This window comes from Seriola aureovittata, chromosome 22 (assembly GCF_021018895.1).
Source record: "Seriola aureovittata isolate HTS-2021-v1 ecotype China chromosome 22, ASM2101889v1, whole genome shotgun sequence".
NCBI lineage: Eukaryota > Metazoa > Chordata > Actinopteri > Carangiformes > Carangidae > Seriola > Seriola aureovittata.
Window position 1 is genome coordinate 10,382,200 of NC_079385.1, and position 110,603 is coordinate 10,492,802.

At 40.4% G+C, this 110,603-nt stretch overlaps 7 protein-coding genes and 1 long non-coding RNA gene across 11 annotated transcripts in view; 4 read left to right on the top strand and 4 right to left on the bottom strand.

Annotated features, from left to right (window-relative positions):
* Nucleotides 1–22,190: 22,190 nt before the first annotated feature.
* On the bottom strand, nucleotides 22,191–29,017 carry pus7l (pseudouridine synthase 7 like). Of its 2 annotated transcripts, none has more exons than XM_056367008.1 (10): nucleotides 28,934–29,017; nucleotides 27,646–28,457; nucleotides 27,018–27,177; nucleotides 26,587–26,806; nucleotides 25,127–25,225; nucleotides 24,821–24,902; nucleotides 24,382–24,547; nucleotides 23,444–23,570; nucleotides 22,935–22,988; nucleotides 22,191–22,850 (listed from the first exon to the last, which is right to left on the bottom strand). In XM_056367008.1, the coding sequence occupies exons 2-10, from the start codon at nucleotides 28,433–28,435 to the stop codon at nucleotides 22,512–22,514; spliced, it is 2,037 nt and encodes a 678-aa protein (XP_056222983.1). In that variant the 5' UTR covers nucleotides 28,436–28,457; nucleotides 28,934–29,017; the 3' UTR covers nucleotides 22,191–22,511. The 2 variants fall into 2 exon arrangements, with proteins under 2 accessions (XP_056222983.1, XP_056222982.1); XM_056367007.1 differs by having other exon boundaries at nucleotides 23,435–23,570.
* A 2,916-nt stretch (nucleotides 29,018–31,933) lies between these two features.
* Nucleotides 31,934–37,712, top strand: LOC130163693 (tetraspanin-8-like). Its single transcript, XM_056368034.1, has 9 exons — nucleotides 31,934–32,156; nucleotides 32,978–33,046; nucleotides 33,494–33,601; nucleotides 33,763–33,840; nucleotides 34,711–34,806; nucleotides 35,647–35,739; nucleotides 35,849–35,920; nucleotides 36,094–36,177; nucleotides 36,893–37,712. The coding sequence occupies exons 1-9, from the start codon at nucleotides 32,097–32,099 to the stop codon at nucleotides 37,016–37,018; spliced, it is 786 nt and encodes a 261-aa protein (XP_056224009.1). The 5' UTR covers nucleotides 31,934–32,096; the 3' UTR covers nucleotides 37,019–37,712.
* Nucleotides 37,713–39,167: 1,455 nt separating this feature from the next.
* On the bottom strand, nucleotides 39,168–45,131 carry LOC130163692 (tetraspanin-8-like). Its single transcript, XM_056368033.1, has 9 exons — nucleotides 44,732–45,131; nucleotides 43,882–43,947; nucleotides 43,203–43,316; nucleotides 42,916–42,990; nucleotides 42,683–42,781; nucleotides 41,366–41,452; nucleotides 41,019–41,078; nucleotides 40,774–40,857; nucleotides 39,168–40,668 (listed from the first exon to the last, which is right to left on the bottom strand). Exons 1-9 carry the CDS (start codon nucleotides 44,849–44,851, stop codon nucleotides 40,564–40,566), a joined length of 810 nt encoding a protein of 269 aa, XP_056224008.1. The 5' UTR covers nucleotides 44,852–45,131; the 3' UTR covers nucleotides 39,168–40,563.
* A 1,217-nt stretch (nucleotides 45,132–46,348) lies between these two features.
* LOC130163665 (ras-related protein Rab-19-like) lies at nucleotides 46,349–53,163 on the top strand. Of its 3 annotated transcripts, none has more exons than XM_056368001.1 (5): nucleotides 46,349–47,022; nucleotides 47,291–47,519; nucleotides 50,344–50,527; nucleotides 51,540–51,643; nucleotides 51,743–53,163. In XM_056368001.1, exons 2-5 carry the CDS (start codon nucleotides 47,325–47,327, stop codon nucleotides 51,923–51,925), a joined length of 666 nt encoding a protein of 221 aa, XP_056223976.1. In that variant the 5' UTR covers nucleotides 46,349–47,022; nucleotides 47,291–47,324; the 3' UTR covers nucleotides 51,926–53,163. The 3 variants fall into 3 exon arrangements, with proteins under 3 accessions (XP_056223976.1, XP_056223975.1, XP_056223974.1); XM_056368000.1 differs by having other exon boundaries at nucleotides 46,350–46,684; nucleotides 46,773–47,519; XM_056367999.1 differs by having other exon boundaries at nucleotides 46,350–47,519.
* A 100-nt stretch (nucleotides 53,164–53,263) lies between these two features.
* On the bottom strand, nucleotides 53,264–78,572 carry lrrc17 (leucine rich repeat containing 17). Its single transcript, XM_056367998.1, has 5 exons — nucleotides 78,276–78,572; nucleotides 68,865–69,255; nucleotides 66,896–67,394; nucleotides 57,809–57,964; nucleotides 53,264–54,951 (listed from the first exon to the last, which is right to left on the bottom strand). Exons 2-5 carry the CDS (start codon nucleotides 69,135–69,137, stop codon nucleotides 54,515–54,517), a joined length of 1,365 nt encoding a protein of 454 aa, XP_056223973.1. The 5' UTR covers nucleotides 69,138–69,255; nucleotides 78,276–78,572; the 3' UTR covers nucleotides 53,264–54,514.
* On the top strand, nucleotides 72,572–82,149 carry LOC130163667 (uncharacterized). Its single transcript, XR_008826507.1, has 4 exons — nucleotides 72,572–72,801; nucleotides 75,834–75,961; nucleotides 76,246–76,289; nucleotides 81,985–82,149. It is a non-coding gene; the product is annotated as an uncharacterized LOC130163667 (long non-coding RNA).
* A 16,618-nt stretch (nucleotides 82,150–98,767) lies between these two features.
* The window catches only part of ccdc146 (coiled-coil domain containing 146), a 51,896-nt gene continuing 40,060 nt past the window's right edge, over nucleotides 98,768–110,603 (top strand). Inside the window, exons 1-2 of the mRNA XM_056367593.1 lie at nucleotides 98,768–98,903; nucleotides 99,876–100,075. Of these exons, the coding sequence (XP_056223568.1) occupies nucleotide 98,903; nucleotides 99,876–100,075 (201 nt within the window). The 5' untranslated portion in view covers nucleotides 98,768–98,902. The remainder of the gene's footprint in view (nucleotides 98,904–99,875; nucleotides 100,076–110,603) is intronic.
* Nucleotides 100,436–110,603, bottom strand: part of fgl2a (fibrinogen-like 2a) — a 10,620-nt gene continuing 452 nt past the window's right edge. The window contains exons 1-5 of the mRNA XM_056367594.1: nucleotides 110,226–110,603; nucleotides 109,227–109,431; nucleotides 104,366–104,585; nucleotides 102,648–102,818; nucleotides 100,436–102,560 (exon numbers count right to left, since the gene is read on the bottom strand). The exon at nucleotides 110,226–110,603 is cut by the window's right edge and continues 452 nt beyond it. Of these exons, the coding sequence (XP_056223569.1) occupies nucleotides 102,245–102,560; nucleotides 102,648–102,818; nucleotides 104,366–104,585; nucleotides 109,227–109,431; nucleotides 110,226–110,603 (1,290 nt within the window). The 3' untranslated portion in view covers nucleotides 100,436–102,244. The remainder of the gene's footprint in view (nucleotides 102,561–102,647; nucleotides 102,819–104,365; nucleotides 104,586–109,226; nucleotides 109,432–110,225) is intronic.

Here is a 110,603-nt window from a genome sequence, read left to right on the forward strand (position 1 = left end):
AAGTTTTGAACCATGGATTTGATCCAGTTAGGATGAATGATAATGTGTTGCAAGAGAATCCTTGGATACATCTAAGCAGTACAGTATGAATGAAGAAAGAGGAAATGGCTCAGTGCTCTACTAGATAGGATTCAATCTTATTTTGTTGTTGGACAGTGATTTTCCCAATTAATTGCTTTGTCTGCAAAATTCCTCAATATTATGTATTTAAATTGTTTGTCCACAACCAAAAAATATTACATTTCCTACCACAAAAGACATTTGAGAAATTTAAACTAGAAAGGTTTTGGCATTTTTGCTTAAAAATGACTGTGTGTGTACATGCAGTGCACTGTCCTAAATATATTACCTCTCAGCTTTCATGATTGCTTATATAACCAGACGTACTTCCATCACAGAAAAAGGCCCTTTCACTGACAAAGAACATCAACAGGTGCAAAAAAAAAGAAAAGGATCTGTTCATTTTCTATCAAAAGGGTGACAGTGAGAAAAATGAAGGGGAATTGTGAAAAATAACAAAAAAGATAGCTTTGTTAGTTTGCACATAAACAAAACAATGCATAGGCCATGAAAAACTGAAACTCAAGCAACTAAATGTAATTAATTACACCTGTTGTGACGAGTCACAAAGGCCTGTTCTCTGCAGGCTGCTTAATGAGTTCATTGAAAACACCTGCTGCCTCTCACCACCTTCCTCCCAATTGGCTGTTGCTCTCTGTGTGACAGCTTATTTAAGTCTGTAGAGGCATGGGGTCTGTAAACTGCGCTGAGGGTGGTTTCATGGCACCTTTACCCCTCCCTGTTTTATCACCTTGAAACAAATGTTATCCTTGTGTTTTATATTCTATACGAAGGCACTGTTCACTCAGGCTGCACACACCTGATACCACTTCTTGATAAGCCTGGAGACAAGAGCACAAACTGTTCCAACCTGTCAAAGAACTGAAGTGGGTGACCTTTGAGCACATGAACCTAATATTTAACGCTCAGTTTTAAGATTGAACTGTATTCATGAGTTAATGGGTATTTTTGAATTTGCATAATCTCAGATATTAGATTTTCATTAAGTGTGGAGGTATTGCCCAGTCATCAAAAATGGATCAGATTTTCTATTAGCTTCAGTCACCTTGAGATGATTTGTTCCAGCATTTGACATGTCAAGCTAATTAAATCATTTTCTTTCTCGCTCAGCATATTTTATCTGCGTGTCGGCCCTTGTCTTATCTGCTGCTGCCGCCGCTTTGATTGATTTTTTTTTTTTTTTTTTTTTTTGCAACACAGCCTGTCATTATGGCATCCATACTAAGTAGATGGACTTAATGGATTGACAGATGGCAGCTTGATATGTTACTTAATATGGAGACAAGCAGTTGTCAAGGAGGGACGCAATAATATTGTGACCTTTTTTTTTTTTTTTTAAAAGCAAAACGGACAAGGAGCCAGACAGAAAAACACGGTGCCCTGTTTGTGCTGAGTTACAAATGTTCGGAGAATTCCAGCCAGGATGCCACAGTTTATTGAGGCCCGAGCTGTTGACACAATACAGGACTGTGATTCGACCATCTGCAGATCAGACCGTCTTTATTTTCCAGCGCTCACGTGGATCCAGCGATTCTCCACACAGCTAAATGCACCCTCATGCCAAAATAAGAAAGAAAAAAAAAAATCAGAGCACCACCACATTGTGTGTGTGTGTGTGTGTGTGTCTCTCGCTCTCTCTCTCTCTCTCTCTCTCTCTCTCTCTCTCTCTCTCTCTCTCTCTCTCTCTCTCTCTCTCTCATTCCCCCTGTATTTCAGAAATTGCAGCCATATGTCTGAGGGGGGGGGACCCCAGGTTCAAACACACACCTTGAGAAACAACACTATTATCTCCAATTGACTTTCAACTTTGGAGATGGAGCAGTCTTTCAGGGAGAGGGAAGGTGGCAGAGGGTGGAAGGAGATAGAGAGATTAAAAAAAAAAAAAACACAGACGAGGTTAAGAGGGGTGATGTCTCCAAGTGTGTTTGTATGTGTGTGTGTGCGTACATTTGCCCCCCTGCGGTCGTCTAAATCCCGGGGAAGATTGATTGCCTTCCAAGGATAATCTGTCCCAGACACTTTAAAGAACCCCCCCCTTCTTTTTCCTTTCCACCTCCCATCCACTTCATACTCCTCTCCTCTTTCTCACCGTCGTCTACCTTCCCTGCCCTTTGCTCCCCCAGTTGCTGTAACCTCCCCATCCTGTCTGAGCACCCTGAGATCCCTTGCCCTCCCTTTAGCACTTCTCCTACCTCCCTTATGATTTGTTTTCTTCATTTGCACACACACACACACACACACACACACACACACCTTTACAGAAGAGGAAGTGTGAAAAGCATTAGCCAGATCCTACATTTCCCCCTAAATCTTTAGGTGAAGGAAAATCTTTATGTGACAGTTATGTCCAAAGGAAATGTATCAGCCGTCTTCAACTTTCTCGAGTGTCTGTTCTGCTGTCTCACAGAAGAAAAATATCACACTCTTTCCACGGTCAGTGTCTTTAATAACCCTTGATTTCTTTCTCCCTCTCTCTCTCTCTCCATGCCCAACCCTGAACCTATGTCTCAAGAATTTATATGACAGGCTGCGTAACAAACCTCTTCCATCTGGCTGTAAGATAGAAAATGAATAAAACATCTGACAGACAGAGAGGCACCTTTTTTACTCCTCCTTTTCTTGTCCTCTTCACCCAGCCACGAATAAAGATATAGAGAAGACAAGAGAGCACCTTTTGGGTGATAACATAAAGTCAGGGTAGCAACTGAACCTTTGCGGTAAACAAGACTAAGGGCTTCATTTACTCTTGCCATTTCAAGTGTCTCGTATCCAGATAAAAATCCAGATGCAATTTAAGAGACTTTCATTCAAACACCCAACCTCACATATGCTTCTCTTGTTGGCCAGGTCACAAATCTGATTGCAATCCGTCTTGGTTCTCACATACTACATACAAATCAGGGTTGGCTCTCCTCCAGTCCTTAAAGATGTAGAGATGCACCTGAAGCTGTTTGGTAAATGCCAAAAACGCCAGAAGAAAAAGAAATGTGCGCACTTCAGCAGTTTGATGAACTAATAACAATGAATCATTTCTGAACTGTGAGCAAAATAAAAGTTCTCATCTTCACAGGCTCTCATTCATGTCGCTCTCTCACCTACACAGATCATTTAGTCGTTGACCTGTGTAGAAATCGCTGAAGCCATTTGTTCTTGTTACTCTAATAAGACGGATAAATGGCTAATTTCAGTGTAATTTTTAGTGCAATTTTGGCAGCTGTTATCAGGACAGAGGAGACAGACAATCAGACAGTGAGTGGTTAGCAATCATACCTCTTTAGCAACAGGCTAGACTGCATCTCGCACCACCTCGGGAGGTGTTTTGAACAACCCAATTTCAATATGTCTTGAATACTTCTTGGATGCGTTGATCCACCCCAGACAAATGAACTGACTAAATTAGTGTCTAAAAGTCGACAGCCATGTTTGTGAGGTTGTACTTACTATAAGCAAAGCGGTCGAGTGAGCTAAATGCTAATGTCAGCATGCTAATGATGTTGATATTTTGCAGGAATACTGTTAAAAATTTCACAAGCTGTCTAAAGTGGTGGAAAGCAACCGTCTTGTTTTGCTTCTATTTCTAGTGCTTGTTTTCTTCTGCTGAAGTTAGCATGCTAACCAGCTAGCCACAACCCGTCTGGATCATCTTGTCACTGTACGACGCCGAGTCACTGTAGCGTCCAAGCTGCCCTAAGGAAGTTGCGCTGCTCAGAGGGCGTATTATAATAACCTCTTGTATTGTAAATGCAATGATGGCTGAAGCTCTTAGTGAGACTGTTAAGGTAGCAGCTCTTATTGCTAATGTTGGCTAAGTAGCAATGGTAAAACTTACAAATAGCTCCTTTAAGAGATCACAAAAACTATTATTCAATGTCTGGACCAAATTTCATGCAAATATATCCAATAGTTGTCAAGATATTTCACACACAACCTTGGGCTGCTGGTAAAGGAAAAGTAGCAACATCATTATAACTCAGCCTCTGGGGACCATGAATGTCTGCACAAAACTTCATGATAATCCATTCAAGAGTTGTTCAGTCTGGACTGAAATGGAGAATGAACCATTTGACAGACAGATGTTTTCCATGATGTAAGCAAGATAATGAAAGCACACTTTAATGCTTTATTTAATTAAAATACCACAATTTCTGTCTGCAAACGCCCTAATCCACTATGACGCAAGTAAACGCATACAGACACGCAAGCACACCTAGCACCTGAAGCATAGTTTAGCCCAACAAACAGAAACAATAAATTAGACAACAGGAACTGGTCAAACCAGCTCTGATTCAGCCGTAATGGAGCTCATAAACACCAAGCTCAAAACCAAAGGCCTCAATCATGGCAAAGGGCCTCAGTATTTACAGCAAGGCTAATTATGAAAATGATGCCCTGCTTCCCTTGAACTCCTCCTGAACCTGCTCACAGCTTTAAAATGATGCCCCAGTGTTTGTGTTTGACCCCTGCATGGAAACGACCTCCCCAGTTATCCTTGGAAAATTGCAGGGTATGAGCGGAGCTTGCCGGGAGCGCATATGGCTATCTGCTGCTGAGGCGGCGTCTGCAGTGAGAGAAAACACATTGTTGCCATTAGCGTGCGACTCTGCCTTTTAACAAATGGCTGATCTGTTGTGACATGCTCTTCTTTTTCCCGGTGGATCTGTGACAGGGTTGCTGCAGAGATAGGCTGCTGTTGGCTCGGCCCGGCGAGTCATAAACTGTGATTGATGAGATTTGTTACATGTTATTTGGAATTTAAGCTTGTTTATTATCTGTAAGTATTAGGTCTTGTTAGACAAAATTAAGCGGAGGAACTGAGTTTGTGCCTCTTAGTTTGAGGAAATTGCAGTAGATTTGTCAGTGTGTGTTGTCATAAAAATGTCATTAAAAGTTTTTTGCATGCATGCATTTGGGTTAAAAAGTGTGCATTCAAGAGTGAATACATATTTTAACTTTCACTTTGCTGTTGGTGCATTAAACTGAACCTACCAGGTGTGCAAGGTGAGACACGTGGACTGCATCTGTTGTCGATTTTGCTCCAAAATGAAAGAAAATACATCACTTCAGGAAAAAAAAAAGGTGACAACTGCTCTTACAAGATGATTTATACTGAAGCACAAAATGAAAGCACACCGAGGTTACTGAAGCTGACAAACCAGACAAAGTTTTTATAGGCTGTTGATAAACTGATAGACAAAAGTTTCCTTCACTGGAATGTTAAATCACACGTGTTTTCAATCTTGAAGGGCGATGCAGGACTTAGATGTAGATGTATTATCTTTAAATCTAATTATGCTGATGGATGTTTTCATACTTATCTCATGTGTCAAGTGCCTTCAACGACACCGCTCGCTAATTCTTTTACAGCAAGTACTTCAACACCACAAAGTTGTTTTCAACTGTAGGTGTCACTCTTGTCAGATGGAGGATATCCCGAGTTGGCATGAACCTGCCTTTTGAGACAGGAGTCGGATCTCAAGATAAAGCTTTGTTTTGGCGTCAGTCTGTAAAGTCTGCAGTCAGGATCACGTTTTTTAAAAGTTATCCAGTTAATGGGTATTAGGTATTTTTTCTGAAGGCGAAAAGTCTCTGATTAGGGTAAAATAATGTCACTTCTGGCCAATTAAAATCAACATTTCTTCATTTCATTTTCATAGTAGGGGTACTATTTGAAACACTTGAGGTATATGCTTTGTTTAAAGGTGCTATATGCAATATTTATGTTAACAGTGGACCAAATGTAAATTAAAGGTGTTGGTTCAAAGTGATGAATCTACTTATTATTACCATCAAACGTGTGTTCTAGAGTCTTTCAGCTCACTGTTTTTGTTTTCTGGCCCAAAGATTTACTGTTTTGTTTCACTCTCACCTTTCTCATGAGAATCATTTCAGCTGGTTTCAGTGATTAGAAACGCTGTAAACTACCTGCCCAGCACCAGGTGGCAACTGTAGTTGGTTAGTAGCTTAGTAGAGAGATTAGCAGCAAAAGAGCCAGATATTTCCATCAGGGACTTGTGCAGCCAAAAAATTGAGGTAAGGGAGAATGAATTTTGCACTTAAATTCATCAGGCGGAAGAAATACAGCTTCAAATGAATGTTGATAACACATTTGTTGTATCAACTGAGCGGTCATTAATATGTCACTGCCCCAAACTCGCCTTTTTTTTTCCATTTGTCACTTTCATTTCTACTAAAAACCAAAGACACCTGAGGACAAATGTTCAAAAGAACATTTTTTGATGTCTAAGGCCTGAATACAACAATAAGCTTTTGCCCATCCCTATTCTCTAACACATGATAGAGCTTTGCAATGAATTATCATATTACCCAACAATAACATCCAATAATGACGGAACTATTAACATGATCCAGTTTGTATTGGCTGGTTGTGCCTTTCACATGGCCAAGGAAGGAAAAATGGCAAAATGAAAAGAAAAAAAGAAAAAGTCAGAGGCATTAAGGCACTATCACACGCTAATTTAGACGCATTTCACTAAATCCTGTCGTATGGAGTTTAGTCTGGAACATTACTCAGGGTCTTTAGGGAGATTTAATCCAGGCTGAGGGTGATGGCCTGTGACACTAATAACAAGCCACCCAGTGACATGGACCACCACTTTGAAAAAATGTCCGTACACTTTTTTCCTTAAATTCAGAATGAATTTTAGATTTTTGCACCAGTAATATGTTGCCAGAAAGTGAGATCATTTCATTTGATTTCCAGTGCAAATCGATTTTTAAGCAGTGGTTCTCCTCAGTGGACGTTAAGCTATTAGCAGCCATAGACCACCATCTAAGTGCTCTGAGATGGAGCCATGGGTGGTGCAATCAGGGTAGCGGCCCCTTTGGGTTGACCAAAGGTCTAGTGGCTAAACATATGAAGAAAAAAAAAAAATTTCCATCACATTTATCCCTTAAGTCTTACTTAATGTGGGGAATGTTTTCTTAAAAGTTGGCATAGCGAGACGGATTCCACGCCTCAGGACTATACAATACAATCAGTGATGTATCAGTAACATACAGCATAACCGGCTCCTTGACTCTTTTCCCCACAAAAACCAAGGCCTTTGTGCTTTTTTAACAACAGTTAGGCTGTCTTTTTTTCTTGAATCTTGTCTATTGTTACATGCAGATCTGTCCTTAATCAGCACTGTGCTCTGAGGGGTGATTCAACAGTACTTTTCATGATGAAATTGTATGCTCAATGGTAAAACCTCAAGCCAGAAACAATAAACATCACAAACACATGTTTGTTTACTCGCCAGCCAGCGCTGAACATGTGGATGTGGTGTCGTAAAACCGGTGATACTGAGACGTTCGAGAGCCTGATGCTTGTGGGAAATGGATTAGTTACAGATTTAGTGTAAGTCCCATTTTTTTCCCCTCACTCGCAGCCACTCGCACAGGCACACATGCAGTGACCAAGGAGCACTAAAGTCTTCCCCCAAAGGTGTGTGTGAAGCCGTTCTTTCCGACTGTAAAATGGCCATTGTCAGTCCGCTCACGTGACAGTGCCTGAACTTTGACGCCCGTTTCTCACCCTTTTACTCTGTCGACCTGTGGAATATGAGTCCCATGGGGGGTATTGTAAAAGCACAAGGCTAGGTTTCTTTTTCTTTTTTTACAACAAAGGTCGCAGTGGGACCATGAACATCACAGACACTTCACAAAACTCAAGGACCTCAAAGCAGTGTGATCAGACATGTAGTCCAGCACTGCTACACTGTCTGTCTGTCAGATGTAGTTTTGAACATTTTGGGGAATACACTTATTTGCTTTCTTGCTGAGGTTTACATGAGAACATTGATATCATACCACTCCTGTATCTGTATGAAGTTGGCTAGCTTAGCATCTAGCCTGGCTCTGTCTGAAAATAACAAAATCTGTCTACCAAAACTGACTAAGACGTTATATCTCATTCATTTCATCTACACAAAAATAAAGTGTAAAAACTGTTTTCAGCACATTCCCATTTCATTCACTTTTTAAAAAAATTTCTTCCTATTATCCAATTTCTCTTTGTTTTGTCACTTTCTTTCCCTGTCTAGAAAACTGTTTGCCGTTTTCTCTCACATTGATCTGATAATCATCTTAATCATGGTCGACAGCCTGAGCTTGTCTTCTTTCTTATCTTAGCGTATGTGTGCATGCCTTTTTCATTTCTGGCGTATTTTACATGCTGCATACTCTTACAGTTTGCACACGCACAAGGACATCACTGTTGATCATCTGCGTAGGTGTCTGCACCCCTATCTATCGGGGCCAGTTCTGACAGAGGCAGCGAGGCACGTGTGAGGCCAGATCGTGTCGTCTCGCCCACCCACCCCACTCTCCCTCGCCTGACTGGGAGTGTGGGAATGTGTCATCCGATACCATACCTCCAGCAGGACCTGTGAGGACAGGGAAGGTAATCCAGCAAGAGGGGGGATGGGGGGGGCGTGTTCTAATCTGATCAACAAAACAATGTAGATAGGAGGAAAGCTAAAGGAGTCATATTTTATAGGGCGCTACTACAGTATACATCCCGATGCAAGGTAGTTCACAACCTTAAAGTGAAGTTGGGTCTTGTTTTAGCAAGCTGAAACAAATGATCGCCAGCAGATGTAGGAACTTGGACTCCACATCAATTTAAATTCTTTAAGAAGGGGTAACAGCTGCTCAGGTGCTGCACCCTGCCTCTTGAGCTGCAGTGGAAACACCCTCATGGCTGTCCCAGACCTCAACCCAAATGAACACTACTGGGATAATTTGATTCGGTGACATACACTTTATATTGAATCGAGGCCAAAGCATACTGAGGCTCTTTTGGCAGTTTGTAATGGCGCAGCACTCTATTAAGACACATGTAGGCGTTTTCTTTTAATTTAGGGATTTCCCTTAGTCCAAATCAGCAGGTCACACCATTAGTTTTTCCAGTGTGTAAGTGTTGCATACGTAACGCACAGTTTGTACAGTATCTCTGTCGACAGAGACTGTGGCCAATTCTAGTGGTACATTGGAAACAGCAAAAGTTTTCCACTGCAAGAACTGACTGTCTTCACAACAAACTGACTTTAAATGAAACAGGAAATACACTAAATGTTTAGGTATTATGTTTTTTTTCTGTCTTTCCTCAGGTCTCCCTGTCTGTCCCATTTTCCTTCTCACCTGACACTCACACAGATAACAAAGTTGCGTGACAGTAGCAGCAGCTTTAAGATGTTATGGCACTTATGTAAAGTCGACATGGCGAACATGTCAGCAAACAGTTGCTCATTTACACATCGAGCAGACATCATTCAGCTGACGTGGACATGAATGAGCTGTGCATGTGCAGACTGAATTGTGTAAGAGAAAGAAACACAAAAAGGTTTTCTGTTGCTTTGAACATTCTCTGCGAGTGATCAAGTTAATATAGCTGAAATCACAGCACAGCCCTTGTCTTTAACTTCTGTGTTTTGTACATGTTTGGTGATTTTTCTCAGACAATGTCTGCGTCATAAAAATCAGAATTTTAACAGTGCAGAGCAGCAGCTTGGAAATGACTTGGAAGCAACTGCTAGTTAACATATAGTGTTAATGGGCCACATTTCAGTCACTATTTCATACCTTTCCCATTGTCTGGCAACAGAAATGGAAAATATGTAAATGAGAGAACGGCATTATTGGAAATTTGGCGGTTCTAAACACAGTATATGTGAGTGCAGAGAGTAGGAGAGAAGCAAATGGATAAAGGGCTGAAACCAGCGGACACTAGACAGAATGCGAATATGACGCGATGATGTCATGTAGCGACATTTAGCGACTTTTCAGGCAGGATTCGGTACTTTCCATTGAAAGTAGTTGGCAACACAGCTTCTGCTGAAGTTAGCTAACTTCAGTAGAACTGGAAATGCAGTGATGGCTGAAGCTCTTGGCAAGACTGGTAAGTAAAGAGCTGTTAATGTTAACGTTGGCTACATAGCAATAGCTAAACTTACATTTCGATAGCTAAGCACTGGATAGATTTACTTTGTAGATCCATGAAAAGCAGATGGACAACGCATGAGGTACAGCTCAAGTGCAAGAAGGGAGGAGTTAATTTTCAAATCCGATTTAATCCTCAATATCTTCATTAAAAAGAATCCATCTGTCAAAGTTTGGTCATTTGACAACTCAGCCTCTTTGTGGACTCATAAAAAAAATCCAACTTCTCCTCTTAGATGTCTATGAGGAGTAATAATATCCTCTTGCGTAATGCAGATGTGTGACAACACCTCAAAACCAGCCTGCCTGACCATCACATGCTCTCCAAACCACAGAGGTCTGGCTTTCTTAAAAACCCATTCAAAGTCTATTAAGTCACTCACTTAACAGAGGCGAGGAGAAAGAAAAGGCAGAGAGCGCAGGGAAGCACACAGAGACAACACAGAGACAAGAAAACCCTGAAATGAGACAAAAAGCAGAGACAAAGAACATGTTGTGAGTAAAACTGTACAAGAGAATATGGAATACTATGTTTAATTCACTTTAACGTTTTGGCAATGTGAGAAAAATAGGTATTAAGCCATCAGCTCTGCCAATCCCATTGAGCTGTTCACAGGAGAGCACAGGAATTAAAGAGAATTAAAGAGACGAGTTACGTAATTGCTCATAAGCGCACTGTTTTCTTTTTCTAACTCTTATCGGCCACATCGTTTAGATAATGTTTCTTTAACCATTCAGTCTAAATATACCCAAGTAGGGTGATTTCCCTTTCTCTCCTCCTCTGCCTTTGGTCCCAGTGGAGCTGCAAGAAAACACATGAAAAAGGTTGATGCAATTACCCAGACGTGACAGAAGTGAGGAAACCTTGTATTAGACAGTACGTACCCCAGCAGATCTTCAGATGCATTTATGTAGAAATCTGCCTTGAATGTTCCTGAAATGCTGGATATTCCTGCAGAGGAATGTTTCTTTGATGTGCTGTGACGGATTGTGCATTAAAAAAAGAAAAGAGGAAAAAAAAAAAATCCTTAGATGTAGGCAATGTAGACTCCTGTCAGAAATCAACTACACTCCACAGGTCCACAGTTGCTCAGCCCTTATCTTGATAAATCAGGCAGACTTCACAATGAAAATGAGCATCAGAGTCAAGAGCTTCAGCCCTGAGTCATTCCTGCGATCCAGGCCAACACAATATGAGCAGCTTTTTCCACTGCCTTATGATTGGAAGTAGTAAGTCAAGCACACTTTTGAAATAGACTGATAAATTTCACACCCTGGTTTGTTGCCACTGTGACCAAGACTGGCAGAAAAAAGGTCAAATATCGGATGCATGGTTCTGGTTTACGGTAGCACAGACATTTGTCCACTATGGATAGACAGTGATATACAATACAAGCCTTTTAATTACAATAAGACAATAACATGATTTCGAAAATATTGTATAAGACTACCTGAGTCTAAAAGCCACGTGAGCGGCTCTACGAGGACATACATGGGCACAGCGTTTCAATTAGTTAAACTATGAATTAAAACAATGCTGCTTAGCAAGTATGATGCTCACCATGTTAACCATCTAATTTTAGCATGTTAACATGCTAACATTTGCTAATTTGCGTGCTAAAGCATGCTAAAATTTGGTATTTACAGTAGCATAAAATACAAAGTAAAGCTGAGGCTGTTGAGAATGTCATTTGAGTTACAGGTTTGGCCATAAAACAAAGTATTATACAAATTAAAATTTTTGTTCTGATGTCTGTATATGAAAAATGAAGGGTTCACCAAAGTTATTCAGATTCATGCTGAGGGTAACATGAACATCTGAACAAATTTCATGGCAATCTGTCCAACAGTTGTTGATAAATTTCACTAAAAACCACAAATTGTGGTGCTAGCAAAAGGTCAAGGGATCACCAGAGACAATAGGGATCATCTTCTGGGGACCATAAATATTTCCAAACCATTGATTTTGTCCCAATCTGCTGATTAGATGTTGAGATATTTTACTAAATAAGTCAAAATTTTGACCTGAACTAGAGGAAATGTCAAGGGATGACCACAGACTAAGGATTCATCCTTTGGGGATCATGAATATCTGGACCGAGTTTAATGACGATCCATCCAGCAGTTGTTGAGATATTTAAGGCTGGACCGTCCGACTGAACAACAGACTAGGCGACTCCATCCAGTAAGCGCATTAATCATCATATCGGCCTTTTCATATACAAACCTTCTTACCCTCTGTGTGCAGTGTGATAAATGGGATGAAGTCTCTTTCATTGAGTGGAAACACTGAACATTTTAGTGCTCTTTCACAACAATGGTGATCAAAACCTTCCAGCTCGAGTTTTTGTGTTTATTTTACAAGCAGTTTGGGAAACATTTTCTGCAACCTGCTAGCATGAGCATTGTCAGGCTGGACCGGTAAAAGTTTACCTCCATTAAAACTGCATTTCTCCTAAACACACTACTCTAAATCATACATCCAATCCAAAGATGACCGAACGTCCTGTCCTCGCCCTCCGCTGACACTTCTTTTGACAGGTTGAATACGTTAATGTAGATGAATCCATTTAGGATAAATTGACTGCAACGGATGTTCTCATGTCTCTGTGTGAATGTGTTGAACTCCCATAGGTGATCAGTGAGACATGCAGGCTTTGTGCTTCTCCAAAGAACCATGTCACTGAATAAAAAGGAGGGCATGGCGGTCCATTGAGCCTGTGTATTTACACAAATCGTAGCAAGGACCTGATAAGAGAGTTCAACAATGGAGGGAAAATGGCTGAGGTGTTTTGCATCAGTCATGGTACAGTTATGTATCACGTAGCGGCAGTATGGCTATGTTGTTTTATCGTTATGTGCAACAACAAGCAATTCGGTATCTCTCTCCCTGTGTGGGCTAAACTGTTTTATACCCAAATCAACGACATATCATCCCATCTGTTGTGCTCAGTTGTTTCTACTCAACAGAAAGCCACAGTCTGATGATGAATGACTTTGCTCTTTCTCTCTTTTTTTTCTCGTCCTAACTGCACAAAATCCATTTCCTCTGCAGAGTGATGGTTTTTAAAGAACCACACGCACAGATGCATGTCAGATTTTTCCAGATGACCCAAAACAATGGCTCCATTCTTGGCAAATCCCCCTCATATTCAATTTAATTAGACAATGACCCACTGCACGCTCTGTACTTTCTGTTCTTGCTTCTCAACCCCCTTTTTTTTTTGTCATCTCTCCCTCTGTCACTTCCTCTTCGCTGGCACTTTGTGTCATTTGGGTTTCTAGACTAGCCAAGTGATGCACATTTAGTTATAAAAGACTATTTTTGAGCTTCAGAGGCCGGAATGGAGTGGTACACTTTGGGGAGTATCTCTGTAAAGTGTTGCAATATAGGTCACATCACATAAGTCTGGATGAGAATACAGTGTCTATCTTATTACCGTGGTGATCCTCTACGTTTTAACCTATTAACAACATATTAAATTACAGTCTTTTCCTCCACCTTCCAGGACTGTTGGTTTCCATTCGTAACACATGATTAAGACAGATATTTTTTATCATTTTGGTGCATTCAAGTTCTTGGGGGAGACTCAGACATCTGAGACTTAATATCTGAGACTCCGAAGGCACAGAGAGAATCAACATTAAGGACAGTTGAAACACATTATTAAATAAATGTATTTTTTGATGTTCAGAAGTTATTAAAATCATACAGAGCAAGAGACAAATACTGTAGGTGGCTTAAATATAAGGGTTGTTCCGTTGGCAGCATTAGGACTGATTTTCTAACAGTAAAACAGCCCCTGCTCGCATTTGGATTCCCATGGCTGTGACAAAAATAAATAAAGATGAGTTCATATTTATTGTGATGGATTTCTGATCTGAGGGTAGTTTCAAATTTGTGCAAGTTCATTTTCATACTTTTCTTAAATTAGCTTAAACCAATGTTTGCCTGGAAGGTAGGAAATCAATCTAAAAACCTTTGGTATACTTTGGCAGTCACACAAAGTATGCATGCTTTGTGGTCAAAGCACTAAAAGAAGCTCATGGTACTTAGTGTATTGCATATGGAGTCACTGGAGTGCCATAATAAAGAATACATCTGTAAAAGAATAAGAAAATATATGTGGAAATATATAAAGAGAAAAAATAAAATAATAAATAAATGTGGAAATATAAAGAGCAATAACAAAATATATTTGTTCATTCATGTATGTATATATTAATTTGTATCTCATTAAAATGTGCATTATATGTATTCTATTTTTATTTATTCATTTGATTTTTTGATTTACATATTTAGGCATATAAATTATTTTTCTTTCTTTATATTTTTTTATTTCATTTTTATAAAATATGATTTTTTTTTTTTTTATCCCCGTATTTTTCCTTAAACTATTTCCTCAACATGAATGGGGAAATAAAGAGGGAAAAGTGTGGCATTCTGGGTAGTATGCTTATTTACGTTATATACAAGTTAGTGAATAAGTGTATTTCCCTCTTCTTTTGTGTGTTCGTTACAATGTAGACATGAGGTGGGAAAGAAAAAAAATAGTAGGGTAGGAAACAAAAAGAGAGAGCAAGAACAGAGAGTAAAACTGGAGTTAAAAAAAAGAGGGAGTAGACAAACATTGTTGAAATATATGTGACAAAGGCCTGATGCCTGACTGTGTGTATAGACACAGAGAGAATAACAGTATTATGTATATGCCACAGCCAATTTTAGCAGGCTATAATGTGTCTGTTAGCCTATATCTATGATAAATAGTGCTTTTACTTTCTTCAACACATTATCTAATGGTCTAAGCATGGCTGGATGTGAGATACTGTGTAGATAATTTGGGGTATGGAGATATCAGCAGGCCATATGTAAACAGTATCTGTCATTCCCTTGTAAAACAAGAGGGAGAGTTAGGGGAACGGGGCAGGCTTCGTACAGAGGAGGGTGAAAGGAGTGAGAAAGTGAAAGAAACGATGGAGGGGGGTTTGGGGCAGATTGGAGGAGGATATTTAAGAGCATCAGGAAATAACGATGGTCCCTCGGAGCTCCTCAATAACCTCCACCAGGACAGGAAGCTACTCCATCAATCACCATGAGGACAGCTCTCTCTCTCTTTCCCTCCCTCTCTCTCTCCTCCTCAGGCTCTGAACCCAACAGGCTCACACCGGTGCAGCTGCTCCAAAGTGGCCTGCCTCCCATTTTCATTCCTATCTGTCCATGAACACACACACATGCGCATATTTTGCAAATACGCACACACATACACACACACACACACACACAGCTGGGATTTAGTCAACAAGGTAATTACAGGGCTACAGTCAGGCCCCAAACCAGCTACACCACTGAGACACTGACTGATGTAAAAGAAAGAAGTTGATGGCAAAGAAAGGATACAGGACGCCAAACCTCAGTGATGTGCCCCTCAAGGTGTGTGTGCGTGCGTGCGTGTGTGTGTGTGCATGCGTGCGTGCGTGTGTGTGTTACTTGAGGAGGTTATCTTGAGCAAACTATTTCATGTTTGGGAATTTTGATAATATAAGACTACTTTATAAAAAATGTAATATGTTGTCATAATGCAACACTATGAAGTTATTCATTGAAATAATAGTTTGACATTTTGAGATACACACTTAGCAGCTTTCCTGTTGATACCACTCTCATATCTGTATGCTAAATCAGTACGAGGCTAGAGCCTGGAGACAGTTAGCTTAGCTTAGCATATAGACTGAACAGAGCCAGGCTAGCATTTCCCCATTGTTTCCAAAGAAGTTTGAAAGAAACGATGAGGGGGCAATTAGGTGATTGGACTCATATTGGCCTGGACTGAAGCCGGCTTTATACTCCATCTGTCCGGCCATTTCTGTAACTTTCAGAAACAGACGAACCGAGAACAACCAGGCAACTAGCCAAAGAATACTTAAGTGGCTAAGAAATAATTCCAACACAAAACTGCCTACTTGTACAAGATACATGTTTATTAGCTGGTAGGCAGATTTTTTTTTTTTTTTTTTTAACTTCGGACGGAGCCAGGTTAGCTGTTTCCCCCTATTAAGCTAAGCTAAGCTAATTGTTTCTAGCTCTTGCTACAAATATAGTATGGAGATATGTGAGTGGTATCTTCTCAGCTGACAAGCTAATGCCAAAATGTTCTTTTCCTTTTAACTGAGCATTTACACAATTCACTGCAGAAGGTCTAAACAATGTATTTAGAGTATGATATATATTATTGTGTTTCTGTGAAAGATGTTTTGGGTGATGTGTTTACATTCATAAAATTGAAAGTTTTTTGTTTGTTGAGAAATGATGGGAATGTTTAACGTACTGTAACCTCCATGTTTTTGGTCGTCACAGGTTAATGTCATATGCTTCGACAAGGTCTCAATATTGTAGTCTGTAGCTAGCTCAAGTAATATTATGGTCCATCTCACTCTCTTTCTCTCTCCTTCTCTCGATCAGCGGAGAGACGTCATTAAAAATAATGAGCTTTCCTTCACCTCCCTGTGCTTTACAGCCAGTCAACAGATTCTTCCACTCTGCCTGGGTACAGTGAGCACTCAGTGCCAGAGGTTTAACAGTTTTTTTTCTGTTGTGTTTTTTTTTTTTTTTGCCTTAACTTTTACAGTGTGAGAAAAATTCCCAATTGTAGCGAGTAACCCATTAATGGCTCATGTGCAGGCAGTTTAGCAAGACCCCGCTGATGTTGTGCCCGAGTGTGTAAAAAAAAAAAAAAAAAAAGCTAGCTTGTTCGTTGGGTCACAAGCAGGGCAGGAAATTAACTTTTTCCACTGACTGGACACGGTGACTGCTCTGATCTAAACGTCCACAGCCACTTTTTATATTTTAGCAGCCAGATGTTTTATGGCTTTTTATTTATTTTATTATAGAAAAGAGGTGTGTTGGATCTGTGCTTCGTTCACAGCCAGAGATACAATTTAGCAGCGCTTGGCGTATAGCTATAACATTAATTTTCCACTCTGGCTTCAACCACATTGTTCCATGATTGCTGTAATAAAGTAATAACTTGATCATGAAAGACACAAACTGTGGAGCATCCCAAAACTTCAACTTGGCTCAAGCTCCCATCATGTTATGGTTTCAAACCCTCGATCATGACGTCTGACTGAGCATGATACATCTGATACAGTTACACACACCCACACACTTTCAAGTACAACTGTGGTTTTCCTACCTGGAGATAATCTTTTTTTATTTTGTCAGAAACATAAAATATTTCATTTCTTGTTTCCGAATAGGTTAAAGGTGATATCTTCGTACACACTGTAGATTGACATCATGGGAATGTTTTGTCCAACATTCACATGCTCTCTTTTTGTCCCTTGGATCCAGCCTCACCATATGTGCAGGATCCAGTGACGCTCTCAAAAGCACTGCAGCATTACCTCCATCCATTAATCAATCTAATTTCACGTAGGTTTTGCTCTTTTCCACTTGTCGATAGCTCCGCTGCAGTTATCAGGTCAGTGTATTTTCCACATGCAGGCCTCTAACACGTGGGACACTGACTGGAGTACGCTAAGTGGGTGAGAGAGCAGCCTCTGGGCAGCAGAAAAGGTCCCATGGTTTTTTACTGTTGAATGACACTGTCCCATAACGAATAGGTCACAGGTTAAGTCTTGCACATGGCTCATGCGTAAGGCCATGTGTGCTTTCGAGCTTTACTTGAGTTCTTATTACACGCCTTTTTACACGCAGGCAAGGTCCATCATGAGTTACAGTTACTGTGAGCTTTCTTAAAACCCGTGCCAACAAAAAGGTTATGTTTTCCAGCAACAGAATCATCTATGTGTGAAATAAGAATTTCATGTGGGAAAACCATTTCCAAATTATTTCTGGGTCTGGTTTTAACTTTTCCCCTCCATCAACTGCACCCCTGTTAGCTTGGTTTGTTGCAATCAACGTACCAGAATCCAACCCAAGAGCCTTTGTGCACCGACTCTGAACTCGGTGAATGACACTTGGAGTAGGTGTGACAGTTAAATAAATCACTTCAACAAAAAATTCCTGCAATGCAAGTGTATGAGCTCTTAAGAAAACACTGGAAATCCCAAAGACTAAACGGAGGATATTCACATTTATGTGGCAGCTCCAAACGTGAAAAGGCACACACTGCAAAAAAAAAAAAAAAAAAAAACGGTGCAGGGATTGTTTTCTTTTCCTGAGACTATAGTCAGAAAGCATTTTGACATTGTAACAACAGTATTGCTCACGCTTATCCAACCTCCAGACTCTCACGTCTGGACAACACTCAGCGGCGGCTCCTGCAGCAGCGTGGTTAATGGGGGCCCAGAAAAAACACTCACTCAACTCATTCTTTCGCTTTCTTTTTCACAGTCACAGACAAGCTCATAAACACACACACACACACTTAAATATACGTTTTGCACATGCACTTTCTGGTATCAGGGTAGTAAAAACATCGGACTGTGAGCCACTTGCCAATCAAGCGACTGGAGGACAGACGGCTCAAGCAGGTCAAAGGTCACTGGAATGTTTATATGTCTAATCATGAGCGAGGAGCCGTGTGTGTCTGCGTGTGCGTAGGTATGTATCAACTCTTCACATTGCCATAAGTGTATTCTGTTTTTTTTTTTTCATCACACCGGAAACACCAGCTGTGCATGACAAAAGTAACGTGGTCCTTAATTCCTCCCTCACTTTCCTCATGCTTTAGTATATTGCTGCTGATAAAAAGTGATTTACAACTGATTTAGTCCATTTTCCCGCCCCTTTCATTGTCGCTTGCCATTCTGTTCTCACTACGCCATCCATCATTCTCTTCCTCCATTGTTATATTTCCTATTTTCTCTGTCAGCCTTTCTCCATCTTCTTCCTCCTAGGTGTAGCAGGTGTTTCCAAGACCACCAGCAGCTAGATATTCTTTATATGCGGTAATATCGCTCCCCCAGTTAAAACCCCTGAAAATATGATTTTGAGTCTTGAATTTTTCTTGCGAACGTGAAGTACTCATGACTAAATAAACAGCAAAATCAAAGTTTTGAAAATAACATCCAACATGTGTTTTCGGGGGCCTTTTTAAAAGGCTGAAAAAATGAAAGGCACTTGATGTCCTTCATAACCCTCAGCCTTCTCCCAGACTTCTCATCGCGAGGAGAATATATCACCGTACATCCATGTCACTTGTCTTTCACAACTCTTTACTCCCCTTCTCATTCAAGCCCCACTCACCCTCGCTCTGCTTCTTAACAAGGCGAGACGAGTAGTAAAGTTGTCATCTTCGCTGCTGAAGTGGGTCAACATTTATCCACGGCCGGCTGGAACGGGAATGAGCCAGAAGATGAGGGAGAAGACACTCGACCCTTGTCTTTCTGCGTAGAGGAATCACAGCTGACGAATACTGTCCTCACTATCTGCGAGGGAGAATCAGATCAATTACTTCTCGCCAGTGCTCTTCTCGGCTGCATGTGCGGCTGGACCTCAGCTACACAAGTACACTGCAGTGTTTTTTTTTTGTTTTTTTTAGATTTTTGGTGATGGATAATATTCACATTTGTAGGCATGGATGTGTGAATTGAAGTTCCAGTGTAGCTGTGCCTGTATGAGTAATCTTTCAAAAACATTGTAAGGCAGAATGATCTGATTACTCCCCTACTATCATCACACAAATCAGACTACTTGAATTTGATTTGTTCAATACATTAAAAAAAATAGCTTACAGACCATACTGTATAAGGGTTAGGAGATTAATATTATTACAGTTTATATGGTGGCCTGTTATTTTAAACTTCCTTTTAAACGTCCACCATCACAACAGGGCTTCACTTCTTGACTCACACACAAAAGAGTCTGAGCCGATTCCCTTCATTCATCATCTCATTAACCACTTTAGATCCTAAAACATTAATATTTTTTGAATATTGTGAGAGTGTACTTTTGCAGCTGACATAAAAAAAAATGAATCTAATTTTATGTCATTGTATTGCCAAGATCTACCTTGAATAAATGCCTTGTTAAAAGGGATTTGACATAAAGAGTGCAGTCGCTCCACAGTCAATCACAGAAAGCAGAGGGTGCAGAGCGAACTTCACAGTGATGCAGTGAAATGCTTCTTTCAAGTGTTTGGCAGGGCTGTTACATCTACTGTAGCTTACAGTAGTTTCCCTTCAAACATTTCCAAACTGAATTTAAGGAAATGGAAGTGCTGTAAAGATGTTGTCATAGAACTGAGGCAGATTGACGACTAACTACCGAACACACAGAGTCACTCAGAGACAACATGGCTGGCCGAACTGTCACAGCAAACACAGCCAAAAATAAGACGGACCTCCGAATAGAGGAGCCATTCACACAGATCTCATCCTGATCTGAGTCTTATGGTTTTATGTGATAAACGTAAATAGTCGAGAAATTCTGGAAATGCGTCATTTGAGTCGAGACATCTGCAAGCACAGTAAGACCAAAGTTTTGAGAATGTAATGAGACTGCAGAGAGGTCAACGAGTTTCACAATTAAACATACAGCCTTTATTTCACTTGGGGGACATGGGGGATTCCCCCAGCACATGACTACTTTTTAATATGTGAGAACTATATAGAAAAAAAAGAATCGTTTTATTTTTATGAGTGTCACAATTAAGCTGTCTTGAGGCTAAAAAAAAAAAAAAAAACATAAAAACTCTTACTAAAACTTTTAATATCCAGTATAGGATTCAGTCTGTAAGTGTTACTACAAGGATTTTAATTATACACCCTCCTTTCTGGTGGATAGTGTGTCGTTTTGTAAGAAAAGTCTTCAATAAGTGAAGAAACTCATTACTGCTAATACGCTTCTTTGGCAGACAATTTAGCTCACAGGCAGACACTTTATCACACAGTGCTATGGGTTGATGACAAGCTGCATGTCAGAACCCACCTCCGACTAAAACATCCATATAGTCAGTTACTTTTCACTTTGCTAACAGTGTAGCGGGTATTAGAAATACCCCAGAGGTAAATCCAGTGTGAGTTATTCATGAGGGAGGTTTTATATGCTGCCGTCTTTAAACATCCTCATCCAAATTGCATAAATTAGTCACAGGACGCAAAGCTGGCTCAATATTAATACAGATCGAATGCAGCATAATTACACCATGGCTGTTATGCTTCATTATATTATGAATAGATTCTTAAAATGGCTTTCTCACCAGGACATGACTCTGCTTCTCACATGAGAGTGGATCATATGAACTGACACGGTGGATTTAGTCTCTGATTGAGAACGTGATTCACTCTGAAATATCATTAGCCTGTTAGTCATGTGGCGCCGGTGCTGTTTTCACTCAGATAAGGAACTTCATATTTTGCCTGCCAGCTTGACCAAGAGGAAACCGGTGGGCAGTTAGGAAACTGAAGACAAATTAGTTTAAAACTATCTTTATATACAGTATGACCATTTTGAGCAAAGCATTACCAGTGGTATGTGACTGACAATTATTGTCTGTTGTCTCCATCTAGTGGATATTCCTTGGCACTGTCTACCATGTTGGGCCAAAATCTCCCATAGGTGCTGAGTTGGGTTGAGACCGGGTGACTGCGAAGGCCCTAGCATGTGACTCACATTGTTTTCATACCAATCAAACCATTCAGTGACGGTCAATATGAACACCAACACCGCTTTGTGTGAGTGCCGATGGACACTATAATCCCACAATGCAATGCACAAAGAAAATGTTCACAATTAAAGATGGACTGTGGCAAAAAAAGAAACAACAAAACAGACAACAGAAAAAAAAAAAAAATTACAATGAGAGGAATGAACTCTGGAGAGACCAAATAAGAACATTATCAGTTGTGAGAACTTGGATATTTATCAATTTGCGGAGAAAAATTGTCAAATTGTTTCAGTTGAATTCAAAATTGCTTTCCATTTTTGGTATTTTTTCCCCACTTTTTAATTTGAAAAGAATCGAAACGTTACAGCACTCTTTAAGAACTTGTATATGTATGGATGGATTAATATATCAATTTGGAAATTTGTTTTATCATTTCGGTTTTCGTTGTCCAATTATATATCAATTAATGAAATGTTGTATAACTATTTTGATTATTGTGGTCCTCCATACCATGTTAGATGGAATCTGGACTCAGAGGAAAAGTTCACAAACACACAAAAACAAACGAACAAACAAAAACGAGAAGCACAATGATTTCTTATCTGAAAGTTTTATTGATGGCACAAAACACAATGACTGTTAACATGCTGTTACATTTAGATATGTTCACATTTGGCAGTGGCCCCTTTCCTTAGAAGTTTTATTAACTAACTGCACATTATGCTTTTTCACTATGTAGCCTACAAACAAAATCTTCTGCTCAGTACTTCAACAACAAACTAAAGTGCTACTGATACTGTATCACAATCACTGTAGCGTCAATAAAGTTAAAAAATGTTGTTGGTGAGTTACAAAATGCTGACTCTTTTACACACAAGTATACACAAATACAACAGAAACAATTCCCCTTGAGTTCTACGGGTCACACTTCATGATCTCTCTGAGGCAGATGGTAGCGTAGCAGGAGGAATCCAGGTCGAAGTTCAAGGTGAGAGCGAGCGAGTCCTGCTTCCTTTCTCCCGTCACCTCTCCTCCTCCTCCTCCTCCATCCCTGCAGGCTGCTCTCTGGAGCTGGTAGCTGAGGTTGCGTGGAAGGGCCAGCAGGGGGCGGTAGCAGCCTGGCAGATTCAGTTTCAGGCTGCCGACTCTGAAGCGACAGTCCTCCAGTCCATCTCTGGCCAGTCTCTCCTGGTACCAGGTCCCCATGGCATTTTCCGGATACTTCACCGTGTTTCCTGGCATCGGCAGTAACACCTGACGGCATAATAACAAACAACTATAGTGATAAAACTCGAAACAGTCGCATTTAAAATAGAAATATTTCCCTGAAATACATACTTGTCCTAGTGTGTAGACTCCCCCTTGCTCCTCTTGGTCTGTCACCACATGGATCTGGAAAATGAAGGAAGTAAAAGTCAGATATTAAGTGTTAAACTGCAGAGTTGCAGTTTGTATGAGACCTGAATGTAACATTTAACCACAAATTTCAGAGTAAAAGTAAATAAATACAGAGGCAAGATTCCAACACTTTTTCACTTCTCTTCTCCTCTTCTCTTATCTTTTATCTATCCTAAAAACAAATCATTGTGAAGGTGTATATACTGTATATTTGCAATTCTATGTAATTCCATGACTACTGTGTATATTCCATGTGATACTAACTGTATTACAGATGAAATACAATTGTAGAATTTGTGTTTTTCTATTGTATAAATTATGAAATGGGTATTACAGACGATTTTAACAGCTTGTATTCTGCCAACAGGCTTCCTCTAGTATCTAAACACACTACATTTCCTTTGATGCAATGCAATTATATTCTTTTTCCATGTTCTAACCTTTCTCACCTGAGCAGAGCTGGTTTCTCCAGTGTCCTCTGGTTTGTTGTGCCCTTCTTGTATCCAGACTAGGTCTCCTCGCCTGACACTGTGGCCCAGAGTAGCCAACCTGTGAGCCGCCGCCTCGTTCCACACTCTGACAACCATAAACACAGACTGATCAGCGCAAATTATATTAATATTCATGTTAAAAAATAATACAAATATTGGGAGCTGGCTTAAATTTGAATTCATTATGACTCATTTTGAGACAGTTATTTATGATTATGTTGAATCCTTTCGTAAATAGAAAATAAATCACTCATTGAGGGTGGAATCTGTTTATGAATTACAAAGACAAAAGCAGGTGATGCTGGGTTAAACCTAACCCCACTTATTCCTGTTCACGTATCTCCATTACATGTGAATCACAGTGCTAGCATCAGATTTTCCAAAATTAATATTTTGCAATCTTTGCACAATTTGTACATTTATTTGATTTTATTACCAGATTCACGGGTATTTTGCTTAATTTATGAATATTTTGCCTGTTTTTTTTTTTTTTTTTTAAAGCAAAGGATATATAGTTTTATACCTACCTGAATTCAAAACACTGTCTCAACTTGGGAAAACTGAATATTTATTTCTCTCTGATGCGTAGAAGAAGATGCTAAACAGCAGTAACCGTTAAACACAATTTCACAATCAGATCTAGCTCTGTGACACACAAACTGGGGCTAGGTTAAACCCCGAAACTTATTGGATCTATCTAGCTGTGGAAAGTTTAAAAAAAAAAAAAAAAAAAAAAAAAAAAGAGTCTCTTTTTAAAATTTCTGCCATATAGGTCAGTTACTACAATTTAGCAGCTCAATGGCAAACAGTAAAAAGTTTGTGAATCAACCGGGATGATGATTCTCGTAAGACTGTGTTGACTGTGAGTGTTTGGGGTTATCTTCCTTGCAGCTGACCTGCTACAGTAGGCGTGTGGGTAGAAGACTCTCATGCTGTGGGGCAGGCTGAGCCAGGCTTGGGCACACCCATCTGCACCTGTACCGTAGCGGTTCAGGGCCCGCAGCATCAGCCGCTCCCTGGCCTTAGACAATGGCATCAAAGCCAGAGACTCCTTAGCATTATCTGGTGTGGAGAAGCAGGAAAGACAGAAGTTTAAAAAAAAAAAAAAGTTTCTAAAATGTCATAAATTTGCTATGTTGGCATAATTTTTTTTCTACAGAAAAGGATTCTTTAAAATAAAATAGAGGAACTGGGCAGTTCATGTAATATTAACTGATTCAGAGTTTCCTCAAACTCAGTACTGAAAAGTTCTTCTGAAGCAACTTTCACATCATCTTATGCACTCTGAGGAAATAAAACAAAATCACAATGGTCAGTTGTTGTTCCAGCTCCCACCTGTCTGGAGGAAGTGCCTCTTTGCGTGGCTCTGAGGATCATTGCCTTCGTCTGGAGTGAAGAAGAGGCGCACAGCACTGACCTGACACACACAAGAACATACTGAGTACAATCAGCCACACAGGGACTGTGCAGTCTGACAGGACATGATTATTTTACTGGAATGACACTGTTTGACCGCGGGAAGCGTGCAGCTTCTCCAGAAGGACGGACATGAACTGGTCACTTTGATGGACCAGTGGCAGCTCACCTGAATTTGACAGTTTTAGGGGTAGTCATATCCAGCCCTGTACACGTAACACTTACCATGTCTTCTTTGAGTAAAGCCAGTCCCACTCTGTCAGACTGAACGCTCTGTCCACTGCCAAACCTCTGTGGTCCATAGTAGTTGACAAAACCTCTGGCCTGCAACAACAATCAAAGTGAGCGTGACGGTGGCTATCCATTGGTACAGTAGCTAGTTTCAACCGAACAGCAGGAGTGAGACAGAAACAGCAAGCATCCACTACTCATTTTCATAAAAAAAAAAAAAAAAAAAAAAAAAAAACTGAAGCAACAATGTGTTAGTTTTACTCCAAGTACCTTCTGTCTTTCCTGTCCTGTCTGTGAACTCAACACCAAGCCCTTTTTGTTCCTAACTAAGATGTAACTATGAGACAACAAGTCACAAAATATAAATTATTTTGAATGAAAACAGCTGGTCACTGCAGTTTCTAGTAAACGTTACTAAAAGTTAAGGAACTTGTGCATTTGTCAGGGATTAATTTTTAATCGCAAATTAATACAGTTGGTGCTTTAGTGAGTGTTTATTGCAGCAGGTCAGTGCATGTGGGATTGAGTCAAAAAAAAGCATTGCTTTGAGATTCTGCTCCATGTTGACATGATTGCATCACATCCTTTCCGCTAATTTGTCAGCTGTACATTCGTGCTGCCAATCTCCTATCCTATCACATCGCAAAGTTGTACTACTGGGTTCAGATCTAGAGACTGCGAAGGCCACTTAAGTTCACTGAACTCACTGTCATGTTCCACGGCTTCTGCTTCGTGACACGGTGCATTACCATGCTGGAAGTGGCCGTTAGAAGATGGTAAATTGTGGCCATAAAGGGAGGCACATGGTCAGCAACAATACTCAGACAGGCTGTGGCACACTAACCATGATTAATTGGTATTAAGGGGCCCAAAGCGCGCCAAGAAAACATTCTCCACACATAACACCTCCAGCAGTAGCCTGGACCGTTGACACAAATTCTGACCGTACCATCTGCATGCCTCAGCAGAAATCCACATTCATCAGACCAGGCTACGTTTTCCAAGTCTTCAACTGTCCAGTTTTGGTGAACCTGTGTCCACTGCGTCACTGCCGCTCACTAGATGTTGGCACCATTCTGAGTGAAAATCCCAGGAGATCAGCAGTTTCAGAAATACTCAAACCGCCCGGCACCAACAATCATGCCACTATTAAAGTCACTGAGATCATATTTTGTCCCCATTCATTCTGATGTTTGATGTGAATATTAACTGAAGTTCCTGACCTTTATCTGCATGATTTTAAGGTCATCCAATCACAGGATTGGCTGACTGAATATTTGCATGAATAAGCAGGTGTACAGGTGTCCCTAATAAATTGCATGTGGATTGTAAAAGTCTAGACATTCCTTAAAAGGTAGATATTTTATGCCGGTTCACATAAAAAGTTACATTTGTGTGTGTTTACATTGGGACAATATCTGTTTAGGTCGACAAAGGAAAAACCAGAATAATACCTTGACATTCTCCACTGCTTCCTTTACCAGCGCTGCCAGGCGAGCGTGCCTGTCTGCACCAGAGGAGTGTGTGTCACTGGCTCCATGTGGTCTCAGGTCGCGGACCACCAGGTCAAAGTGGTTCCCCTGCAGTCGTCCAAGCCTGAGAGGCTCGCTGACAGAGCGGACCTGAGACAGACGCATCCCTCTCCTCTCGAACTCGCCCGTCTTCTCTTTCAACCTAATAACGCATAACATCAAATAAATAAAAACATTCAGATTTCTGCCATTAATTACGAGGCTTCAAAGCGAACACAAACGATAGTAAAGAACCTTAACATCTGAGGGCTGTTGCAACCCTCCGTCTTGCTTTTTGTGTCGCCTGTTTGTGAACAGGAAAAAAAATGTAAAGACCAAACGCAACCAAATCCATAAGAGAAATGCAGCACTACCGTTGAGGTGAGACCTTCTTCACCACCATGGACTGATAGGTGATGGCTCTCTTATCTTTGATCCCAGCGTAGGTGAAATCTGACGGTAGGACACCGAGAGCTGCGGCCATGTAGCTGATGGCCTCCAGAGTCTCCAGGTTCTCCTTACACAGGGTGAACGCTGAAACAGAGGGCACGCAAAGGATAACACATTGCTGGTTTTCTTTCTTTCATAAAAATATTACAAAAAGGTATCAATAGGTGTGTGACGTTGATGATGTAAGCTAAGTAACAAAAAAAGTCCTATGTGTGCTTCCCATATTTTTCAGCACTTTTCTTGTCTTCACTTTCCAGACCTGAAAAAATGCCAATTGATGTTAGTTCAGAGTCGGAACAACTACACCATTTTCCCCTCACTACAGCTAAAATTATTTTTTTAGAGGAAGAATATCAGAAGAATATCAAAATGTCAGTGGTTTACTAGTTTTCTTAGTATTATATGATAATAATTCTAATATCTTAGAAAAAATAAATCAATTTGCAGACATCACCTTAGGCCCTGGCACATTTTTTAAATCTCTTTTCTGATGTTATGTATATTTAATAAGAGAATAATCAATAATGAAAAAGTTGCCGTCCTACACCTTACCAGTGTACACTTCTTCTTCCTTCCGCTCATCTGCGCTTCTCTTCTTCGGCCTCCCTCGCTCTCTCAGCCTCACCGAGATCGCTGTGCTCCCCTGATCGCTGAAGCTTTTCGTCTCCACCAGTTTCCCAAACCTGCGGCTCAGGAAATGGTGGACCGCCGTCCTGTGCTCCTTGTTGTCGTCAGGTCCAAACGTGTAGGATGAGCCCCGCACTTTGGCATCTATGAACCTGAAGAAGTCCTCTGCTTCGTCCTCTGTGACCAGCTGGGAGAGCTCTCTGTAGTCGGGGTCCTCCCTCACCCTGATCTCGGGCTGAATGGTGACGGTCATGAGGAAGGGGAAGCGGTGTCTGACGGCCCGGTGGACGTTTGCTCTGTGGTGTTTGTCAGTGAAGGATCCCAGAGATAACTCCTGCTGGGTTGGCTTTTCGTCTTTGAGAGTCAACACGAACTGCTCAAGCTCATCGCTGACTGACTGGCCTAAAATCACACCTAAATCAAAGCTGCCTGGACTAGGTGGGGCAACATCTACCTCATAATCAGCTGGGACATCTGTGTCGTGTGAGACAGAGGACTGATTATTATGCTTAAATTCGGCAGCGGTCTCATTGTTTTTATATGAGGAGGCACCACCTGGGCTCTGTGTTGCTGTAGCTTTATTAACCTGCTGTCCATTGACGTCTATCTCAGTCACCACAAAGTCTTTGATAAAGTTTTTGATGCTTCCGAGAAAACCTTCATGGCTTGATATGAAGCATGCAGGGACGTTCACAGCATCACTGTCCTGCTTCATGGTCACTTCATCAGGGCTCCCTCTTTGAGCAGACAGAAATAAGAAATGTTGGGAGGCAAAAAAAAAAGGAAATTTATATGTACAGCACAATTCATACACTTAAGGATAAAGGAGAATGTAAACATGTGTCCAAAATAAGAGACTATCATGGAGAAGGTAAACATAAGGTGATAAACTTAACATTACACGGCAGCAGCGAAGAATAGGATTTTAAGCCTGCTCTTAAAAGGTAGTCAGATTTGTCACACAGCTTAAAAAGCAATGTTAATATTCTTAGAAAGATGATAGGTGCTTTATTTCTGCATAAGCATAGGTTATACATGCGAAATAGTCCGTCTATTTACAGTAATATCCGTATCCTACACATTATCCCTGCCTTGACTATGGTGACAGAGAGCTGTACCTGCTTTAACAAATACAGTAAAGCACATTTCTGTCATTAAACGGGAATATAAATGTATTATTAAGAAATAATAACTGTTTATTTACTCAACGAACCTGCATGCGGTGTGTAAACCAGAGGCTTTTCATGTAAACACAACCACGCCGACACAATTCAGTCTACTTCCGCGCCATGTGACCGTCATGTGACTTTTCTTAAAGGGACCGACAACAAAGTCAGGAGCGGATTCATTTCTGCAGCCCACACCCCATTGTGATAAACACGTGCAACATGTTGTTACACCTGCTCCGTTACACTCACAACTGTAATAAACTCATGGGCTGTTAACGTTTCTTGTCGGAAAGGCAATGAAACAACTAAAGAGAATTCCCATTCCTTTTCCATGATTTCTTTTATAAATGTCATTGTAATATGGCAGTCATTCCAAAAACATGGTGTGCTTCCAGAGAAATGAAGAGCAGCACCCCAGTCAGTTGGGGTGTGATTTCCTTGCAGTGGGTTATTCACTGGTACTTTGTGCCCTCCAGTTAATTCTTGCTTTGATACCACACGCAATGAAATGTTCGTTTAACACAATGGTTTAACTTCAGCAGTTCCCAGAAGAAATTAAGACAGGAAACAGTAAATCAATTGTATAGCGACAACTGAAAGTCACAACACACACACACACACACGTTTGTTATGCATTTTTTATCCAGTTTCTTGGCATTTTGTATGCCAAACTATTCAACAAAGAAGCAAGAAGTCTTGATCTCCTCTGTGGGAGTTTTGTGCAACATAAAGGGAATGTACTATTACTTTCTCAAAGATAAAGATATACACTAATAATAAGTGGATTACACTATGCCATTACTTGACTCCAGGGACTGCCTAAAAGGCAATAGGGCAGTAGGGCAGAGTCAGAAGCATTTCTCGAGATTAAAGGTCCCTTGCCTGGCTGTTGTTGAAATCTAAGCTTCATTTTAAATTGTAAATCCAGAGTAGTTGCACAACTCCAAATTTTGCAATGATCATATTTATTGCAATATGTTCTTAATACTGGCAGGGAGTTAGGGTCGAGTTAGGGTCGAGTCAGAGCAACCTACTCTTCAGACTTTCAAAACTGCTTTTCAGAAACCAAACTGTGACGTAACGGAGTGTACGTCCATCTTGATATACAGTCTACTAATTTTAGTTCCCACATAAAAATCGATGGACTTTCCCCTCAGCCAATGCTGAGGCTTTGAATGATGATCAATATATCAGATATTAAAATGCAAAAGCTGTTATACATTTTCTTTCCTGTGTATCAATCCAATGTAGCATTTACATATACAGACTTCATGTAAGCAGATACTTAGTGTATTCCCACATATCCTCAAGATGTTGCTTTGGGTAAATCAGACTGCACAACATTTATCGCTAGAGAGTGGATCTGGTCCAAGCATTTCCGGTAAAGTAAATTTTCTTGGCCTTTTGTTTCAATCCGCCCACCAGCATAATCTGCGCCAAAGAATGCATCAGTGCAGTTATGTCAACCAGATGTGTGAATTTGTTCCAATTTACACATGTGTGTGCCAAAGATGTTGTGGATGTGCGCTGGTGAATTTGACTAAAGCAACTGGAAGCATGGGGCACTAAGAAAGCTGCTATGTATAGTATGTGTATATTGATGTCTGCCTGAGTGAGTGATGTGAACAGTATGTTTTCAGGAAGTATATATGCTCTGCAGGACATGCTCTACTCTTGATCTGTTTTGAATGTTCAAAATATTTTGGTAGTTCTCCAGTGACTACTAATGTTACAACAATGTGCATCTGTGTTTGTGTAGGGATATGTGATAGATGGATAGATGGTGAGAGTGTTTGTACTTGTGTGTGGGACCCTGACAAGGAGTCATGTGATGCGGCCTCTCAATCGTTCCTTTGTTTTTCCAAAACGGGACAAAAAAGTAGAGTAGAGTAAAAGAAGACCATGATCACATTTTCTATTACAGCGTGTGTTGATGAGGAGCTGGGTTGTATTTATTTGCTGTCCGAACAAACATTTCTGCTCCAGCTGATGATCACCTGTAATCAAATCACCCTACACATTTTAGCATCTGAGTGAATGAGATCACACATATACCCTCTATATTTGATCTATGAAGTCTTCTGAACAATGGGCCTCATTCACCAACCACTCTTAAGAAGAAATTCCTTCTTAAAACTGACTTACGCACTTTTTAGGAAGATTCTGATGTTCACCAATGTTTTCTTAGTTGGGATTTGTTCTTAGGTAAGAACAGAATCTAAGCACACTCATGAGCACTGCTACGCACATTTGAGTGCTGACATGTTTGAACAAAATAAGTGGTTATTGCGTTTTCTACGGTTCTACAGTTATATTATAGGCCTATTATATTATCTAAATTACAATAATATTTTTGTCATTAAAATATATATTTTTTTAAATAACTTTTGTTATTTTACAAAGCATTATGGTCTTTTGAAATAAATGAACGCTATATTAACACTTAACCGTTCGTTTTCAGCTCACTTCCTGCAGCAGTACTTTCACTGCGTTTTGATTCCTTTGCTCCATCTTTAGATTTTCATATCTCTTTGTGGTTTCTGTCTGTGTCTGCACACGACCCTTCAGTTTCATGCCCTTTTACGGGCATTTTCGGGTGTTTACGTATGCTAATTGGGGCCAACTGGCACACGCTTTCATTTTACGAGGAGATTGGCACTCATTAATCTAAGAACACAGATGCGCACAATTCTGCAGTTTAAGAACACGTTCATGAACCTGACGTAGAGTTTTCTTAAGAATTTAAGATAATACTTAAGAAGATATTTGTGGATGAGGCCTACTGTCTTTATAACATCATCATTTACATAAATGCCTACAGTGTGAGCACACTGAGCAGCTGATTCCAGGCTCCAGACCAGAGCCTTCAAAACAGAAATAAACAGTTTGGATCAGCCTTTCTTCCGTTGAACAATGTGTAAAGATATACTGTATCTGTGCAAATGTTCCCCAAAGTTCTGTTGATTATTTTCCCCACTTCTCCAACTCCACACACGCATACACAGTCCCCTCTCCAAAAGGGGAGGGGCTTTCCCAGAAGAACGTGGGGATTCCTTCCGCTTTATCTGTTTATAAACATCAACAAGACATGAAGCCTCCCAAGGATTATCTCTCTCGCTTTCTCTCCCTCTGTAGGACGTGGATATCTTTTATAAGAAAGCTTCAAACGCCATTAAATATACTGACCGCGAACTCAAGAGAAACAAAATGGGGAAAGTGAACGTCTGTTTGAAACGGAGTTACATTGCTGTGGCCAGTTTGATCGGTGTAAGTAGATATTTCTCTTTTAACAAGAAATGAAAGCCCTCTGTTGATAACAATTTGAAATTGTCATGTGACGTAAGAGGAATTTATATGTGTAGGTAGTGTACTATAAGCAGAGGTGGACAGAGTGCACGACTCCATTTGAAAGTATAATACAAGTGAAAGTTGTTCACATTTTTTTACTTGAGTTAAAGTACAGGCGTAGGCTGCTTACTTTTTAGAAATTTTAAAAAAAAGTATCCAATTTTTTTAATGTCATCACATTGTTGTATTGCTCCACTTTCTAATTTACAGAACCGAATGACTCTGGAACAACCTACTGAATGCACTTGACTGACTTGTAGAATAAAAGGCTTGTAGAATATCCTATAGAAATTATCATAAAAACACAATTGAATCGGCCAATTTTTGTAAGCAGATTTGAAGTTTGGTCAAGATAAACACAGCAAACATTTTAAATGAAAGGAATCTTTCTTTATTGATGACATTTCTAACATGGACTTTACTCAAGTAAAGATAGTTGAAAAATGTACTCAAGTACCGTCCTATAGTAAATGTACTTCGTTACTGTCCACCCCTGATTATAAGCTGTCATTACACAAATTACACTTTATTGTAATGTCCTATGTATAATGTTTCCAAGTTGCTTGTTTTGTCTGGATAACAGTGAAAAATCCCAAGATATTCAGTTTACTGTCACACAAGACAAAGAAAAGCAGGAAATCCTCAAAACTGAGAAGCTTGAATTAAAATGTTTGAATCAGAATAGTTGCAGATGAATTTCTGCTGATGTTAAATAATGCAGTGTGTCGCTTCTGTTGCAGATTATTGGTGCTCTAATGTTGGCATACACTCTGTTCACCCACGGACATTTATACAGAGATGACAATGAGGTAATATTTATCAGTCTATCTTCCAGCTCAAATCTTTTTTTTCCTATCGAAAGTTTTTATTCTCACAGTATTTTCTTCAACAATACCACACAACTAAACACACTTAGCACTAAAAAAATGAGTTAAAGTCCAACTTTGAATCCACTTTGATCCTTTATAAGTTGGTGCAAAATATAGTATTCCAATTCACCAGATAGGGTGATAAGGTATAGCTCCAACTAGTCATCATTTCCTCAGTAAAAGTACTGGAATAATACTGCTTTCTGTATGGTTGATGTATGTCTAAACTGACCTCGACATTTCCAGTGATCCAGTTACAATGAAAACTGCAGGAACTAAAGACAGCAATTGAGACATATCAGTAGCATGCATGCTGACACTAGGCATCGAACTTTTTCAGTGTTCACTGAGCCCGTTGACCTGGTTCTCTGTCAATTTTCTCCACAGATAGAACCAGCAATATATGGCTCGTATGGTTTTTCCATTGCAACTCTGCTCTTTGCCCTGACTGGTTTGTTTGGTGCCTGCAAAAAGAAGAAATGGGCGCTGATATTGGTGGGTAAATAAAAAAACTAAATTTGTTTGGTAGTAGTAGTGAACAATTATGATCTACAACAAACCCTTTCACCTTTTCCCATGATCAAATTGCTCATACGTGTATATAAATGTGTGTGTGTGTGTGTGTGTGTGTGTGTCTGTGTGTGTGTGTGTCTCAGTTTGCAGTTGGAATGATCCTGAGCAGTCTGTACACAATTACGCCTGCTGTCATAATTGGACTGTTTAGGAAACCTCAGGTATTACAAAGTTGACTTTAAAATGTGTTGTGTTGTCCATTCTTGTATGGTGGCTTACAATTTTAATGGTGGCAGATTACCACTTGAAATTCACGTTAGTTTTTCAAACAGTGGGTTATTGATTTCACACCAAAGTAAACAAAATAGAATTCTAATTTCTAGCTGGCGATGTTGGATTTTCGAGGCTGAAATGACAGTTGCTAGCTGATTTGATCAGCTGCAGCTAGCTATCGTAAGCAAATGCTAATTCTACAAACTCTGTGAGCTGGTTGAACGCTCAATCTGTGTTTTTAAAGTTTCCAGCTGGTTCATTTTGAAATAAAAAGCCTCTGAAAGGGATTAAATGTGCACATAGTGGCTAAAGTTGCTCTTCCCTATCAAAAAGTCAGCATCGATTCATAAGGGTGGAAATAAAGAAACATCAGTGTTTTTTGAACATAGCCTATCCCAAATAATACAAAATGGCTAAGCCTGTGGATATAACACTAGGTTACTATAGTAGGTAGTATGTTAGCTAGCTGGCTATGCTAATGTTTGCAATTTACATTATGGCTCATAAACATAGAATTTAATCCATTCCTTCTGTTCTAGTGTTTTTGGTTTTGAGAAGGTAACACAAAAAAAAACACCCTCCTACAAACTCAACTACCTTTTAATAAAAAGTACTTATTTTAATAGACAGAATATGTCAGAGGAATCAGGAATCTTGATGAACCTACATATCTGTATGTGTTTTTGAGATAAATTAAGCGAGTTGCATAAATTTCAGTCAGATGAGCCACAAATATTCAAAAAAAAGCATACATTAACATTTTCAAATAGTTTTTTATTCCTTGTAATTTTATATAACTTTTTTTTTTGTTTGTGCAGGTGGTTGAAGAACTGAAGGAGATGTTCGAGGGTGGGGAACATTCGGGTCTTTTAAACGATGTTCATAGAGCCCACCTCAACAACACACAGATGGAAGTAGGTAACAATAGACCTCATACAAATACTGGTCATACAGATCACTATCCAGTATCATCACCTAGGCTGTTATATACTTTAGTCTAATATCTCATTGACTTGTTGTCCCTTTGACCGCCTCGCACATTAGTCATGGACTGTTTTGCTGCCGAAATATGTTTTTACCAGTGAACTTCATGTTGCCGAAACCACTTTGTGGTTTCCCTTTCCCCTATTTGTTTCCACCACAGTACAGTGGAAATCTGATGACATATCATCGACTGATGTTTGAGTCACATTTTTTAATAATTTTTGGTCCTCTAATATGACTAACGTCTTTGCTAGATTTGTTATGTTTTAGTTCGATGATAAGCTTGTGCAGTAGAAAAAGAAAGAAAGTTTGGTCAAATCTGACTTGGAACACGTGTACAAACAAATGTCCAAGTTCAATCTTATTTTTATGGAGCACAATCTCATAGAGTAGCAGATGAATATGCTTGTAGAGGACCAATACAAAATGAACAACTTTATTACGCTTACCACATATCATGAAATGTCTTGCAGCTGATGAGACAAGACTGAAGTTCTAGTGCATGGTAATCATCCGATCTGCCAAAAACATTGGCTCGGACAAGCCGTTTCTTAAGGCCCTGCTTTCCTGGAAGTGGATTCAAACAGAACGCACAGCCTCCTGGCACAAATGCACATAGGTGCGACAAACAAATTCCTCAGTAGCACAGACCTGACACAGTTCAGTAAATTTAACTGAACAGATTGTTAGTAGGAGGAATCTGGAGATGGGGTTGGGATTTTGCAGTTACAAAATCTCTTTATGCATTTTAATTTCCTCCTCTGTCTCAGTTGCAGTGTTGTGGACTGAGTCAGGGCTACAAGGAGTGGGGCAACGACATCCCAGAATCTTGCATATGTACTGAAGCGTCCACTAATCCATGTGTGAGTGTGAAAGCATTTCTGTACCAAGCTTACATGGCTAATAGACTCTTATCTTGCCGTTGCATCACCTGTCAGCATTCGGCTAATGATTCATGTCTGTGTATTCCAGGTGGCAGTTCCTATAGACAGCCTACACTCTAAGCACAAGATTGATGACCAGCCCGTCATGGTTTATAAAGAGGTAACAACAACATTACAGTTAAAATGTTTGGTTTTATTTTTCATATTCTAAAACATAAGGAATATCCTCTCCTGCCTGAAATTCCTGCCTGAACTCTTATTAGATGGAACTACAAGTTTGTTTCATAGAACATATGAAAAGTTACATTGATGGATTCCCTCTCTCTCTTTCAGCCATGCCTTCCATACTTGATTGATAGATACGTTTTCCTCCTGAATGTGACTGTGGGCGTGTTGCTGGGACTCACATTACTCTTTGTATGTACTGTCGACCTCTCTGTCATGATTGTACCCACCCACTTTCCCATGTCCCCTTCATTTTTATAGTTTCTGGCTGATTTTCATAACCTGTCTGAACATTGCTCTCTTGACTGCCCAACTACCAAAATCCAGTATTGGGCAGATAAAATATGTATACACTCATCTGAGTCATCTTCAGTCAGCACTGTGTTGCTCAGAACAGTAGCAAGTGGACTTTTTTTTTTTGTCCAGGATTTCACCTCCTCGGGTGGGAAACGTGCTGCGAGATCTTGCTTGTGGAGGTTGTCAGATTTGTAATCTGCAGTTCATAGTCTCATAAACAAAGACTATACAGAGCACTGCTCTCTTTGTTGTAAACATGCAAATACATTATCTTTTATACAGTACTATTGGGAAAATAAAAGAATATTTTTTTAGGCCTTTTTGACTTGTGAGAGTAGGGAAAATTCAGGTCTTGTTAAGGATATTAATGATGGCTCTGTATTTAAATGGAATTCAGCCATTTTTTAATCTTAACTTGTTGTCATTAAAACCTGTCACCATGTGTGAAGTAAAGCCTATAGCTCACTTTGTCTTTCTGCTTTGCCTTTTCTGCCCCCCTCAGTCTCTTTCTGAAATTGCAGCTCTATTCAAAGCAACGCATTGGCATATGATGAAACAACAAAAGATAAGTAGGAACTAAAGACCCACCTCTGTTTCTCTGTCCTTTTAGGTTTTGTCAGTAGTGCTGAGTATTATCATCTTGTGTCAGCTGAACAAGAAGGAAGATATCCCTGCAGTGGTCTACAGTGCAAAGGCAAAAGCGGGCAACTACACCACTCTTACAGAGTTAATCTGATTTCATTGTTTTTTTCTTCGTGGCTGCTCTTTACACTGGTGAATATCATCATGTCAGCAAGTGAAAAAAACAGTGGGAACAATGGGATTTTTACAAGTGTATATATGTTTCTTGAATATCCAAATGTATTTGTTGTTCGGTTTTCTGTCTCTTTAAAACTTAGACCCTTTATTCATTTTACTCCTGCCTGAATATGCCTGTTTTTGAAATTCTCTGAAAATAGCAAGAAAGTGTTAAAAAGCATTCCCTTTTCATTGTGATAATCAAGAAAGATGATGAAAACTGAGATACATAAGCTACACATTAGCCCTGAATCCAGTTACAGAATAATGGAAAGAGATAGTTCAGATAGTTGGTATTTTCATCCCAGATTGAAATCGTAATTTCGCACATTTGATTGAAGATATAAGCCCTCAGCGCAGCACACATACAGCAAAATTAGACATTTTGTACCATATGTAAATAGAGTAAAACATTAATGTGAGATGATTGAAGACTGTGCGTTTAGGAAAGAAGCACTCATGAAGACATGAAAGCAGAAACATGAATGTATTAGAGCTTTAGTGAGAATAATTGTATTTTAAAGTTTTATATCTTTTTCTGTATTATATTGTGCCAGATTTTATGTAAACTTTGTTGTTTTCAGTTTTTCTAAATTTTCTGTGTCATTTTAATTAAAGAAACTGTTTGAGTACGTGGGGTAGTTTTAAAGTCGACGCATATTCTTATTTTGACATTAATAATTTCATTTCTGATAGGGTGGGACACTTGCACACTGTCCAACCCAGCTGTCATGACATTGTAGATGTTGAAATGTCAATGAAATTTTTGAGCACTTAAAGGACTTCTCTTTCATTAAGGCTTAAAAGCGGAGGTTCAGAGTTCATTCTGGACTTCAGAAACTGCAACTGACAAAATAATCTCACCTCAACGACTTTAATAACTGTTCTGGAACTTTTGAATAATTAAATTCACAGCTAATTCACACTTTTTGTGGTTTCCTTAAGGGGCTGGATAAAAACGATTTGGGAGCACGGTGGAACCTTATGGTCAAGTTTAAAAAAAAAAAAAAAAAAAAACAGCAGATAATAATTTCTTAAGTATAGTTGGTAGACAGCTAGGTTGTCATTAAAACATCTCATCATGTCCATGTCAAGATCTCTCTCACTTCATTTGCCTTGCCTTTTCTGCCCCCCTCAGTCTATTTCTAAAATTGCAGCTCTATTCAAAACTATGTATTGGCATCGGATTACGAAACAAAAGATGAGTAGGAAGTAAAAAGACCCATCTCTGTTTCTCTTTCCTTTAGGTTTTGTAATTGTAGTAATTGTAGTATTTTCATCTGGTGTGGGCTGAATCAGAAGGAAGATACCCCTGCAGTGGGCTACAGCGCAGAGGCAAAAGCAGGCAACTACACCACAACTCTATCAGAGCCGGCAGAGTTCACTTGATTTCATTGTTTTTGTTTTTCATCATGTCAGCATAAAAACATTGGAAACAACGGCAAATATACAAGGTCACATGGTGTATTTATGATGCCTGAATATACCAGAAGTTGCCTACAACATGTAAATATAATATGTATATATTATTTTAACCTGATTATATTTACACATGGTAATTAACATGTGTCTGCAGTGTCCACATTGAGATCTGATCACTCTGTCCAAGCTCAGTTCCAAGCTCCTCTCATTTGTGCAGGTCAAAAAAACCGAACTGTATGTAAAGTAATTCAAAGTAGCCCCACCTCAACCAGCTACAAGAGTAAAATACTGCTTTCACATGGTTTCATCAGAGAATACTTCTGTACTTTTACTTACATGGTATTAATACTGTTTGTGTTTTTTTTTTGTATTTTTATTTAAGTAAAGGATGTATGGACTTCCTCCACCACTGAGTTCTTGTTTTGCAGGCAGAAGGCCCCATTTCTGTTATTAGACATTATATTACTGGATTAGTATTACTGAGGCATTCATGTGTAAGCACGACTTTCATATTGGAGCTGGTCAAGGTGGGATGTCTAAAGTAGCCAAAAATGGAAACACTCAAGTACAACTTCCTCAACATTTTACTCAACTACAGCACTTCAGTGAGTAATTAAACTAAGAAATGATTTGATTTCAAAATAAAAGCTAAGACATCAAAGGAACAAGAATCACATAGTTTATTCCTGCTATTTACAAAATATTACATAACTTCATTCCATAAAAAGAAAAAAACGGTGTATGACAGAACTAAAAATACCATACATTTAAGAACATATTAGAACATATATATTAGGCATTAATGGTTAAAGTGCACAGGTAGACATTGGATCTGCTGTTTCAGACGAAATTCATTTTTGACAATACATTAGTCGAGGAGACATTTCAACTGCGGGCAGGTCATGCAGCAAGTCGTATATGGAGCGATGTGGCATAAAGGCCTCTTCGGTGAGAGCGGCATCAGTTGCGAAAGTACAATCTCTGTAAGAATATTGATGACACATCTTCCTACAGGAGCCTCTCACAGCCTGTCTGCGGTGGCCTTGCCAAAATTTCTCCAAACCTTGAAATCAAATTTTGGAGGCAAAAAAAAAATAATAATTGAGGATTTACTGGCATGTCTACTGAACGTGCAACCAAACAGAATCCCCTCTCCTCCTAATGGACACGATCATATATCTTTTACTCGCTACGTGTGCTTTAAGAAAAACTGAACGAGGTGATGAAGTTACAAATATACAATGTGCATAACAAGGCATCAAGACATTCTGGTATCCTAATGAGATCTTTGACTCATTCTTTTGTCTAACCTGATTATTTATCCAAGAAAATCATTGCTCAATAATAAATAAATCATTATATTTCAATCAAAGCACTTTGTAAACTCCGTTTAAGAAAGATGCTACATAAGGATTATTAATATTATTACTTATTCAAAGATTATTGGTTGCTTTAGTGCTGAAAATTCAACGTGTGTGCTTAAGACAAGTACAAATATATGTATGTTTGAAAGACATTGGTCCAGTTGACAACCAAAAATGGGTTTTGTGCATGTGTTTGAGATTGTTACGGACGGTAGACGTCATTGGATTATAATCTGCCTTTACGAACTCACTGATGCGTCCGAGTGTGAAGGCAATGGAGATAAATAATGTCAGAATATTATCCGGATACGATGACACTTACTGTAGATAACAGAATGCAGAGAAAAACAGATGGCTGATTAAAGCTTGGTAAGATATTCAGAATCTAAGGGCTAGGCCAAAAGGCGAGTGAAAATGTGATGATTACTAAAGATAAAGCTCATTTCATTAAACTGCATCGTTCAGTCATTTGAAATTGATCTATGCATGTCGATTACTTTTCAACATCAGTTACATGCATTAACACTTAGAAAATAATAATAATATATAATAATAATAATAATAATAATAATTTAACATATGTTGCTACAGCACAAATTAGCCAGGTTATGTTATACAGCCTAATGTGTTTATATGTGCAAATTCAAACAAGGTACGCTTGATAATAATTTATGTATGTATTAAATGTACTAGGTTACTAGAAGGCACCAGGAACATATCTGTTTGATTGTAGAAGAGCCATGAACTCCTGTTTTCGTCTTATCTGGCCCATCAGCTTGATGCTCATGACAAGTAAAACCATCTGGGGAGGGAAGCACAGGTCAGATTGAGGCACGTAATATAACATACCTGGTGACTGTCATTTTAAAGTAGGGCACAAGCAAACATATAAATGAAACACACATACCCAAAACACTCCACTTCCGAACTGTATACCCATCGCCAACGAGAATGCAAGCTTTAGTTCGGAGACATAAATCGGTAGGCAGGGCTGTGGGGGGAAAAAGTGCAGGTTTCAAGGTGGTGGCAAAAATAGTTACTGTGTGAATGAAGCAATAAAATCTGTGAGAAGCTAAGAGGTTTCTGCTCCAGCAAGCCTCTCTATTTTTTTCTAAAAGAAATCTCAATTACAATTTTTTTTTTTTTTTTTACCTCTTGATAAACATACTGGTTCTTCGGAGCCCCAAGTGTGGCGCTGCCCCGTAGTCGAATCTGGTGAGGAGAACAAAATCCCATTACATAATATGACAAAAATAGAATTCAGTCAATACTGGTGGGAGCTGGGTGCAACATAAATAGTATGAGGACAAATTAACATTAAAAGGAATAAAAAAGTTCCTTTGATATCATGGGTTTTCAGTTTCACAGATGTGGTCACCGTTCCTCTCGGTCGTGGAGACATTTGAGTTCCCAAAAGACAATGTGTGAGTGCAGGACCAGGAATCGTGATGAGTCATCTTCACTGCTTATACTCTGCTTATATAAAGGAAGATACTCACGCATTTTCCCGGATACTGACAGTTGCAGGAAGCAGGGATGAAAGAGCCCCAGTCTTTGTAGCCTTCGATAAGACCACAGCACTCAAACTGGAGGTGAGACACACACACACACACACACACACACACACACACACACACACACACACACACACACACACACACAGGCCAAATAAAAAGTAAATCCAAAACAAATAAACCTGAACAGAATGCATATCACAATATCATACCCAACAAGCACGTAAACATGTCCGCACCCATGAATGATGCATCCTTTCTTTGGATTCCTTTAATTTGCACAGGTTCTCCCACAGCGGGGCGATATACCTTTAAGATAAGACACACCTGCTTGCCCGGCCACACCCTCAAGACTATATATACTGCAGGTGTGGCTTCATTCGGGTTTGATTGCCACCTGAGTGTTGAGTGCGGTGTGTGTGTGTGTGTCTGTGTTGGAGGTTCCAGCTTTTCGTAAAATCCAACAAGTGTGTGTATGTGTGAAGGAGCTGGGTGCCTGTCTTCTTCGAGCAGCCTGTTATATCTCTGTCTTTTCAGGCAGTCTTCCATCTTACAGCAAGTGTGGGAGCTAGCACCTCTCTGTCTCATGAGGCCGAGACGGTAACCCTAAGCTAGCAGTAGCCTGCTTACGGGAGAGACGCGAGGGCTGAGCAGCTCTTTTTCTGAGTCATAACTCAGTTAAAGTTCACATCTCAGTCACATTATTTTCAGACTCTCTGTGGATGCCACTATCAATCCAATATCTATCAAACACATGTCCATAAATCTGAGTAAAAATCAAAGAAAAAGACTCATCTCAAACTTGCCAGAGAATCATCGTTTTTAAGATTTCTTCAGCATCAAAATGCTCCAGTGATAGTTGTCTGTACACACATGGGTTCACTACAAACTGCAACTGCTAATGGCTAATTCTGCATCATTTTAACAAACTTAAACAAATATATGCCTTAAAAAAACATGGCTCAAGATGTAGGCTGCAGCTAACTGACTCCATTGTAACATTATACTTCCTGTTCGATCCCACCCCCCCAAAGCGTTGTGGGAATTGTAGTTCCAAAACTTTGAGCAAACAGAAGTGAGATCTTTCCCCATCGACCGCCAGAACACAGCTCACTGAGATAACTGCTTTTATAAACGAACACACACCATTTAATTGCGTGTTGAAGAAGAATATCCTTGAAAGTAGCTTTACATCTATTTCCACTGCACTTTTGAAGAATGAGAGATGTATTATTTGCATTGTAAAATATAAATCCAAACCCAATGTGCATCAAGTTGAAAAAGCAAACAGTAGCTGCTTACCTCTTCTTGGATGCTGTACAGCAGGGTCCTGTTGGCTTTGCTCGTTCCACTGAGTGGCATCATGGACAGCAACTTTGCCTCCTCACGGACGACACGTTTCTGAGGAGGGAGAAAGCGCACTGAACGCTGTTCTTTGCGTATCAAGTCATACTGTCGTCAAACCTGCTGTTTAAATAGCTGTATTAATTAAGAATCATATCAGCTTGTAAAAGCGGGGTATTCAAGTACCGTACCTCATAGACATCTTGGTAACTCAGTGCTGTTCTGACGATTATTGTTTGACTGGCTGCGGCCATCCCAGTTGCATACTGTGCACACACACACACACACACACACACACACACACAAATCAGCAACACTCAGTGAAAGAGGAGCATCATTTGCAGAAACCACTTTTGAACACATACACACACTGTCCTATACAGGTTAAAATAAAATCTTAAAATTATAAGAGTTGTAAGAATTGTGTACATGCACACACACACTGTAGTACAAAAGACACACAGCAGGTTTTTTTTACCAGAATCAAACACCATCTCTTTCCTTTACAGGCTCCAAATATACCGAGCACCGACAGCAGCAGGCAGCCGATCTCTATGACATACATTAACACTACAGAAACACTGGACACCAGCTGTGGAGAAAAGTAAGATAAGTGTTAAAGGGATCTTGTGTTTTGCTTTTGGCCCACACATAAAACAATAACTGTGTATCTGGGTAATACATTTTTTTAAAATCTAAGATTAAAGGATCCATGTAAGAAGTAAAGCTCATCTGAGATATTCACTTACACTCACAGCAAGGATAGCATGGCTACAAAAGAGGTCAAAGGTCAGGGTAAGCTACAGAGCGGCACCCTTAGCATGTGAAGATAATTCACTGTCTTGCCCAAGGACACTTCAACAGGCAGATGCTTGTTATCATGAGGGCTTGAACTCAGCTCAAGACAATATATATATATATATATATATTTTCTTTTTTTTTTTTTTTTTTAAAAAGCGGCTGCTGAAACGTTTTCAGGCACTATTGATGGAAGCCCGAGCAGGCCCATGCATTAATAATTCCGCAGCTGTACTTGGATATCCCAGCAACTCCTTTGCTCCTTATTAAAGTCTGACAAGACAAGGTTATTTCTGGCTCCAGTAAATAATATTATATTATTTTCATCCAGTCAGAAAAACATGAGAAATCAGTCTTACTTTGCCAGTTTGTATGAGGTCTCTGTGCCAAGTTATTGTCATTGTCAGCATGAAGAAGCACAGCGCCTTTTCAGTGGAGAAAGAAATTTGTTTAGACATGAAAGTGTTTCAGGATATAAAGACAGTGGTGGGAAATAAATATGAGCATCTCTAAATTCTTAACCAATCAATAGGTGTTATTTCGTCAGCCCTTTCAGGAAAAGTATCACCCCATATGTTTTTTAAAAGTGCTGCCTTTCGGTGAACTCGGAGGTGTCACCTGAGGAGCAGCAGTTCATTTAAAGAGCAGATGGAAGACAGCAGCACTCAGCCATCCAGGATACCTTCACAGGGCAGTAGTATCACAAACACAACTAGGCCTATACTGCATATGACTCCACACTCACAGCACACACAACACAAACACACTGTGAACATTAGCAGCATGACAATAATATAGATACTGTCTGGGTGGTGAGGTCAGTTTGGGATGGAAAAAATGATGGTTATTCTCTGGAAATACAAATTATAACCATCCCTATGGCGTCTTTTTATTGCAGCTACCAGTGATTTTTCTTTCTCATCACTTTTTTTGTGTGTATCCCCTTTAAAATGTGCTGCAGATATTGCAACGTTGTAGGCTACATACATTACATTTTGATGGGGGCGGTGGGGGGGTTGCTGCAGCATCTCCCTGAGACAGACGTATTGTAGAGCACGAGTCTTGTTTAGGTTAATAATAGACTGACTGATGAATTTAGGTCAAATAACGGCAATAATTCAAACATTTAATAAGAGAAACGGGCCATATAAGGCGATCAAATAGGCCTCTTATCTTGAAGTGCATTCGAAAGCAGTGGTGTTTACCTACCATATGCACAGCATTGGTGAAAATAAACGGCCTTTTCAGGGTCGTTTTCTCCGCCACCACGACCACTGCGCTCCGCTGCATGCTGCTGCGTCTCTCCGGGGCGTAGAAGCAACCTTTCATAAAGCAAATATTTCGGCGACCACAGACCTGTGATGTTAACAGTAAAGGGCACCTATGAATCCGCACCGGACGTCACTGTGATGTGCTGTGGATGAGGGGTCTGTGCCGCCTTCAGGTGCCGTCGGAAATAGGGGAATCCAGAGGATTAGCGAACAGGAAACGGCTGTGATTAAACGAGTTCATTCCAGACTGATTGGTGTAATGGTCCCGAGCATTACGACCACCTAAGTCGTATATTTAAATACTTTTTTTTTTTTTGGATTTCTTACATTTTTATTTTTTCATTTAACTGCTGAATGAAGAGCAAAAATCACACTGTACAACATGAAGGTGTAAATACTGTTTCACCTTCTTGCTAATTGTTATAAAAGACGTCGAATGTCGATGTTGAATCTAAAAATACTCGAATCATCTCATTCAAAAACTGCAGAGGTCTGCAGAACTCTCATATTTACAGTGGTGGAATGTAACTAAATACACAATACTCAAGTGCTTACCTATTTTATATTATACTGTACTTTATACTTGTAAATTACTTTGCAGGTCCAAATAGAATATTATAATTTATTATTATAGATTGAATTACCCAACAAATACTAAGTAGTTAATATTAGCCCCACCTTTACCATTAACTACATGCTTTCATATTAATGCATAAATGCACAAAATCAATAATTAATATATATATTATTCTGAAATGCGCCATTCTGCTTAATACATACTTTTACTTTTTTACTTTAAGTAGGCTAAATTTTGATAGTAATATATCTGTACTTTTACTTTTAAATGAGTATTTCTAGACTGTGGTATCTGAATTCTTCTTACACAAAAAAGGAAAAAATGGAGCACATGACCTCACTGTCCTAATACAGCCTGTAATAGGAAGCTAGTCTTCATGCTGGCTTCCTCATTTTATTCAGCTCTTGAATAAACTAGGAAGCTACTCTTTCCAACTGCCGCCTATCAATTTGAAGCCTCAGTTATGTTGTGTCTGTGTCATAAATCATAATCCACCAACCCTTACTATTTTTAATCTCCATGTGTCCATGCTAACAGCACAGTTAGGATTCTAAAGCTTCAAAAGATCCTAAATGCGTCTGCGCTCTTCACTGTACAGGACACAGACAGGAGTAGCTATGAAGTGTGGCTATTTGAACAGTGCATGGTGCTAAAATTAAGACATTAACATGAGATAAATAAAACATCAATAATATATTTTGGACGGATTTACAATTTCATTCAACCACAAATGAAGAAAGAACTTATATCCATGTTAACAGTCTTTTTTTGACCAATGTTATAGACAAGCTGCTGTAACTCTGAAAGCACAAATGTACTAATTGGAAATATGACAAATATAGAAACTGTTTATTCATTTCTTTTTAATTCATTCATTAAAGGAATAAAACAAAACATGTTTAAAACGGCCATAAGAATTCACTGCACCTGTAACTTGATGTTGGCCCCTCAATAAACTGCTCTGCATGAAATATCACCTGAATAAGTTCATGCTGAATTTTTTTGGCTGTACCACTTTATTTGAAAAGATTGTCATGCACTTTGTCATAGTTAGTAAATTTGGGAATATTAAACAGGTTTCAAAATGAGTTTATGCGATGAACAGAGTTCCTGTCAAAAATGACTGCATTTCCCATGATCCAACTGTGGTAATGGGGCTGGGCTACTTTCCTAGGACAGGTAGGGCGGGTTTCTATTGTTACCACAGGTGCTGTGAGGCTGTAAATCAGAAAGAACAGGAAAAACTGATGAGAGGACACAAAGAGAGCGAGGAGGAAGGAGAAGCCAGTGGAGACACGTGAGAAAGATCAGCAGGTGGATTGGACAGCAAACCTGATTATAGACAAGCATTTTTTTTTTTAAATCCTATTTTATCTAAAGGAAGTTCCCTTTTTTTTGACAGATAACTAACCAGAACCTGGGCAGGAGGACAAAAAGGATGTATTCATGCTTTCTTTTGCTGCAGGTCATAAAGTGGGTCAACACCTGAGAAGGAGCTGAAAGGAGCAGCAGAACTGAGACAGTTTTGTCCTTCTGAACGAGCACTGACAGAGGGGAGGGACAGGCTGAACTGGCTGGAGACATTAGACGGACAGAATGCTGAGTTATAAAGAAAAAGCTTTATTAGCTTTTATTTAGAGGATACTGGAGAGGTAAATGGTTTCTAACCTGTGAACAGTACCATTTTTACATCTTGACAAACAAACTTAAACTGGTTTCACAGGCTACATGCGGACTAATTCAACTAAACTGACCCTGCTGCTGGAAAAACAGCCTGCTGACCGACTGTAGCTTTCACTGGAACCAGTGGGAGTTCACATACTTTCTTTCCTATGACCCAGCATTTTAAATTCTTATTCAAGCATAAAGATAACCCAGAAAGTATAGGAAGGATCATTTCCTCCACTCTCACACATCCAGAGATAGAGACGCATCACTCCACTGCAACTCCACCATGCAGACCCCAGGACCCGAGCACGATGACTCTTTTGATTTCCTGTTTAAGATCATCCTGATCGGAGACTCTAACGTGGGGAAGACCTGTGTGGTTCAGAATTTCAAGTCAGGGATTTTCACAGAGAGGCAGCAGAACACCATCGGAGTGGACTTTACTGTACGAACCCTGGACATCGAGGGCAAGAAAGTGAAGGTTAGTGCTGTGTGTGCAGTGGACATGAAAACATATGTGCACCTGGAGTGTTGTAGATCAGCACCCCAACAAAACACCCGTACACAAGCCTTTTTTTCAACAAGCAGCCATAGTAGGGAGTAGATTCAGAATTTCTTCATCAAAACGCAGTAAATGCTGTCGTCACTGCAGCCATGAACAGCTTTAACAAGAGTGTCAGAACTCATGGGGCCTTCCAGCATGTGACTACAGGTTGCAGTAAAGGTTTGGCATTAGAGATGGATAAAGGACTACAATAAGTCAGTGATGCACATAATCTTCAGGTCTTAAAAGAGCCTCGAAAAACATTGACATCAGTGACCTCAAAAAGGCCTTAGATGGTTTAAAAAAAAAAAGTCTGAATTATAAAGGTTGTTATTATAAGGGCTGTCAGGACACGTTACGCACTTACAAGCTGAACCTGTAGCAAGTACTGTCACTGCTGTTAGCCACAACAGCTAGGAAGCTCATAATGGGCAAGTGTCAAGTTTAGCAAAATGTTTTTAAATTAACTTGAATTAATGAATCATTTTTAATTGGTTGACCCATCCATCCATTGTATACCTGGCTTGATGTCACATGAATTTAATTAACTGTATCATTAGGAAATATTGTTTTATGCTGTTGGGAAGTAATTTAAAAATGTGATGAATCATCCTAGGCCTATATGACAGTGAAAAGGGTAATTAACTATTTAATGTGGTATTAAAAACTATTAAATGTAATGCTGCAGGAGCCCTAATTATGCTCCGGTGATGCCTGATACATGCCCCGATCCTCATAGTGGGTGTTGTAGAGTCAGCTGGTTCTGACAGGGACAGGCTGCACAGCATGGCCGCAGGCATTTTGATGAAATATTCAATGAAAAGTGTGAAAAAATGAAGCCCATGGTGTGTCTAAAAGGAGCAAAACAAATGCAGGTTCAGTTGCACATAATAGCCTTTTCTAGCTCCAGGAGTAACTACAGTGAAGGGTGTCCTTTGCTGACAGTGTCAGTTAGACTCAGTTCCAAAAACAAGTCAGACCAGCTGCTCACATGAAGAACTTGTTCTTCAGGTTTCGCTACTCGAGTCTTCGTACGACAGACAAAAATAAAGGAATCACTTCTCTGCAGGGTCATTAAACTACAAAGGGAACTAAATGGTTTGGGTGAACTGTGATTAGTGGGCACACACATGCACTGCAGTAACTGCTACTCATGATACTGTCAGGTATGGGAGGTAAGGTAAACCCTAACCCTAACCCAGAAAGGTCAAATAAACTCAGTTTCTGTACTAATATACCAAAATCTAGTTTCATTTTTGATCTGTCTGTCTGTATAACTCTCTATTTGTCATAGCCACGGGGGGAAAGACACAGCCTGTCACACACACACACACACACACATACACACACACACACAAACACACCCACAGCAACTGTATTGTTCTGGGGACAAGTCAGTTAGATGACTGCAAGATAAAAATTCATGGCATGCGTTCTCTCAACAAACATGCCATCAGGTGATCTTGAACGCAGGAAGAAATGTTCCATCAATGCGTCATAAATCCTGCAGCATTAATGGTTATGTGGAGTAATGTTGAAGGTGACCGCCCCTGACATCTGTACTGAAGAAGATGAATTTCAGTTTTGATCACTGTTTTCCTTGAGTGTCACTGAAAGTGTTTGACAGTCTAAAAGAATTATATTTTTCAGTAACTCACAGCATAAGGTCATTATAAAGTTGTAAAAGTAACATAATAGAATTAATTACAGTTGAGTGTTCAAATGAGTCAAATGATGAGCTCCTGTTTTCTCATTTGAGCACACTCACATTTCAAGGCCGAGGTTGAGCAAAATTGAGAGCCACCCAATATTGAGAACAGTTCACTTTTGTATTTCTAGTGCTACAAGAATTGCTAATGCTACGTTTTAATAAACCTAAGTAGTTGTGAGTTATTTTGTTTATTTTGCTTTGGTTACTTTAAGTCACTACTACCAACAGACCACTGCTAAAGAAAATCTGTTTTAGCAGCTTTATGAGTCAAGAGTTTTTTTTTGTTCTTATTCAAGAAATATATATATATATATATATATATATATATATATATTTTTTTTTTTTTTTTTTTTTTTTTTTTAAGGAGACAAAACACACTGCCAGTGTCTTTTTTTTTTTGAAAGCTTGTTCAAAACAAAACAAAAATCAGTGTTATACACTTTGATAGCTTTATATTGAGAAATGATGTGAGACTCACACAACTGAAATGTATTACCTATATTACCTATAGGCTATGGCCAATGCTGCTTCAATAAAAATACATGACTAAAGATGTGAGATTTTTATTTCATTACTAAAATGTAAAAAAAAAAAAAAAAAAAAACATATAATGATCTGGTTTTTAAGCTTTTCCACATAGCAATGAAAACAAAATAGGTTAAGCTGGTGAGTTTGGACTGGTTCCTATGACAGCTGTTGCCACGCAAACATGGCCTGTCAGATGCTCAGGGGAATATTCTGCAGAGGGAGACTGTGTGTGTGTGTGTGTGTGTGTGTGTGTGTGTGTGTGTGTGTGTGTGTGTGTGTGTGTGTGTGTGTGTGTGTGTGTGTGTGTGTGTGTGTGTGTGTGTGCAGGTGCATATAAGCCATACAGTCAGTCATGTGTATTTCACCCATGTATTTGAATGTTAAATTGGATTTGTTGCTTTCGTGTGTGTGTGTGTGTGTGCAGGTGCATATGAGCCATACAGTCAGTTATATGTATTTGTTTGTAGTTGATTTGTAACTTTCATATATGTGTGTGTGTGTGTGTGTGTGTGTGTGTGACAGATGCAGGTGTGGGACACGGCAGGCCAGGAGAGGTTTCGTACGATCACCCAGAGCTACTACCGCAGCGCTCACGGCGCCATGATTGCCTATGACATCACACGGCGCTCGACCTTTGACTCGGTGACCCACTGGATCAAGGAGGTGGAGCAGTTCGGGGCAACCAATATAGTATTGGTCCTCATAGGTGAGAGTGGATGTGACATGTAAAGTGAATGCATGAAAACAGTATTTGTCTTTTTGTCCGATTTGTGCAAGAGAGAGGAAAAAAGAGAACATGTGAGAATATGAAAATGTTACATCATTTAGCCACACCCTTAAATTTCCTGTGACTAGTGTCAGTAGTTGTAGGGGATGTGTAATGTGCCTGTCACAGTTGTTGGAAATCACCTGATGAGTTAAGCGTCTCTGTGAACAAATAATGTCTTTCTAGAACACACAGAGCTCCCAGGAGGTCGTCAGAGGTGACTTAATGCTAATAAGGTAGTTAAATGCTTTTAACATAAGTGGCATGCGTTTGCAGCAAAGCCTAATATTTTTGAGCACAGGCTGTGCACACGTGTGCAGAATGCTGGGCGCATTGCACCCGCACAGGGAATCCCGATGGGTTTCAAGTCCAACGCCTTAACCACTCAACCGTCTCAGCTCCTTTTACGCTTAGTATGGCAATAATACGCAACTACAGTGCTTTATCATTTGCATGGAAAAGGCGTCTTACTACCTACTGTGGATTTGCAAGTGTACAATATACACCTTGTGGGAACCTGATGTCTAAATTGTTAGCAGCCTTTCCGCTTAGCACACTGCCAACTTGATCAAGCAGCACATCATTTACTTCAAATTGTTCATCTCTGCATAATTCATTTTCTTACTTTAATTGGAGCCTATTCCTTCAGTCGAGTGAGTGAATTTACACACAGACCTGTATGTGCTACAATGGTTGTGTGATGTGAAGTATTGGACTTGAGGTGTATCAATTTTATGTGAGTCAGTATTACACTTAAAAATGTATGTTTGCATGTCTGCATCATGTACAGGACTGCATTTACATGCAAGTAGCCTACGTTAAGGTGTTGGGCTTAGTATGTAAATTATGAGCATTGATAATAAAATGAAATACAGTGACTCCTGTTAGGTGTTTACAGTGATCTTGAGGTGTTGTGTGTCCATGTCTCAGCTCTCTGATTGTCTCTATCCAGGTAACAAATGTGACTTGGAGCCGGAACGTCAGGTTCTGTTTGAGGAAGCCTGCAACCTGGCAAAGGAGAGAGGCGTACTAGCTGCTCTCGAAACATCAGCAAAGGTGATGAGTGTGCTCACACATGTAAAACGCAGAGGAGAAGTTTTTGAGTTTGGTTAAAATTTGCTATCTAAACTTCTCCATCTCCCCCTCTGTGTGTAGGAGAGTCAGAACGTGGATGAAGCCTTCATGATGACGGCCAGAGAGCTGCTGTCCCGTAACGGCCTCAGTGTCCAGCAGGGAGACTTGGAGAGCACGCCCCGGGTTCTCCTCCGGGCCAACTCTCGGCCGGTTAACGGCGTCGCGGCTGCCTACACGCCACCGGAGAAGAAGTCATGTTGCTGACACAACAGGGACCGCTGTTGGAGATTAAGAGCTGTCAGCGGATGAGGAAGCAGGCGAAGGACACTTTTTAATCATGAATGTTGGAGAAGAGGAACGGACGATGCATAGATGTGGATTATGGCCCTCAAGAACTGAGGATGTTTGAATTGACGAAGTTAAAGCAATTATTGGAAAGTATTGAAAAATCAACTCAGTGTACTTTTCTGTGAATTATCTGACATGAGGAGAATTAGAAGCTTGTTCATCTGGTACTGCAAAGACAAGAAAGTCAATGTTTCAACTAGGCATGCTTACCACTGACAGAATAAGGGCCAGTGGTGAGTGGTGATGGGTGTGATCAGTGTTGTGGTGAAGCTACAGTAAGCCAGTCTCATTTATATCAACTATATCTAGATGTTTTTTGTTTTTGTTTTCTCCTCCCGTTAGTGTCACATATGCAGAAACCGCTGTGGGACCGTTACCTATTGTTCGACTTCGCACTGGCATAAATAATGGAAATCTGAATGTAAAGACGAGAGCTTTGATAAGGCAGTTACCGCATAAAGGGAGCATTCCCAACAACCTGCTCACCAGCCTCAGCGATGTTAACTTTAACACGCCCCAGTCAGTACAAGATGAGCACAAACAGTTCCGTATCTGCTTTTATCTGGAAATATTACACTTCTTGGAATGCGTTTTGTCAAAAATGCTGTCCCCCATGCTTCACTAGACCGCCGATGAGACTTGAAAATCTGATCCGAGCTGTGATCGTCTGCTGCTGCGCTCTGGGTGAAACCATCCTGGAGAACCTGTTACAAACCAGAAGGCTGTGAATTAAAATGTATTTTTTTGTTTGTCTTTTTTCTACTTTCTCCTGTGAATGTGTTGTAAATGGATTCTTTCAAATTCTGATTGGATCACGTGATGAAAAGGGTGGCATGAAGAGTCTTAGAAAAGTTTTGGGCCACCTCAAGCCACCAAAAAAAAAAAAAAAAAACTTAAATTCATCTTGGGTGAGTTTCTCCAAGTCTCTTGAACTCTACTGAAAGGATCATTTTAAGAGATATTCCCTCATTTTGTGTGTTGATGATTGTGGGGTGGGGATTGGGGAGGGGGGTGTCACCAGTCCAAAATCTCACCCAACTCGGTTGAGATCTGGTGACTGTGAAGGCCACAGTATATGATTCACATGATATTTAAACCAATAAAAGCCTTCAGTGACCTCATACCTGTATGTGGGCATCTGTATCTGTTATGTATCTCTACCCGTTCATGCAGGTTTTTTGTTAAACTATCACCCATCTGTATGAGAAGTGGCTTGAAGGGGGAGGGGCGCTTCATTGTGAGCACTAGAGGGCACTCTGCCCTCACACATGAATTCAGAACTGCAGGTTGGATGCTCATTTCCCGAGACAATAAAGATCAACCTAACTTGAAACATCTGCGACTGCTCTAAGTTTACATGCAACACAGTAAACAAAGAAAGGAAAAAGTCTAATCAATTCTCAAGTCTGAACTACGCCAAGCCGACTTCCTGCAAACACAACAGCCAAACTTAAGTAACTAAGCTGACAGGGTTCCCATCCAGTATATAAACTTAACTTCTAATGTGGTCTGTGTTTCACACCTTCGGTGGCAGTATTCCGGTTTAACCACATCTCAGGACACAAAATATATAAGTGTCAGAGAGGGAACACGGCAATTAGCTTCCAAAAAAAAACAAACATCATCCACACAGCTTCACCAGGGTTCATGTAATGTCTGAAGCAAAAGTCTGGCAGGGACAGACTCAAAGTTTCCATCATCATTAGGCCTACTGTTTGTTGAAGTCTGATAAGATTTGGTATGTTATGATTAGTTGGCACTCGGCAGATTCCCAGTAAAGTATATGGAACTTTCATGTCCTCACCAGACCAGTGAGTCACTGATGATGCGATACATCTGCTTCCCATGATACGGCGGCCAACCGGCGGCCAACAAAGTTCACCTACCTACCTGTTTGTCTTCAATCACATCTCTGTATGACTTAGTAAAACACGTTTTCAGAAAAAATAAACCCGATTTTATTTCCAGAAAACAGGTAGACAATATCATACATCAATTATGAAAAAAAGGACCAAAAACTACTAGTTTATCCTGAACTCAATATTGAAATTACTGTAGTAGAAAAAAAAGAGAGCACCTGCAGTTCACTGTGTGGGGAAATACAGAGACATTTTTGTTGGGGTTATTAGATCTGATACAGACTGGATTGAGAATGTTCTGCCAAAAAAAAAAAAAAAAAAAAGATAAAACAAAGCTCAAACAGCATTTCCTTAACGTTTTGTTTAAAGGTAAACTTAGCAATATGACACTGTGACTAATGTTCTGTTGTCATCCACACAAACTGGGAAACGTTTAAAAAGACATCAAATCAAATTAAGCCCAAAATACGTTTTTTTTTTTATCCCAAATTTGTACTTCTTCTTATCACATTTTTATTTGAACATTGAATCACTGAGTCTACCTTTAGTAATCCATTCTTTAGCCTGTCCACAGACCGCCTTGTGGCGTATTTCGTAAATTTCCCTCCAAACTAAACCAACACCTGTCCACTGATCCACCTCCTCTCTAACTCAGCCGGATGATCTCAAACTTGTTGAACTTCTCTCTCAAGGGCCGAGGCAAAAGCTCACCCTGGTCCTCATCCGTCTCCCCCACCTCCTGCGCCTCATTGTCCGACCCTCCTTGTCCTCCCTGTCCTTTATCCGTCCCTCCCGTTTGTTTATCCTTGGGACATTCCCCGTTGTAGGTCTTGACGTAATCCTCGACACGCCAGCCCCTGAACTCCTGCGGCTCTGAGCAGATCAGGCCACTGTAAAAGACACCGGGGTGGTGCTTAAGCCAGTAGATCAGGTAGTGGATGTTGTAGTCGCAGATCCATGGGTTGTTGCCCAGCGAGAGCTGCCGTAGGAAGTAGAGGTCTTCCAGGACACCATACTGGAAGTAATGGAGGCTGTTGTTGGACAGGTCAAGCTCACGGAGGTACAGCAGGCCTGCGAATGCAGCTGGCGAGGGGGGAGAAGGGAAAAGAAAAGAAAATGAGGTGGCAGCTCATACTGCTGTCTGAATACATTTTTTGGGGCCTTCCAGGGGCAACACAACAAGCTGCATTATTATCACCTAATAAAGTTGTTGTGGTGTACTTGTTAGCAAACAGCTGCTTATTTGCACATCCTGCAGACACAAAGTAACATTAGAATTCATTTGGAGTTGTGTGTCTGGCTCCCTGGTGAATGTAACTCCAATCTCCAGTCTCTTTTTTTGCTTTTTTTTTTTGGTCTCCACCAACTCCTGAGGGAAATATCTGGCTCTTTAGCAGCTAAATGCTCCACTTTCTTCACAGGGCTAGTTGCTCATTTTGGAAGCGTACAGTGGTGGAATAGTTGAACAGAAAACCAATTGACCTGAATTGTCATCATTTTGATAATAAGACACAGTTGTCTCTTATAGAGCTCTCCTTATATTGACGTGAACTCAGCTTGACGTCAGGATCATCAAAATCTAACTAACCTGAGTTAAAAAGGTGACTGTTGACGTCCTTAAGAGGTTCCAGACATTGTAAGCAGTCTGTGTTTCTGTGTTTGAGTAGGAGTAATGGGACAGTGGAGACTGTTTCACGCTGTCCACTAGCCTTGGGCCCAGCTTTGATCTTTACAGGGCGGAAGAGAGGAGGGGAGGAGGAAAAGAAGAAGAGGAGGACGGGAGCGTGAGGAACATATAGAGGTAGACAAATATGGTGAGAATAAAGGCATCGCTGAGAGAGACATGAAAGAACAGGAAAAATGGACACCAGGGAACTTTTTTTTAACATTTTAACAGATAAGTTACTGCTATTTCATCATTTGACCCTGAAGATGACACAGACAGAGGGAGCTGTATGAGGGGACGGAGGAGGCTGACTCTCCCAGATTAGGTCGGTGTAGTTTACCCAGTGTGGACTACTTTCATGGTATTTTCCCAGGCAGGTGTCATCTGCTTGCTTTTCCAATTTTGGCCTCTTGTCCTACAGTCAGCATGAGATAATGCCTGCTCACATTGTTGCCAGCACCTCTAGACTTTATACATTATGTGTCATTTGTTTGCTAAATGCTAATTTTGCAACCGTTGGACAGAGCCAGCTAGGTTAGCCATTTCCCTCTTTTCCGCCTTTGTGCTAAGCTAAAATAAACTAAGCTAAGCTAAGCTAAGCTAAGCTAGGCTAATTGGCTGCTGTGTCTGGCTTCATATTTACAGTACAGACATGAGAGAAAGCAAATAAGTGTTATAATGACCATGCTTCCCTCTGCGACATGTCAGTTCTTCCATTACTGTTCTTTCCATCTGCTCTTTCAAACCGTCCTTTGAGACTACTGTCAATGTTCTTGTCACGGAATGAATTCAAGCAAAGAGAGTAATCTCCAAGTATTTAAATGAGCACTCCCACCAGGATCGCAGAACCATACAACGCAGCTCCCACTGAGGTTAATGCTTTGAAACCTGTCATTAACTTTTCCAGCTTTTAATGTACATGCTTTAAAATTCTCAGTGCCAACAAAGAAACAGGCTGAATGGCATGAAAACATCCAGTCCAGTGCTGCTTAATTTATCATCTGACGGACGTGATAAATTAAGGTTTTACCCCTCACCCCCCAGGGTTTGCCCGGATCTGGGCCAATCTTGCCTACAAGTCTCCATAACAAATAAACACAATTTTCAAGTCTTGAGTCACCATGACTACAGATATGACTGTTGCATAAGTCACACTATTAGATGTTCCTTCATTGTTGCTTCACTTACAACAGGGAAGCATATTAAGAAATGTTTTTCTGCAGAGTTTGGAGTTCCACGAAGTTTGAGTCCCCACAATTCCTTAAAATGTCAAGTTATTAGTCACAGGGCATGTGCAGAGAATTGACCTTCAGACATACTGTACTTTCCTGTAACTCAAAATTTTATTGTTTTGTTGATTTCAGTGTTGTCCTGCCTAGAAAAGCCGCAACAATCTGGCACAAGATTTGGCCAAAACAATGAGAGACTGCTACTACAAAAAAATAAAACCAAAAAACGCATCTACAGTATTAATAATAACCCCAGCATGCCAGGGCCTTTGTGTTCATTCATTTTTCTTTCCCTGTCTGGCCATCCTCCACATGAAAAGCCTAAATAAACAACCACATGAAAATGATTATAATCATTTTTTATTTTACTGAATAAAAAAAAAAAATGAATAAGGAGGAACAGCCATGAGTGAGACCATATGTCACTGGCTATCACAAGCTCTCAGAGTAACACAGAGTGTACTTTCAGTTTTTAGTTTTAGAGGGTGAGCTTCAGTAGATTGCAACATGTGTTGCAGGGTAATGAATAAAACTACAAGGTTTTGTGAAGGATTTCCCTCCTGGGCAGGAAGACAGGACCCAAAACATCATAAGTCTGGAGAAAGTAATGAGTCTGCCTGTCTTTTTTTTTTTTTGTGGTATTGCTTCAATTCAATAAAAATGACTGTTCAGATGTAAAATTCACAAGAAAAATCCCAAGATGAGAGGAAAAAGATTTTCTCCCACTCCTACTTCTATTATGTGATCAACTCAGGAGCCTCAGATTTATGTTGAAACCCCTGGTAGGGATCTTGACACCCAGGTTATGAACCACTAGTTTGTTTCAGTTCAGCTCATTTCATTATTAAAGTTATATGGCAATGTAGCAGAAACACAAGTAATGTTAAAACAGTAGTTTTTAGTCTTTTGACATGTATATTTGCGTGTCCCTGTTATGTGATTTTAACAAACACCTGCTAGCCAATCAGAAAGAAGTATCTCAAAGAACCCAGATATATGTTCTCAGGTGTGTGTGAGGTTACAGAGGGTGGTGCTCTTTTGTTACCTGTGTCTATACTGTGCAGGCTGTTGCCGCTAAGGTTGAGCAGCTTGAGGTCTTTGGACAGCAGGAACTGTTTGGGCCTGAGATGTTTGATACTGTTACTGGACAGATCCATCTTCACTATGTCAGATGGCAGGTCAGACGGGATGTGGTTCAAATCTGCAGGGGGAGAAAGACAAGACAAACATAAGGTCTTCCACTCTGAGGGCAGATGGAAGGTAGCAAGAGTGTTGAGAGGAGAGAGAAAGCGCAGGAGCGTAAAAGGTTAAACTTAATACTCAAAAGAAGATAATATTTCAAATTGACAGAATGAAATTCAATGCAAGTATTTATAACACAACAAATAAAGATGCGTTCATGTATGCCTGTTGATAGTTTTAAAGGATTGAGGCAGATGTACAGAGGACCCAGTCTCAGAATCAGCTGGAAATCCAATCTGTCTGCATCTTTATACATTTTTCAAGATGTTGTGTGGGTTGTGTGTTTTTGCGTTTTCAAAATTGAGGCGAGTGTGACAGCATGGCTAACACTATTTCACTTCTGTGCCAGGGAAGAGTGTTTCCGCTCTTTTCCAGTGTTGTGTTCCCAGCCTCACACACACACACACACACACACACAAACACCTTTTCCCCCCCGTAAGAGTGTCTTTGAAAACTCTAATGTATGAAACAGCCATTTCCCACATATTCCCATCTCGACAGTAGATCCTCTCTGGAGCTTTAAATCAAAGTCCCACGCTTGAAGCACATTTCACAATTGCTATAACGCCACCACAGTGCTGGGACATTTATAATAAAGATCTGTCACTGCCAACAAATTTTTATCCCAAAGATAAACACAACAGAGAAGAGCTTTAATCTTGATATGTGGATCTTCTCCGCAGATAATAAATAGAACCAGATTCATGTTAAGATCGTTATTGCACAACTTCAACTTCTGGGATTTTTGGCTGTCGGATCAAAACGTTTTTGGAGTCAAAACATTTTTATGGATTTTGAATGATGGTATAGTTCAGTAGTTGGTCCCTGCAACCTGTATCATCGAAACGAACATGGGTGATTGTTTTTGCAGCAGTTTGCAAAAATGGTTGTGAGAGGAAACTGAAGCGCGTTTAGACAGTGTATACTGACTGAGACATAATCAAACGATCTTTACTCTGACTGCTTTATTTCCTCAATTTAGGGGAAAAAAGTTGTGTACGATATGCGTGCGTTTGAGCATTCATGCATACATGCATACATGCATGTGGACCGGTTTCCTGCGTGTATTTATTTACACAGAAGAATGCTTAAGGACATTTTTATAGTGCAGATGTTGCAGTCTTTATGCACACACTTTACTGCCACAGATGTTGGGGCAGGTTATCATGAAGGCATGTTGCCATAAATCACCAACTGAGATAATATAATTGCACACAGACTGGCACACACACGACAGCATGCACATACACCACCAATACACTTAGGAAATGTGTTATTATTGTTCAGTGTGTTGCAGTGGTAGCTGATGAAGTGTGCAGCAAATGCAGAAAAAGACCTTTTTGGAGGCCGTGAAGTTTTACATTACAAGCACTCAGTCGTCCACAGTGAGAACTTTCTTCTCAGAAGTCCAAAGGGAATCCCATCCTGCCTTAGGTGTACTACATATGTCTGCAACTTTGTCCAAGCAGATTTTCAGATGAGGCAAAGCTGGGGGAAAAATTCTGGCACAAACATCAGACTCAAATTCCCAGGCTTCCCTTTGAGAAATCAGTCAGACTTCAAACTTTTTGAGCCAAAAAACAAACCCTCTCTGTGCAAGAGAGATACATCTGTGGTCTGCGGTGTGTTTTACAGTCTAATGAGGATAATCTCCTGCACTGTGTCCTCAGCTGTGACAGTGGGTTAGGACTGGGCAAGTGGTGTCTGTGACCTGGTGGACCGACAGTATGTTCCTCTGGGTAAGAAAAAGCTGAGGCAAAGCTAGAAAGAGCTATTCTCCTCTTTATCAGCTTGATTAGCATTGCTTCCTGGAGCTAAATGTTTTGCCAGGAACTCATTATATCAGGGGTATCTTGTAATTTTTAATGGAGCAAATCTTTTAGATAAAGTGTTAGGCTCTTTCCTACTTTAACATCTGCTACGCGCCTCTACAGAGTGGACTGCTGAATGAAGGGAGTGAGAAAGAGAGTGAACATGTCAGGAAAAGTGAAAATCATTCAGTCATTACTGGTCTTGGACTGATTTTTTTTTTTTTTTTCCTCTGAATCTGCTGGAGTCATTACTTTGGAGCACATGTGAACATCTGTCCCTCTTGAATTTTTCTGTCCAAAGAAAAAAGAAGGAGAAGAAGAAGAAAGTGCTTTGTGCTTCATTACTACCAAGATTTAATCTGGACAATTACCTGTTACATTTTTGTGGGATTTCATCATTTATTCTTTGGCGTCTAAATTATAGCACCTGCTTTAAGTCAAAGTGCCAGGCTACACTTACTTACTGCAGCAATTGAGTCAGTCATTCATCAAAACATCTTATGGAGGTCCCCTTATAAGTAAAACACATATAGGCAATGCATTAGTGTAACAAATGTACTTAATACACAGCAGTATTAACATAGTTTAAATGGATAGAGTTAAACTATTTCCATGATTTAGAAGCTGTGCAGAACATTAATCTGGACATTTATCTATATACTGTATCCTACTCCAGAGGCAATGGGTTAGCACTGCTGATGATGTATATGAACACATAAGTTACGAGTTACGGGGAAAAAAAATGTCAGTGGTCTGGTTGTTTATCCCTCGTTTTCTCACCATTCATTCCATGAAATGTCTTTCAGTGGTGCCATTATTTATTCTCATTTTTGCAAAAGGTGAAATATACAGCTACATCTGCAAATATATTTTGTTAGAGCATTAATACTGAATCTGTTTGGAGCAGATGGTGCAATATGTTTCATACTGTTTGGACAGTAGAAAGGAGAGCAGTTAATTCTACTTTTACAGTGTTGACATGATTACTCTGTGGGTCAGCTGCGCGTAGTGCAGTGAATTTTGTGGTTTGGATCCACTCCCCAGACTTGACAGGAGGAGTCATTTCTTTAAGTCTATTCTTAACAATTTAAGGCACTAGATGTGCTGTATGGTAGCAAATAGGTAGCTGTGAATTTGTTCATATTTGCCTTCCTCAGTTTAACTATATTTCATGTGAAGTCACTTGAACTCCACCTGCTAAACTGCATGTAAGACTAGAAGTATAATGGTTTCCAAGGAAGGACAGTAGGCTATATACAGTAGAGTTGCTTGTCTAACATGAAGACATATGCAACCTAAGTGATAATATCCTGTTTACTATTTTCAATAGCCTGAACATGGTTGGGATCTATTCTATCATTTATGTTTAACAAGAGAAGTGTCAAGTTTCCGTGTGTTTCTAGGCTCTGGGTTTTTTTCATGTGAGTTATGTTTGGGCTTTATGCAATATAGATAAATCTCTGTCATCATTCCGGCAGAAGATATAGAGGCAGAGGTAAAGCCTTTTCTAAACATGCTGACATCTTTGTTTATATGATTTCACAATTACACTATTACAGTGTCATGTACTCCCTTATGCTGATAGTGTAGAGGGGTTAAGTCATGCTACGTTTTTGAAAAAAAACAAAAAAACACGGTTTCCTGCCTTACTGCTTTAACTCACAGTGACAGTCAGCAGCTTAGCACGAACACTGGAAACTCACAACGAAGCACATAGATTAACACATCTTGTCACATTATGTCATGTTAAAAGATGAGATACTTAAATACGATAAATAATTTGTGAGCTTTATAGTTAGTTCTTGCTTCCAGATTTTTATGCTAAGCTAGGCTAATTGGCTGTTGAAGGTGTAACAGTGGTATCAATCATCTCATCTGGCTCCATACATGAAGGTGATCATGTATATTTCCCAAAATTTTGATCTGTTTGTTCACGCATGGGAACAAGTGTCATCTTTGCTAACATAGTTACAAACACAAATATGCAATCCTTGATTTTGTTATAGTTCCCAAAGGCACTCCCTAAGAGGCTCTTTGAAAAAAAAAAGTTTGATTTTATTTTTTGCACACATAATCTTTTTTTCTCTTTCTACAAACCAAAAAAATGAATAAATAACAGAGCATGAGTCCCAGGACTGAGTGCTTTGGGAAGGCAAAATCCCTATAAATCTTAGGCTGGACAGTGGAGACAACCACCTAGCATAACAATTGGTTTCTCTGGAAATTCTCAGTAACTCATGGTCTGTTTTCAGTGACCTCTTTGCCTCTGCCTGAAAAACGTCTTTGGAAAAGTCTAAAGCCCAGAAGTCGAACATCGGTACAGTTCCCAAACTACTGCAAAATTACTTGGCATCTGGCAGAGTCTGCAGCTTAATCCTCCTATTGTATAGCGTGATGTTTGATACTGTTGTCTTTTTTTCATTCATGCTCTCTACCTCTGTGTCTCGCTCAAATGACATCATGGAAGATACATTTTTCCTGCTGACTAACTGCCCAATGACTGTGCGCCAGGACGTCCAGGGAGAGCCTGACATAATATCATGCATGCGGGTGTGAGTGTGACTGGGTAGCAGCCAACACACCATATACAGTACATGAGTCACTTTTCAGTTGCCATTTCAAATGGCCTGAAGTTTATATGGAGGTTTTGTGGTACTTCTGAAACCTATGATTTCTTGACCTTATGAGCACAGTCTCGAAGGCAAAGTCTAAAACTAGGCCAAAACAAAACCACCCTGTAGACGGGTTTCTGAGCAGCATCATGTGTGGAGAGGGAAAAAAGTTGATTTTGCACTAATATAACATATCAGGCAGAATGAGGGGAGTTTAATCAGTAATTTCATATATACTAACGTAACTTTTCTTTAACCTAATGTTAATTTTGTTAAGCAAATGTTACCTTTTTATGCTAATGTTACTTTTTAATGCTAATGTTACCTTTGTCATACTGACGTTACCCTTTTTATGCTAACATTACTATTCTTGAGCCAACGGTACTTCTTTTCATTATGATCTATAATCTATTATGCTAACGTTAGTGGAATGGCCTACTTAATTCATGCTACCTGTTGATAGATTTGGACACGTCATTTCTCGTTCTCACATCTCTCACAGCTCACTTCATGTGGCCTTTGTTAACATTATCACTGCTCCAAGCTTTACATTTGTAATGTTGGCTAAATTAGCTTAAAAGTAACTCCGGTGCAATACATCTGATGGTCACATCTACATTTATTGTAGCTATATGGTCCCTTACAAGTAAAATAAACCAGAAATGTGCCATATGTTGAAAAAATATACATCTAAAGAGTAATTTCACTGGTTTTCAGGATCTGTATTTCCAAACACTGAAAATATTACATCGTGGCAATAAGGTGTGTAAAATCTTTTATTTTGAATAATAGCTTCACTATCAGAACTAATCCAGAATGAATACAATTTTGGAGTTCAACAATGTGTCCATTGGATAGAGCGCACATAAATAGAAGTAATTTGAAGGCATATTTTGATACTACCACAGACTAAAGTCCACATTCCATCCTTGAGAAACAGAGCCTCAAGAGCTCCCTTATTAACTCTGACCACTCTGTATCGCATTGATCTCCAGTAAGCATGGTGTGGAGCCTGAAATCTGCTGTGGTTCACCTCAGAGAAACCATCTTTTAACCAGAGAAAGGGAGACATGCAGACTGGGGACAAAAACAGGGAGAAAGAGATCAACAAGAACAAAATATAGGGTTCATAGACCTAGAGATCAGAGTATGTTTCCACCCATTTCATGCTGCCTGCTTTCTTTTCAATCCCATGTGAAAGAAAACCATGTTCCCCATTTGTTCCACATCCAGACACTTCAACCCTCTCCAAAATGTCCTTTCACTTAATCACTGTATTTTTAGATCATTGTCATTCTGATATTTAATTCATCAGAGTGGCTGGAGCTGGCTGAAGTTAATTAGATTTTTAAAGCTGCCAGCCCTGCAGCTGCATTACATGGCATGTTCCTGGCCAAGACTGGATTTACCAAGCAGACAAAGTGTACACCTGCATTGGGACCCCAGGCCAAGAGGGCCCTCAAAAGCCCTAGGTCCAGAACATTTCCTTTGGTTTTGGCCATTTGACACTTAAAGGTGCCCTGTGGTTGTCTTGTAAAGAAATCAAATGTTATGTTTACATTCAGCATTTCCTGCATCCTTGAGGTCTAACAAATGTGTTCTATGGATTTTTCTTTTGTGCGTTATATTCTACATTGCTTACATCGTGGTTGCTTTCGCGCAGTCTTCTTCTTCATGGCCTTTTGTTGGTGTATTTTTATGTTTGTTGGAGCGTTACCGCCACCAACTGTTCAGGGCAAAGACCCACCCATAAAAACTTTGCTTCATTGTGCTACTGATGGTCAAATTCCCCACAGGGAACCTTTTAAGTACAATATGAACCAAGGAAGTTTAGCTTGTTTTGTATTTCTTATAGAGAAGCCCTGTGTCAAACCACAGTTTTATGAGCTTTATTATTTTCATTTATATTGTGTTCACATTATAAATGTTCCTAATAAAATTTTGTGATATCAAATTACTACAAACAAATCACAAGTTAAAGAGTTTTTCCAACATAGGAGTACAGTTTGCAGTGAATTTAATGAGAACTTGGAAGCAACAGGGCACATACACATTGCACAGGGGGCTTTAGGTAGGGTGTCAGTAAGGGGCAGACAGAAAAAAAGATTGCTTTGTGGAACCCTAATCAGTTGTTTTCTCTTGTGGCCGGAGAGGTAATTCATTATGGAACATGGAGAGAACAGCAACGCTCTGATTTTCTCAAGCGACTCCACATAATCTCAGAGAGACAGAGGGTCTTGAGAAATAATTTATAAGAGTCAACTTGAAGAATGTAATATGCTTTTGATTATATATTGCATTAGTTGGCCCAAAGTTCTTCAGGCCATATCATACCACAGCACACCAAACTGTGCCAGCATCTGTAAGTGTTTAAGATCATTGAACGGACCCAAAGGGGCTAGAGAAAAAATAACATGAAATGATCAATTTATTATAATCTACCCGTGATTAGATTTGCACTGTGATTGACAGCTAATACAACCAATGCAACTAATGAAAACACTAATGCTGGAGTCCAGCGAAGTGAAAACAACGAAATGAAAAGACACTAATCCTCAACTGGTTTCAACTTACAGTCGAACTACATGGGTGTCCTTGCAAATCAAAAGCACAGAAGACCATGCGCTGAATATCATGCAAAACAGCTGCAATATATTAGGCAATAATCGCACATCGCGTTCGCGGTGGGGGCATGGATTAGAAGGAAGCAGGACAGAGAGAGTTATTATCGGGCATAGAAATGATGCGGAGAGATGGGTGAGAGAACCAGCCTGTGAGAAAAACTCAGATAAAGAATCGATTCAAAAGTCCTACTGTAGAAAAAAAATAATAATTAGGAAAATATGCGAAAAGCTTCCTCGAGCATTTATACAACACAGACGCTGCCTTGTGTGGCTTTGGCTTGTCGATTCTCTGTGAAGGATGGCTTTTCTCCGAAGGGCATTAGCTCTCCATTTTATAGATGCATTCAGTTCCTCATGTAAATCTGGGAGCTAACTTGGTCTCAATCATGGACACAGACAATCTTTCAGTTTAGGGTGTTGACAGCGGATGCTATTTCAGAGGAGTCGTGTTTTAGTGCCTTTTAAGAAGATAAAAGGATAAAGAGGGGGACGAAAGGCAGAAGATGAGAGAGCAACAAAGTATAAAGAGCCCACATAAAAGAAACCAAGCGTGAATTCTCTGCACAAATTCAGAAATCATCATTTCTGTTTCTTCTGAATTGCAACAGTGAAACAAAAAACAAAATGTTTGTCGCCCCGGGGAAGTAACAGCTGCAATGATGGCAGCTTTGAAGTGGCATTTTTTACACCCAGAGAACCAGATGTGAAAACTGGAGGAGCTGAAAGAAAGTTGGAGAAGCATTCGTCTTCCTTTATCTTCTCCAGATTGATGTCTGCTTTTTTTCTGCAGAATCTGCCTATACTGACTCAGGAAAAACACAAACGGATTGAGATGCTGGTGGTTGTTCCTGTCTCCTGAGATCTCTTGCAGAACACAAATCTGCAGGAAATTAATGAATGGTATGATTCAAATTAGAATAAAACACAATGGTGGCGCTGTAGTCGTAGAAATCAGAGGAGTGTGCAACAGACCACACAAGATCGCAAACACGTCAAACAAATGCAACTCATCAAAACGCCTCAAGCAATCATAAAGTGAAAGAAGAAAGTGGTCTTTGAATATAAATTAAACCCTTGAACCAAAAGCTGCCATGTGCCACTTTTACAAAGCAAGAATTTGAAAGAACAGACCGCGACCAGCCGCAGAGCCTGCTCCTCCCCTCCCTGTGAGGGTCCGGGCGCCCCATGTGGCAAATAAAATCAAGAAACACAACTGTGCTTACTCAGCTTGTTTGCAACCAAAACATTAGGCAGCAAAAGTAATTCTTATGGCCAATTTCACTGTATATGCAACTTTCAGCTGGAGAGTGCTGTACAAACCTAACAAATACACCTTTTTATACAAGACATTCCTCTGACCGCGTGGGCAGTGTATTTGTTGTTTTTGTCACACATCGTAGCCACTGAATAAATAGGAAACCCTGACCCTTCTCTGTGGACATAATAGCTACTGGATTTCTAGAAAAGATGAAAGGGCTAAGGATTCAAACTAGTAAGCGCATGTGTAATTGGCAGGCTGGATCATCAGAGTTACTACTATTCTTCCTGAAGGGAGCATAGACGTCTGTCATGGCAGATATTTCACTAAAAACCAAAAATGTTGCTAGAGGAAAAGTGAGAGGATCACCAAAGTCTACGGAGCCATGTCAGCAGCAAGTACCCACCCACACAGATACTGTCTTAACAGTGTGCTAATCCTTATCAGGTGCCGGACAGGTTGTGTGTTATCAGTTATCCTGAAACAGCATCCAAAATGTGCGACCTCTGCTCCAGATTATTCGACTGCATTTCAGCGATAACATGACACAAGATAAATTCAGATACAAACTTGAGATTCTCTCACCTTTGCTGCTGCAGTCCAGCAGAGGTTTCGGGAACATGTAGGTGTGACACATAGACGTGGCCTCTGGCTTCACTTGGAATGGTGGAGGACGTGGTCGACCCCCACCTCCACCCCCCGGCCTGATGTCCACCTGGTTGTCATCCACACACAGCGAGTCCACGTTCAGCTTCTTCAGCTTCTGGCCCGTCAGTAAAAGAGGCTCCGCACACTTGGCGTAGTTGCCCAGGTTGCGGCTGCTGGGTATCTGCAGCTTCCTGACCAGGCTGTCCAGTGAGCACCTGCAGCTCCAGGGGTTGTCATAGAGACGGAGGTAGGTAAGGCGGGGCAGAGGGAGCAGGACTTCCTCGGAGGCTGTTTTCAGTCTGTTGTGCTGGAGGAGCAGGGTGGTGAGCTGGGAGAGGCCGCTGAACGCTCCGTCCTCCACCATGGAGATGTCGTTCTGCTGGAGGTCCAGGCTCTTCAGCTTGGTGAACTGGGAGAACATGTTGTCCCTCAAAACCTAAACAGAGAGATATGAACTTTAGGTTTTTGTGTTTTTTTTTTTAAATTATTTTCTGCACAGTGTACTGGTTGAGTAGCTGCCAACAACCTTGTCTGATATGTTAACTGTTGACTCTGCTTGTAATACGAATTGATCCCACTAACATCGACCGTCTGTGTGTCCCAAACTTCACACAGCTTGTTCCTCAGAGTAACAGAGCTCCATTGTTATAAACGCATGAGAGGGCTACAACGTTGCACTGGCACATGTGTGACTTCGTCACGATGAATACGTGCACTGTATTTTAAATTGATACCACAAAGACTGTCCTGCTGTAAATACTCACCAGTGCACCAAATGTGTATTAATCCGCAGCTTAACATAGTCCCCAGCGAAAGCATTATTTGATCTTATATGAGTAGCTTAAACAACAGTACCTGGCTGTTTTTTTTTTTTCAATTAATGTTTTTATACTTTTATGAAAGTATGTATTTGTCATCCCTTGTTGCTGAGCACCACACACAGGGAAGTCAAAAGGTTGAAAGAAGGTTGGGACTGTAATATGCAAAAGTTGTCAGCAAACTGACAAGTAAAAACATTCATGTATTTGAATAATACACTCTTTCATCCAGTGGTTCATTCAGTAATCATCTAATGGAGAGCACTAAATACTGGCTTCCAGTGATGAAAAGCTGTCTCAACTACTAAGTGAATTTCTGAAGTCATTACTGCACAATCAGCATCCTATCTGGCCAGCATGAAGAGCTTTTAACAAAAACAAACATTCTTGTTAGAGTTCGAATATTCAGCTCTTTAGCTCGTAAGTGCTCCACTGCGTTCACCAGCTGGTCGGTAACAGCTGCTTGGTGTTTTGGTGTTTTACAAAGTCATTTCACCCATCGGTAATGTGAAAGTATGGATATATTGCAGCTTTAAGTGCAAAATGCAGTAATATTTCATACATTTATGCAAAATCCAACAGGGCCAAAGATGCAGCTAAAAATAAAACAAAGCCCACTTTGTTCATTCTTTCCTTCACTACTCATTCATTCAACGACCCAAAGTGAAGTTTAATTACGCTATTATTTTACCGATTTGATCAGTGTTTATAACTCATTCGTCCTCATTTGTTACCTCGCTGGCAAAGCATTTGGCTTCGTTCCTGTCAACACCTGTGACACACATCCTGTGTGTGCACTCAGACATGCAGAAACCTACACACGTATATACACACACACGTGGTGGAAAAGTGTGTCTTTGATGTCGAGACCAAATGAATGGTGCACAGATGCTCGTGGCATCAACAACCGGGCTGGGTTTATGCTCAGAGTTAGAAGCTTGAGACACTAACTGTTATGTAAAACTCTACAAGGCGTTCTCAGAATCTGTTAAATATCATTAGCAGTGTGTTGTGTCCAACTGTGGCAGGTGGTCTGTGTCTCGTCTCTTCTTATTTACACTATGCAAGTGCAAACTGTCTGTTTGTACCTGAATCTTATTTCTTGCCAGCAGCAGGTGGTGAATGTCTTTGGGCCAGTCCTGCATCACGGTGGTCAGCTGCCTGTCCTGACAGTCCAGGTACTTCTCTCCCGCCTCCATGTATTCCTTACACTCCTGGGTTTGACGCCTCATGACCCCCGCCCTGCCTCTGCCTCGCACACGGCCCCTGGCGCCCCTCTCCGCAGCCCCTGACCGAGGGCCTCTCCGGGGCTCCGCTGACCGGAGGAGCAGGAAGAAGAGAAGGGTGGTGAGGAGACGCATGATGCGGAGAGGAGAGAGAGAGAGGAGGAGGAGGAGGATGAAGGGAAGGCCTCTCGGTAATCAGGTCAACCTTGGAAGATTGCTGTCGGATGTATTGGTGTGACGGGGCCGGTCACAGCTGTGTGTATGAGGAGAAAAACAAAGAGAGAGAAGAAAGTGACAGCCATGAGTGAATTAAGACCCACAGTTCTAGCAGTTCCACATTTTTCCCCTGAAGCTCTGAATCTCACCCCTGTCATTTTATATGGGATGTGGGACATCATTCAAAGCATTATGGGATAGTAGACAAAACAGGACTGACCAGCAGCACAAACACAGGAGGAGGTAACGGTCGAAACAGCTTTAATTTTATGCAAAATAGCACGTTTCCCTGGAAGATGGATACATTTATGCGTAATAGAGAGGTCAACGGTAAACAAATGAGCATATTGGTAAGACACAGAAATGATGCACGGATAAAACGTAAGAAATAATACTTGAAAAAGAAGAAAGGGTTGTATATTCTGTTAGTGAGACTCACAGGTAGAGAGAATCAAGTCACAAACACAATAGAATATACAGGGATTTCTCTCAGTTGCATGTGGAGACTTGCTGACAACTGAGATGGTAACAGCGTACATGTTGAAAGAGTTAGTGGAGAGGTAGAGTGAGCGCTGAGAGAGGGAGAGGAAACAGGAAAAGGGGGTTTGAGGGAAAGAGAGACAGACATTTGTTACATGTTAACATCTTAAGGGTTAAAATGTGCTTGTAGTAAAAGTGCTGTTTTCTTTCTGGGATGTTTTCTACTACCGACGAACCAGGCGCAGACGTTCTCTCTTCCTGTCCCCCGGCCATCTTTCTGAACACGCCTTTCCTCTCCACCTCTCTGCGTCCTGATCTTATTACACGGTCCACCTCTCTTTGTCTCTCTTTCCTCTCGTCACATGTTGCTGATTCCGTCTCACCCTGCTGTCATTATTGATTAATTCTCCTTAAACATCCATCCACCTACAGGATGTTTACGCTCGTGTGTTTACGGGCGCTTATGTGTTGTATAGGATGTATCTGTTTCTATTTGCAGAAAAAAAAAAAAACGACATCTGAAATGTGAAATATTGTATGTAACATTCAGGATTTCCTCGATCCACATCTGCTTTAGTTTGAATCTAAACTTGTCCCGACATCACTCATAGCCTGCCACCACTTTGGTTAGGATATGGTTAAAGTTTAGGTATATGCTGGATTATTCCTCACCAAGAAATAGTGACAGTTCACAACCTGCTGTAAAACATGAAATTAGTCAGACTGCAGAGCCAAACTGGCTGTTTCCTTCTATTTCAAGTCTTAATTCTCAGATAACTGGCCACCGGTTGTAGCCCTATAGTTAATGGTTGGACATGAGTAGTGCCGATCTTCTCATCACTCAGCAAAATCAAATAAGCAAATTTCCAAACATGTCAATCTATTGCTTCCAAATCACTACCTGGCTCTTCTATCCTGATTTACTGCCTGTCTGTACGGCCAAACTGGGAAACTATCATCAGCCACAAATATGAAAAGTTCAAGACTGGAAATATTAAAATTTATAGCTTGATAATGATGGGGATTGTCTTTTTTTCTTTTTTTTTGCTACATAACCACTTGTTCTGGACTCCCCGCTCTTCCTGATAATTTTAAATATGTGTGTCTGCGTGGGTGGGTGAGTGTGTGTGTGTGTGCAAGTTCTATGGTAAAATAAGTGAGTCATGGGTCTCTTGTGTGATCGGAGGCAAAAGGGCAAGGCCCACAGCCCTGCCAAGACGCAGTGCGCACACACACACACACACACACACACACACAGAGACACACACACACACACACACACACACACATACAGACACACATGTGCACACAGTCATTCCAACTATACCCAACCGCAGCCCCCTTACAGTCTTCCAGTCTCTCACACAGTGGAACAAGCCTGTCAATGCAGATGGTGCCGTTCCATTGTGAATAACAGACTGGGCATGTTAGCGAGCTACAGGCAGAAACAGCTGAGAATGTGTCTTTCCGGCCCATTGAGCACTCCTCAACTGTCCCAACTATCAATGGACTCCAACGAAGCAAACCAAAAAAAAGTTTGATTTCCTCCACTGCTGTAATATACTTCTAGTGAGCTGTTACTCCGAACCCAACAGAAACTGAATGAGTCGGTCCTCTCAGCCCCCATCTGTCAGTGTGCACCAGACTGTGTCTGTCTTTCTTCTTTCCCCATGTTTACATGCAAGGGATGCCCTTTATACATTTGCGTGTGTTTGTCTGTTCGTACGCTCGGGTTCTGTGCATCAACTGCGAGCACATGTTCTTGTGTCTGCGTCGCATGATCGCACAGCTGATGAGGGACATGTTTCGACACAAGGTGGGACTCGCGCCAGGCCAAACAGTCAGAGTAGACTAGACTGAGGCGTCTTGAGTAGACCCAGACACATCCTCCCAGGCTAAGTCGTTTGGTCTGGTACAGGTGATTGATAAACACTACTGTGACCCAGCTGTACCAATAGTCCTGCGCAGATCAGTGGGTAAAGCATTAAACACAGTCTCCAGTGCATCATAGCCACATCCGCCAAAATACACATAATGTAGAAAATATTAGGGATGTACTGGTGACAAATTAAAGGAAAAACCAACAGCGTCCACAATGTCTTTTGGCAGAGACTTTCCAAGTTTCTGTAGCTCTGCTGGAGGAGGAACATAATTCTTCCTCCGTGTGGAGTTTTTGATTACTGTCACGGGGAGCACTGTCTCACATCTTGCTCTGAACTCTCTCACAGGTGTTTCTAGGTTAAGATTTGGTTGCTTTGAAGGATGTAGTATACTCTAATGACGTCTTTCAGAAAACAAAGTGCGTTTCATTTTTCTGAATTTACTCACATCACTGACAAAGCCTGTCTTGTGCCAGTATAACATCTCATTTCCAGCTGTAGAGGTAAGAGAATTGCATGTTACAGTGCACAAACCCATCTGGACTGGTTGTGCTTCGCTACGCGTTTGTTCAGGGTTTTTCTTTATATTCCTCACCCATGTGAAGGGTTGGTTAAAAAAAAAAAAAGGATGACTAATTTAAGTGCTTTATTTAAAAAGTTTTAAACTTACAGCTCCTCCTCATGTTTGGAGCATGATGATTCCATGACTCCTTCCCTGATCCCTAATCAGTTGGTCCGGTGCTGATATTGCTCAGATATTTTTCCACATCACAGCTGCTGAGCAACGAAAGTTCCGCCCCCTGTTAGAAAACTACAGCCACGGTCAGCCTGCAGTATCCCAACACACATTCCAACTGGGACCATAACATGCACACTCAAGCCAAACCCATCCCTGCGGTTCACCTCATGCCCATACCAGCCGGAATTAGCCCCTCCAGTCTAGTATTATTCCCCACCCCAGCTCCTTTTGGTCAATCCATGCCAACCCAAAGCCGTCTCGAAGAAAAAACTGTCTCCCTCTGTCTATAAACATCCAGCATGGTGCAGTGAGATATTTCCTCAGGAGCATTGCTCTAAATACTTTAGGTATTGCTGCCTCTGTCATCTGTCCTGAACCAAGTTTGGTCTGGACATGAAATGTGGCAGCATCATGTCTCAGTTCGGACCCTGGAAAAACAAGTTTGTGGGAAGAATCTGGCCTTTCTTTTAAAAACAAGATGTAGGTGAGTTACAGATGACGAAATACAGCATGTCCATGCTAAATAATAAGAAACCACAGATGAAGTATTGCGGTTATTATTCTTAATTTTATCATTTCTCTCGGGCCAGCTTGAGGTTTTTGTTTTTGGCCATGGCTCTAGGGAGGGGACTGTCAGTTAGCTACACCACTATTTTGGTCCAGACTTAAATATCTCGGCAAGTATTGAATGGCTTTCCAGGAAATCTTGTAGAGACACTCCCTATGCTCCTTATAACTTGATCCCTTGATTTTTTTTTTTTTTATCTAGCGCCATCATAAGTTAAGTTAAAATGACCACACCAAACATTATACCTGCTGAACATCAGCATGTTAGCGTTGATGTTAGCATTTAGCTAAAAGCACTGCTATGCCTAGTCTTGACAGAGCTCTTAGTCATAGTAACAGAAATTTTGTAGAAAGGTAGATTACAGAACTAAGATCACTGTCTATTTTAACATGCTCACTATCCAGCGCCATCATTTGAAAGTCATAATTTAGCTTAGTTTTAGAGACATGGGGTATTATTTGACAAGTATGATGTTTTTATTGTCTGAAGACCAAATGAAACAGACTCTCAGGCTGAAAAAGTTAAACAGATTATCCCATGAATCACATACTTCATGTAGTGCCGCATGTGGCTGACAGTTTTATCGGTTTGTTCACAGTAACCTGCATGCTAACAAGAGTGTAGCTTAAATGCCTCAGGGTCATTCTGTTAACAGAAATAGTGTTTTATATTGGGTGTTAATTATTAGACATTTTATTTTTTGAAATCACGCCCAGCTCAATTTTCAATACTTTTCACATTTCAACCACATGAGGTAGGTTTTTTTTTTTTTTTTTTTTTTTTACAGGAAGACCACAATCGGACAGCACTGCCAGAAAACCCCCCAGAGAGAAATGTAGTTGTAACAGCAAGTATGATTGTGTCATCAGTTGCGATAGAGCTCCAGTTACCGAACAGACACTCGACTGCATTGTGCTGGGCAAACTGCTGAGCAAACGGAAAAAGTTTATATTTGGTAGTTTGCCTTAAATCTTTCAAATGGTTTTTCAAACCAAAACAATTTAGCTAATCAGTCTTTTAGACAAGGAAGGGACAGCAAATACTCAGCATCAGCGTGCTCTCAATCAAAACAAACCACTGAATAAATGCTTTAGTTAGTGTGGAATTTGTTTTGGTGACGGGGTGCAGGGAGTGAAGACTTGAAACTCCAACGCCAACTGCATATCATGTGTCTTCATGCTGTAACATCTTTTTTGATCCTAATACTCTGTACACGATACTGTAATTTGATGGGAGAGAGTGAGAGATCAACTAAAGTGATTCAGTGACTGCATGTACAGTAGCACACCACTTACATTATAATGATATAAAGCAGGGTAGTGAGTGTTGCAGGGAAGTATAACGTGTAATTTAACCAGGTGTAAGCAGGCGGTTTTGCAGGAGTTCAGTGCTGACAGAGGAAGTTATACCACTCTGCCGAAGAACCAGAGTGCAAATGTGCAAATGAAGCACCTCAACATAACACGCACACGCACATGTAGACACATATAACATAGTATATTACAACAGTATATTCATACAGATAGACAAAAGGGAGGGACATATACTGCAGGTGCCCATACAGGGACAGTGAATGGAGAAAAAAAAAATATATTAAAAAAAAACACACAGAAGAGCCACACCCCGACGCAGTCTGTGTGTCCATGTGTGTTCTCTGAACTGTCTGTGGGTTCAAATGGGTCATTTGGCCTCAGCAGACCGGAGGAAACACAAACCGGTTGGCCTCGAACATCATCCCGTACCACCTACGTCAGGAAGAGGGGGCGAGAGAAGAAGACTCATCGACTCTGGATTAAGAGAAATACAGATGGAGGCAGTTTACAAATTTGAAAACCATTTCCCAAATAATGTTTCAGCGAAAAAAAAAAGAAACCACCGGTTGGTGGGTGGGGGGCGTGGGGGGGGGTGAAAGACAGAATGGAGAAGAAAAACCAGGCTCAAGAATGTTAGACGTTGAAGTTGCACGGGAGAGAAAATATCATGATGTCAGCTAAAGGGAAGTTCCTCCTGGCGAAGATGGGAGACGGATTTGTTTGGTTTCAGGTGACACCGCTCTGCTTCTGTTGTTCTAGGAACACATGAGCGGCCGAGGAACAGAGGCAACAGCACATACGGCGGACCCTGTCTGATGTAAATTTGCGGGTCAAACTACAGAATCGCTTTCAGTTTTGTGCACTCATAAAAATCAAACCTATTTTATGTAAAGGTTTTGGCTCTGAATGGTCCGAGGCTCAATCCGGTGGCAAGACATCAATCCCTTTTTTTTTTTCCACCACTACAGGGACATTACATAATATGTGTTCTTGGCTTAACATATACACATGAACATGAAGACAAGTTGGGTAAAAGGGCACTGCACACTTGACTTGCAGCATTAGGAATAAGCGAGGTCTACCTATAAAACATCTTATCCAACACTTATCCATGTCAACACCACCCTCACCCGAAAAAACTTTGAAGCTGCTCAGTCTCTTCCTGCACTAGCTGCCCACGGAGGCTCTTCACGCTCCAATAACACTGGACAGGCCACTGGGGATGGAAAGAGTTCAGACCTCCAGAGGAAACACAGCGCAGAAACACAAGGGCCACTGTGTTGCAGGGAGAGAAAGTGAGAACAAGCAGGGGAGGCTGCGAAAACAAGAACGAGCCCTTTCTCCTGAGCTACTAATAGAAAAATGTAAAGCATTCAGCTTCCATCCAAGTTGCTTGCATAGATAGATACGTGGAGGGAAGCAGGCGGAAAGTCAGTCAGTCAGTTGTTGCAGAAAAGACAGACGGATTCAATTGAGAGTTGAAACAAGGAGTGAGTTTATAGGTGAGTTTTCTCTGCCAGCTATAGCCTCCCAGTAAGCTCACCTTACTTTGTTTCCCTTGGGCTCATTTCCCTTTGTGTGTGTGTGTGTGTGTGTGTGTGTGTGTGTGTGTGTGTGTGTTCCCAAATGTAACAGCCCCACCATGAAGCAAAGAGACAAAGAAGGACATAAGGAAAGAATGATGGCACCTACAAGGATGTAAGGAACCGACCCTAAACCCGACACCAGAGGACGAGACAGTGACAGAGGCAGACATATACTGTGTATGTAGAGAGTGAGCGAGAAAGAGAGAACCCTTACACATCCCTGAGAGCCTAATTGGAACCAGACAAGTTCATTTCTGCAGAAGAGGAGAGGCAAGAGGGACGGGGGGGGGGGGGGGCAGAAAATGACAGCTTGGTTTTTACAGGCAGGGTCAGAGGTGATGAACACACAAAAAGACCAACATCTGAAAGTAGATGTTCGATGGAAAGCCAAAAGCGTGTGTCCGTGTGTATGCTCCTTTATAGTATACCCATGTGAAATCTGTTTTCTCCTTATTCTCCAGAGGCCAAACACACAGGCAGGAATAGCAGAATAGCCCTGATAGAGGTCAGTGTCTCATGCACCGGCGTCTGCACGTCCATGCAACTCCTAATGTGCTTTCAGCTGAGGGGTTATCAGGCATTGGTGTGGTCTCCCTCCCAGTTTCTTGGCTGCATCTACTCATGCTCTGCAGCTAACTATGAGAACAATAACCCCCATCATAAAACATTAAACCCGGAATTACTGTGTTGCTGAAATGTGTCAGGTTTATAGAAAAAAATGAAGAGTTGGGGAAAGGTTTTATTTTAATCTTATGCAATATTCTGCTGTGTTTAATTGTGTATTCCAGTCTATTACTTTCTATCAAGAAATCCTGTGTGCAAACTGCTTCATTAGAAACAGGGAGTTAAAAAACTGTCATGAGATGTTTCACACACAGTTTTGTTTGCATTGGCGCCAGACACATCTGCACTTTAAACACACGCACGCGCACACACACACACACACACACACAGAATTCTCCCTCCCCTCTTACTACAAAGTGTTCCACTTAAACTTAACTGTGGCTGCAGCTGAAACAGCAGAAACATAAGTAAAAGGGTCTCTCTCACTGTAATCAGAGTAAACTTGCAAGTCAAGCCCCCCCCCCCCCCTTTTTTTTATTTTGTTCGGTGCAAAATTCCAGAGTAAAACCACACGTCGCTCCCTCTCTGCGCTGCATGAGGCTGGAATTTTTTCTGAATCTTATACAAGGGGCATGTAACTCCCTGTGTGGATGTACATACAGCTGCACACACACACACACACACACATATGGACACTTGAACAACCAGCAAGTATACTGTACAAACAGTGGTGCAATAAACCATGCAGACATCCTTTAGAGGATTTTGAAATCTTATTTCTGGCAAAATCTCATAGCTGACACCAAATTCTCCAAATCCTATTTCTTTTCTTTTTTTTTAAAAACATAGAATAGGCTGAGTATTCAGTGAACATGAGTCATTTGTTGGCCATGGCTGTCCAGAGTTTCTTACTGTCCAAAGAGGGTCCAAGTAGGTAAATGAACCCCGCACTCTTAGCTCTCTCTCTCTCTCTCTCTGCTGAGCTACACTGCCTCACCATGGCAGTGTTTAGTGCTTTTTTAGTTCTGGTGCATGGGGCCTCCAGCCAATTACATGACAAAAGCATTAAGGAAGCATCTAAAAATAGCAACTAGCCTAACTCCAGGGGAAATTAAGATTAATGTGAGGCTGCAATGACCCTCAGTAAACTTGGCACAAGTTGAGCAACTTCAAATAGGAGTTTCATATGAGAAAAAGAGTGCTGACTTCAGCAAATCCTCAAATACAGAGCTGGAAAAAGATGCAGCTCAAATGTAATGAAGACAATAATTAATTTCTTGTTTTGATTTTTTTTTCTTTTTTCTATCAGACAGTACAATCCAACTGAGATATTGCATGTTATGCAACCTTCTTGTGAGTAGCTCAGCTCGGTCCATTCATATCTTATGTTTCGAGTGTCATTGCGCCAATCCAATTCTGATAATGGACACGTGTTTTAATGTTGTGTTGCTGCAGCTTAACTTTAAGTGACTTATCAGAAAACACACAGTAAGTTTTCAGCATAGCAGCACTGCATTCATTCTTTGTCTATGAATTCACTATCAGTGCCTGTCTCCAAGGAACAAAGGGAAAACCCTAAGAAAATCGGAAAGTCACAATTCTAGTAAAAACTTTAGGAAAAAAAAAAAAATCATCCTCTGGTGGGTTTTATTACATATTATGCAACCTTGTAACCATTTCAGATCAAGATTAAAATAATATGCTGTGGGTTTTTTTTCTAGCCTTGATGGAATCAGTTTTTATCACCAAGAACTAAAACTCTGGTGCCAAACTTTACTTGCCAGAAAATCTTCTTGAGTATTGAATGTTGTATCAGGAAGGATTTTGGGGAGGGGAGGGTGGTGGGGGGGCGCACGTTTGCTTTCAGCTGCAGAATCTTTTGCCGATAGACAGATCTGATGGTACAATGTGAGGGTTTCAGTCCTACCTGTGCAGGGAGAGAATCTGGCTCGGGCTCGTCCACTAGGACCTGCAGATCTCCGGTTGGTCCCGCGTCCCCGGCTCCTAATCCTGTCATGAGCGCTGCGTCCAAGCCAAGAAAATCCTGCCTGGCTGCCTGTAAATTTAGAGCCCGGAGTGAGGGACGAACGACTTGCTGCTTCTACTCTCCCTCTCTCTCTCTCTCTCTCTCTCTCTCTCTCTCTCACTCTCTCTCTCTCTCTCTTACACACTCTCACTCACTCTCTTACTTTTCACCCACTCAGCTGGATCGCACTGAGAGTGTGAAGAGAGAGTCAGAGAGAGAGAGAGAGAGCCTGCAAGCAAAAAAAAAAAAAAACTCAAAGGAGTCTCAAAGCTGTGTCTGGTTTAGCATTACACACACACACACACACACACACATATGTAGGAGGGCGGCAACCTTGCACTGGTCGCCTCTGCTAAACCAATGGACTTCCTTTAGGATATTCCTGCTAATTGGCCTGATGGACTCCGAGAGCATCTGGGTGGCACTAAAAACACTGCAAACACCCATGTGGTTTTTCTGTGGTGTCATCCTCCCCAGCAGAAGGGAAAGGCCTTGAGGATGTTAATTTTAGCAATTTTAAGTCTGGGTCTACTTCCAACATCTGCCTTTGATTGCTGTTTTGTTATTAGGCCTTGGATTGCCTTTCATTTCTGCCCTGCTACTTTTCAGCACTAGCTAACAGCGTGGCTCTGGGAATGGCTATGGCACTGTCAGTCTTGTTAGTCAGCCGGTCCAGCGCTATGATCCATACTAAAAACGTCTCAACGACTATCGCGGAAAATGACCATTAACACTTAAATCCATGATCCCCTTGAAGCAAATGGGGAAGTTCGCTAAATCATGACTTCCAAAAAGGATGAAACGAGGCTAGTGAAGTGTTGACGACGCTCGTACAGCCACAGAGCCGCTAACACCTCTGTAGATTTATGCTTAATCGGGAACGACATGGTCTTCCCATTTGTGATTTTACCATTCAGTTCTGTATCACAAGTTTTCAGACACAGATTTATTCAAATCCCTTTCATTTCTTTGACATTTATGATAAATCGGATCCAGCTTCCCGAGGCCTCCTCAGAGCTAAACCCTGTGTAATTGCTTTGCACTGTAGTACATCTGTATATTTACTTATGAGGCAGTGAGGATTCCCATAGTAGCTGGACATTCCTTACCACTTGTTACTAACATGAACCAGTTCCACTGTGACACAAAACAGCTCCCATGGGAATAGTTTTGATGACTAGTAAAGGGCATTCTGTGTAATTTTATGGTGCCAGAAGACAGTGATCCTGATAATCAAAATACAGCCGCCTGCTCCTTTTCTCTTCTCTTCTCTTCTGTTCTTCTCTCCTCTCTCTCCTCTGCATCAACACTGAGAGAAACAGCTCCATATTAGGACCACCCTTCTGCACCGTCCTAAATGGATTGTTTACTGCCAAACACTTGAGGGCACTTACACCAGAACAAGTGTTTTCGGCAGACAGGAGGGGCCGAGACGGACACCTAGGGAGTTTTTCTGCAAAGTCTATAAAACAGTCAACCTGTCTGTTTAGCAGCAGATAGTGAACATACAGTAGCCCCACCTACAAACACGCAAAAGACCTACTGTACGCACACATCGCAACACTCTCTGCCTGCACCAGTGTGTGCGTGCGTGTGTGGGCACCTTGTTAAAAATGCTTCAAGCACATTCTTTAAAGAACCACATTGACTTTTGAGCCCAATGCAAACCTTTTAAGACGTTTTTACGGCCTACGTGTACTGTATAAACGTCTAAATAAATCTTTGAAAGCAAAACGTGCGCACAGGTCCAATTCAATCAGACAAGGCAGTTTCAAGTTTCATGTTTATGCTTTGTTATGTCCTTAAAAACCCAATATCTTTACTAGAGGACATCAAAAAAAAACAAAGTTTATTGTGTCTAAAGCAAGTTTTCAAGCTGCTGCACTGAGATGAATGAGAACCAGTGACTTCCTTGGAAGTAGGAAATTCAACTAAATGCGATTACAATGTATTCTAATTGTATGCTTTGGAGACTGGTTGGCAGTTATGTAATGTAAACACGAAAAACTGCCCTCTAATTAGGCCAAAGCTGCATTTCCTCTGTCTCCAGCCTTCGCCACAGGGAAAACATGTTGCGCACGGGGGCTGCAGTGCTTCCCTGCCTCAAGAGTAAAAGAGCAACTCCCTAAATCCTGTCAGACAGACTGCAGACATCCTCATTCCTTTAATATCTCTGATTCAAATGACAGGGTGTATGTGAGAACGGTTACTCAATGAGACAAAACCTGCGGAGAATTATCACCCAACTCTGCAGTTTCCCTCTACCGAGCGTTTTAGCATCTATCTTCCAACTCGCTATTTTGGTTTTTCCGGCCCATAACGTTACTGCTTTGGTTCGCTTGCACGACTTGAGCGTAGTTTCCAGCAGCTGTGAAAAAATCTCTTATAAACCCACTCTACACCACCTGCGCAGCACCAAAATGCCAGTCAGTGTCTATCTGGTGAACACAGAGGAGCATCTAGCAACTAAAGAGCCAGATATTTCCCTCAAGAGTTGGTGGAGACCAAAATGGAGCCAAAAAGAGAGTGAATATTGGACCAGAAATACAGAGATATAGGTTATACATAATGTTGTATTTGCATATTTACGAAAAATAAATCTCTCCATAACTACCTTGTCTTTGACTAGTGTTCAATCAAAAATAAAGTCGCTTTTTCTGCCCCTGGGCAAAGTTTGAAGGCTGCCTTAACATTAACCCAACAAGCGACTCCAGTCTCGCAGTAAGAGCTACCTGCATGTAGCCTGAGAGGCAAAAAAAGAAAAAGAAAAGTCAGACATTAGCAGCTGCTGATGAAGCTTGTTGGCGATTATTAACATTCTTATCAATTGAGAGCTTCTCTCATTTGTTTTGAAGGTCGGACAGCGAGAGCACACATTTCATAGTGTAAATTTAAAACTGTGGAAGTTGGGGGAGACAAAATTTAGGGTTGTTAATTAAAAGTGAGGGGGAGTGCGGAGGTTCCACTTGAAAGAAATGGTTTGTATTGTCGTAAACCCCACTGTTTGATTTGGTACATAAATGTTTAGTCAGCTAACTCTGCTCCTCTGAGTCTGCTGTCTTTCTCTCTGGCTCTCTCTCTCTCTATCTGGCCGTCTTTCTCGATGTGTGCCTCGCTCCCTCCGCGTCTCTGCGTCAGTGTCCCAATGCATCTCTATACCTGGCCACAATCCACGACGTACTGGAAACGCATTGGAACAACACATGTACACACAAACACAGCAATACAGACTATTTAGACAAACCAGATGACCCCGTATCTCCTTCTGCTGTGGCTATAAACCTCAAATCCCATCTAATCAAAGCACCATACACTGAATCCCTCTGATTCAGTCCACGCTCTACAGGTAATTGCTCACTTCGAGGACAACAATTATCAATCACTCGTTAGTTCAGGAAATCATGTCATCTTCTTTTTCCCCTTCTCTATTTTCTTAGTCTTTTTCCTCTGACTCTAACACTTACTCATTCTTTATCTGTCTCAGTCTATCTTGCTGTGTGTGTGTGTGTGTCCCCTTTCCACTTCTCTTGGTGATTTATTTGTTTTGCATGATTTCTCTCTCTCTCCTTCCCCTCGCTTTGTTATTTTCTCCTCGGCTTCACTGAGCCAGAAGACGGAGCAATGAAGTATACAAGAAGAATGGAATAAAAATTTTGATCAATCCGTCGGCCCGAGTGTCGTGTTACATTGTTAACAGCTGAAACAGAAGATCTTGTAGTCGTGCATTCAACTGAAGAAAATTAACCAGCACAATCTATGAATCGTTGTATCTTAAGTCTGCAGGACCAATTATGTAATAAACTTTGGTGCTTGTTACAATCTGTGTCTCCGGGTGGCATGGTGGATTAAAGGATCATAACATAACACAACAGTGACGTGCAAAGACAAATGAAGGTTTGTTGGAGAAAGAATAAATAGAAAGAGAAACATTAAGCCCATTTAAATAGGTGTCAAAGAAGAGAATTACACATCTGCCAGTAGTTCAATCTGCTGCAATGACTAGAAAATGACTTAAGTGAACTGTGTGTTTAGAGTAATAACAGCCATTAATCCAGTCTAACAGGAGGGCTGGAAGGGAGATTGTTTAGACACATTTTTATCATCTGCCACTGTCACAATTTGTCATCCTGAGTGCCACAACAGATAAATGAGCTCCATTGTAATGTACTGCAGGTCATCTTTCCTGTTGTGAAACATACTGGAATTTCTTTGTTTTACTTCGCCAGACAATTACAGGGGATTACAAAGAGCATGGAAAAATGGTAAATTTAAAAATGTGAGAAAAATATTACATAAATAAGAAGGGGGAAGATAATAAAACTGTCGTATGAGAGTCCATGTGCAGTGGAAATCAAGGTTAAGATGAAAAGTGAGCTGGTCTAACATAATTTAAAGCTGCTCTAATCAGTGTTTTTATATTAACAATAAATTTGAACGTCTGAGTTGTTTGTGGTGACAAACCCATGGAGAATTATCACCCAGCTGTTTTTCTCTTTTAGCGTCTTTCAGCTCAGTGTTTTGTTTTTTTACGACCTGCAGCTTTATTGTTTCGGTTCACTCTCATCGCTGCCATCAGCATCATTTCCAAAAAATAAAAAGCTCCGATACCCACTGTGTACTACCCACTGATAAATGAAAAGCATTAGCACTTATGCAACAGGGTGCCTTGTTATTGAATTCAAGAGTACATGTATCTGCATTGCCATCCATTACTGTCATACAGGAGTTCACACAAATCAGTGACAGAACCCATGAATCATTTATATCAGTCCTTGCGTCAACTTTATAAGCACCAAAGTGGATTTGTAGTGCTTTTGCTGTTCACATGTTGACAGTGATGGGTGTGTTGATAGCAGCTGTATTAAAAAACTGTTTAATCACTCTGCTTTCTCCTGCCCCCAAATGACCATCTCCTGTTTCAGAGTTATCACCAGAGCTCCTCTGCATAGCTCCCTGATGTGATAAAATAACAAACCAGGGGGAATGTCTTATCTGTCTCCCTGTGCAGAGAGATTCTTCTCTCTCAGGACCCAAAGTGATAAAAAAAAAAATTATGCTGAGCAAACACAAGCTTATATTACAGCTCAAACGTTTGGGAGTACTGTGGGTAGAGAGGATTAAACGCTTACCCAGCTTTGTGGTACTACAGTTGCTGAACATTACTGAACATTCGATTGTCCCGGTTTTCAAAAGCGACCTCCTGATTTGAACCAGCAACCAGCAGGTCAAAGCCGTGCCTGTGTAACCCTGAGCAGATCAGACAAAAGCTTAAATTAAAGTCATTTTTAGCCCCAGAAGCTACATATCTGTTCTCCCTGTGAGGAGTAAACTGCAGGGTCAGCGGGACATGTTATCCAGCGCCGGAAATGTCAAGCAATGCCGAGCAAACATTAGTCCACAGAAGTGCAGTGTTTTCAGTGGCTGGAAGAAATTCAGAGATATATTCATGTAAAACTCGTTTGCATAGAGAGTTTGGCTGCTTCTATGATTTTTTTTGTGTTGAGCTGCCAAGACAGGGTATGTACTGTGTAACCGTCACAGGCATTAGGTGCTCAGTAACTGAGTGATAGAAAGTCGCTAAATGAAAAGTAACATCAACAACATGTGTGATTTGTGTCACTATTTTGTCACTCTGTGTCACAAGTTTCAGTCTGTTATGTTACTGTTTCTTTTCCCCACCACAGATGAAGGCTGATCAGCTGGGACCACAGAGTACAAATCGTATTTCAGTTCAATCATAACCAAATGCAAATGTGTCTCCAATTGAAAACAGTCTGTATTTATTATCACTTTTCTTCTGTGATTCATATTTGTGGGTTGCTTAAAGCTAATATTGGCCATGTCTAATCATTTAATAGTCCATATAAAGAGGAGGTGGAGTTTTTAATGAATCAAATTTTCTGATTTATAAATGGCTTTGTCGTTGAGAGGAAGTGTTTTGTTCACCCATCCATCCACCCCGACCTCCTCCAAACACAGACTCTATACACTACGTCACCTGACTTCCTCCTTTGCTCCTGACATTATCACTACGGCCACTAGAGTTCGCCCGGCAATAAAACGTAACTGTGGGTCGTAATAAGCTGGAGGGCAGTGTCAATTAAAGCCATATGACAGCATCATGGAAAAGGATCATCTTGGCATCTTTGACTGAGGAATCATTACCCCCTCTGCTCTGTAAAGGATGATGTGTTCTTTAGGCATTGGAGTCTGTATGGAGAATATCAAGGAGTAGACTGGATTAAATTAGTTTTGAAAGACTTTCCAGTAAGTTTTTTTTTTTTTTTTTTCACCCCAAAACCCATACGGTGTCAATTTGGACTTATAAAAAAATTATCTAACAAGTTTCATCTCTAGATGTGTAAAAAATGGTATTTGTCAACTACTGGCTGAACTTATGTGTTGCTAAGGTATTCAATGTCCAGGGAATGAAGTAGGACTTGGCTGTCTGTAACTGCGGCCATGGGCTGCAGGATACAGAGTATTCAGTGTATACAGATGTGTTCTCTGGCTCTGAATTGCCTTACGTTTTAGTTGAAATTGTTTCAATCACCTTCAGGATCCTAAACTTGCATTAGCCCAAGACCCATAATAAATACTCCCGTCTGTTCCAGTGTCACTGGTTCCAGTGTTTCCACCCTTTTTCTGATGTAATGGCCCTGTCCAAAACAAGAATCAGCCATGACATGAAAAAACGTCGACTTGGCCCCTGCCAAGGAGTAAATTTAATTTAGTTAACGAAAAAATATTAGTTGTGTCACATTATGTGATGATCCAGTAGAAACCTTGTGACCCATTAAAAGACGTAAACCTAAACCGTTTGCCTGACTTTGTGTGGTATAGCGGATGGAAAACTATGTCACTTTTCTTTTTTTAATGGAAACTGAATGATACACACATGTAAAATATTGAATCCTATATAAATGTTAAATACCAGAAATAATGCACTGAATGCATTACAGTCATGGAAACTACCAAAAAGGTAATATTGTTTCAAATGTTTTAGTATATGAGATTGGTTGGTGTTTGGATGAAAAATCTTTTCATAACTGAGAAACAGAGATTCAAAGTTCTCTAGAAGTCACTACTGGAGAGTCGTAATGAGTGGGAAGCCAGTGAGGGATTGTGTCTTTTACCCCATTTCCACCTGGTATTAAAATGCGTTTTGGGATCTGATGGGGATGATGTAAACCTCCAATTAATTTCTGACTTTTATGAACCTCTATCAATCCAACAGAAGTGCCTGGTGAGAAAGAAGAAACCAGAACATGGCTAAACCTATCACACTCCATACGTAGACATATAGGCTGCTGTAGCTTATAATGATAATAATAAAAAATCTAAATTGCTGCTCATGTCACTGTCAGATGGTGAAAGTTCACACTTTGCTGTTTTGTATGACTAAATAATCACTCCTGTGTAAAGACATAAGTCATCCATCTTGTTTTTCAGCCAGGGCTCACAGAGAGGACTGAGACCTTTTGCACTTCCTGTTATTATCAAGAAGACCACACTGTAATGTGAACATTGTCCAAAGTTGCTACTCTGATGCCGGTACATACCACAGCTGCTCATCTCAAGATGACTCGGATCCCTCCACCTCCACCACCACCACCACTGGTGGATAGACAGGGGAGAATATATCACAATAAAAGTCTGTTTGATGAATAGTCATGTTTTCCTCTGGGTTCGATACAGGATCCATTGTTTATGTTTTGTTTTTTTATCTATGTGCTTCCTTAGTAAGTGTGCATTTCCAATCCCTAGTCCTGTGTGTTGAGGCCTGTTTATGTGACCTACCAAAGGCTGCGGAAAGCAGTTTATTCAATAATTCTGTGCATTTCATTATATTTTTGTGGCTGGAAAGGTGAGCAGACTTCTGATGTGTGTCTCTTTCTCTACTTTAGCTGCCATTTGGAAGTGATGTAAGACTGTCGCCGTTACCAGTACTTTTCCATTATACTCTCACTCCATTCAAACCACTATCTGCTTTGGTTTTCCCCATTTTCAAACCCAAATGTCTTCCTAAAGTTCGGTCGCTCAGGGTTTGCTGCATCTTTGTTGCCTCAACCACTTGGTTTGGATTCGTCTGTGCTGACTTCTGCAAGAATGAAATAGAGGACACATAAACAACAGATTGACCTCTTTCTACGTTACTGCCCTGGAATACAAAAACTATTTGTTATCTCTCATTTCATACCATATATTTACCAGAATTTTTCCAAATTTAGCGCATACATGTACACAGACACAAACATACACAGCTTTGGGAAAGAAAACACTCGTGATTATTTGCAAATGTAACAAGCCTCCCAGTGATATTATAAACATAACTAAAAGACTGTAGTTTTGGGAGTAAAAGCTACATTCGATCTTATGTGTAAAGCTTGATGAAGCATGACTAACCTTGGATGCTGTTTCTTCATAATCCAATGCTGTTTACTCAAACGGTAACAAAAGAGAGCAAACCGTGCTCGGAACACTTCATGATGTGTTTATCTTATCAAGTGAACATTTTAAATTCAATACTTATATCATCACTTTCGCATTTAAAAAAAATAAAAAATAAAAAAAAATAATTGCCACACAAAGACAGAGATAACTCTCTCCTCCCTTAGGTTGCCAAAGGGGATTAGATGTTCTTCTTTGTTGCAGCTCCAGTTTATTTTACACTGATAAGATTTTGCACATACTGGAACTTCAGCTAAGTGTAATATAGCGAGGTTGCGGTAAGTTAAAGTTTAAGGAAGTCTTCTACTTGAAGGTCAGTGTTATCTATTCAGTAACAGAGTGCATATTCTCAACGCAATGAATGGGGGCATATGTCACTGAAAAATTCTATCACAAGATGAAATCTATCTTAAACCTGCTCTGCAAATAGACACCAGTCTGAACGTCTCCTTATTTCTTTTGCAGCTTTGAGATGACCACTGGCTTTGCAAGTAAATTTTTTTTTTTTTTTTTTTTTTACATCTGTTTAACTACATGTTTCTTTAATTGGATCTTTTATAGAGTAGTTTTCTCTCAAAGGCTGCAATCTGTGATTTTAATAGGACAACAGCACCATAAACCTCAACCGCTAATAGGAGCTGTGGTGTGTCACAGTGCTCTGATCCTTTTGCCACTCTGCGGGCCATTCTTTAATGTCGCCAGCTGTTCATAGCAGCTGTCACACAATAGCGCACCGACACGTGTGCGCAAACTCATGCATCTTTGAGAATTTCTCTCGACCGTGGTGATCGTTTTTACTGTACCTTAAATTTACTGAAGCTGCACGCGTGGATATTTTTGGAATAATTCATTAGAAAAACATTTATCATTGAAAATAGTCACTGAACACAATCATTCCAATATCAATACTCTGTTCGACCAGTGGGTACTTTTCAGGGCACTGTATTAGGAAAAAAAAAAAAAAAGAGCTCTGCAGAGGCCATAAAAAGGAGGCTGTTTATGTGATTTTACAGTCTATAAATCATTCATCACTGTCGCAAATAGAAGCATGCAGCAACTATTTTGAATGCACAAGTGCTTGCAATAACTTTAGAGCTGACTATGTTGTCAGTAATGGAATGAGCCGCTTAGAGAAGCAGATTGATCGTATCTTCTGTGAGCATGTCTATATCGAGCCAAACTGGATAGTACAACATTACAAGAACCTCCTCTAATCTCTGAGGTTGTCCCATCCGAACCATTACCGAAAAAAACCCTCTCATTCAGCCCACATCCCCTCTCTTCATCTCTGCCATCTCTTCCCCTAGTGCTGTCCCTCATCCAAACCTTCCATTTGGACTCTCCATAATGGATTCTACTCACATCCCTTTTTCTTTTCTTGGTCTCTCTTGTCGCTGTCATTTTGCACATTTTACACATATAGCTGGCACCTCATGGGTGACTTCATTAATTACACTGCAGTTTATTGTAGGGGCTTTATGGTGCAGATGTAAATGTGCTCTGTTATGACTAACTGATATACGAATATACAGTATATAGTTTGCAGATAGCCATAAGGGAAACGTGTTTTTGTACACGAGGCCTTTCCAGATATTTAATTGTCCTCTGAAATAAATTTACAGGAATACTGTAGATCCTGAAATGAAAATTCCTCATCATCCGTCATTTGCAAACGCATTTGGGATGCTGAGCAACACATTTGCTTTTATCTTTGTTTCTCTGTCTGATGCCGGTGGCAACATTCATCAACCCACTGTAAACACATTCAGTAATTTCAGGGTTTTATATTTAGAGCTTAGGGGAAAAAAAGTGAGAGGAAATGAGAGAAAAGAGACGGGGAAACGAGACGCTCATCAACAACATGGTAGCTGCCTCCAAATGTAAATCGCTCTAATGGAATAAATAGGTGAATCAAACTCCTTTTTCCCTCCATAGCCCTTCATGCTGTCTTCTTTGAAAACCTTTTTCTTTTCTTCTGTCTTCACACCACCCTGTTTTTCTAATTTACTCCTTTTTTTCCTCTCTCTCTTCTTTCAGACCTATATGGTATTGAGTTTAGTGTAAACAGACAGGTTTGGACGCATGCCTGCTCCTGCATAAATAAATACACAGTTATCTCTGCCAGAGAAGCCATTTGATGGTTGTTGATCTGTGCATATTGCAGTGAACAGATCTCCTTGTAACTCTTGGTGATTTAAGGTCCACTGTGCAGTGGAAGTGTTGTGCATTAGTGTTTGTGTGTTGTAAATACGTCATGCAGTGGTGTGCCTAAAGATGATTTACCATGATGGGTAGGTTCTCATTGTAACATCTGTTTTCCAGCACTGACTAGCACCGACGGAGCGATAACGACATGTGCACACGCACAGTACGTGTGTATTTGTGTGTGTTGTCGACCCTGAAGAGGCGCCAGCTTCGCGTTCTCCCGTCTGTTTTGTCCTGAAAGGAATACTCCATAGTCTTTTGCTCGTGTACTGTGTTGCTGTGAGAGATCTTTGCGATAAAGCTGGTGACTGAAAGAATCGATGAATCAACAGTGCATTGACGTCATTTAAGAGGCAAAAATGCCTCGTCCTGTGGCTCCAGGTTGGGCAGAGAAAACAAGTTCATACACATTCGAATCGTGTTTATTTTCCCAACTTACTCAATGAGGCACACCTCCCATTAATCGTGCATGTAATATAAAAGACATAAAACTGGTTAATTTTGAGTATTCTGGCACATTCTGCCCTGTTTTCTGAGACTGCATGACCAAAGTCTCACTACGTCTAATTCACTGTGACCGCTCAGCTAATGGTGGAAATCCATAACAGCAGGAAGACAGGAAAGAGCTCCCTGGGTCAGATCAACCTCCCAATCCTTTATAGAGCAATACATATGCTTCCATATTTCTGCACCATCAAAAACAGCACAGAGGAGCAGGTGATGGGTCAAAGGTGGCAATGATGTCAGCGCGCAAGTTTTCCCAAGCATAGTAAGAGAAACAGAGAGCGAGAGAGAGAGACAGAGACAGTGGAGGTCTGAAGTGAATGAATTTACAGTTGGTCTTGTTTTGTAAGCAACCTTTTTTTTTTTTTCATCATGGTTTAACAAAGAGGCTATTGTCCCATCATTTGGTGTGCAGGCCTGTCACTAAACTGAAAAATATGAATGAACTTCAAACAAGTAAAAGAGAGTCAAGGCTGGTTTTGTGTAACAATCTTTCACAGCATTGGTTAGAAAGCGCAGCGGAAGTGAAACAAAACCTATAAAAAAAGTCATATGCTCATATGGGGTTTTGTAAGGCTGCGACCCAAAAAAACGCCTGTGAATTAAACCATTTCTATGAAGTCCATTATTTGAAAATACGAGCCAAAAAAAATAAAAAAAATGAAGAGAAACCTCACTAAAAGCTCGTCAAAGGGTTCATGTATATTTTAACAGAGGATGTGCACAATAAAGAAAAACGGTTTCACACAGATCACAGAAGCTGGTCCCACGCTCTCAAGACGCTGTTGTTCCAAACTCATGTCTTTTTTTTTTTTTTAAAGCTTTTCAGGTCTTGCTACATGTAATTGAGTTTGTGAAAACACAGACTCTCTCTCTCACACACACACACACATATGCACACAGTAAATTTTATAACCTCTGGAATTTCTTTTGCTGCGTAAACTCTCTACATCTGCAATAAAAGAGTGAAAGAAGGATTGTGTTCATGATGCGTAATGTAATTTTAAAACTTTGAGACTCAAATGTCAGATATAATACAATTATATGTTTTGCCCTTAAGTGGCCTTTTTAATTTAGTTTCACAGACTGTGGGCTGACAACAGCAGTTGTTTCATAAAGTAGTGCTAATAAGTAAAGCAAAGCAAAGGAGTGGGACCAGCTGAATGAGGGTTCAAAGGTCACCGAGGCGAGCCTGTAGCTGACCCCCGGAGCTACCGCTTTTCGCCGTGATCTTGACAGCTGCTCCTCCTCACTCACCTCGACTGCGCACGTGTTAACTTGTTGACTGACTGTTATTAGCTACGTTTTTTTTTCTTTTTCTTTCAAAACATGTTTCTTCCATTTACATTATTCTGTCTCTTTCAACGTCTTAACTCCTGCTGCTCGTCATCTGGTTCTGCGCCAGTGGCGAGGTCCGTGCCTCTGTTTCCTTTTTCGTCACTCAGGGAGGTTTTAGGACCAACTGGCAACTAAATAGTGGACTCGGGAGGATTCGGGTATGCGGCCGACTGCATGAGGTCTGGGTCACTGTGGGGGGTCGGTTTCCAGCTCTAGACGGTAATGGCTACGTCGGGACCCGCCAGAGAGAAAGGGTGTGAGTCATGACCTCTTTCAGCAAAGTGGCCTCTGAACAGACATACAGTCACACACAGATTTGTTTTGTTAGCTCTTCTCTTAAGGATTTCTCTTAATTAACTAGATGGGGTCTGTTTTCAGGAGAATCAGATTGTTTCTTTGATGAATTTAAAATGTTTAAAAGGAGCTTAATTGTACTTTTGAAGGACAGACGTTTGCGTTCCCTACCTCCACCCCAGTAAGAGCTCTCTGTAATTTTGGTTTTGGGGTGAAGGCTTTAGTCCCTGAGGACCAAACAGAAAACTCTCCACACTACAGAGAAACATTTCCAGCCTGGTTCTGACCACAGACAGGAAAGAAAAAAAACACACACACGTACATATACACACACACACACACACACACACACACACACACACACACACACACACAATAAGTTGTGGATATAGCAAATCATGCAGTAAAAATCAAATGTGCCTTCTTCAAGATGGTACCACCAGCCATGGAAAAAAAAAATCAGCGTGTTTTTACAACAATTGACATAAATAGAGACCAGATGACTGGAGACATATATATGTTTATTTTTAGCCACAAGACATGATTTCATGTGATGTGATTCCACAAAAGAGATAAAGTGATTTAATATGCTTCCAAATGTTAAGAACAAGCAATGCAGGCTGAGGGCCTCTTTTGCATAGATCAAACACATTACATGCAGTGAAGCTGCTATATAATCAGCAACTTTACATTACAAATGAATCACATGACCATATTTATGTGAAAGGGGACATTTATCGCATTTTAGCACCTTTCAGCTCATTGTTTTTGTTCCCTCTCACTGTTCTTATTAGCATTGTCAGCAAAAAAAAACTACAATAAACCTACTGTGTAGCACCAAACGGCAGACAGGTACAATTAGCAACAACCTTCATGAACATAATAGAGTATTTAGCAGCTGAAGTGTTTGACAGTTGGGTGTAGACCAAAGTGAAACTAACAGGAAGATGAATATTGGACACAACATTCATTAGCTGGCCAGAAACACAACTCCAAATGAATGCTAATGTTACTCTGCATCTGCTGGATGTGTGAATAGCCGCTTTGCTAACACAATCACATCAATCTCATAAGGTGATCATATTAAACGCTGTTTGCAGCTTTTTTCCGCTGCCCCCAAGTGGCTGAAAATCAGCTATTGCTGGTTTAAATTTAGAGTTTAAATTTAGAGAAAATAAAGGACTGTTTGATACCAGTCCTTGATGTTCTTGGCCCAGTAAACATCTTAGGGCTAATTAATGCTGCCCTACTGAAAAACCTCATATTGAACCGTATGATTTTGTTTAATAGGAGCTATTACAGTATCATTGTGTGGCCACCGTGCTCAGAACACATACGGATATTTCCACAACACTGAACACTAGTTTTCCAATAGGAAACATCAGGCAACATAGGTTTTTAATGAGCCTCATATAGCCACTGCAGAAATGTGGAATGTATCATTTTTCCCTTGGAGATTTTGCTATTATCATTTATTAGTGGTGACGAGTGACCATGTACACCAGATGTGGTGTTTTCGTGTCTGTATGTGTGTGTGTCCAAAAGAGAGCAATAGACAGAGAGAATGATTCATGATGAGAAAAAGTGACGTTCAAAGACAAAGAAAGGACAGAAAAAGAGAGATATATGAGATAGAAGATGAAACATAATAAAAAGCAAAAAGATGTGGTTGAAATAGATTGAAATAGAAGGATAAGAAGAAAATGAAACAGAGAAAGTGGGAGATGATTTGTTTCCTGGATGCTGTGCAGTCCTAACCATCTTAAGCAGAGAGTGCAGCGTTTGCATGGATGTGGCTGTCTGTGGATAACTGTGGCTGGGATGAAAGGGAAGGAAGCCAGGCGGCCGTGGGGAATTTCTCCCGGGATCTGTGGGAAACACACACATTAACACACACACACACACACACACACACACACACACACACACACACAAAGTGAACGCGTATGTAAATGAGAGGCTATCCTTTAGATCTGGCGAACAGATGAAGTTAATTGTTTCCATCCTCCTCAACAGGCGATGTGCAACTCTCAGAGAAATCGAATTACACTACACAAACATACATCATGTGTATTTTCTGTCTTTCTTTCTTTCTTTCTTTCTTTCTCCTCTCAGTAGACATTCCACTGTTACCCATAAAAGAGGTTAATACCCTGGAGGATGGGTCAGCTACAGATGTTTTGTAGGTGATTAAATCTCCCCTGACGTGATGAAACATGCATGCACGTCTCTTCTCACTATTGTGTTGTCTTAGATTTCCTGTATTGTACTGTAGGTAAATATGTGAAAAGGTATTGACACACACGCATGGGTGGAAGTGTTCAGATCCTCCTCCACTTAAGCGGTACTAATACAACAATAAAGTCCTGTGGTTCCTGGACTACAGAAGGGGTAAGGCCTCTTGCAAACAGTCACAAGGTAACTCTGAGGGGTTGTGAGATGTTTAATCGGGTTGGAAAGAAGAAAAATGTGAGAACATTTTATTAATTTTGGGACTTTTCTCTAGTCTTTGCTTTTTAGCTTACTCAAAATGACATTAGATTTAATATTCATGGTGATACGGTTTGGCTGATATGGACAAAATGTGACGGAAGTAAATCTTCTCTCCATGATGGCACCGAGATTAACTTTGGTAAAGTCTAAACCAACCTGAAAGATGTTTATGTAACTCAAGTCCGTCTCCGTGAGAATCAAGTCAAGCTGACTCATCACGTGTGACAGATAAGACAACCTGACCGGGCCTGTGTGCTCAGACTCAACATTTGAACATTCGGCTAATGTGACCTATGTGACCTCTTTTGTGCTCTTCTAATTTCCCCCAAATCCTTGACCATGAAATCCATACAAGTTTATTGGAAAGCAGTAAAGTAGATACAGGGCTATCTCCCCTCTCCTCAGTGGAAACAGGAAGGTTGTGGTTATTTCACTCTAATCCCCCTGGACATTTGCAGGGTGTCCTTGGATAAATTCCACCTCAGAGGTCATGGAGGGTCACATACCTGCAATCAATTAACTCGCTCCGCCGCCGGCTTTCAAGCAAGGATTTATAAATGTTCTCCTCTCTGGTAGTTGGTTTTTGCTACAATATTATCCTCTATTAAGACTTTTGGGATGAAATCCACTTTTTTTGCTACTCATGGCTCTACTTTGTTTTACTGGTTACAGTCCAAAGCTACGCATATGAACAAAGACAGTGATTCAGTAGGTTCCAGTAAACTATAATTACACTGGGCATTTAAGGTGAAAAGCATTAACTGAAGTTGATTTAGTCTTTTGGCATTCAGAGTCAGGCTGTTTTTTTTGTTTTTGTTTTTTTTTTTTCTCCCCAAATGATTTGTAATTACCTTTTAAAGATCTTTTTCACATTATTATTTTTTAACATTTATATGAGCTGAGTATAAACAAGGTCATTGTTTAAAGTGTCAAAAGTCGGGATAAACTTGATTGTCTCAGAGAGAAAAATTGTTTGGCAGCAAAAGCATCCAGATTGGAGACACGGTAGAAATCCAAAACACTAAATTGCTGAAGTTAAAAACACACTGTAAAGATAATAGGAACAGTCTACAACTGTAAAGTGGCCCTCAGGCTAAAAAGTGCATAATAAAATCTAATTGTAGTTGAAAATGCTGAAGTAAGCAATCCACTTCCTTTCAGGTTATACCTGTGCACGTATACAGGGTGGCGGTTGGCAATTTGTTTCATTTTATTGCACATCAGCCTGATGCAAAAGCTAGCCACAGATTAGTTACTTGTTATATGAGCGGCACCACATGTACGTCCCTCAGAAGTGTACAAAGCCTGGTGAGGAACATGCTGCAGCTCCGTAAAATAAGTACAGAGACCACATCAAAGTTAGAGAGAAGAGGCCTTTTATATGGTTTGGAATCCACATTAGTGCAAATATATTCATATTATATGATATCATTGTGAATCCTTATGTGTCCACTTGCTCCACAAACAAGTTCTTGAATACAGCTTTATCAATATTCACATATTTCTTGACCGTCATTGTACATTATACCATTTCAGTCTAGTATTTCTTTTATGACACCACTATAAACTGTGTGGATGGCACAAAAATGATCATAAAATGCCATAAAAGAAATACATTTAGATTTGTTACATCCCCTTTCTCATAGACTTCCTCAGTGAGGGAAGGTATGAAAACATGACTTCACTCCAAAGGCCTGCACTGGCAAAATTCAACAATCAAAGGCTTCAAATATGTTACATCAGCCAAAGAATTTGCCTCTAAAAAACAAATTTTTACAAAAAAAAAACCCCAACACACCATATTCACACCAGGTGTTTTTTTTATAGTCATCTTATAAAGAACAAGTTAAACAGTCTAGCAGGTTGTAAGTGTGATTAACTCACTTGTTTGGACACCCAAACAAATCCATGTAAGGACCCAGTACATCCTGCATGATATGCTGTACAATACATCTGTTTGATATGAGGAAAAAAACTTCTTACAAGTTTAGGACCCAACGTGACATGGCAAAATGCAGATAACATGCAAAATAACACAACATGCTGCAATGTGAAATATACGGTGAAATATGATACACAATATATTCCACTGCTCATGTGACCTTCTATTCTACTTTGTTCATTGGGTTCAAGTTTGTGGCCCATCCATAAGATCCTGTGACTTTGTGCGCCAACATTTCTCACTTCCTGATATATCGAAATACAAACAACTTCTGTTCAGGTTATTGATGAATTAGGCAATCTTCAAAGGTCAGCACTCGTTCCAAATGATTCGAGATATCCTGCAGAGAATGTGCAAAGCTTTTACTGGCTCACACATATGGCTTCATTTGACGTTTCTTGGAGATGAAGATACTATTTTTTTTGTCTATAGGAAAAGCCATGTACGGTGGTGGATCAGAGTTCGAGCTGGAGGGGGTCTTACAGGTCTGTTTTACAGTAAAAGAGTCCCTGAGGAACAATGTCCTAGATTCCCCACAGAGATCCCGTACAGGCTCTGAAAAATGACATCAGACTCATAGTTTGCCAAGAGCACTTCTCAGTTTCTCGGTGATTTATGTTTTAGGTAGTCCACTAAACTCTGAAATATTCCTACAGAATGTAAACCCAGCAGGATCAAGTTTGATCCAACGAGAAGGGCAATGAGGAGTTTGATTAAGTTTCGTGTTTTCATCCTTCTGGTTGAACAAATCAACAGTAGTCATAACATATCATGCAGTTTCATCTATTGTTAGAACCCATTCCATCTTTGAATATAAGGTAAAGACACACGTTTTATCGTCGAAGTGCACAGATGATTCAGTTTGCACGTCCATAAAAGCTGGTTCCAGGGTTTTAAGAGATTTTAAACATCTGTTTATAAACTGTCTCCAGACACTTTGTCTGAAGGACAAAGTCTTTGACGAGAGAAACTGTAACAGCAGATTACATGTATGGAAAAATAACACCGCTCATTGTGTGTGTGTGCGTGTTAATTAGGGCATTTAAAATGGCCTCCCAACACCCAACCCCACATGAAAGACAGGAGGTGGTGGGGGTTGTAAAATTACCCCACTATCCCCAAGTTGCGTTTGTTGTGACTACAATACAGCAGTAAAGTGGAGATCTGGATGCTGCACCCTTGGAGTACAGTAACTTTTTCCAAAGGTGTGGTTTATGCAGGGGCAAGTGAGCAATCAAACACATGCAGGACATGCACACGCACGCACACACATACAATGTGAAACCTGTGGTTGCTGTGATACTCAACCTTGTTCATAAAACAACAGTAGCAGCGAACGTCACCCTTAAAATCTATCTTATACTGATATATAGTTGCAATAACACATATTGTAGTAGCGTGGTATGTCAGTAATATTCTGAGTTAGTGAGTGAGCAATAATTTTGTTAAAATAGATTTCACCTTCTTACAAGGTGGATAACTATTTTTGAATACTAATTTCTCTGCACTATAAACGATAAATCCTAAACACAACAGGTTACACCCCATCACACGTGGAAACACACTGTATAAATTACATTACACTATTAGGATATACCAGCATAAAGACAAAGCAATAAATCAGTTCATAGTTAAACGCAAATTAAAATGCATAATCTCAATAATTTGATTTAGACCACTTGCATCCACTTGCCAATCTAGTGTATAGTATAGTCCCAGTTTTCAGCCATGCTAACTGATTAAATTTTATCATCAACATCTGTTATAGATTAAAATAGATGTTAAACTTCACAGCAGGTACTGTGAACTGTGGGGGAGAAAATTCATACCCATGAATGGCAAAATTGTTTTAACATAAACACATATAGTCAGATGATTTTATCGGTTTGACTGGGATGGAAGGGCAAACATCCGGGGACCATAGAGTGGTACAGTCGATGCATTATGCCAATGACTGACTCAGCAACAAATAGTAACATGAAGAAAGCAAACTTTATTTTAAGTTTCAGCATCCTTTCATTATGCCCACATACTTCTGCAGTTCTAAGTTGCACTCCCAAAAATAGCCATAAAACTGGGGCTTATGTTTTATTTAGCCAAAAATGGTAATACGAGGGGCACACGAGGGACAGATTTTCAGCAAAAAATAAATATATGATTCAGAAGTTTGCATATCCAGACTGTTGGAGAGGATTAAAGGTTAATTTGGAAACCTGGCTTCCACCACAAACATTGATACCAAAGTGCCGGGTCATTTGTTTGAATTTAACAAGTGGTGGTAAAATTAGGTCTACACAATGAACAGGTTTAATTAGAGAGCCATTTTAAGAAGTCAGATTTGTTCTTTGATTCTCCGTCATCTCCACCCTCTTTAATTATTCCTGGCTAACAATGGAAACACAGCATGAAATTTGGATCTCAAAGGTTTGCCATTATAATGCTGATGCCGTCTCCCTTGTTTCACCACTTTTTTAATCTGTAATCAAAGTCAAGCCAAACTGCCAAACTGCAATCGCTGGAAAAATCATCAGTCATTTCAGCTGCTGACTTGGTGCACAAAAATAGTATCTCTCCTCTGCCAAACCAACAAATCGCAAGGAAGTATACAGTCAGTATGGTTAAACTCAAATGAGGCTGAGTAATAGACAAAGCCATTACAGAGGGCTGTTGTTGCAGCTGTTGCAGGGGGTGAAGAATGGGTTATGCCAGCTCTCAAGAGTGCAGTGTGGGAAAGAAGCTGTCAGGGGAACAGCAGTGTTGCATCATCACCATCGTTTTCACCTTGGATTCAGGTCAGTTGATTATAGTTCCATTTCAGTGCTCAGTCATTCAATGTGTTCAGCCAGCTGGCCTTTGATGCTGCTTTGTGTGGCCAATGCATGACAAATGTTGATAGTGTGCTGGAAGTCAACTGTAAATGACTATTTACCGCCATCTGCTGGGCAATCACGGCAAGTGTAAAACGAGATTTTGGATTAAACTTTAAAATCTTTTACTAAGTTGAATATTATCTACTCTTAACTTTAAGGAGCAAAAGATAAGCATAGCCTACATATAAAAAAAAACAATGTGACGACATGAGTATTCACCTGACATGACTGGCGACGTATTGCGTCGTTGCTGTGGTAACCACAACACGCTGAGAAAAATCAATGATTGGGTTTTGCTAACATGAGCAGTGGTTGTAATTGTAACAGTTCAAAGCGTATGGTCTTGTAGCTTTAAAGCTCATGTTCTTGTAGCTTCGTGGGACAAAAGGACGGAGTCTTGAAGACGAGTGCGAAAACTCAAGATACTCAAAAGTAAGACTTTTGCAGAAATGTTTGTTTATTTGTTTAGCAAACACCCACATAGATATTAAGCGAACTAACGTTACTTGTAGCTAACTCGTTAGCTTTGTTGTAGGTTTTTAGTGGCCAACGCGTCATATTTTAGCGGTTTGAGGGCATAATTTGTGCATGTGGAGAACTTTTACAGGAAAAATTGTAGGGGGGGTTGCCATGAATACGTCCATAAAGCTCTATCAGTATTTTACAAATATGATTATTAAAGATGCTAAACCGCTACATTTTTAACTTTACATATATTAACAGTCGCAAAAACTTTGGTTTTTGAAAATAATTATTTTAAATTATTAATATGCCCCCAAAATTGTGTGGTTGCACTGGTTTGTGCAAACTCAAAACCAGAATGTACTTTGATTTCCGCCACCCACACTTCCGACTCGAATTCCTTCAAAATAAAAGTGCAATTTTCACACATTTAATTGATTCTACCCTGTGTTGTCTGTCTCTACTCTATCTATCATATTATCATTATTATTTACTCATTAATGGTTTTAGAAAAGGAATACAGCCCCTCAAAGTCTGCATTGAAAAACTGCAGACAAAGACTGCAAACAACAAACCATTATATGACATTGTTTTGGCTTCAAACTAAAACCACCCACGTTTATAATATATTTGTTTCTTGAACAATTTGTATTGACAAATGCTCCAGGCAGTTGTGTAGCAGTACTTTTTGCAACTACCCTGTGACCTTTCTTCTGAATTACATTTTTAGAGTAACTCTCCTCTAGGGAAATTACAGAGAGTATGTACTATATAGCCAATCTAAAGATATGCAGCCCACATAGCCTATTGCTGATGTTTTTGAAGTATCCTTTAACCATGTGTTCTGTTTCATAACTGCATTGCTCACTCCCGTTTCTGTCGCTCTTCCTCCAATCATCAACCTTTCTACGTATACCCATCAATACATTGGTGGGTCATTAGTGAGTCTATCTGAGCAGCAGGATAGCAGGCCTCCCAGCAGAGCAGAAGTGGACATGGATGAAAAAGACGAGGAGGAGGTGAAGAGAACAGAGGCGAATGCCCCTCTATTGGCCCTTGCACCTGATGCGTCGCTCCCAGAAGAGCAGCACTCTTCCAGTACTGATGTTTCTGCTACTACTGCTTTCCAGTGCCTAGATGAGGTAAGACTCATCATAAGACTAAATTATCATATTTTATGTGAATGGGATTTTAGAGGTTTCATAGGGAAGACAAACATCACATTTGTTGCAGTTGCAGTGACACTATTTACTCTAATTGCTTAAATCATACAGAAATAGATTATAAATGCTTTTAAAAGAGTATGTAGTGTTGTAGGGAACTAATGGATCTAATGCGTCTTTTTACAAACAACCAGTGCTAGTGTATTTAAGAACAAATTCTTCATAGAATATAACTTGGTACTGTAAATGGGTTTATGTGCCTTACAATGTTTAAAACTTAAAATGTTTTTTAATGTTTAAACAAAAGTGAATGCTTGGAACTTGAAATCATCACATGGATGAGCACAATACTTTTTATTAACTTGATCGTCACATACAGTAAACAGACATTAAAGTCACAGACGCACAATTTGATCATTTATCTTCTGTGAAGCTGATATGAACTCATTCTTTTGTTGAGTTGCTTTATTGAATGAACATCTCATTAACCCATTTATGATGGGCATGCAGCACCTCATCCCTCCATTTTTACAGGCGTCATATAGCCCTGGGTACTAGACGACAGACACTTCAGAGTTTCTACTCGTGGAAAACTCATGCTAAACTTGTATACATTTTTGTATACATTTATTGAGGGTGATTCCAATACAGAAGATGCTTTGAAAATAGGCATCCATATGATTTAATTCTGCCAAACACTGCAATGTACACAGCCATGTAGTTAGAACTTTATTCATTTTTTTGATATAAAAACTGCATATCTTTTGGCATGACAGTTGAATATGAATGATAGAAAAGATCAATATTGTACACACACACAAAGCTCCAAATACACACATATTTACTATGAATGGTCACAATAATGCACAGTCTTTATCACTGCTCAAATGTCAACAATCATTAGACTTTGTACTGTATGACCTATGTATTATATAAAAGCTATCATAACCTCACAAAATAAAATAAATACTGTACACATCCTTAAAGTCAAACATTTCCTTCCCCATCTTTCCCATTCACAGTGTGTATAAAATGGATTAAATGATGATATACAGTTTTCTAACATTAGGCAGCAGTATTGTACAAGTGGTGAGTCGGAAGGCTTTTTTTTTTTCTTTTCTTTTTTTACACATGAAAACTGGTGTATGGCATCAACATCAAGAGATGCGCAGTAGTTCAGTGCACCCACAGCTATGGGTGGAAAAACAATTTAAAGTTTTTTCTTGCAGCGTTGTCCTGCTCTGTGGCTCCTGTCAAGTAGAATTTACTAAAACCACCCATAATGCAGAATGTACTTGGGAATGACCCAATAGAAATTTATCTCAGGCTACATGTTTATACTGGGATGTTTTATAATGTATATAATAATAATACATTAGCAAAGTGTCCCAATGTTATTGAATAATGACAAAGAAGCTATTACTTCTTCACTGCTGCCTAAAGAGTGCTGTGTATCACTGGTTGTAGGTTTTTTTTTTAGTTTTTTTTTTTAACAGTTTGACTCTGACCCCAGGATGAAGTCTTTCTCAATTAATTTCATTCGTACTCAAAAGTGTATCATCAGCTCTCATATACCTCACTTGAGTGGCTGCTGTTAATTATGAAACCATTTGGAGTGGAGAGAAATTATAGCTCATTAGTTTTTACTACTACTATGTGCTGTGCTGTGTCCTGACTGGGTTTATAGTGGGAGATGGCAGGACAGAAAGTGGAGAAATGTCAGAGAAAAAGTGAAAAATCTCTCATGGTAACCCTCCATATAATATTATGGCCCCTGTAGGAGGCTGCCCTTTACACTGCATGTGTGGGTTTTTTATTAGTCCATCATCGTTCACAGTCCATCGTCCTTTATTATTATCATTTTAATCCAACGTTTTGAAGGCCACACTCACTATAGTAGAAGAAAGTAATAGCACAGTTAAATTTTTTCACAATTATTTTTGTTATTACTGCATTCAAACTTCTATAGGGCTATAGGGCTTGTAGTCTGTTTCAGTGTACACGTATGCATGTGTAAATGTGTGCAAATGCATGACTATGCGCATGTTTATGAGTTTCTGAGTCTACTTGTTCTTCCATTTTATTTGTCTTTATTTGTGTCTTTCCGTCTATCTGTCTGACTATACTCATGAATAATTACCTGTCCTCTTAAGGAGCATAGTTCTTGGGCCGTATCATCATCTTGACAGTTTTGAAGGCCTGCCTGTAGTTTGTAGGGTAGTACTCTGTTGACATGTTGTGCCATGTTCCCCAGAAGATCCCGTTCCTGACTCCTTTGTACCTCTTGTGGTAGTACTTCCCGTTGAGGTTGGCAGACATGCAGGCATCAAACCACCAGCCGGAGCTGTAGTAGGCGCCGCAGTTTCCGGAAGGGTACATGTCGTTGTCACGGTCGGGCGTGGAGAAGAATTTCTGGTCATGGTTGAAGTGCTTATTGAAACTGATGGCGTTCCCAGCGGTCCCACTACAGTGACACATCAATATATATTAGATGTTACTGTCCTTAATGAATATTGGATCACACATGCATGCACAGAATCTAATATTGTACCTGTATCCACTGACAGACAGCCGGTAGCGTAGGAACTCATTTGCCACGTAGAACTGGTCGTACTTTGCGTATTCCCGGACACCCTCAAAGTCCTCCAGCTCAATACGCAGAATCATGTCTTTAGATTTTGTCAGCAAGTGGATATGGTCATTGCCCAACCAGAATTCACCTCTGCAGTAGAGCAGAAGATAGAGGAAGGAGGGGACAGAACAGAGCAAAATGAGGGATAGGATATAAACAAGCTCATTTTCTTGTACACTTGATTAGAAATGTTGATACAGTCAAAATAAATGTACTTATCACCACAGGGGAGGAGAGGAAAAGAGAAGAAGCAAGGGGAGAGTAGTGTGATAGTAAAAGAAAGCTGGGAGGAGACATTATTCTTTCAGTGGGAGGTAATACTAGATCTGTAGGTGAGGTAACCATGGTTATTTCCCATATAAAATGAATTCCTAGAAAAGCAGAGAGGACAGTAGAGAAAATGAGCTGCAATTTGTATAAAGCTATAGTATAAGCACTGTGTTAAAAAGAAAAATCATCATGAGAAGACTGCTTCCCTGTATTTTCTCCTGTTCCCAAATCTGAACTTTGTTTTTGTTTCCTTTCAGTCATTAATTTTGGTCCACAGGTTTATGATCTGTTAAATGAGGTCAAACCTAATGTGGTGATATATGTTTGTTTTGTTGTTTTACAAGTGAAAATCCATCAGTGATAGTGAAAACAGATGGTGAACAATCAGTGGTAGGCAGAACAGGTGTGTGTCATTAGGCCCTCTAAACAGTGATTGACTGGGCACTCTCAAGTTGTGGAAGGAGGGTTAGAACTGAGTTTCTGTTAAAATTGGTGCACTCATGGGTGTGCATTGGTGCCTATATACAGTAAGTTATATTCGTTAGCTGTTACAGAGGAATTAATGGTTGAATTGATGGTTTGTTTGTTATTCTGTTTTCTTTGAGAGGTTTATATCATTCTAGCACTCCCCCATGATAACCTGAGGAAATGGTACGTTCTAGCAAGGAGAAGGTATAAGTCCTATCACTTGTGCATAGTCACATATTTGACAGTTTGCTGTGAGGTCATAGACTGTCAGATTGTTTTTCTCCTCTTATTTTAAATGTTTTTTGTTAAACCTCATGTGATTTACTTGTTTTTTGCCAATATCCCCTTTAAGTTTTCCAGAACATCAACTGTGCTTTATATGGGCTAGAGACACTACAGTCACCATACAAGAAAGTCTATGATTTGTGGTGATTATTATTTTCCACCCTCCTTTTACCCATGTGTTATCTGAGACTTGTGTCTTGCATACAGATGGGAGTAAAAAAAAACAAAAAAAAAAACACTTTGGATGTCAGTGATTTGAAAATCTGCCAATCCAACCAACTGACTCCTTTATTGAACACGACATACTATAACAATATTTACAAAAAAAAAAAGAATAAGACCTTACAACACCAGCTGGAGGTCACTAGTTGTCTATAAAGTAATGTCCCAGAGTTTACAGATCTCATCTCAAAGTTGTAGTTCCTAGTCTGAATCAAGGGTCTAAGGGTAGAGGGTGTCTTATTGTAAAGACATTTGTGGAAAATTTGTTTTGATTTTGGGCTCTATAAATAAAATTGACTTGACTACAGGCTTCCAATAGATCTTTTTCCCCTGTGCTAAACATGACTAAAGACCTATCGCAGAGTAACCTTGAAAAGATTGAAATCCAATACCTGAAGTTGCCGAAGCCCTTCTTATACTCGACCCAGGTGCGGTTGAAGCTAACGGACCCGTTGAGCCGTTGCTGTATCACAGTCCAGCCACCTCCAAAGGACTCCATGTCACAGTAGACCTCAAAAGTCCCGTTGCGGGGATCAGGAGTCACACGATACACACCGTTCTTCCTTGTCTCCAGCACATTGTAGTCTGAACAGTCCCGAGGGGCTAAGATGACTGTTGGGAGACAGGGAGAAAGAGAAAAGAGAGGACAATTTTAAGGGGATGTTACAGACATTCGATAATCTTTTCACTTTGCTCTGGCATTTTTCTCTGCCCAACCAAGGGACTGTAATAGAAACAGCCCCTGAGGCTGGGGAGGACTGAAGAAAGGAAAAGAGAATGAGATGTCTTTTGTTACAAGACTGTTCCCCATGACTTAACATAACAATTCCTTGTGTGAATCACACTAAATTTCAGCTTGTCGTGAAGCGTAAAACATTTGTATCACTAAATACTGTCTCTTGGTAATCATTTCAGTACATCCCAGTCTATTCCATTGTTTCTCAGCATGGTGTCCCTTTTCTGAAAGTCACATTGAGAATCAGAGGACTCTGATGAAAGAGAGTGAGTGAAAGGACAAAGTCCACTGTCGGAGGATAAGTCAGTGACCTTCCCTTGTGCTGCACCACTGGCTCAATTCATTCCCTTCCCACTTATTCGTCTACCTCTTGCTCCTGTCCCCTGTGCTGCGCTGCAGGCCACTGACCCAACCCAAAACCAAGGTCCAAAAGCCCTTGTCAGTTAGCATTTGAGAGCTGAAAGGAACAGACCTGTCAAAACGTGGGAAAGTGTAAAACTGGATTAGAGGGGCGTACCCCCTCCTTGCACATTCTGCACCTGGGGCCTAAATCATCCTGACATTGGGCAGGCAGCATGTGGACCCCTCCTGAGTTTGACGCTCTCCATTGCTGATACAGTTTTGTCATACTGTTAAATCTGTTTAGTGGTTTAGTAGGCTATAATAGAGTGAGGAGGGAGGTGCATTCTGAGCTCAGAGGACCAAACATCAGGTTTCTTGAGGTGCAGGGAGGAGTCTAGAGCAAATAGTGTTTGTGCTTGGGAGTGCAGTCGTAGTACTTCCTGCTAACATTAGTGCAAGGTTAGACTTGAGTTTTCTTCCCTCATGGTTAAATCAGAAGGTATGTGTAACAAGTATATGGCACACAAAATAAAAGCACCATTCATATATTTGGTTGCTTTGACTTATAGCCATCCACTGTATTTTCCTTTCACATTACACAAAAATACTTGTACTGCAGACGGTAGATCACTCCATATGGAAAGAGTCGAGTGTGAGGTTGAAATGTATCCTTGTCACGTTAACAGCTCTGTCTGCGCTCGGCATTCAAAGTATTGACCTGTGAATTCTTTCAGTGTCTCCTTCACTTTAAGTGTCTGCCTGTGTAGATTCTCCACTTCACATCTTCCTCTCCATTTGTCCCCATCTGTCTGACCGGGCTGCCAGTGTGCCTAGGCAGACGAGAGCCACCTCATCTCACTACCACTGGCACTGTGCCTGACCTAAATAACTCTAATATGAGCGACTTACTGATGCCCTAATCTGACTGTTAGCTGACTGGCTGTCTTATTGTTGAGGTGGCTGAGTAACAGATTGACTGACATGCTTTTACAGATGACTTCTTGACCGCTTGAATACCACATTGCTTGTTTTACCTTAAACAAATAAATGATTGACATAAAAGGAAGACAGCTGTGTTATCAAGGAAGTATGCCTTGTGACAAACAGTACTCATTTAAGATTAGCACCTGTAATGGAAGGAAATGTGTGTCCAAAGTGATAGTATAATCTTTCCCTACAAATACAGCTTAAATCGAATACCGCTGTCAGTTTTAATGCGATGAAGCCATCATCAAAAAGCAACACTCTTCCTTTAGGAAGTTGTGTCACCACATGTCAGACAAGCAGTTCCTGACAATGTAGCAGACTAGGCATCCATTCTTTTTTGTCAGTAATTGACTTAATGTAGCTGAACAGCAACATGAATTGCTGTCCATTCACCTCAAGGCCCCAATATATCTTGCAGGAGTGAAAGTGAAGATTAGCTCTTGCAGTGGGGATGGGAATTGGCAAAGGGGGGGGGGGGACAAATGTGTGAGCTGTGAGTGATAAAAGCATCTTGACATACGTATTAGTCCTGCTTAATGGAGAAATTGCAATCCCGCATTGGTCTAAAATGTCTGGGTATAAATGCTAATGCTTTATTAGCTACACATTTCTTCAATAGGTTTTGTATTTTTTTAGCTTGGAACAAAAAAGTTTAAATGAGAAGTTAGAAAAATGTGTTGTTTTTTTTTGGGGGGGTTTTTTGTGTGTCCTTAGATGTCTTTCCAAAACTCATGGAGTGTAAATGTTTGAACTGTAGTGTAGCTTAATGAGCTCTACCAGTGTGGCTGGTTTCTAAATCCCTGCTCATGTGTGAATACTTAACATTTACTTTCAAATGATCCATCACCACTGCTTCCACCTCTTATCTAGATATAAACACACATCTGTCTCATACGACATCTCTTTAAAATGTTATGTCCGCTTGCCTGCCCTGCTCAGGATGAAAACAGAATTTAAATTTAGTTTGTTCAAATCTCTATTTAACAGTTATTTAATCATTTCTGCTACAATTTGGCAGCTAGATAGTTTATTAAGGATTCAAGAGAACCATTTAACCATGAGTTGCTTCACTAAGCACTTTTGACATTGTGATAAACAACCGGAAAACATTAAACTCTCAAGGCCTTTTTTACTATGTCGTATTAATGGGAGGTAGAGGGGCGTATTAATGCAGCATCTGGTATTAGTCTCTAAAGATGAAGAATTAAGACACTTCACATTGTGTGCTAAAATGGGACAGAATTTGCATTGGTATACAAGGAAAAAGTTTTCAGTTTTTAATGTTGTTTTTGATTAAGAAGAATCACAAGAGTAAAACAATTACAGCATTGTTTAGACTCATGTTGTGAAACTACGGCAGTCTTATCATTAGACTTTGGTATATTTCCATGGTAACAGCTGTCTCTTGTCTACTGCCTTCAGATTCACTTCAGACACCATCAGGCATGATTTCCTAACTTGTAGCAGAATAATTTGCCGGTTCTTGAACTTAACATGACAGATTGATGTACAAAGACAAGTGTTACTGACCCTGTGTGCCCTCCGTGACTAATGTTGGGAAAGCTGCCTATATTACTTCTTGTGTTGTTGGCAAGAGATAATGAGAGTTAGTTGTTTTATGCAGGAACGAGCACTCAAGAGCATGACCTCCAGTGCAAAAGAGAGGGTTAGGGTGGGGGGGAGTGAAGGGAAGAGGGAAGGCACCGGGAAAGGGGATTAAAGAGAGGGAGACGGGGAAAGTTAGGGCAAGAGAAGATAAATGCATGCAGCAGGGGAGAAAAGACACGAAATGGAGAGATGAAGTAGAGATGTGCTTCAGATACATGTAAGAGAGAAGGACCAGGAATTGAAGGGGAGTTTGAAGGAGAAAGAGGCAAGAAAAAACACAGACGTGAAAAAACTAGTATTCCCTTCACACCACTGTCCCAGCTAATCTACTTAGAAATAAGCTCACATCTGTTTTCCACATAAAAGCCCCAATATAGTGTCACATTCACTCATGCAGAATCGGGATATTATTCAGCTTCAGTCTGAAAAGTGGCCTGCATTTCAACTGTGCCCTCATCCAAATAAGCTTTTACACCAATGTAAAGTGGAATGTCTGTTATGCTTAGCTAGTTTCCAATCCCTGCTGATAAGTCTCCATCATGAGATTCCACTCCCTTAAGCTTATTTCTTAAATGTTCACACCATGTGGTACCATAGGCGCCAAGTATCTGTCTCTCTCTCTTTTCTCCCTCTCCCCTTTGTTTGAGTTTCTGCATATGGACCATCATGGTGGAATGTCAGGGCACTTGATTTAGTTATATAAGAGGTCATTTGAATTCTCACTTTGACCCTATGTTGTCATATTGCTTCACTCATGTACCGTATGACCTCAACCGTAAGTTATGTTGCTGGGGTAATTTTTGCTATGGCTACAGTGAGTAGACGGGCTCTACTGTAGTTATGTTGTGTACATTGGAAGATTTTGTAGGCATGATACCCTCACTGCAGTATCTTTACAGTATCTTTTGGGAAAATTAATTTTCTCCTGATTATACAAGCCTCCCCAAAATATGTAATGTTGTTCTCACTGGTAATGGGAAGGCATGTCGCAACACACCATTGTGTACTGTTGAGAAGGTCATTGTCAGCCTGTAAGATTTTATTTCCCATTTCCCATTTCCCAGAAAGACGGGCCTCATTGGGTGAAGGTGACCACCCAGAGTAGGGTTGTTTGTAGTGATTACAAGTCGCCATGTCCACTTAGATGTGATTGGATAGATCCTATGCCAAAAAAATTCACCTCATAGCAACCCAAACTGCAGGATGTGTTTGGAGTGTGCCAGAATTTCATTACCATAATAACATCTGTGGAGAATTTGTGAGAGTAGAAAAGAATAGAGACCAGGCTTCTTGATCATACCCAGAGGGATTACAAAAAATGCACGAGCGGAGGAGAGAAGAAGAGAGACATCTTTGAAATAGCAAAGATAGAATAGAATAAAACAATAGAAAATGCAGAGAAAGGGGTTTTGAGTTGTAAGAGAATATATATTTGGTAAATACCTTAGAAGATGGAGAGGGCTTTCAGAGGACAAGGTAAAACGTAAAAGAAAAAGTAATTGGAGAAAAAGGGCTGGAGCCCTCAAAAAACAACAAAAACAAGAATGCTGCTAAATCAATCTTACTAAAAGCAGGCTTACACTGAGGGGAATTCTGTACTGCACACTGGGTGTTGCAGGTGGAGCTGAGCTGTTTGACCACTCCAGTGATGTTCTCCACTCGTCTGTCCACCATAGCCTGCACGTTCTCCATGTTGAGCAGGTTGAGCCCCTCCAGACGACCCTGCAGAGCCGAGATCTGGCTCCTGGCATTGCGCAGGCTGGCTGACATCCTATTCAGCTTCACCTGGGAAGGGACAGAGCAAGAGGGGAGGGTGAGGAAGGGGGGTGGGGGGGATTATTTCTGTGCACCGAATACAAAGCAGGTGGATTACTGAAGTCACCAGTCTCCTTCATTGTTTTACCGGCCAATTTGAATTTTAGAATAGAAACAGGTCTGCGTGATGGTTGGCCGTCTGCCAGAGTGGCTGTGAGAGTCAACAAGCGTACCAGACAGAGCAAAATTTACTGCCATTTGGCTGGTGTCTAAGGCTGATTCCCCACCCTGTTTACAGTACCAGGAATTTTCCCTGGTGGATTGCTGCCAGGTAGGACTTTACAGGTCTGTTAACATTTGGTCAGTTTACATTCCAGCTGGGTACATTTGACTGGGCATATTTAGTTGTACCTAGAATGTTTATAAAGCATGTTTTACTTTAGTTTGTTTAGATCAGTCTTCACAAGGCTGATAAATAATACTGGCTCATGGTGGAGTTTTGATGGACATATAAAGAAACTGGTGCAGTACCACTATTACACTGTGTGTGCAGACCTCTAAATAATTTTTTACTGTGTGCTGATGAGGATCTCATAGTAAAATGCCAGATTTTGTTGTCTTTTTTTTTTTTTTATATGACAGCAATTCAAGAATTGCCTACCCTAACTTGGATTAGGCTGACAAAGCATACACTTAAATTATTCTGACATCAACAAAATATAATATTGTTTCATCTTTCCACTTTATGAGATAGCATTCATTCATCAATTTAAAGTAAAAAAAAAAAAAAATGTCTGTTTTATAGAGACTGGACTGCCTTTTACCTGCATCTCCTGCACATTGCTTGGGCTTGGTGTAATTTTCCCAAAAATAGAACCTTGTCCCAGTCCAGTACCGTCCACAGTAGCTCCAGGGAACATCCCATCTCCCCGCTCCTCTTGGCTGGATGCACTTTGCACTTCCTGTCCTGTCAGGTCCAATCTAATTCCCTCCACACCATCCCTCTGTCCTTGGTCAGCTTGCTGATGCCCAAAAGCTCCATTGCCTCGTGCCCCACGGCACTCCTGGCACCCACTCTTCAGCTTGTTCACCACCTCCTTCAGACTCTGCAGCTCCTTCATCGTCTTCTCCAGCAGCCTGAACTGCTTGGGTAGATGGATGGTGAGAGGAGGTAAAGTGAGCTGGTACGGGCAGTCCTCCCC

Bases quoted from the DNA above. Each gene is read 5' to 3' on its own strand.
- LOC130163693 (XM_056368034.1), top strand. From the start codon at position 32,097: ATGGGGAAAGTGAACGTCTGTTTGAAACGGAGTTACATTGCTGTGGCC. The intron at 34,807-35,646 runs GTAGGTAACAAT...CCTCTGTCTCAG, and splicing joins TCAACAACACACAGATGGAA to TTGCAGTGTTGTGGACTGAG. The intron at 35,740-35,848 runs GTGAGTGTGAAA...TGTGTATTCCAG, and splicing joins AAGCGTCCACTAATCCATGT to GTGGCAGTTCCTATAGACAG.
- pus7l (XM_056367007.1), bottom strand. From the start codon at position 28,435: ATGAAGCAGGACAGTGATGCTGTGAACGTCCCTGCATGCTTCATATCA. The intron at 25,226-26,586 runs GTATTATTCTGG...TTGTTGTTGCAG, and splicing joins AAGCAGTGGAGAATGTCAAG to GCCAGAGGTTTTGTCAACTA. The intron at 24,903-25,126 runs GTAAGTGTTACG...TGTGTGTGTCAG, and splicing joins CTTTACTCAAAGAAGACATG to GTCAGTGCTGTGCGCCTCTT.
- LOC130163692 (XM_056368033.1), bottom strand. From the start codon at position 44,851: ATGAAAGGTTGCTTCTACGCCCCGGAGAGACGCAGCAGCATGCAGCGG. The intron at 43,317-43,881 runs GTAAGACTGATT...TTTTCTCCACAG, and splicing joins ACCTCATACAAACTGGCAAA to CTGGTGTCCAGTGTTTCTGT. The intron at 41,453-42,682 runs GTAAGCAGCTAC...TCTCACCTCCAG, and splicing joins TGTACAGCATCCAAGAAGAG to TTTGAGTGCTGTGGTCTTAT.
- lrrc17 (XM_056367998.1), bottom strand. From the start codon at position 69,137: ATGCGTCTCCTCACCACCCTTCTCTTCTTCCTGCTCCTCCGGTCAGCG. The intron at 67,395-68,864 runs GTACAAACAGAC...CTCTCTGTTTAG, and splicing joins TGGCAAGAAATAAGATTCAG to GTTTTGAGGGACAACATGTT. The intron at 57,965-66,895 runs GTGAGAGAATCT...CTCCCCCTGCAG, and splicing joins GCTGGACTGCAGCAGCAAAG to ATTTGAACCACATCCCGTCT.
- LOC130163665 (XM_056368001.1), top strand. From the start codon at position 47,325: ATGCAGACCCCAGGACCCGAGCACGATGACTCTTTTGATTTCCTGTTT. The intron at 47,520-50,343 runs GTTAGTGCTGTG...TGTGTGTGACAG, and splicing joins TCGAGGGCAAGAAAGTGAAG to ATGCAGGTGTGGGACACGGC. The intron at 50,528-51,539 runs GTGAGAGTGGAT...GTCTCTATCCAG, and splicing joins TATAGTATTGGTCCTCATAG to GTAACAAATGTGACTTGGAG.